The 144,179-nt window shown below is 38.6% G+C and overlaps 1 protein-coding gene and 1 non-coding gene across 2 annotated transcripts; one reads left to right on the plus strand and one right to left on the minus strand.

Moving 5' to 3' along the window:
* The first annotated feature begins 13,918 nt into the window (after nt 1–13,918).
* LOC124168186 (cytochrome P450 4c3-like) lies at nt 13,919–72,313 on the plus strand. The gene is made up of 11 exons (XM_046546317.1): nt 13,919–14,002; nt 30,744–30,926; nt 32,276–32,473; nt 49,978–50,251; nt 51,548–51,674; nt 54,768–54,834; nt 55,714–55,823; nt 59,211–59,279; nt 66,149–66,308; nt 67,312–67,491; nt 72,045–72,313. The coding sequence occupies exons 1-11, from the start codon at nt 13,981–13,983 to the stop codon at nt 72,215–72,217; spliced, it is 1,563 nt and encodes a 520-aa protein (XP_046402273.1). The 5' UTR covers nt 13,919–13,980; the 3' UTR covers nt 72,218–72,313.
* An 8,849-nt stretch (nt 72,314–81,162) lies between these two features.
* Trnad-guc lies at nt 81,163–81,234 on the minus strand. The gene has a single exon. It is a non-coding gene; the product is annotated as a tRNA-Asp (tRNA).
* Between the last annotated feature and the right edge of the window lie 62,945 nt (nt 81,235–144,179).

The following is a 144,179-nucleotide window of genomic DNA, read 5'->3' on the forward strand; positions in this document are numbered from 1 at the left end:
TGAGGGGGCACGAAATTGCGCAGGTTAGAACTGCATTTATTTCTAAAATGGTGTAGAATTGTGCGAATGCATGAACAAAATTAGAACAGGGGCTATTTTGCCTTCTCACATCCACGCATTCTTGCATGTGTTCTAGCAATTTACCACTTTACGTGACGCAATCTTGACTGCGCATTCGTACCTACGTCAGATTGTGCAAGTACATGCCCCGTGTGAAACGGCCTTAATAAAAGATTATGTACTGTCCATTTAATTTTAATGTCACAAACTCTGCTATCAGGTACTTGATGATGATTGCAAGCAAATCAAAACACGTGTAAGGGTGTTTATGAAATTAAAATTAAGTATACAGTATCTTTGTGTCATTTAATATGCTGTTCCATGATATCTCTCTAGAAAAAGCTGACTAAATTTTGTCATAATACCTAATATATCTTTTTTCTCTGGGGATAGTACACTTGCACCCGTATTTTCATTTACAGAAACTGTATGTGATAAAGAATTTATTCATCGAGCCAAATTCTTGTATACCTACTTCCTTCCCTTGTTCATTTCTGCTTACCATTCCATGTTCACTAATTCCTTTTTTTTCTCCTTCCCATACTAATTCATATCAGTTCCACATTACTACTTCACTATTCACTTTCAAGGTTTGAAAAATTATTTCCTCCACTTGCTCTTACATCCAGTCTTTCTCCAATGAGAGTTCCAGCTGAGAAATATATCTAATACATCCCTAAATTTGTAGGGGGTCCTCTGTTCCCGGTAGCAAATTCCAATCACTCACATGTTTTTTTGCCTGCTCAGTCCATTTTTCTGAGTATCCCATTAAAAGCTTGATTTAAATGTTGTTGGCTTTAACCATAATTCATCACTCTACAGTGGTCCCCACTCTCCTTTATCTTATACAGTTGAGGACCTCAAATCCAGAAAGCTTGGAACTGAAGAGCTACTGGATTTCTGGTTTTTCTGGATTTCTGGTCTTCATAGAATATTTAGTAAATTAATTAATTTATACATGTGCTCGGGCTCTTGTACTTGATATTTGATATCCTTATATGTCCCTGACAAGGTTCTTAGCGTATGTCCATAGTATGTGCTAAATTCCTACTCATCCCAGAACAAGGATTGGAGAGTGGTGCCATGAAGTGGCAAGTCAAAACACTATGCAGAGGAATTTTCAAATGTTCTGGATTTCGGGTTTTCCGGGTTTCTGGATACCGGATTTGAGGTCCTCAACTGTATTCCACAGCCCCAACATATCTATTTTCCCTTTCTTCACTCTCAGTTTAAAAATTTCCTTGTGCACCCACCATGGGCGGATCCAGGATTTCTTTCTGGGGTGGGGACAAAGATACCCCTAGTATTATATATATTTCAGTGGCAATATTTTTATTCATCCAAAGATATGGTGCATTTAACTCTAGAATGTGTCTAGTAATAAAGGAATAAAATTTAGTTACATGGGAAGTGATCACATAGTCTATGTACTTATATGTATATTAAAGCAATTTTGCAGAAACACAAAACGAGCACAATGATAACGGGGCCATATTTTTAATCGGGGCCATATATAATCTTGCATATTTTTAAGAGTCTGGGGGGGGGCCTAGATCCGCCTATGGCACCCACCCTCATCCCAGCAGTTAAATTTCATTTTTTTTTTGCTAACTGCTGTTTCTTTCTTCTCCATCTTCTTTCCTTCATTCCTGGGTGTTAATTAATCATTTTACAACAGAATTTCACAAGATAAAGAACTAGAAAGCCTTGCCTCAAAAACTGCCTTGAATGTTTTTCAACATGACAAGTGCCCACAAAAGTTTTAACAAAGAACTGCCTTGAATGACTCAAACTCTTATGTGCCTGGTCAGTTTGCTTGAATTTCCAATTCGCTCTCATTTTGCTTTGTGCCCTACTCATTTAATTTCATATTAATAACTTTTATATAAAAATAAAGAGAATATTTAATACAGTAATTGTTGTATACAGTTTTGAATATCAAATATGAGAAGACTGTTTTCCTGTCAGATAGTTGCCTTCCCTCCCTCCCCCCCTTAAAAAAACTCCTGGATGCCCCCTTGCATACATACCCTCAGCTTTGCCTTAGCCCTTCTTCAGGCACAATGCTGGAGTAGCTTTGTTCAGGCACAAGGTGTCTGATAGGCACAGATTTGAAAAACATTACTAGCCCTTAGCATTGCTCAATGGTACACCTTTCAAGTTTAAAGCACCATTATCAGTGTGGTTGAACACTTACATGACGTCTTTCGTGCTATGATTAGACCATTTTACATGCCGTCATATGGCCCCAGACCAATCCAGCAAGGTGTGATTGAATGTGCTCCTTAGGCTATTAAGTGTTATTATTTATTATATGTAATGTATTTTAGCAAGTGAATTAACTAAGATCAGTGTTTTTTATTTTTCAATCTTATTTATCTGGTGATGATTTTATTTTGCTTTTTTGTGCCATTATTTTGTTTAATTATGCTAAATAATCCGCCACTGATCTGTCAGCATAAATGGGAAAAGTGAAAGGCTGCATATAGAGCGTGTCAAAACAAAAAGCTACCATTAGCGTAAAGGGTCGATGCCGCATAGTGGTGTGGAGAAATGAAAAAAAACCCATGCCGTACCTGTGTGATCCATTGCACCTGACAGAAGGTTAAAATTTCATAATCTTATGATTATTGCTATTTCCATCTTCTTTCCTATATGCTTAGATTTTTTATCTCTCAACAAAAGAATTTCACAAGATAAAGAACTTGAGAGTCTTGATTCCAAAATTGCCTTGAATGATATATTTGTCTGGTAATTTTGCTTGAATTTCCAAGGTTACTAATTTGTATTACATATTTATTATTATTTATATTACACACCGTATTTCTCCGAATATAGTCCCCCTCTGAATATAGTCCCCCCCACCTATTTTTGAGGCTTCAGTTTCGGGAAAAGTTAAAAAAATGTGTTTGAATATTGTCCCCCCCTATACTTTTACCACTGACATTTTTGGAAAAAAAGGGGGGACCATATTCAGACACATACGGTATTTTCAATGCATTGGTAGTTGCTGCGGTAGGTAGGTAAGGGAATCCAATATACTGGGCCAAGCGGTCAAACATGGACTAGTCATTGTATATGTATACTGTTATGCTTATCCCATTTCCATTTGATTTCATGTAGTACATATATTCATATTACAGAAGAAATTTGTTTAATGTCTAAATTTAGAAACTGTGGCTAAACTCTAACATAAGGTCTTCATCATTTTGGATAAAATATATAATATCACTAAAACCAACCCAGGTAGAGAAATAATTCTATAAAAAAGAGGGAAAATGAGAAACTCTAGGTAGGACTACAACATCTAGTTTCTCTCTGACTGTCTTTCCAAAAAAAAATTTGGCTTCAAGTAAAAGTCAGTTTGGGCACTTAAACCTTACTTTTAAAATGTATGGCTGATATGTATTTTCATGAAAAATCAGGACAACAACACAGGAAAATTTTGAAAGCCTGGTCTCACGAGCCATTAGATCAAACACCCAAAACTGTTTTCAAGAGTAGGGACCACAGGGGCCCTAGGAGTGTGAGTCTGGTGTGGTGGGTACCTATTGGAGGTCCAAGTCTGTCCCAATTTAGCCTGTTATCTACCACCACTTTGCAATGCTAATCGGTTTTCAAATCATCTGCAGTGCAGGGCTTATCGCAGAGCAATATGCTTAACCCAAATCACCTCCCAATCACCAAATATCCACAGTAAGGCTATTAGCTGAGAATCTGAAGAAAGTAAAAATTAAGCATTGCCAGACTGAAAAACTGACCGACCGAGAAAATGTATTTGCTGCACGAGTTGGTAACACCGACAAAGTATTTTGATGGAACAATGAAGAATGAAGAACACTCTACTAATAGCAGTTGTGATATAATGTGTTCTGATTGGTCTGACAAAAGCCATAACAATGGACATTGACCACCTTTCTTATATCTTGTGGCTCATGTCTCATAGCACACCAGCCTTTACTATATGATCCCATTAACAAATGGACCTCCTGAGAAGTTGAGTTCTCTCTCAGTGGGCATAGTAGCCATAAAGAAGACTGCTTGACCGCCACTAATTTGTAAGGTTGTCTTATCCAACATCTTCCGGGTGCAGCTGCGTGTTGCGCTTTGTCGTGCAAGCTTTCCAGACCTGGAAAACAATCTTCCGAAAGAGAAAACTGCGAATATGTTACCAACAAGGTTATTCAATAGACACCAAGAAGAGGATGCTTGCCGCTCAACGACAGCGCTGAGAGTTCTGCTGACGTCAGTGCCGCCCTCCACCCATAGGCGGATCCAGGGGGGGGGGGCACGGGGGCACGTGCCCCCCCCAGACCCTAAAAAATATGCTAGATTTTTAATACGGTCCCATTATCATTTCGTTCGTTTTGTATGACGAGGTATCCTTGTGCCCCCCCCTGAACAAAATCCTGGATACGGCCTTGCTTGTGCCCCTCCCAGTATGAAATCCTGGATCCGCCCCTGCCTCCACCCACACTGCTCTGGTGGATGGGGGAGGCTGGACGAGTACATATATTAATTGACAACCAATTCCGTAATTTCATTCATCGCCTGATGATGCGTCCTGTAACGGACGCGAAAGTTTGCACGACAAAGCGCAACACGCAGCTGCACCCGGAAGCCGTTAGCAACGATGTCCCCTCGCTGCGAAAACCTACGTTCAAAGCTGTCTTATCCAAGTAAAGCACTCTTGTTATCTGAGTCTAATCTCAATGGTCACTAGTGTTTCTCTTTGGTGATGCCTTAATCATCTTGGGTCTTCAATCCCACTGGATTTTTGTTCCTAAACAATCTGTTTCTCATTCTGGAAAATTGTTTGTAGATCATACGTACCTGATTTATTTCAAGAATTCTTGAGAATTTTGCTTTTCTGGCAACCTTTGCAAATTAATACTGTTCTTGGAGTAGCTATTCTATTTCTAAAGCATTAGCAAAAACAATTTTTCCCCTAATAGAGGCATAGGTATTCCTTTGATTACCTCTTGACAGATTGGTGACATCAGTTGCCATATACCCACTCCTCAAATGGTAGTTGGTTATGAAAATCCCATGGCTTAAAATTTAAATTTTGTATATATTTCATGAAAACTTTTCCATTGCCATTGTATAGGAATCCAAGAAAAAATTAGCATGACACCAAAAGTAGCAAAAGGCATATCAAAATGATCACAAAAAGCAAGATCTGGGGGTGAATTTCAAAATAAAGCTTGGAATTAGAGAAATTTTATATAGCATTTGGTATTTATTTTCCTCAATATGATGGATGGAAGTATTACTAAAAAATCCTAGGGAAAGAAGACATCCTCAAATTGCTTACTTAACTGAGAAATGAATTTTGCCATGCGACATAAGTACATACATACATGTTTTGGACTTGCTGCAGCAAGCTTAGGCAATGAATTAAATGCATCATTCAACTATTGATGCCGATGAGATGTCAATTTCCATGTTTATATATTTTTATGCAGAACTAAGGAATGGGGATTTTCAGTTATCTAAAAAATTTTACAGATTATGTAACAGCTGACTCTAATTTAATATTTTTATGGCTTGTGTTTTTTTTTCTCAGTACACAGGTACAATACTATCCAAGAGGAATGGTGATGGGCAGTGGCACAGCAAGGGAGTGTTTTAAAGGATAAACCCCGCCCCCCCCAGAGCTCAGAAATTTTAAAGTTTAAACCATTGCTCTTAATTGGATTAATATTACTTAGATAATTTTGTAAATATTAACAATATATCCCTCAGAATGCCGTAAAACTCACCATTTTGAACCATTTATCTTAAAATTTATCTTGGGAGGGCCTCTGCACCTCCCGCTTACCATGGTGGGTATACCCATAAGGTCCCATCTAAATCCCCCCCTTGCCTTAATTCCTAGCTGCATCTGTGATGATGGGGGCAACTATCCATGCTTTCTGAACTGCCGGAATTCACACAATAATACATCTTGGTAACATGCTATGAGCCAACTTTTTGATACATATGCATATGCAGTTGCATAAATGCAATGCTGGATGCTGTAGAGTTAATGAGCTAATTTCTGCAATGGCTTGCGCATTGATTTTCTTCCTTTCTTTTTTTCTATCCAATGCCTTACCTTCTACGCAAAATATTAAGGCCTTGGAGTATGTATTTATCCAAAATGAGTATTTTTAAATAATATTTATGTAAGGTAACAAGACAAAATATGATCAGTCGATCAAGATATTGTCACTGTGTCATATAACTTGATATACACTTGAATGATATGTCCTTTTAAAGTCACATAACAATAAACAGTCAAACGACAAGCGTACCAAGGTCGTAAACAAAAAGATTTTCAGAGGTGGATTGAGGGTGTAAACCTGTAGTGAGGTGCATTTTGGAGGTCGGGACAGCATGCAGGGTTTGTGTTAAAATTGCATATTCCAAGCACTTTTGGGAAGGGGAAATGTTGGACTGTATTCTCAGCAGTGGCTAGCCAGTGGCGGCGCGTGCGTATATGCATGTTAGCAAGTGCACACCCAAAGATGAATAAATTATAAAAGAAAACTATTCCTTTGCAACGCGAAGGATAAAAGTACTGTCTGCATATGCAAGAAACATGAGCCTCCGAACGCTACAGCTATCTCCTTTTCGAATTCACCGCTCTACAAGTGTGCGATCCCGTGGCATCATCCCGGGCGCATTTTCGGTCTGTGCGATCGCTTGAGGGAGCTCTGGCGGGACGAGGTAAGCGGGGTAATGTGCTGTTCAAAAGGGCGATGGGAGCAGACTCAAAACCATGCGAATGCGCACGCGCATGTTTTTGGTGACTGACTAGCAGGTAGTGTAGTGGTGTAGCCGCCACCAACACTACCTGCGCCCAGGATCCTAGTCTGTCTACAGAGCCATCTGTATAGCCGTTTTCTACACTACTTCCTCATAGGGTGTTAGGAAAAGAGAATGAATTTCAACTACCGTCACTTGTAAAGGTGTGTTGAGAATAATTATTTTCATACATGCTAATATTATTTCTGTTCATGCAATTTTAAGGGTAGAGTGTACCAGTGATATGTTTTGCTTGCTATGTATTCTATTACGACGAAATATGATGCTCATGGATTAGGATTAACATAATATAATTAAATCATCCTATATCTGCTCTAATGCACACCCTAGATAAATTACCACCAGCCGCCACTGGCTCTAGCAAGTGTCATACAAGTGGGCCAGACTATAAAATGGGTGAGCCTAACATCAAGTTAAGGTGGATGAATGTGAAGGACAAAATATGGTTTTAAAACATTTACTTATTGACTTTATATGAATGGCACCCTTTTCCTGACATACCACACAACAGAAACAAATTATACCTCACCCCTCAAGGCATTTATAGAGTGCATTCTTTAAATATTCACTTGAAAATCAGCACAACTGAGAATATACAAAGAGAATAAAGCAAAACACTGTAAAATATAAATTAATTATAATAAATTATGGACAATGGAAAATTGTTTAGAAAATTAATAGGTTGGTTTTTTCCATTTGCCTATATAACTGTATACAATTTATTTTAATTTTATAAAATAAAGTTTAACTTTGGACTTCGATACTGAAATTTGTCCGTCTCATTTTAGTGGGCCAGAGGATGGGCTGAATAAAAATAGAGTCAACCCGGGCCCACCCCAGGCGCTGCCACTGCATATTTGCTAAGGCCCATTCATCGATAGTCAGAATAATTTTTTACCTCAATTATAATAGTAATCATACATAACACATACTTACAGACACAGCTGGAAGAGTGCTCACTGTAATCTGCGACAGTCAGGTAGGGCAGGAATGTGATTGGTTTCCTCATTTGATTAACACTGTCTCCGAAAGGAATGATTCATCCTTCCATGCCACCTAAACTGTGAAATTGAAGAGAAATTATTCAAAAATATGAACTACAATGAAGCACAAATACACACCACTTATGCACCAGATACACACTAACAGCAACCACAAGAAACAGTAAAATTAACTAAAAACTACCATATAACGTATATAACTCCTCTTTTCAAATTTCAGCCAAGTTTAGGATTGTATTGCCCAGCCTAAGTTCTAAAGAAACTTGCAGAGAGCACTGTATTCTTTGCAAAGGCAATTCCACTAGTCTCCTCCCAGAACTTCATACCTGTCAGCAGTGGCGGCTGGTGGTAATTTATCTAGGGTGTGCATTAGAGCAGATATAGGATGATTTAATTATATGTATTATGTTAATACTAACCCATGAGCATCATATTTCGTCGTAATAGAATACATAGCAGGCAAAACAACCATTGTTGTAACCATTTAATTGCTGATACTATAGTTTATATAATCACACTTACCTGGGGCACCCATCATGAAATTGTCCTGAAAACAGGAGCCATCTAGCCAGGTTGGCAATCGCCAAGGGTAACAAGGTTAGGGGGCCCCCATATTACTTCACATCTATCGTGAGGAGCCAAACCTAAGTCTTTTTTGCTATTATAAATTCTACACTTACATTAGTTGCTTGATTTACAAAATACTCAGTGCAAAAAGATTTTATAAAAAATAAAGGAGTCTGGAGATAAAAGAGAACCTGATGCCTTTTTGTAATAGGTTATCTGAAAAGGTTAGGTATTTTAGAGGTCTTTTACATTTTAGTGCAGTTTTAAGGAAAAAAATCACTAAATAGATAGCAGAACCATAATAATACATTATTAAATTTTATGAACTATGAAATTCTCACTTTTCATTGTATTTTTCTGTCAAAATTACTATGTAGTTTTTACAACTTTTATCTAGTTTTTAATAGCCAGAATAGCGTCAACATCCATTTCCAGGCCTACAATTTCCTAAAATTTTCTGAGGGAGGATACCCAAAGGGGGGCTCCATCATGAGCCACAGCCAAGGGTCCCCAATCACCCCAGACCACCCCTGCCTGAAAAGGTCAGTGGGGTTCAAGAGCGGAAAGAAGTGAAGGGAAGAGTGAGAGAATCCTTAGCTGAATTTGCTAATGCAGAAGAAACAGTTCATGTTACAGCTGAGGCAGTGAAGGAGAGGGCTTCTATGGTGGAGAGTGGATCTGACATTAGATATGGTAACATTTCGATACCTCCACTGCAAAAATGCTCAGCGATCGCCCACCAATTCAAATTCACTCATCTAGTACTACCAGGGCTACTAGATGTGCAGATTTGATTCTATGGGCGATTGTTGAGCGTTTGTGCAGTGGAGGTACAAGGACGTTCCCAGGATCAAAACTGGGGGGGGGGGGGGGGTGAGCAAGTTGTGGTTGTTCAAGTTGTAGGTAAGATTTAAGCATGGAAAAGGTGAATGAAATCAACATTTTAAGGAAACTGTAACAGCTCTTTAATATATATGATTTAAACTCTTTTCCGGCGAACAATATTTGAAAAATCTTCTCGGGATACCATGCGGGTAAGATTATGTAAGAGCGCCGACGTTTCGGGTACCGATTCACTACCCATTCTCACGGCTACTGGAATGAGAATGGCTACAGCAACTGTGAGAATGGGTAGCGAGTCGGTACCCAAAACGTCGGCACTCTTACATAATCTTACCCACGCGGTATCCCGCGAAGCTCTTTACTAGTTTTTACAATTGTTTGCTTGAAAAAATATTATTTTCCTATTAAGACATTTGCGATTTTTGCTTCTAGGGGGAGGGGGACAGCTGTCCCCTCCTACCCCTCGCTGGGTGTGCCCATGTGGAGGTATCGATTTGGTTTCTTGACTTGGGTTTAGCCAATCATATGACTCCTTGCAAAAGCAAAATTTTTGTAAAAAAAAACTTCAGAATCTTACGGACAATATTAGTGGTTTTCCCAATATCTTGGCTACTTAATCTGAATTTTGATGTTTTACTAACTCTTACAATTAGTCTGGTCTGAGCCAAGCACTCTGAAGCCCCGAGCTTGCCTTGATTCCGGATGCCTTGGATATATTTCAATCTCCAGGAGGCAAAGCATTCAAAACTATGAGTTATCCAGAGCATCCAGCGACAGGGCAAACTCACAGTCAATCGGAATGCTTTTCTCAAAGCTCCTGTATTTTAAAAACGGGTTGTTTTCGACCTAAACCTTAGCAGTAATTTTGGTTCCTACTGGTATCAGCTATATAGGGGTAAAATTTCGTGACACAATTTTTATCCACCATATACATATAGTTAGCAACATTTGAGGATGAGATAGAGCTGAATAATAACAAAAGGCAAACACTGAAAATAAATAAAAATAGTAGCCGCATCTTAGAAAATAATATCTATGAAAACTGTATTCCCTAAATAGTAAGAACAGAACAATTGCCATAAGAACCGAGCCTTTAGTTTGAAGTGCCACCACCAAGGACAGCCACCTGACTGAGGTCATTGCCCTGAGACCTCTGTTAATGCCACCAGGGCAGGGCCGGCCTTAGGGCGAGGCGACCGGGGCGACCGTTTGTGAAAAAAAAATTAAAATATACGATAGTTTTGAATACGCAATTTGAACTATTACTGTATTGTTAAGTCCGTGCTAGACAAAAAATAATATTATGAAAAAGGAATAATAATGCAGTTATTTTTATTGTGCAACTGCATTTGTCACATACTTAGCCAGAGAGTGGTAGGGATTCAAAATGCTCGAGTTTGTAGATGGGGTATAGAGTTTAATATTTTAAGTGAAGGGCCCCGCACTGAAGGTTTGTCCCTAGCCCCGCACCTGCTAGGGCCGGCCCTGCACCAGGGTATGTGGAGCCTAGCGCCAGGAAGGCACCGCGAGAGTGTGACGCTGAACAGCAATGAGAAAGGACCTCCTCCCAAGTGTGACTGGTAGCACATTGAGGGACTGATAACTGTATCTCATGACATCTTATAAACGTGGTCTTACTTAATTTCGTTTACATCATTGAAGCGAAGATAAGCACAGTATCATTCCAAACCCCTTCAAAAACTAATGTCATCTTTCACTCAGGCCTAAAATCACATTTCATTAAAATAATTTGGTAGATGGAAGGAAAGATAGAATAAAGTAAGTTAGGAGGAAGAAGAAAAAAGCATATTCACTTAACCAGTGGTGTAACAAGGAATGGGGGTATTAGAGGGATCTATCCCCCTAATCCACCATAATTATACCACTGCATTCAACCAATATCTTAAGTTTCATATAAGAAAACTCTTAAAGTTGCCGCGCATGTTGCAACCACGATGAGTTAAGGAATATGGCTTACTGCATCAGTCTACTGTACATATTCATTTCGCTCATGCCCTTAGCACCTTTCAGGAACGGATTCGGCATCAAATTTCAAGGGGGAGTAATGACCTGGGGCCCGGGAGTATGGAAAACCCTCCTCGGGATACTAACAGTTTTACAGCAGGGAACATGGGCGTACCCAGCAAGGGGCAGGAGTGGGCAACTGCCCCCCCTAGGAGCAAAAATCGCAAATGTCTTAGAGGAAAATATGTAATATTTTTTTCAAGCAAATAATTTTAAGAACAAATAAAGAGCTGTGACAGTTTCCTTAAAATGTTGATTTCATTCTCCTTTTCCATGCTTTAATCTTACCTACAACTTGAACAACCATGGCTTGCCTCCCTAGTTTTGATTCTTGGTAGGCCCTTGGTAGGGAATGCAATGCTCTACAATTAATACAACTTAAAATTCTCTCACGTGTTGGGCTTGTAGCTGTGCAATATTAATACTCCCTTTGCACATTTACAGGGATAAAATGCTATTAAAGCTTATAAAGTAAAAACTTTTAGGGTCATGACCCTTGTGACCCTTAAATCTGCTCCTAAGCCCATTACAATCAGGCTATTCTTTAGATAGATTACCTATGGATGAGCCCTGAGCCGACTAACCTTGAAAGAATATAGTCATTCAGAATCATCTAAAACAAACCACTAATAGAGGCCTCTGTTACAACTTTGCATTACCTCGCAACATCAGCCACTAAATACTTCTAAAAGCCACGAGAATGATAGTTGGGTAGGGAAATTCTGTGGCTTAAATTTCCAAATTTGTATTTATTTCACGAAGAATTAAATATTCATCATAAAAAATCTGAGAAAGAAAAATAACCAATGGACCAGAATTACCAATATTTATACCATCATTATCAGAAATAGTGAGTGCCTACGGTGATTTTAGACTAGAATTAAAATTAAAGTTCCAGTAATTTTTATTTGGTTTTAAGAGTTATAGTTAAAATAGTTTTAGAAATAGATATCTGGAACACAAATTACCTACACCATATATTCAGTTTTCATGTAAAAAAAACGGATGAATCTGTAATTATTTATGTTTTCCTCAATCTTACAAGGGGATCCGGATTTTTTTTATTTTCAGTGTTTGCTTTTGTTATTTTTCAGACAAGCGTTGGCCGTTAGTTTTTTAACCAACGGATATATATATATTAAAGTATTCTACCAATTAAGGTAGGTATCCATGGAGTGCTTGAGAAGGAATCCTGGAGCCTCCCCGTACATCATGCGCATCCCTCTTCAGTGCACAATAAGACCTACTACCTTTCATTCTATCCAAAAATCCTATTCTTTTCCTTCCCCTCCCTCGTTTACCTAACATTCTTCCCTCTGACACTGTTTTCCACATCCCATCCCCTCTAAGTACTCGTTCCATCCATATCTTCTGTCTCCTCCGTATCTCATCTAAAAGCTGCCTCTGCTCACCCACCATGTCCAGCACTTCGTCGTTCCTCCTCCTCTCTGTCCACTTCACCTTCTCCATTCTTCGCCACACCCACATCTCGAATGCCTCGAGCCTTCTTTCGTCCTCCTTCCTAAGTGTCCACGTTTCTGCACCGTAAAGCGCTACACTCCAGATCAAACTCTTCACTAACCTTTTCTTTAAACTCTAGAATGAGAAAATTTTGATTATTTAAATAACGAAATAAAGTTCATACGTCCGCATTACTAAATTAATCCACTGATTTTTTTTGTAAAAATTTGAATTTTTTGTAACCTTAAGCGTTGTCTTGAATAATAGATTAAAGGTATAGAAGTTTTAAACTCATAGCTATCACGTGCCGTACGGCACGAAATTGGATCGAACGATCGGGAGTTGCGCGTTTTCTTCATCTCATGGGCACGAAAGTAAATTCAGTTGCCGTGTACCATAAATTACACCATAAATTCAGTTGCCATGTAAAAAAACGGAGGAGTCTGTATTATGTATGTTTTCATCAATCTTACAAAGCGTCCGCCAACAGATAGTACATGGGAATTGATTTTTTTAAATAATGAAATAGAGTTTATACGACAACACAACAACAGATTGTTTAACAAAATTTTACTGGTTCAGCCACCTTGAACGATTTCCGTAGATGTAGCGAAATTTTTAAACCAGTAGGTATCAATAAGACACGAAATTGGACCAATCGTTCGGAAGTCCTCGATCTCACGGGTACGAAAACGAAGGAACCTGTAATTTTTCATTTTTTCCTCGATCTTTGTAGGCAGCCGCAAACATACAGTATATATGAAATTTTTGATTTTTTTTAAATAACGAAATGCGGTTAATACGACCAAATCACAAACAAATCCACTGATTGTTTTTGACAAAATTTGAATATTTTAGTCACCTTAAGGGTTTGCATCAGCGATTACGACACGAAATTAGACCGACCGATCGGGTGTTGTGCGTCTTCTTTATAAAGATAATCTTATAGGTACGAAAACGGAGGAATCCGTAATTTTCCATGTTTTCCTCAATCTTTCTTGGCGCCCGTCAACAGATTTACGGATGATTGACCTCTTGATGGGCAATTTAAAAATGGAGGGGTAGGGGGAGTGGAAAGGAGGCATAATTGAGGGGAACGGAGGGGTGGGACAGGAAAACAGATCGCCCTTTCGCAGAAGCCTCTGGAACGTCTGCCCAGACGCTGCGATATTGGGAGAGTAACACTGTGCACGCCACGGACCGGGTAAACATGGACTGGATTACCGCTTGGAGTGAGTACATGATAACAATTGAAGACACCACCGGAGATATTTGAGCGTCCACGAATTATCCTATGGAAGAAAATATACACGACTAAATGGCCAACTAAATTGGTTGATTTGTTACGAACCGGGTTTGATGACATAATAACATTCTAAGAAGGTAAAGCAGCTCAATAATCATTCATTTCGAATAAGATCGATTGTTCACGGATTAACTTTGCGAAAATTCATCGTAACAGAGAGACGGTATCAGTAATTCTCTACATTTTTAAAATTATTTTCCTCGACCAGTTTCAACGCAATTCTTTCGTCATTTTCAAGAGTGGTCTGACAAATAAAATTAACGAAGTGCATCGCCGCAATTTTTATGAAACTTGGTAGGAATGTCGAGTGCATTGAAGTAGTACCTTCTGCGAAACTGTACTTGGACTCGTGACCCACGATTCAAGATATTAGCGATCAAAAGTTGTAAAATCGCAACCCGCACAACTCGGTGACATCATGTCCAGTAGCGGAAAATACAGAAAAAACTGAAAGGGGGGGAGGGGGAATATATCTTGAGCTATCTTTACTTTTATCGTAATAAAAAAAGGCGCATGCAAATTTTATGAAAGTATTATTTAAACTGATTAAACGTATATGCAATGTAATGCCATCTTATGACATAAAAATAATTAAAATTGTGGTTCTGCAATGTTAGGCAATGCAGGCGGCCCCACAAGGGGGGCGCGTGCCCCCTTGGCCCCCTATCTGTATCCTGATCATGTCTCAGTCTTTATGTACGACAATCCTCCAGGCCATTGGTGTTTGTTGGACGGCGCGGTGAAAAAGTTTAGTCGTTAGTTCATTGCGAAGAGGTAACGAGCAGAATTTTATCATCGTATAGAAAATAATTATTTCCCATTAACCTACTTGATTTCATGATATTATTCTGGACGATTTCCTATTTTACCTGCTATCTCTGCAACTATCACATAGATCGCAAGCTTGCCAGCGAGTGACCCATGCGACGAATTATTTCCTTAAGTTTCGACCACGTCCCTCTTTCAACCATTATTAGCACGGGAAACGTACCTCAATTGACTGTCGAAGGCTCAGTGAAGTGCCAGCGAGTGAACCTATAAAATAAAATACTTCATTGCTCTAGATCAAGTGCCTCCAAAGTAACCGTGACAATGATAGTGAATAGACAATGGTCGTATGTAAATCACAGTCCACAGTGGGATTTTTTTGTTATTCTTGAATTTCAAAACTTTTTACAAAGACCGACACCTTCCAAGCAGACAGTAGCCTCGAACCAATGATATGTACTTCATCATGATATGTTCACCAACGTGACATCAGATGCCCAAATAGGAAGCGTAATAGGCCCCCTTTTGTTCATCATATCTAAACATAAATGACCTATACTCCCGAATCAAAAGTAAAATACGTTAAATTGCCGACGACGCTGTCATCTATCGCGAAGTTAGTGATCACTCTCACTTTGAAATCTATCATCGGATTGGAACAATGTTCATACGTGGAGCCAAGAGTGGGGACTCCAACTAGATCTGAGATCGAACTTGACCAAGTACCAAAGTACCAGTAGTAGTAGTGCTGGTGTAATTTTCTTGAGACAAAGAGTTATGCTATCCGGAAGTTAGTATACATAGAATTTCAGGAATAGTCTAAGAATTTCAGGAATATCATAAGATACTCGGGTCCACGGAACGGCCAACACAAATGCATTATACAGATAGAGGCCTAAATTGAAGAAAGATTCCGTGCTTTCCCGGCGAAAAGACGAAGTGAAGAGTTCTCGGGATCGCCACCGGGTCAGGAACTGCATAACTGCCGACGTTTTGATGTCCGACTCGGTCATCGTCCTCAGGGCTATGAGTGTCGAGTGAGAATTACGTTAAATTTCGTTCGAGAAGAAAGTTAAAATTCTCACTCGACACTCACAGCCCATCGAAACGTCGGCAGTTATGCAGTTCCTGACCCGGTGGCGATCCCGAGAACTCTTCACTGAGAGGCCCAAAGTATTTGCAGGGCCGGGAGAAACCGGTGGAATTCCCGCCCGCACCCTGGTCAGTCCCGCCTGAACTTTGAATACAACAACATAAAATTGTCATTATCACTATGTTTTTACGACGCCATTTCAGACTGTCCGCAATAAACTCACACCTCTCTCACAAAGACTTACGGGCGTCCTATTGAGGACATAAAATCATTAATAAAAATAATGAAAATGGCGAAAAAATATTAGTTTTCCTCGAAATGATGATCTCATGTCAATATTAAAGTCTTACTACGAGAGATCGGGATATTCGTTCGCTGCGTACAATGAAGGAATTCTCGCTTACAAAATTTTATCTTCAGATAAAAAAAATGTTATCTTCAGATGAAGATATGTATTGAAACAGGTCGTGAAGTGAACCGGGTGTGATTGGGTGGTATGCGGTTTGCCTGTACTGATATCTCTTGTCAATTCATACGTATAGGAAAACCCTAAATTTCAATAATTCAGCTATATTTTTGGCTCGCATAATGATGTAAGTTAAATTCATCGTTTCTTTATTGGCCGAAATACTGAAATGTAACTGTATCGAAGAATGGGGTACCAGAGGATATATGATAAATGCCCTTGGGCTAGTGGCCTCTTCAGCAAATGCTTCGCGGGTAGTCGCTACAGGCGAAAAAAATCGGGGAGCTCAAATACCCAAAGCCCCCGTTAAAAGCCTTGCGTAATTGCGTCTCTCCTTTATCATGCTATCAGTACAACTCCTTTGTGCTTTGCCCTCCAAGAACGAAGAATGAAGCGCCATTCATAAAAGATTCCACTTCTCTTTCCATTTCCAAATATAAACTATGTAATTATTATTTCAACGATCAACCACGTCGGTTAATTATGTTAATTTTATGGTGTGCTCTTGTAAGTTTATCAGGGACATTTTGTCTGATTTTTCTCTTCCCCTTGTTTGTTTATTGTGGGCTGCTTTTTCACTCGGTATAGTTTATATTTCGGTGTATATTTTTTGCTTTTTTTTTGTCGCCAAGAAAGTTGTCCCAAATGTATTTTTATTTTTGTCGTTTGAGGAGAAATTGTAGAATTTGCTTATATTTAATCTTATGAGAAATCCCTATAACATTAACAAGCTTTCATTCATTCAACGTCTTCCATATTTTGCGACCATCAATTTTTGCCCATGGGGATAAAAAGATTCAACTCTTGGTAGGGTCGAATTTTTCGTGCGCAGGCCGTCTAATTTATAAATATGAAATAACTCATAGTTGGATTACTCAGAAAATCTACTGATAGTTTGCACGTAAAAATCGATATTCGTTGCGGTAAAGCATCATGAAATGTCTGCTGCTCAGAGTAGGAAAACAAACACTTTCAAGGTCAGCGTTTTATTTTTTATGATATTTTTGATTGCGAAAATGCTTATACTGAATAGAACCCGGATTGAGTATAATTTTGTGATTTTTAATAATTTCTTCTTTACCGAAAATCTCTTTCCTTACCGAATATTATACACGTATCTCGAATGACGAAACAATTTCTTTCACGTCACCATGTCTTAGCATTAAATTTACCGAGTTCATTGCAAATCAGTGGTGAATAAAGAGTGGCCGCCTCTTGCATTATCTCTGGAAAAATAAACTATGGTAATATTGAAGAGAGCTTTAAAAATGAAAGTTTTTATTTCACGATATTGACAAACAATTTTTCAATAATATCCGATTAAAACCTAAAAGAAACTTGTCTGAGCATCAGATGGCAGACCAATTCACGCTGAGTAGTATTTCCTACCACCATGGTGCAGCAGAAAGTAATTTAAACTCCCTCCTCACATAAGTAACGAAATTAGTCCGTGCCTGTTTAAAATCGAATATATTCTTACACCGCATTCAATAAAAATTATAAAATAATACACAGCCAAACTTGCATTAATCGCACTGTCCAGAGCAATTTAATGGTTAACCTTCCGTCGGGCGCAATGGATCTGACAGACGCAGGGCGATTGTTTTTTTCCATTACTTCGTACCACTAGGCGGCATAGACCCTTAACGCTTTAGCAGCTATTGTTTTTACATGCTCTATGCAGCCTTTTGCTTTTTGCATTTATGCCGACAGATCAGTGGCGGGTGATTTATCATAGATAAACAAAATAACGGCAAAATAAAAGCATAATTAGCTAAATAAATTAGCAAAATAAAAACACTGATCTCATAGACTCCACGTGCTAAAATACATTACATATATTAGTACTTAGTAGCCTAAAGAGCAAATTAAATCGCACCTTGCTGGATCGGTCCGGGGCCGTATGACGGTGTATGAAGGAGTACATGAATAGCAAATAAGACATCATTTTAGTGTTCTCTTACACTAATAATGGTGCTTTAAACTTTAAAGATGTACCACTCAGCTGTGCCAAGAGTTATTAATGTTTTTTTTTAATCTGTGCCTGTCAGGCACATTGCGCCTGAACTCAGCAATTCTAATATTGCGCCTGACGAAAGGTTACACAAGTTAAAAATTGGTAAAATCTTCTCGGATTTTCCACCAGGTAAGGCTGTTAAAGGCCTACGTTTCGCCGGCCTTGGTGGCGCCGGGGTAAAGTCCCCGACCTAAAGGTCGCGGGTACGAACCCCGCCTGGGTGGTTTGACTACCATCCAGGGCATGGATGTATGTGATTGTCAAACAAGTTAATTGCAAGAGAGGACTATATAGTCCTAAATTCACTTGTTAAAATAAAGACGACAAAGACGACATACGTTTCAAAGAGAAACTCCCTCATGTCATCAGGGATGAGACTGACTTGTTGTGCGTAACGTGTAGTGGTCGGTCTTATCCTTGATAACCTCGTCGAAACGTTGGCATTAAACAGCCAAACCCGAGAAAATTTTATCAATAGTATTCGCCTGAAAAATCTACGATCTTTAATCAAGTTTAAAACTTGTAAATATTGTAATTCAGTCGAAATTACATGGGAAAGCATCATACCCTACAATTGTAATTTTATTGAAATTCCTCTTATAACTAATGAACGAAAATTTACTCAGTATTTAGAAATTTTAACTCAATTAATCTCCCTTTCAATCCTTTTTACCTCTCTTATTTCTACACTCATGCAAAGTGCGGCAAGGATTATGGGAGAGTCTACAGAGTAGATGGAAAATGAGGAGAGCTTGCGGGTTGTATAGGGCAATTTAGAACGATAGATCATGAGGCGAGCCTCCAAAAGAACTCGAAGAGCCATCCATAATCGGAAAAAAATGACAATATGTACCAGAGTGGACAATATGTACCAGAGTGGACAATATGTAACATAGTGGACAATATGTACCAGAGTGGAGTGTATGTAAGTGGAGCAGAGATCCCAAAATACTAATGCCAATTTTTTTCATTGCTCAACAGGAGTGTATAACTGAATGGAACTAGTTACCTAGAGATTTGTTACAACCCTTACCTGGTAGCATAATGACATTCAGAAATAAATATGATAAATGCATGCATAGTCATTGATGAGCAATATTTATGAAGTTGTAACGGAGATATTAGTGTTTATGTTTCATGATAGGTCCCATGTTTATACTTCATGATATTTTTCCTTTCTTACCATTTAACCTTACTGTTCCACCTGACCATGGCCAATTCACACTGATCAGTGTAATATTAATTTCGAGTCAATGAACTCAGCTTGACTTAACTTAACTCCCTATAGCAATCACCCCATTTTTCACCGTGGTTCCTGCCGGGAAGAATACAAATGAACGAATTTTAACTTCCACTGAGTCCATTCTCCTTCCAGCGATTTGAGGACAAGGTCAAATCAAGTTGACCCTTGCGAAGACTTCCGGCTTCGAAGATAGCTTATCTATTTCTTGGTTCGGTCACTGCTTTGCATGAAAGATGCGTGGTTTTTAACTGTGTCGGTACTGTTTACGAGTTATTCCTTATTCGTATTTCACTGCGTCTTGGGTCATATCTCATTTGTGCACCACGATGTACACAACAACCATCAAGCTGAGAATGTTTGTCTTCGCATTGCTTTTTCCTCCAACTCGTACAGAATACGTTAAAAGCACATCAGTATTTACGTATAAGCTCGTTAACCATCTTAGTGTCGAGAAAGGTCACTAGCCGAAATATCGGTTATGAGGTCGCCAATTGTTAAAATTAATAATTATGCAGCAGCTAAACTCTTGAATAAAAATCAGGATTAGTCGTACAGTTAAAGATATATACATCAAGAGTAAATTTTTTTTCAATCAGCATTTTGATATGCCAAAAAAAGAAAACAGAAATTTTTTCTCGAAGAAGTTACATTTAATTTAAATATTATACCTTTGGCATTTATCGCCACTGCCATTCCAATAAGGTGGCCCTGAGAAAGTTAATGATGCTCCGAGGTTCTCGTTAATGTTTAAATATAAAAAAGTCAAGATAGCCCCGGCGCATTGTAGGACTAGATAACGTTTAAACATTTTCGTTTATTTACGTCAAAATATGCGTTAAAATATACGGAAAAGCCATTTTTTTATCTAAATGATTGTTTGCAACTTATTGCGAAAAATGAATGCTGTAGACGCAGTGTTTTTCCCTAGGTTGAGTTACAAAGTTCATGAAGTCGACAAAACGGCTAATTTTACGATGCGCGGAGTCACTTAATGCATTGTTGTGTCTATATTTTCGATTTTTTCACAAAACAAAAAATACATTAAAAATTAAGAATAAATTTTTCTTTAAAATGAGGTATCATTCATTATTTTAGCATGCGTACAACCTCAAATATGAATTTGCAAAATACAGCGGCACATCATTTTGACGCCGACAATAGGCCTTCGCCTGATTTTTCCAAAAAAAAAAAAAAAAAAACGCTTCATGAGACCAAAGCATGATAACTGCGACCAATTTGGCAAAAACCAACGATGATTCTAGATCTCAGCGTTTCTAGATCTCAGCACGGTGCAAACTCATTTATGGCTTACTTAATGGCGTTTAATACATTTCGATGCGTGGAATTGAGCTCGCTCGCCGATTTTATTTTATTATTTATAATGAGAGAGTTTATATTACTAGTAAATCCGTATTTTTTCGGTTTTTGATCCACCTCCTACTTTCCGAGTTATACGCGGCGATTTTGATACGGTCTTAACCATTTCTTGGAAAAGTTAATGACGTCACTGACTCTCGCCATACGGCTCACCGCTTCCCAGATACTCCACGGCCTCGCGCATATGTCTCATGGCAATATATGTATAAAGTGGCACTTACATTAAAAATTTTGGAGACCCCTGTCTCAGAGGGACGGAAAAAATGACCGTGAGATTCAGTCTTAAGCATGACGCTTCAAGGGAATCTATGCCCTATTTAGACATCCCATATACTGAGGAATCGATGGAAGAAATATCTATACAACGTGATGGGATAACTAAACAACTACAATCGATCGCACCTTATCTAGAGATCATATTCAAGAAGTCACTCTCCGAAGGGATGTTACCGCCAGACTGGAAAATTGCAAGCGTTACACCCATATTCAAAAAGGGAAACAGACATGACCCAGGCAACTACCGCCCGATTTCATTAACATCGATTATAGGCAAGATACTTGAGCATATCGTCGTTAGCAATATCATGACTTTCTTGGACAGACGTAACTTCCTCTATGACTGTCAGCACGGATTCCGAAAAGGTAGATCATGCGAAACTCAGCTCGCGCTCTTTCTTCACGACGTTATAAAATCTGATGAATCGAAAAGACAAGTTGACGCACTGTTTCTAGATTTTAAGAAGCTTTCGACACTGTACCTCACAACAAACTGTTATACAAATTACAGTCATGCGGTTTAAACGAAACAGTTTTAAACTGGATACGCGACTTTCTCAGAGATCGTAAACTAAAAGTTGTTCTTGACGGAATTAGCTCCGATGTTGTAAACGTTACATCAGGTGTTCCACAAGGAAGCGTAATCGGCCCCCTGTTGTTCATTATATACATTAATGATCTCTGCTCCCGCATTAGCAGTAAAATACGTTTATTTGCTGACGACGCTGTCATCTATCGCGAAATTAGTGATCACTCTGACTATGAAATTCTATCATCTGACTTAAACAACGTTCATTTGTGGAGCCAAGAGTGGGGACTCAAACTTAATCTGAGCAAATGCATGGCGGTACATTTCTTGCGGAATTCGTCCAACTCTAACCACGTTTATGCAGTGGATGGCATTAATGTAAAGGCAACAGACGAAGTGAAGTACCTGGGAGTTACGATAACCTCGAACCTCACGTGGGGAACACATATAAAGAATATTTGCGGCACAGCCCTGAAGAAATTAGGATTCGTCAAGCGTATTGTGGAAAGATTTTCAGATGAGAGAAAAAAAAGAAAGGTGCTATTTCGCATTCGTCCCACCGCACCTTGAATATGCAGCGAGCGTATGGGATCCGGTCCAGAAAGACTTAATCCGCGAACTGAATAAAATTCAAAGGAAGGCTGCGCGTTTCGTCAAAAACTGCTACGGGCGTACAGACAGTGTTACCCAGATGTTAAACGAGTTAGGCTGGGAGCCGTTGGAGACTCGGAGGCTGCGCGCTAGGCTTAGATTGCTTGAACAATTGAGAATGGATATATTTAAGAGAGACACAAAGAACATAATATTAGAGCCACACTATATTTCCAGGTCCGATAGAAGTGATAAATTAAGAGAGATGTTTTGCCGAACAGATAGATATGCGAATTCGTTTTTCCCCCAACCATAAAGGACTTGAATAAACGCCACTCCCAACTTCGTTTGAACACTTAATTTTTTTTTTTTTTTTTTTTTAAGCTGTAAACGGCTGGTGTCCTAACACCCCCTGCCACACGCCTTTTAGGCGGCTTGCGGGGTATTATGTAGATGTAGATGAAATATCGGTGGCATCATGGCCAGATTTATGGGGGGCACGAGGGCACGTCCACCCTCCCCTCCAGACGCTTAAAAAAATGGTAAGATTTTTATTACGGATATCGTTACGTTCGCTTTGTTTTGTTCATTACGGAGCCTTAATCATTAAATTTCATATTAATAACTTTCATATTCAAATAAATTGTGTGCGAAGTAAATATAACGCGAAACATTTTTCATACAAAACTATTTCGTACAGTAATTGTGGTACGTCGTTTTAATCTCAAATATAAGAAGATCGTTTGCCTGCCAGGCCCTTGTACCCCCCCATAAAAATTCTGGATCCGCCCTTGGGTGAAGTTGACATAGTTTAATCATTGAATATAGCCATACTGCTACGTTCTGGAGCGAATCAAATTCATATAATTTTATTACATGCCCATAATATGTATTTCTTATAGGTGAGTTGAAGCGCCGGGCTTTGGAACATTGTAAATATTTTTACTTTTTTTAACGAATTCGTGTAACAACTGAATTCTATTAATGAATAAAAAGTTCGGATTATTCTGAAATGCACTATTTGAGAAAGTTAATGTAAATAAAAGATAAAAATTAACAAAACTAGGGATTGGAATTCTGCCCATTTATTTGATATTTAATGTCCTCAGGCTTTCCAAATAAATACATTTTATTTGTGGTTCGGGTACAGTGCAAAATGTTTTGTAGCATCGAAAAAATAATTATAGTAATTTGTTAAAAAATACGTTCACCGAATATATTATTTCACTTTTATTGTGTTTACCGTATGATATCTTGAATAATCCATGTTTTATAGCATACTCTCCTTTAATGATTATATTCATGTCATAAAAGTCAGATGGTCATTGCTTTGTTTTGCCTCCAGTTATCGGATATTAATGTAATTACTGCATCTAACTACACTCATGGAGCTTGCCCTTTCTCGCGGCCTTGTTTAGTTAGCGGGCTGGTCATATGAAGCACACAATCTCCATCCGCAGTGACATAAATTGGAAAATTGGTTATCGAGTGATTATGCCATTCAACTGGACCAATTATTGAAACTCGACCCAGATGACTGCGTACTGACCTTCACTGACGATAAAATGGCAGCACTGAATGCACTATCCCGATGCGACATGGTGAGGCCGCTGAGCTATGTATCAGTGCGCAGTAGGGTAGATTTTCAGGTTCTGCCCGCGTTGACATTTTGATGACGACGTTTCACCTACTGTGCTCAAGGCATCCTCAGGCCAGGTTTAACCTTTTAAGGTCCATAAAGACTGCAGCCTTTAGATTGCAATAAAATATACATTTCCAGGCTAATATTAATGCGTAGATTCCTAAAAACTTTATAGGTATGAAAGCGACATCTATAATGGTTTCTGAGATAGGGTCTGGCAATAATACCAATAGGGTGGTTTCCTATTATTTCTTTATTGCCTAAATCGAAAGATTATTACTCCTGGAGTACGCATTTCATCCTCTTAGAATTTTAAATGACGATATCTACTTATCGCGATTAAATGAAAAGTGAAAATTTTCAAGCGCGCGAAAACGCGACGGCTAAGTATGAATGCTAGGAAAAGCCAGTGTGACGTATTTCTGGTTCCCGCTGCCGCCGTGTGAGATGACCTTGGGGCGAGGCTTTGAGCGCCGCTACGTCGCTGGCTGCTAGCAGGTAGCGCTAGGCTTAAATAAGGATTAATATAACCTACCCTATCAAATGAAGAAAACTTTCCGAGCATAGGCAATTTTAATATATGATTATCAAGAGGTGTTTCCCTGAGCTCTGTGCCTCATGCATGCAATGGTAATCTCAGGCGATGTAAAACTCCTATCTATTCGTATAGAATCTAGGTACCTGTAACGTCACGTGGAGTGGCATTGCGTGGGCGCCAATCTGGCCTTTTTAAAATAGGTTAAAATTGGCCATTAGCATTCGTCTAAACCGGTATTTCTAAAACCAAATAATTTGTATATTATGAATACACTAATGGTGGGTAACGAATCGCAATCAATGCATTTCGCTGTCTTTGATGAAGGAAGCTACTCTATTCTCTCTCCCTTATGATCCATAAGGACATACGTGTCATATGACATAATAACACTTATTCTGTGAAAATTAAAGCACAAATGCGGAGTTTTTCGTACTAACTCCACAGGATATGAACACATAAAGGATAAACCGAAAGTCCTGTACATATTATTGGCCATCTCATTCAGGAGCGCAGCTAGGAATTAAGGCTAGGGGGGTTTTAGGCACAACTAATACTGGGGAGTTAGGGGGTAAGGTATACCCGCCAGGGGAAGCGGGAGGTGTTTGGGCCGTCCCCAAGAAAATTTTTAAGATAAATGGTTCAAAATGATAAATTTCACGGCATTCTGAGGGATATTTTTATAATCCTTACATTATTCTATAAGTAGGTAATATTAATCCAATTAAGTAAAATGGATTAAACTTAAAATTTTCTCTGAGCTCATATTAATTTTAAGAATTATTAATTTTTGCAATTAACAAGTAATTATATCGCTGCTTCAATGTTAGATGAAGTCCCAACGTTTCCAAACCGATGATATTTGCTTCAATACGGTAAATGCCTGGGAATGGTTTATTCATCAATGTTTCAATATCTGCCTCCGGAGACGGAGGTGCACAGTGTAAAGTGGGCTGGAGTTTTCTGAATTTTCCACTCGTTGCCGCGCACGACTTTTTGAAGGCCGGTGGAGGCCTGTATCCAGGAGGGGGTTTCATACCTTCAGCTACCGCCGAAATGTTTCCATTGATGCGACTAACCGCGGTAATTCTGCTAAGGATACCATTAGCACAAGGGCTCCTATCTTATGACAATCCATTTTTCGATGTAATTAAATTAAAGAGTCTACCAATAGCCAAATATGAATTCAACTTTCAGCATTACGAAAACGAAACACATAGCTGATACAATGGAATGTATTATCTCCCAATTCGTGCGAATTGAAAGTAAAAGGCAACCTGTTCACTACCCAAGCTCCCTTTGAAGTGAATTTCTGGCAACGAATCTGGGATGGTGACTTGATTGGCCGAACACAACCGTTGACATCGTAATAGAAATCTAAAAAAAAACATGTGACCAAGTTGAAATGCAATATAATCAATTTTCTACGTACATAACCCTAGAACAACAATTTAATGAAGTAACATGACATTTTAAGTTAATATAAGGTTAAAACAATACTGAATAACATAGGTATTATAATATATGAAGAAGAGGCATTGTTACACATTTTTTTTAAATAACCGCGGCATGAAGTACAAATAAATAATTTTATTAATGATCTAGCAAGTATTTTTGTAGCATTTTTCTAAAAAGATTCTTGATTTGCAAAATGTGTAGAATTGCAAACTGAAGCGAAGCTATGGATATCCAGAAAAGAGGCAAAAATAATTTCATGAATGACAAAAACCTCAAAATAAGTCATACGCCGCAATCACTGGGGAATTCATTCAAAATAAAGTAGCTTATATCACTAATCCATAACTTTATCTACTGAGACAGACATTAATAAAAGTATTAATAAATCTTTCCCAGATCTTTCCCTTATGGGAATGATAAACATCGGTTCGTAAACATCTGGACTTTTCCTAACGAAGAGGTGTCAACATAACCCAAAAGATTTTTTACGCTGAAGATTCAAAAGTTGACAAATTCGTTTCTTTTTTTTTGCATCCCATTCACAGGTGTTCAATGGGTGAGGCTTTTTGCGAAAGGTAGAGGCCGGCATTGATAACCCCAACTTCAATATTGCTACGCATATAATTAATGAATGAAAGACCTTTCGATAGGTTTCTTCATAGCATTCCTCCATCTTGGAAGTTAAATAAATGTGGACAAAATCGTTTATCGAAATGAATGACGTGTAAACAATCGCCTTCTTCAGCCAATAAGCCATCTCTATTGAACCCGAGGGAGAGGCAGGGGCGTACTAAGGTCATAGTTTTGGGGGAAAGTGGTTCATCACTTTCTGGAGATTCTTTGTGGTATGGTATACTACGTATGAGGTCTGTAATGCGTAGATATGCGGCTTTTAGCATGGGCGTACCCAGCGAGGGGCAGGAGGGGGCAGCTGCCCCCCCCCCCTTTAGAAGCAAAATTCGCAAATGTCTCAATAGGAAAATAATACTTTTTCAAGCAAATAATTTGAAAAACTAAAAAAGATCTGATACAGTTTCCTTAAAATGTTGATTCCATTCACCTTTTCCATGCTTAAATCTTACCTACAACTTGAACAACCATGGCTTGCCCCCCCCCCCCCTAGTTTTGATCCTGGGTACGCCCTTGGCTTTTAGATATCTATCGATCAATTGTGAGCATTTTTTTTTAATGCTGGTGAAATGAAAACTTCCATTAGATTGCTTCCTTAAAGATTGCTATCTTTTAAATCGTTCCAGAAATTATGGGGTGGGGGTTCGGGGCACCCGCAATTCCTAATTGTTCATATGATTAGTTCTGAGAAGGTTCGGTCGACGGATTCAACGACGTGATTCTTTTGAAGTCGAATCATTCTTTTTGGTTGAGCCTGAACTTGTGCAAATTCTTCTCCGGGGTATTGGCTTACTAGCAGGTGCTTCAAATACTCAACCGGCTGCCTCTAGCACGCGTCCAGAACTCTGCATGGAGCAAGTAACTTCGTACGCAGTCACGCGCACGGGTGCATAGTAATATACACAATGGATGAAATTCGTCATGAAAAAATATTTAGCATAGCCGGAATTCGAAGTCGGATCTCCTGACTGCTGGTCAGATATGCTAGATATGCTACCAGTTACACCACCAAGTCATCTTCTTCCAAGGAGAATCGCAGGCTGAATTAACCGAACAAGTTGTTGACGTCTCATGTCCACACTGACCATCTCCTTGCACATAACACGTTTTCGCACGTGCGGGAAAAAACCGCTCGGGGCTTTTCCTATAAGATAGATAGATAGAAAGATTATTTATTATTCTAGGACTGATGTCCTCTCAGAACAAAACAGTTTACAAAGCATATATACATACTTCAATATATTTGCTCAATTTCTCATTGTGAGCAGTAATAGAGAAAAAAAAATATTATACAATATCCAATCAGTGATACAAGTTTTATACAATGTATACAACGGTAAGAAATACAATTTAAAATCAAAATTACAGCGTGGCGGTAAGCAATAAGCTATAGACCTTTGACTTAAATAATTTCAGAGATCGAATTTCTCTCACACTTTTAGGCAAGTCGTTCCAGAAATTTGACCCAACAACCTGGAAAGATTTCTGGAAAGAAGTTGTGCGATGGGCGGGATAGTATATAAAATTTATATCTGATCTCGTGGTAATCGAAGTAGTTTGTTGCTTAATTTTAAATTAGTCCACTGAAGAAAAGTGCGAGGCCTTTCACATTGTACGGTTATATTACGGGCACGATTTTTATTCGCATTGCAGCCGTCCAGTGCCACGGGCTAAACGGCTACCGTATCGTCTTTCTGCTTAGTGATCCACGTAAATAAATGTACACTTTCACACTAGACGGTTTCAGTCGTGCGGGAGCTGTCTCCAGTACTGTTGACAATAATCTTTTTGTAAGGTCAAAATCGTATAATATGAAAAGCAACTGGTCACGATTTAAAACCGCGCGGTTTTTTTCCCGCACGGGAGGAAACGTGTAATGTGCGCGTCGTAAGGTTTATTTCTCCAACAGTGGCTTACGTTCTTGCGCACGATTTATACCCGTGCGGTATATACCCGCACGGGTTTAAACTTTTCAATGTAAGGGTCACATTATACATTTCCCATATGCAGGCCAAAAGAATAAATATTTAAAAAAACTAATCAGTGCCACTAATTTAATTTCCTCAAAATTAGAGTATAAACATTGGCATCAAATTTGGACTGTATGGCGGATGATTGAAAACTTCAATCCAAAATCATTCAAGAGCTCTTGGGTATGATTTGCCGAGTGTGGATGAGCGACATCATTGAGAAAAAAAAACTTTCTTGCTGAGTTTTCTCTGGCACTTGTTTTTTATTTGATTTGGCGCTTTGTCTTAATTTTCTTATTGTTTCAATATACCATCTACCGATTCGATCGATGGATTTTTCTTCCTCATAGGAAAATCCAGTAGGATTGGTAGAAAATTAATTGCGTATGCTTGGTTTCGCTATTTAGTGGGTCCTTTTCGCTCTGTAGCGTTGAGGTGTTTTCCCCGTCCCCTCCCTTCCGCTCCTATCCCTTCCCAGAGGCGTTGGCGTGCTCCCATCGCGGCGGCGCCTCTATCCTTTTTCCTACCTCTCCAGCCCCTCCCCGGATGATCGGGCGTGTATCGGGAAATTTTCTCACGTTTGAGCATCTGTATCTCAGTAAAAGGAGGAATCTTTGTCAAATAAAGTGCAGATCTATAAATTTCAATCATTTTTTAGTATGCCTGCGAAGTTTCAAGTTTATAACTCAAAAAAAGTCATTTTGTAATTTTGCCCGGCTTTTTCCGATTTCCGCCCACTGTAGAACGGCTAGAAAATTGCCGCTCGTATTGTAGCCACTACTGCCGCTCACGTGCCGCTCAGGTTGCCGCTCGCCGCTTGCCGCTCGCCGCCCGCCGCTCGTATCGTAACCGAGGCCTTGGCCCCGGGTACGATACAAGCGGCGAGCGGCGGGCGGCGTGAGCGGCGCCGCTCTGAAATCGGGCCTCATTTAGTTGCGTGTAAATCTATTGAGGGTGGGTACGATACGTTTGAGCGGCGAGCGACAGTGAGCGGCGCCGCCCGGTGCCGCTAATGGTTCCAAGTCCAGACCGATTTCTTTTCCACTGCCGCTCGCCGCTCAGTAGATTCATCCTTCAATAGTTGAAAATGTAAGCGGAGAAACATCAAAGTAGTTAGAATACGGCCAAACAAAGGAAGGCTGAAGTTAGAAAAGGTGAGAAACCTGAGCGGTTAGAAAATTGCCGCTCGTATTGTAGCCACCGCTGCCGCTCACGTGCCGCTCAGGTTGCCGCTCGCCGCTTGTATCGTACCCGAGGCCTAAGCCACGGGCTTGGTTCCCGGCCCCGGTGTGTTGTATCCTTAAGAGGGTTCACCTAGAACCCTCATAGTTCTTGTTTCAATATACCCCTCTGAGTTGATTTTTGGGCCAATCTCAGCAAAAACCTTACCACAGCGCGTGCTTTACAATTGGAGGGATTTTCAATTGCAGCGCTACTTTTAACACTCCTTTGTATACAAAGTATGATAAGCACGTTGCGCAAGCTAACATATGGATGGTTGCATACGGAGTGTAGATACGCTATGATGCCAATATAGTGGCGCTAGTCCAACCCCCTGCCGCACCATGCCTAAACATCCGTTACTTTCTGGACAGCCGTGTACCAGAAATAAGATGCATTATTGCTGTGAGGTATTGCATACCACAAAGGGGCAGCGGAAAGTATAATGAGCCCTCCCCTAAAACAACGGCCTTAATCCGCCGTTGTGACCCAAGCCATTATAAGCCTACTTATTTCTTGGAGTCAGGGGCGTGGCTAGGAATTAAGGTTAGAGGGCGTTTGAGGTGCAACTAATACCGGGTATAGTCTGGGGGGTAAGTGCAAGGGCCCTCCCCCAGAAAATTTTTAAAAATAAATGGTTCAAAATGGTGAATTTTACGGCTTTCTGAGGGATGTTTATTAATACTTACGCTATTAAATAAGAATTATTAATCCAATTTGGTGAAATGAATGAAACTTAAAAAAATTTCTAAGCTCTGGGGGGGGGTTTATCCCCCAAAACCCCCACCTCGCTGCGCCAGTGCTTGGAGTAACAAATTTAACTAATAAATCCTTTCTCTCTCAACCTGTAGGATTGGAAGGTTTAACCTCATCAAGAAGCATTCTCCTGGGCACCGTAATCCTCATCGTTGCTGCAGCATGCTTCCAGAAGATCTGGAAATACATTCGGATTAATTTGGCTCTGTACAAAGTACCAGGACCATTTGCTTATCCCATAGTGGGAAATTCAAACCTCATCAAAGGGGGGCCTGAAGGTGAGCTAATGATGACAGCCTTCAAATCTAACATATCCGCAAGCTATGGGTATAAGTTAAAGCAATATACAATGTGTAATGGGTCAAAAAAGCTTTCCCATAGTTGGAGTAGTCGCAGAAATGTTCTTGGACAATATTTTACTTCTTTCATTGCTGCATGATATTCCAAGGCCTCACTGGTGAAGAACAAAATATGTCACTCTATTGTCATTTATGTATGCTAAGCAGTGTTTCTTGATAACCAACTCTTTAAGAAAAACAAGGAGAAAATGAAAATTAATTATATAAGTAACATCTTTTGTACGGTGCAACAAATTTATGAATAACTCACCATGGAGTGGTCATCAGTGAAAAGGAGAGGGAAAATTGTTTTATCTTGTATGAATTTTGGTAGGTCAATTAATTAGATTATCTGGGCTTACTGTGCAACATTCAGGTTCATAACACGTTGCGTACGGATGGCGGGAATTATTGTCATTTTTTTCCTAAACGTTCAGGACGGATGACGAAGATTCTCGTCATTTAGGCGTGTCAACCTAAACAATTTTAAAGCGTACAATACGTATTCGTTAGTACGTTTTCAGTTGTTGTTCATTATTCATAATGAATTGATGCATCATAACACATGAGCGACACAGAGAACATAATATTAGAGCCACACTATATTTCCAGGTCCCATAGAAGCGATAAATTAAGAGAGATGTTTTGCCGAACGGATAGATATGGGAATTCGTTTTTCCCCCCAACCATAAAGGACTTTAATAAACGCTAGTAGCAACCTCGTTAGAGTACTTCATTTTTACCTCTAAAAATTCAGGCAAAAATGTGCTGATAAGTTACATTCTATGATATTCCAAGAATTTACTGAAATATGTCACAATTCAATCGCAAAAATGTATTGTTAAAAGAATTAGGTTGGTATTATTTAATCAAAGTCAGCTAACCTAAAGCAACAGTGGACCAATTTTTACCCAACACTATCAAGTACTTGCTTTGCATGATACACTTTTGAGTGATGAATCATTGCGTTTTTGATTAATGAAGTTATAGTTACAGCTAGAGAAAGTTAAATTAACAAAGCTATAATAAATTTCTCTCTCCTGGACACTCATGTAAGTAAGTATCTCTTTGGTTTGCTGAGAAAGGCTAAATAAAATTGTGCAAAGTCAAAATAAAAATGTTCTTTTTTAAATGCTCTAAAAATCAGTTTACCCACACCAAATAATGCACCTGCTATGGTTCATACTTATTGAATAGATATTTATCTATTGGTGACTATTATTTCCAATCTAAAAATCAGTTTACCCTAAATCCTGCATGCGGTTAATTTCCACTTTATGCATCAACAGATTTTTTTCGCGTTCTGCTGAAGTGCCACCAGCAATATGGCTCAATGTTCCGCCTGTGGATAGGGTCTCGGCCCATTGTGTTTCTGTGTGGTGCTGACGAACTGCAACCACTGCTTAGCTCCTCCATACACCTCAAGAAAAGTTTTGAATACAAGCTGTTTGAACCATGGCTGGGAGAAGGACTCATTACCAGTGCAGGTACATTTAATTTTACTTAAAATGTAGATTTAACAGGGAGATTCATGTGTATCGGAGGATTTTGGGAGCATCCCCCAGAATTTTAACTGAGAGGATGGTATCAAACTCAACCAGACTTGGAAGAGAATCTTCCGGAAGAAGCAATGGCTTGGTTGTTTCCAGAATGGTTTTAGCAATCTACCCACAACCCAGAATGATTGCATCAATCACTTACCCACAACATAAAAAGGGACCTTGCTGACCAATCAAGGATAGGGCTGAGAAATCCTCTTACATCAGAGTCATTCGTCCTTCCACTACTCCAGAAGATTGAGAGGAGAGTTAAGGAATATATAATGGACATCCACCTTTCCAGTTTTTATTCATCACCTGATGATACACCTGTAATCAAGGCCAGTTCAAGCAGTAAGCAATGTACACGGCCGCGTAGAGCACCTAGCAAATGGGGCACCTAAGCGCTCACTCCAATACTTACTTAGTACTACTCAAACAAGGGGATTAAATGTTTAGGGTTGATTTACTCCACAATATTATTATAGACGTAAGGATGTATCAAAAAGTGGGTACCCATACCCTCACTACTTAGGTTGTTGTTATTCCCAAATGCAGGGGCATAGCTAATAATTAAGTATAGTGGGGGTTTTAGGTGCAACTAACACTGGGGGGTCTGAGGTTGCCAAATACCCTGCCAGGATAAGTGAGAAGTGCTCTCTCCCCCTCATAATTTTCAAAAATGGTGAGTTTTATGGTTTTCTGAGGGATATTATATTAATCCTTACCCAATTCTATAAGTATGTAATATTAATCCAACTAAGCAAAATGGCTTAAGCAGAAGAAGGGACAACTTAGTTGGCCACATTTTGAGGCATGATGGCCTGATGAAACCAATGGTTGAAGGACAAGTGGAAGGGAAAAAGGGCAAGGAACGGCCCCGAATGAGTTACATAGGACAGGTTATTAATGATGTAAAAGAGAAGAAATACGTCGCTATGAAAAGGGGAGCGGATAGGAGAGAGGAATGGAGAGCTGCGTCAAACCAATCTTAGGATTGTTGACTAATGATGATGATGAAGTGAAATGGATTAAACTTAAAAATTTCTCTGAGCTCTGGGCAGTGGCATAGCCAGGTGGGGGGTCCGTACCCCCCCCCCCCCCCCCCCGAAATATAAAAGCACAATTAATTTTCTTCGTGAAAGATAACAAAATATTGAAAAATCATGAATTTACAAAATATGAAGTTTTTTCGATTATGATAAGTGTTTAAATTAGTTGAAAACCCTCCACTTAGTACCCTGTTTTCCAAAATTTTCCCCCTTGATTTTGGACCCCCTCCCCGAATGAAATTCCTGGCTACGCTACTGGCTCTGGGGGAGGTTTTATCCACCATAACCCCCCCTTCGCTGTGCCACTGCCCAAATGGACTCGTTCAGTCCTCCATCACCTACTAGCTCATTCGTAACAATTCTCTGAATTCTTTGGACCCTAACTCCCCACTATTTCCCCTTCCCTCAGCTATCTTTCATCCTTTACCTACAGTCTCCTACCTAACTCTGAGGAAGGTGGTAATGCGCCACCGAAAATTTAGTACTGTGAGTGTTTTTTTATCTTTTTTTGTCTCCTGTGATTCTGCCCAACCTGGGGTATTTAACACAGGTATATACACAGTAAAACCTCTTTACATTGTAATGGAGGGGACCAAAATTTGGCCAATTGGATGTATGGAGGTTCACTATAAGGAGGTTTTAGTGATAGGCACCATTTTTTCATATCCTTCGGAAATAAAAGACAGTGCTATCTTTTAAACGGTATGTAGTAAATTTGTGTTTCAACATGCATGCATTAGTGAGCACATATTTATTATTTAATAATAACAGAAAGTGACCCCTACTGCATGATTTTTACCATGATTCGAGAGAAAACAATGTGAGCTCTCTTAATTCAACAGTCACTTAAAATTATTAGGTTAGTTAGATACCTTTTTTCTTATTTACTGTTAGGTATGCTCTCATATGGAACAAAATGGCCATAACTAATGGTTAACGTGAAAATTACAGCATATAAAAGGTGTAAAAGAAAAAAAATAAGCGTGAAACATTTATTGCTGAAAATGTTGTTCGATGAACGTAATCGTGGCTGCATTAATGGTCTCTAGTTGTCTCGGTACGATTTGCAGAGGTAGTTAGGCCATCTTGGGGGTGTCTCCTTGATATGTTAAGTGGAGGTTTTATGAGATAAAGAGGTTCACTACAAAGAGGTTTGCCTATAAATTTACATGTAAATCTGACGGGAACCGTAGGGGTGGTATGAAGTATGGAGGTTTACGATGTAAAGAGGTTCACTACAGAGAGGTTTTATTGTACAGTGAAACCTCGATTTTACATTCCCCCATTTTACATTTTCCCTGATTTTGCACACTTTTTATCAGGTCCCAAACAATACCGTCTGTAAACAATGATACTCAATTTTACAATTTCCTCAATTTTGCACTTTTTGTAAGTGGTCCATTCAAAAGTGTAAAATAGAGGTTTCACTGTATTTGGTTTTTAAGCTCTAAAAATATCACATTCAATGTATGAGCAAAGACGTTATAAGTTTATGCTGATATTTAAGTCTCAGCCCTTATTCCTAAAGTATTTGTATTTATTTTAAAATATATACAGAGAGTATCCCTACTACCTCTCAGGTCATTTTGAGGTGGGCACTGGAATGTTTTTTGCTTACACGAGAAAAATGTTTAGAAAAGGCCCTGCCTTTAATAGCCAAAGAAGCTTGCTCGACAAAGCTAAATATGCTAAATTAAGCAGCTGCTGCCAAAATCCTCCAACACGCACAAATTTAATTTTATTCCATATATGTATACCCATTCTAAAATAAGAGAGTCCATGATGAATGAAAATTGAACTTTGTTTTTCCACATATATTTATTTCATCATGAGTGCGGTTTCGATGCACTGTGTCATCCTCAGGCAAGGAGTACAACTTCATTAACCCATTTTTCCCCAAACTGCACATAGGGCTTTTAACTCCGGTTATTTCGACTTTTACCGTTAATTATGGCCTAAATAAGATTAATTTTCGGGCAAAATTATTATATTCAGCATAATATATGATTTGCATAATGTTGCGTGTACGCAACGCTGGGAAAACTCCGGAAAATAAAAGCAAAAAAATTTTGAAAACTTAGGTTGCATATTTTATTTTTCATCATCTTTTCTGATGTAATTTTCAATGATATGCTGCATGGAATTAAACGTAGCGCTTTGAACAACATAATTATCCTTGATTTTCAAATTTGACATCTTCGCCGGGAATTATATGTAGCCTGCGGATGAAATGCCCTATTCTCCCTTGACGGGCATGCTGCGGTTTACCCCACATACATGTTATTTTTCATACATGTAAGGTGTCCCGCATGTGGACACCGATTTTTATGCCAAATGTCATCAGCCATTGAATTGGAAACGATTTCTAGTCTCAGAAAAGTTTTACGATCTCGGACCGAAATTCTAACTGAGGAATTGCTTTGCCCGTGACTTAGGCGTAAAATCACCACGGATTCACCACTGCACTGTCAACCCCTTTTCGGAATAGAGGCCACCTCCGTTTTTTGCTCATAAAGTGGATACGGTAACATACAACATAATTATCGAGAAAATCTACCCCTCCCATTCCCTGGTTGTAATCGCGGATGATATTTCGATTTTCTACAGGAATCTCCAGGAATATCTTTTCGTCCTTACTATGGGTAGCATATTCCCATAATTTAAAGCAACATCGATGACAGAGTTATCCTGCCATCGCACTAAGAGAATATTTTTTGACCTGTCAAACGAACAGTAGAAATCCCCGTTAGGTTTTTTTGTCAAATCTCTCGAAGACATGAGTGCGCCGTTTTCCGTTCGATTTCCTCTTGCTTTTCCCGTTGAAAAATAACAATTATCACTTAAGAGTTGCTAATAGATTATAACTGATGAAGAAATTATCAAAATACTTGGCAAGAGTTTTCGGAGACTAACAAAAAAATTCAGCAAATTTATTACAACCCTTTCTTCTAGTGAACTTACAAATCCTAGGCATATCTCTTTCAAGTTCCACCTCTCCATATGGCAAAAATTCATAAGGATAGCCTGTAGATGAGGCCAGACACCACAATGTATAACCTACTCTAAATTGTTCCCCACAAATGAACATTTTAGCTGTGTGCCACCTGAAATATGGAACCATTTGTTAGGAAAATTCCTAACTGAATGGAATTTTGGTTTAGTCTATTGAGAAAAAGTCCAACTTTCAAAAATGTATCACTTTGTGTAGTTGAGAATTATCGGAGAGCTGTCGATATTTAATTAATTCATCAAACCAAATCCTCGTCATAAATTGCCTCACAATTGCGACAGACATCTCCTCTTGGCTTGTCCAGTACAACTTAGTGCGTGGTAATATATGATACCCCGACAACATTACCATTCCAATTATTTTTTACATCTGCCTCATTCTGAGTAAGTGTATGGTTATTTATTTCCTCAGCGTAATTATTGAGTAGCTCAAAATTAATTCAATTAATTTTCCACTGAGAAATAAGTGACGGAGCTGAATTGGTGAGTGGCCTCCATACTGAGTAATAAGTGTTTCTATTCCCTTTTTCACACAAAAAATCGGGACTCCTACGGAGGTAGATTCTATTTTTCACATTTAGATGAACCACTGTTTGTTCTCTGCATCTTTTACCTGGGAGTGCGCGTTTACTGGACGATTTTTCTTTTCATACTGTTTGAGTAAAATGTGATTTACCTTGCAGCACCTCCTGCAGTATTTGAAATACTGAGAAGATGTAATCCCCATTGTAGTTCCAAAGTTAAGAAAATATTATAAATCGCCTCTCCTGTCCATTTATATTCTTCAGTTACCTTCTTGACGCTTCTTATAAAGTATATGTCTGAGGCGTAGAAATAACGAATAAAATTTTCTTCAATTTTAAATCTGAAGGAAACCCCTGAATAAATTATTTAGCAAAAAGCCGAGCAAAACCTACTGCGGTATGATTGATATAATTACTGGATGAGAATTAAATATGCATTTCAGAGGACAATTTCACTGATACGAACCCAACTGAAGCTAGATTATTAGCCTTACATCACCTAAGCGATGGAAGAAAAAATAGGTAACTCAGGATTGCACGGAGAAAATTCCAATGAGCGACTAGAGGAACGCTCCACCTTCCATCAAAATCCTGCTTCAACTGATAGGTTTCTCACCCTCTCATTCTACCATCTCTGAAAATGAATGCATCTGAAGCTGAATTTAACGTCTACGAAGTAATCCTTTCACTCAACGACATGTGAATGACATTGCCCTGTATCGGTTCCACGTGTGCGTGCAACAGTTTGACTCCACGAAGTACCAGAGTGTTCAATGTAAAATTCGTACCGATGGCCATGTTGGAATTCAAGATACCATTCACCCTTTAATACGTAAACTCTCAACCTGTGAGTGCCAAAAATGCATCTAAACTGCCGCCAAAAGACTACGTTGTCGATTAAAAGCCATATTGACGATTTTCGTTATACTTTGAGACAAGCCCTCTGGTCTACCAGAGAATTCCCATCGTTGCGTAAACGCAACATTATTTACAACAACCATATTAATACCAGTAGCGACGAAAGTTCGTGACAAAAATAAACATGATGAATAAAGAAGCTTAGAACAAAGAGAAAACATTACCTCTAGCAAGATCGCCCAGTAAATCTTTGTAAAAAAATATTTTCAGTTTGTAGTACTTCAGCGCTTCGAAATAGGCAAATTTCGAAGTAAAATAAAAATTATTATTTTAATGAATATTTTTCCAAAAATAACTGAAAAAGAGCGAATGGTATTTCAGGAATTCAGAAACCCCGAGAAAAAATTATCCTGAAGCAAAGGTTATTTATAATAATTTCAATTCAATAATGTTGCGTTTACGCAACGCTGGGGATTAATGGGTTAAAGAGAGTCCACGTAAATTTACCGCTTATATATGTATAATACATAGTATTGGATCAAGTTTTGCCATTCCAGTGTCATTAAAATTGCCTAATAAGTAATTGGTAATATTTTTGATTGGGTATCCATTAAGTGCTCTTGGGCAATATTACCTAAGAGCACTTAATGGATACATATTAATTAATTAATTCCCTTTTAATACCAAAAATTTATGGCCTATAGACCCATAGGACACAAATTTTTGAGATCAAAATATGTGGGAGCAACAAATTTTGGATTGGGCACTGCTAGTCCTTCCCACTCTTAAATGAAGGGTACAAAATTATACCTGGAAAAATATCAGTCTCCAAAGGCAAAAGCATCTATGTATTCAGAGAAGAAAATTCCATCCATTCTTGATTATTTAAGTAATGTATATACTGATTTATTTAAGTTTACACACAGCATTTTTCAAATCACCTTGGCCAATTCCCCATCCTCCATTGAATATTCCTGTTCAATACGCAATTAGACCTTTATTCCTTTTCATTCTAACTACAAATCCTATTCTATTTCTTTCCTTTTCACACTTGCCTGTTATTCTATACCATTCAACACAGCTGCTTTTAATGTCCCCTCTCTGCTAAGAACTTGCCACATCCAGAGTAGAGCCCTGCAAAGCCTCCCAAACTCATCAAATTTCACTCATCTGGTTGGTGGAATCGAGTGTATACATTCAAGCCTCACATTAACTAAGTTTTGCTGTGCTCGATCTCTCACCTTGAGCACACGGCCAACTGCTGAGTAGGTATGGGCAGCTTTATGCAACTCGGCAGCTGCTAGAGCATTTGCTGATAAATTTGCTACACTCTCTAACCTGAGGAGCTGCAAATCTGTGAGTAGGAGGCTGAGATGTGAGACAGAATTCTCTGGTGGGCAGGCGAGTAGGATTGTACTAATTGATTAGTCGTTCAGAGTGGCCATACTTGGCTGCTGGTTTCTAACACTTGTGCAAAAAAAATTCTAAAAAGGTTTGGCTACGATTTAGGGTTTTTCTGGCTAATTTTGGGTCGCTGAATCCGAAAATGACCTCTGTTTTTTTCCATCACCCTCCATTTTTACGAGCAACCCTTTAATTGGGAAAACCAACCCCATATCTTAACTGATCGCTTTTCAAGGGACTTTTACTCTTGTTATCTATACCCCCCTTCCCTTCTTATGTTTTATGTCAAATTTATCCTTTGCAAAAGGTGGGTGAAAAGGGGGTGAACAGTGTATTCATCCCTTAAAAACTTATCTATTCGCTACCATATCATATGTAAAAAAAATCTAAAAAAATTGTTATTTTAATGTTTTTTTAAGTTTTTTTTTCGATTTTCACCCCCTAAATATTTTCAACCCCAGTCAAGTTTGTCTTTTCATGACCTTGATAGCCTCATAATGCCAGTTTTTTTATCAGAAGCATATAACAAGAGTACAAGTCCCTTGAAAATCGATCAGTTTAGATATGGGGTTGGTTTCCCCAATTTAGGGGCTGCTCGTAAAAATGGAGGGTGATGGAAAAAAAACAGAGGTCATTCCCTTAGCGAAAAAACTGTTGGATTTTAACATTTACTGTTGGATTTTATACAGTTACTGTTGGATTTCAACAATTACTGTTGGACTTCAACAGTTACTGTTGAATTTTTAACAGTTACTTTGGGATTCAACAGTGGTCCCAATTCACTATTGAAATTTTCAACAATTTTTTTTAACAGTTTTTAACCGGTTTTTTTTGCTAAGGGTTGTCGGATTCAGCAACCCAAAATTAGCCAGAAAAACTAGAGATGTGCGAATAGTATCCGCGAATACTCGAATACCTCGAATACTAGAAAGTATTCGATATTCGAGGTTTCGAATAGTTATGCGAAAATTACCGCCTCGAATACCTCGAATACTTTGAATTTCGCGTCATACACTGTCGCACGCACGTCGTTGGTAGTTGACTCGGAAAAATGTAGAGAACTGTAGTCGTTTAGTGCTCGCAGCGCCGTTTTACGCAAGTTGACGAATTACACCAAATTCGTGGATTTTAGCAGTGAAAAGAGTTCGACGAGGGGAGTCGAAAATGGTCGGGTGAAAAAATCCGAAAATCCCCGATTCCCCCCACCAGGAGAACCTCAGTGCCGTGGGATAGCATCCTTAGGGCATTTCCCACGATCCGCTATCCCCCTCCATTCAGCACTCGCCTCACCCACTCCGACGCTTTCCTCTTCTCCGAAATCAAACAAAAGGTCCCAGCTCGCGCAGGGATCGCATTACGAAGACCCCTGCTTCGAAAAAAATATCGAGTTACGAGAACAATAAAAACGTGTTTCACGCCCTCCCCCCTTTTCTCGCCCACTGACCTTTTTCTGGCTACCTGCTTCGAAGTTCCCCATTTCTGGAGGTCAACTGCTGTGTGAGTACCGTGGGATACTTATATTAGCGCATTTCCCAAGATCCGGTATCCCTCTCCATTCAGCACTAGCCCCCCCCCCTCCGAGGCTTTCCTCTTCTTCGAAATAAAAAAAAGGTCACAGCTCGCGCAGGGATCATATTACGAAGACCTTAGCTTCGAAAAAATACCAAGTTACACGAGAACAATAGAAACGTGTTTCGGGCCCTCCCTTTTCTCCCCCACTGACCTTTTTTTTCCTACCAGCTTCGAAGTTCCCCATTTCTGTGGAGTTCAACCGCTGCATGAGTCATCTATTAGCACAAAAGGTGTCTAAGAATGACTTTCGTCAATTGATGTTACACCTTTATTGAATTGAAATATTAGTAATGTGCGCGTAATTTCAAAAAGAATAAGACCAAACACGACGTATTTCTGAGTTTATTTAAGCATTTTACGCAAAGAAATAAATGTCAAAATACGACGGAGACTTAGCATTCTGGCGAAACTCAATATCCTCGCAACTGAGCTTCTTGGAAGTTGATGCGGTATTTTTTTCGAAAACATATATCAAGTTACAATTTATGAGTTATGCTATTAATCTCTATTGTCACTGTCGAAGGGATATTTTCTCAGGATATTGGGTTTTTCCCCACTAGCAATTCAAATTCATCTGCTTATCTCGTGAGAACTTCCAAAGATGGACTGAAAATAATTGATGAAAATCCGGTGGAGTAGCACCTGTATTTTGCAAAAAGACCTCAGATTCCCTGTCGATTTCTGAAACAACAATGCCTGTTCGCTGTCCGTTTGAAGTCTGTTGATAGCCTGTTGGAGATTAGTGAACAGAGTATAAACAGCCAACGAACAATCTCGGGTCACTCACAAGTAGGAACAACTTACGAACAGCCTACCAACAGTTTGTACTCTGTTTGCAGCTTGTTCCTTAACAGGCAGGCAACAAGCATTTCGGGAACAATAGTGAACAAGCTTTTAACAGGCAGGGGCCGGTTGGTAGTATGTTTCACCGAACAGGGAATGAACAGACTACAGTGAACAAACACTAAACACCCTATCGATTTACGTAAAAATGATGCCTGTTCGCTGTCAGTTTGGAACCTTTTGGAGATTTTGAGAACAGATTATGAACAACGTACGAACAATTGTTTTAAGTTTCGGAATTTGGACAACAATTTGGATTAATCCAAATTTAATTGAGTACAAGGAAGTTTGATTGAATCCAAAGAAAATATCATCTACTTAAACAGTAATTATATACGGTTGAATTCATTATCACGATTACCATCAACCACGGATGACGGTTATTGAAGTGAGCACGCAAATTATATTAGCTATCTGCTCGGCTTACGCACGTTAAATACTTTACTTCGCCAATTACAGGCAGGGGCCGTATGTTTCAGCCAAAGAGTAGGTATGTACTCTGTGGTTTCAGCGGACTGGGAACGAACAGACAACAGTGAACGAACAGACAACAGTGAACGGACAGTCAACAGGCTGTTCTATTGCAGGAAAACACAAGAGTCCATTAGGAAATAAACTTTTAATTCTGGGCTATGCACGATACAACGCATGGCGTAGTCCCGCCAACAACTGCCGGGCGTGCCCCGTCCTCACATGTCTTATCCTTGGGACAGGGCTACCACCCTGGATACAACAACTCCCCTCCACTAAAATAACCCTTTACAAACATGAAAATTAAATACATGAAACATAAGATACATTACATAAGAAAATCATTCAAATATTTTGGTGGCTGCCTTTTTCGTGATGGGCGACTCAAGGGAGTAGAACAAGGCTTAGCCAATACAGGGCTTCTAGGCAAGGGTTCATGAGTATTCTCATGGGTAGCAGATCCTGGACTGTCTGACTCGGAAATATCATTTTGGGGAAGTGGGATTTTAGCAACCTCCTCGGTATTGACATTAGCAGGTGGGGTAAACTCATTTCTCTTATCTTCACAGGACACAATTCTTGGACGAAGGAATTGAAGGGAGACATTTTTTTTTAGTTTCCCATCACACAAGACATCAAAGGACTTGGCACTCACTTGCTTTACTATTGTCGCAGGTTTCCATTGTTTTACATTGTGTTTAACACCCTGTGTCCACACCGTATCACCCTCTTTCAATTCCGGTAATTTAGTGCTATGTTTGGAGGCCACCTTCTCATTACAGGAAGTCACCCGGTCTTCCACAATGCTCATTGGATTTAATAGGGACAACTTTGTTCTAAGCTTCCTCCCCAGGAATAACTCTGCAGGTTCTATCTTAGTTACAGTGTGTGGCGTCGTACGATAAGCCATTAGGAATTTGTTAATCCTACGCTGCAAGGACAATACTTCACATGATTTATCAAGCACCGATTTCTTTAGAGCCTGTTTTACATGCTGCACAGTTTTCTCTGCCTGACCATTTGCTCTTGGTAAGTATGGGGGAGAAAACAGATGTTTGGCACCCATACTAGTAAGAAACTCACTAATTTCTTGGGACTGAAAAGGTGGGCCATTATCGGAGACAAACACTTTAAACAACCCATATGCAGCTGTCATGGACTCAAGTTTTTCAATTACTGCAGAAGAACTTGTTTCCTTCATAATTGCAACAATCGGCCACTTAGAATAAGCATCTACCACAATAAGCAATGTCTTATTTTCTACATAACAAAAGTCGGCATGAACTCTCTCCCACTTAGATTTTGGCCATGCCCAAGGAGAAAATGGTATTTGAGGAAGTGAGTTTTGGACCTGTTGACATGGCTCACAAGAAGCTACCATAATTTCAATGTCCTGGTCAAGAGTGGGCCAATAGACATAACCACGAGCAAGTGCTTTCATTTTACTCATTCCTGGGTGTTGATCATGCAACAAATTTAAGACATCACGTTGTAGAGCTTTTGGGATACAAACTTTCGAACCATAGGTGACACACTGGTTATTAATAGAGAGTTCTAACTGTCTCTTAAAGTAAGGTTGTAACCGCAGATCATCACATTTAGAGGGCCAGCCATGCTGGATGTACATCCGTACTTTTAATAAATCAGGATCTTTTTCTGTGGCTAGCACAATCGACTGGGCATTCAAAGGTACACCTAATGTCTTAACTAAACATATTACATTTTCAGGAGACTCCACTGGTGTATCATCTGCCAATGGAAGTCTGCTTAAAACATCAGCATGAGGGATATTTATCCCTTTTTTATACACAATCTTAAATCTGTAGCCATGCAGTAATACTGCCCAACGCTGAAGACGTGCAGCAGCGAGGGGCTTGACACCAGTCTTTGACCCAAAAATTATTGTGAGAGAACTGTGGTCAGTAACCAGTTCAAATTCTCTCCCCCAAAGAAATTTGTTAAAATGGGTGACACCAAAAATTACTGCTGCAGCCTCTCTCTCCACTTGAGCATAATTGCGTTCGGTGGAGGTAAAAGTTTTTGAGGCAAAGCCCACTGGGCGCTCTTCCCCTGAAGGGAGAATGTGAGATAGAACTGCCCCAGCCCCAACTTGAGAGGCATCACAAGTTAGTCTAATAGGTAACTTAAGGGAATAAGGAATAAGTACCTGGCTACTACTAAGGGCTGTCTTACATTTTGCAAAGGCTTCCTTTTGTTCTTTACCCCAAGACCAAGGGAAATCTTTCTTCAATAGTTTATTTAAGGGTTCCATAAAAGTAGATGCATCTGGGAGGAATTTATAATAGAATTTGACAGCTCCTAGGAAACTACTCAACTCAGACACATTTGAAGGCGCACCCATATTCACAATAGCCTTAACCTTAGATTCTTCAACATGTAACCCATGAGAATCTAGCACATGACCTAAAAATATGACTCTGTTAACAAAAAATTCACACTTAGGTACGTTAATGACAATGTTATGTTGGGCCAATCGCCCTAATACCTGTTTTAAAACAGAGGAACAGTCACACCAATTTTCAGCATAAATAAGAATATCATCAAGATACACAAATAAGTTAGGAATACCCTGTAAGATTTTTTCAACGGTTTGCTGGAAAATAGCGGGCGCAGAAGCTATCCCATACAGCATTCTCTTTACTTTAAAACAACCTACATGGGTGCTCAAAGTTAATATAGATTGTGATTCTTTACCAACGGCTAACTGTAGATATGCCTGAGAAAGATCAATTTTACAGAAACACTCACCTTTTAGTAAAGACAAATCGTCTATCCGTGGTAGTGGGTAATGATCCATACTCAGACAACGGTTTACTGAACAACTGTAATCCCCACAGATTCTCACCTCGCCATTGGATTTCGGGACCACTACAATTGGAGTACCCCACTGTGTGTTGGTCGTGGGCTCCAAAATCCCTTGTTCAACCATTTTTTCCAACTCTTTTCTTACCTTGTCTCGCAATGGAATAGGCACTTGTCTATGAGATACAAAAACTGGTACAGAATCTGGTTTCAATACAATCTGGGCGACATAACCCTTGATTAGCCCAGGCTTTCCAGAGAATACAGAAGGGAACTCTTTCTTAAGATCCTCTAACACAGTTTTACCATTGGCAACCACATTTACAGCTTTCTTTGGGAAAAGACTGTACCAATTTATAGGAAGCACTTCTAGCCACGGAAGACCCATCAAGCAATGAAACTTCCCTTTGTGCACAACCAGAGGTAACACATATTCAATTCCTTCAAACATAACATTAACCTGACATTCGCCGAGTAATGATAAGGGGGCACTGGAACAATTGTATAACATAGAGGTGGGCGTCAACTTCAAGTGGCTTAAATGTTTCTTATAAATATCTTCTCCTACACAGGATGCATCTGCGGCCGAATCTATTTGCATAGTTACAGGTGCACCATTAATCTGAACAGTCAACGTGCGCCGATTTCGTTGGGTTCCCTGCACTTGATGCAACTGCAACAACCCCACATGCCTGTGGCAGTCTTCGTCACTAGATTCCTCTGGTGTCTGTTCTAGCACGGATTTTACCATCTTTTTCATTTTGAACTTATCTTTACTCTTTTGACGGCAGAATTTCACTGAATGCCCGTCCTTGCCACAATGGGTACACTTCAAAGGCTTGTCACATGAGTTAGCATAGTGAGGCCCTCCACAATTAAAACATTTCACAATGTTCTTTGGTGATAATGGCTTACAGTGAGGTTGAGATCTCTTATTAATTACCGAAACTGAGGCAGGACTATCCCCAGTGCTTTTGGCGTATTCCGCAGATCCTTCCATATAGCACGCTTTGGCCACGAATCTCTTAAAAGGAACATTTTCGCCAGCCAATTTAGTGGTTATTTCTTCACTATTAAGACCATACAGAAATTGGTCAATTAATCTATCTTCCATACTGTTCCCAAAATCACAGGTGGCAGCCAACTTCTTTAACGCCAGGGCATACTCCGAAAAACTTTCATTGGGTTCACGAACACGACGTTGAAAGATCAGCCTCTCAGCACGAAAGAAGCGCACCGGTGTAAATATGGTCTTAAGCTCCTCCACTAATTGTTCGTAAGTCAGCTGGTCCGGTGTGAGAGGGTGAAGATTCACAGCTAGCTTCTCCAATGCTGCCCCTCCTATGTGACCAATTAAGAAATCCTTCTTGCCGAGATCCTCAACAGGAGGACGTAATGTCCTCATATAGCTGTTTAGGCGCAGAAGGTAGGTCGAGATGCTCTCAACACTTTGATCAAAAACTCCTATACTCATATTTAGGCAATAGGTCCGTGAAGATACAGAATGGCACGTACCACAGGCGCGGTCGACCGATCAGTTTTTTTTTTCCCGAAACTCACGTAAAGCCTCAACCACACGACACATAACCCACGACAGTATCGGACTCCAAATATCCCATCCTCGTCGCCAAATTGTTCTATTGCAGGAAAACACAAGAGTCCATTAGGAAATAAACTTTTAATTCTGGGCTATGCACGATACAACGCATGGCGTAGTCCCGCCAACAACTGCCGGGCGTGCCCCGTCCTCACATGTCTTATCCTTGGGACAGGGCTACCACCCTGGATACAACACAGGCAAGGGCCGGTTCATAGTCCGTTTCACGGTACAGGGTACGAACAGAAAACAGTGAACAGCTAGTGAACAGGTTCTGAACAAGGACGGAAAGATAGCGTGGTGCTGCTACCTACCTATAGAAGATAGCAAACGCAAACAATGACGCCAATAACCGATACCGTTATCCGGACAGTTTACGAGCACATGGTCGACTGTGTTGTGGTGAAGTTGTTGGTTGCGGAGAAAACAGTTATTTATTTGATTATTATTTAACCTGTGCTAAATGCCCGCAGTGACGAATTAAGTAATTCGTGCATCCATTCAGTGATAGTGAAAGTCGTGAAGTGATATTTGTTCTTGAGTGTGTTTATTTAATAATTTATTGTGTCTCTTAAGTTTTTGAGCAAGTACTGAGATTTGTATTGTATTTGTATTATGCGTATGTGCGTTACGTCGCCAATAAGAACCAACAAACATTGTCAGAGGACTGTCTTTCTTGTAGGTTTGTTTGTGAGAAGTGAAATCATCGTGTTCATAAATATTCTTTAAATGCGTGTTTCTCTTTTAAAATCACACGTATTATATTGACATAGTGCAGAATCCGAGTTGTATTAATTTAAGGAAGTACATATTTCTTTGATGAAGGCGTGTGAAATATTTGTTGATGTAGTGGTTGTTCTGTTAATGATGACAAAGCTTGCTTTTCTGCAACTATTCAAGATTTTTATAACTAATGGAATATGTGGAAAAGCACAATAAAAGTTTTTCTTACAATCATTCAAATGAATTTCAACTTTTAATTCTATTTTAACATATATTATCTCTTGTCTATTATGTCCAACTTAGCAACAGCGAACAGTTAAGGAACAAAGTATGCGCATAGGGAGAGAACAGACAAATAACCATCTTCCCACATTGTCACAGACAAGGAACAGACAAGGCGTTCCAATTTACATTCTACGAACAGTCGCCTGCCTGTTCTCTCTTGGTCAAGGAACAGGGAACAAACAACCTAAGAAAACAGGCAATGAACTGACAGCGCACAGTCCCCTGCCTGTTCATTGTCTGTGGTCCAACAGGTAAGGAACAGAGAATGCCGCTTTCTTAACAGGGAGGGAACAGACAAGTAACCCTTTTCTCACAGACAAGGAACAGACAAGGCGTTCCAATTTACATTCTACGAACAGTCGCCTGCCTGTTCTCTCTTGGTCAGGGAACAGGGAACGAACAGCCAACTGACAGACAATGAACAGACTTTATTGTTACAGAAATCGACAGGGTTGTCAGCTAGCACTTGGCAGCAGGAGTGGGGGTAAAGCGATGTTAGTTGAATTAATTATATGCCCAATTGTTTCCATAAAATTAAAATATTCATTAATCAGCTAAATTCCTGTTCGAATCCTTTGAAGGAAATCAAAATTACTCCCCAAAATCTTGTGGTACCTGCTGCATAGGCAACCGAGTCAAACATTCCAGCATTCATCATTTAGTATTCGAGGTATTCGAAATTCGAGGTATTCGAATATTCGAGCAATGATTTAATATTCGAATTCGATATTCGAATTCGAGAAATCTGCTATTCGACCCATCTCTAAGAAAAACCCTAAATTGTAGCCGAGCATTTTAAAAACTTTTTTGTAGAAAAGTGTAATTACTCTGCCAGTAATTAAATTGCTCATTATTGCGCCAAAAAAAGTAGAATGGGAAATGACTCATTAACAGCCAACCAATTGTGACTGTACGGTGTAATTGTGCGGTGGCCGTTATGCAGGGCTCTAATCCAGACCCTCCGTCTCCTCTGTATCTCTTCTAGAAGTTTCCCCACCTCACCTGCCATGTCCAGCATTTTGTTGTTCCACTTACTCTCACCATTTCATCATCTCCACACTCTACCAAACCCATATCTTGAACACCTCCTCTCTGTTCCTGCCCTCTTTCCTCATCACCTATGTTTGTGCAGGCTAAAGCACAATGCTGCATAATATAGACTCTGTACTAGTCTTATCTTCAATCTTCTATATTATTTCTACTGTAAAGATACCTTTTTCTCAACTTATACACAACCAAACTCTACAAATGAGGTACCAAAATGCACAGAATATCATCAGAGAACATGCAATGGCATATCTTACTTCATAAATATTGCTATTGTTTCCTAAAATTGGTTTTTAAATAATTAAAAAAAAAAAAAACCAAAACCGGTAAATATTCCTGACGTTAACGGCCCACAAACTGATACATTTGTACATTTGCAACAATATCTCGCACTCTTTAAATAACTTTTATCAAAATGCAGCTGATTCCACATTGTCCTGTTGATACGTAAGTATGAGTCATCATGTGCGTTTAACAGAGGATAGTGTAATTACTTCCAATGTTGTGTTTAAAGAGGTCCTCTGACCTCAATTTGTACATGAACATTCCAATTAAATTTGTACATAAGACCCTGCCCTTTTTTTCTACATTTTAAAATTAGAAACACGCCTATCCCTCTGTGGACCTGCATTGAAAAGAGTAGGGCAAGCCCGCTGGGAGCGGGTGCAGCACGCTCGTTTTACTATAATACTATTATCAGCTTTCCTACTGATGGACAAAGAATACCATGTGCCCCAGTGACGTCATGGCAAAATTATCAGTGCTGGAACGCACTTCACTTAACTTTTTTTAGAAGTGAAATATTACTCTGTGTGTTTTTTTTATTAAAAGTTATTAGGTATTTGCATTTTATTACATATTTTTTTGCTTTGGTTGCTCATTGTTGCGCCAAAAAAAGTAGAATGGGAAATGACTCACTAGCAGCCAACCAATTGTGACTGTACGGTGTAATTGTACGGTGGCCAATATACATATGTAAATATTTCCACTGAGTTTTATTATGAAACTTCGCGTTTCGTCGTTACAAACAACAATATCCCAATGAGTTTTATTATGACACTACGCGTTTCGTCGTTACAAACACACACTTATTAGAAATTTTGAGGTAACAAAATTTATAAAAGTGTTATTTGACTATTATGTCTTTTGTTAACCAGTGACACCACTGATGTGTCCCTTAAAGCATTTTTCTGAATGCAGCGACAGAAGTTTTGATGGGTTGTAATTGTGACGCTCTCGCTGTAGGTAAGAAATGGCAAGAAAGACGCAAATTACTAACATCAGCCTTCCACAGTTCCCTTCTTGAGGGCTACGTTGAGTCCCTGTACAGAGAGGCTAGCAAGCTGACATCAAAGCTGGAAGAGTTGACACCGCATGACTCAAGTTGGTCTAAGGCAATAGAAATTGAGGAATTCACAAAGCTTACAGCACTAGATGCTGTTTGTGAGACCACCATGGGTTTCAACATCAATGCCTTGGAAGGAAATGCCAACCTTGAATACATCCATGCAATCTCAAGGTAATTAATTTATTACTACTAATGAAAGGTACTGTAGTGCTAAATAGTGAATTTTAAAGCTTCTTTTTAACCATTTTAGAATGGACAATATGATCAAAATTTGAATCCTGAAAACTCAACTCTCGATAACTCTACAAGCCTGGCACATTTTTTGGCTTTAAAAAAAGAAACAAAACATAAACAATCAAGGTATTTTAGTGAAAACCTAATTCAATCTACAGTAATAATAATGCTTATGGACTATTAATGAGCAGTGAATGTGTAGCTCTGAAAAGACTGAAATTATGTTTAATTAAATCCTAAACTATCATTAAAAGAATAAATTGCTGTAGTAGATTGAAATAATTTAATTGTCTTTAATCATTGAAGCAAAACTAATTTTTGTGGGGGCTCGGTCCCCCTCAGGCCCCATGGAGTTGGCACCACTGGTAAGGTACACCATTTTGATTAAAGCTATTATTCTTTTCTACATCTAAGCAATGTGAGGACATGTAAATCAACTACATATTTGTTTGTTTATCTACTCTTGATTATTGTGTCAGTTTCATTTTTACCTTTTGTGTATGTAAAGTACTCTGGTACTCCGTAGAGTACTCTACTCATACACCTGCCCACCCTGAAACCAGTTTTATTATTCTGAGACCCTCAAAAAATCCTCAAGCATTGATTGTATTGTAAGTTAATTCACACAGCAAAAAATAATTAGAACTATAAGAAGCTTCATATATGTACCTATACTTATCTACCTAATCGTGAAAATTTTAAGTGTATATTTTTAGTGAAATTGATTTAACCCTTGGGCTGCTGGAGTTAATGATTTTAGCTGCCAGCCAGTGCAAAAGACACCCCTGTGCTGGAGGCACCCCCTGCCACAAAGGCTGGTCTATTAGAGTTATGCCTCTTAGCGATCATTACGGTGAGGGTGCCGAAGTGCGAGATATCCAGGTAGCAATAAAAATTTAAGGTAAATGCTGCAGTCAGCGTGCATAACATATAAAGATGTTCCTGCACTCTAAGATTTAAAAGAGCAAAGAAAGAAATTCCTTCCCCAATCTCCATCTCAAAATGGTTATCTTGTAAGAAAAGCACAGGAAGCATTACCATCCATTTCATTAAGGGTCAATGGCAGAAAAAAATCTTTCAAACAAAAGGGTAGATAGAAGGGTAGACTTCCTTGACAATTCCATTAAGTTTTAAATGTAATAATTCCTGAATTTATTAAGGGATTCTTTGAAATATGCCTGTAAATGGGCTTCATTATAAGCACCACTAAGTAACCTTCAATTTGAATTTTAGGTTAAACAAAATTCTTCAGCTGCGATTCATATCTCCATGGTTGTCGTCAGACATAATATTCTACCAAACAGCTCTTGGGAAAGAGTTTTCAAAGCATATCAAAACAGTGCATGACTTCACAGAAAAGGTAAGGATTTTCTTATGATGAGAGGTATAATTTATTTTGACTCAGTGACATCAAGAAATTAACGTTTTGCAAATGAAATCTAGCATGGATGCTTTTTTTCTTATATGTATAATTCCTCATTCTCTCGTAAGCAATTTCTTCCCTCAATGCTTTGGTCATCCTGAACAAGTAAATAAGCCAAAATATTGACATTACCAATTCATAAAAAGTTGCCCTCTCACTTGCTGTGATACTAGATGAGTGTATTCTTTTATTGTAATGTATTCTTTTATAAAAGTGTTTTCTTTCTGACGTGCCCGATATAATTACACCATATGTTTTGTATCATAAAATACTTTATTATATCCTCTGGGCCAATAAATATTATTATTATTAGAAGAGATATGACAGTGTTCATATCACTACCTGAGAAAGGGAGAAAAAGTTGTTGAATATCACTGGCTGGTCACATCCTATCATCATCATTTTGCTGAGTACTGCTCAACATTGTATCTTTGGAGATTGAAAAACTATGGAAGTGGCTGGATACTCTTGTATATATTATATTTTATGAATGAGTGGCTGAGTATAGAGGGAAATTTTCTTCCAAAGTCCAAATCCCATTCATGTGTTTAATAGGGTGTGCAGCAACTTTATTCAGCGGAGAGATTTGCGCAGGATATGTACTGTGTTTGACCATCTTCACAAACAACAGTTTCGCCGGCATTGTAGCTAGCTTCTTCAGGTTCTTCAGGCAGGGGCGGTCTGGGGTGATTGGGCTGGGGCCCATGATGGGGAATAGTAAACCCCCGAAATCCCCCTTACAGGGGGATTTCGGGGGTCCTACGCCGGAAAATTTTAGGAAATTACATTCCCGAAAATGGATTTTGACACTACTCTGGCTCCTAAAAACTAGATAAAAGATAATAAAAAAATAGCGATTTTGTGATAAAAATGCAATTAAAAGAGATACTTTCATAGCTAATTAAGTTTAATAATGTATTATGGCTCTATCATCTATTTATTGAATTTGTTCATTCAAACTGCACTGAAATCTAAAAGATCTCTAAAATAACCTTTTCGAATAACCCTCTCAAAAAAGCATCAAGTTCTTTTATCTTTTTACTCCTTTATTTTATATTTTATGTGATTTTTTTACACCAAGTATATTGTAACTAAAACAACAAATGAAAACATAGAATTTTATAATAGAAAAAAAAACTTTTGTTCAAGTGATATGAGACTTTTTTAATAACACCTTTCATATACACTTCACGATAGACGCAAGCCTTTTGGGGGCCCCCTAAGCATGGGGCCCTCTCCCAGTGAGAAATCGGTGGTGGAATCCACGTGGAACCCACGTGGAGAATTAACGTGGATACCACGTGTTTTTGGTCGTGGAATCAACGTGGAACCCACGTGGAAATTTGGTGGAAAAATTAAAACAGCAGTTGGTGCTGTCCTAAAACCATTAAAACCTCAACCACTCTATATCTAAACCTTATATATATGTGTCTACGATTTTTCATGTGCTCTCATGGCTGCCTTTCCACAAATTATATAAAAATAGAATGTGCGATACATTTTCACATAACTAGCGTGGTTTCAGGATGATAAATGACGCAATGTCACCAGAGAGTTAAGTTCCACAAATTAGAAATTCTGTTTAACATTTTATGATAATCACCACAAATCCACTTGAAATCAACGTGGATTCCACGTGGGTCCAACCACTCAATATCCACCACCACCAAATATCCACCACTCAACGTGGATTCCACGTGGGTTCCACGTGGATTCCACCACCCATTTCTCACTGGGCTGCGATTGCCAACCAACTGACCTGGCCAGACTACCCCTGTTTTCAGGTCAGGCTTATTCACTTTTTCGACGTTAAGAAACCAGATGCAATGCCGGAAAAACTGTTATCAATAAAGATGAACACTCGTGATGCATGTCCCGTAAATCTCTCCACTGAATCTTCACCACACCACGAAAGCCTACACAAGGATTGCAGTAACCTCATATATTTACTCTCTTTTACTTTGATCAATTGAAGTCTTAATTGACATTTGAGTAAGTGTACCTCAAGTGGTCCTAGTTTATCTAAAAGAATAAACTGTTGGTAGCAAAAATAACTAGAATTATACAAATGTATGGCATAATTATGCATTTTCCCGTTCACTTTGTACCCTGCCATTAAAGAGACTGAGTTAGAAATGTTTTCCGGCAATGGCATCTCTTACGTAAACATTTCACGGTATCACATTGGACAACAACTTGCACCACACCGTTAAAAAATAGAGTGAGTTTTCACCAAATATATTTTGTCATGTGTACTATCTGTATGCCAGCAGTGGTGGATCTATGGGGGGGGGGACTGAGAGGGCTATAGCCCCTCCCTTGGGTATCCGATTTACCCTATATAGAGTAGACATTTTCTTCGGACCCCCACTACTGCTGGGAGATTACTACCACTTAGCCCCCCCCCCCTTGTCCCTATCCTGGAACCACCACTGTAAGCTGGTAATCTTTCAATTGTATATGTACATGCAGGTAGAACATGAGTCTCACAGAGAATTGATGAAAGTGCACATAGTTTTAGAATTTCAACCATAAGAAAGAATGTAAATTAAAAATTTTCTTGAACTACATATTTAAAAACACGCTCAATAACATAAGCAATTCCCATCTAATGAATAATAATAAAATATTAATTGCTAAATAAACATTCAAAGACTAAATTAAAATTATTGTCTTTTTATTCCGAAGTTTTGTAGATCTGGCAACCATAGTTTTCATGTGATTCTCCACCTTAGATCTTGCTCTCATGGCTGAGCTTAAAGCCACTGAATGCATGCACCAGGTTGCGAATGGCATCTCAACCTCTAGATATCAAGGTTAGCTGCAATGTAAGCAAGTTTACTTGTAGAATAAGCAGTGGTGGACATAAAGTGGATCTTAGGATTGTTGACCGGTGATGATCTAAGTTTGGTGGCTTCATGACTTCCACAAATTTGTTCTCCTCAATTCACATTTGTAGGGAAATTCGGCGATGATTTTGGTCAATATTCACTTCAGGTTAATCACATCTTGTCAACTTTGTGATTTCAGGTGATAAGGGAGAGGAGGGAGGATGTAGCAGCAGAAAATAATCAGTCCATCGAAGAAAATGGCAGAGGTATTGTTTCCATCTAAAACCCAAAAAAAAATACTGAACTTCACTTTTTCATTTACATGCATGCATGGTTTTGAACTTAAAGACTATGTACCGTAGGCAGAAAAATCTTACCATTTAGGAGAAAAATTTTTAGTAAATCCCCACTTCCCCACTTGACTGGAAAATGACAGTTCTAATTTTTTACTGGGGAACATTGCATAAGTATTGCGTAAGAGGAGATGTTGGGGGACTTTGGGTTTGCTTACTTTTGCTGATAAATGGGAGGGTTTTCATAGCATTGCTTAACAGAGCTCTAACTCTTTAGCAAATAATGGAGGAGTAATCGAGCAGCGTGTACTGTGAATAATACAGAACACTCAAATGATAACTATATTATGTTATGCATACAACTATCATTCATCAATTAATATTGCTTAATTACTGAGATAGTTTACTTTTTCTCGCCAATTTTAACTGCCCTCACCACCTTGTAGGTGAAAATAAGCATTTGTCCAACCCCTTCTTATTCTTTCTTACGTAAAAGTTTTTGATTTTTCATCTTTGATTAACGTTAAGAACACCAACTATTTTTTACTATTTTCTAAGTGTTTCTTTACCAGTGCCACGTGAGAGCAATAAAAAAGCATAATATTTCAGTATTTATGCAGTGTTAAGAGAAATTCAACATTGTTTTAAATACATATTAAAAAAATTATATGCAACCTTAAGGACTTTAAACTCATTAATTTCGTACACATCCAATTATGTATTGGGTATTTTCTATACTCTGAAATGCCCCTTACCCTTTAAAAATATGTTTGCCTAAATCTGCCTGAGCCTGCAACTGATTTTGTTAAAATTTCTGGAAATATACTTAGGTCTACTGTATTATTTTCCCAGAGCGATTGAAACGGAAGTCATTCCTTGACCTTCTGCTCATTCTGTCTGACAACGGGAGGGTTCTCTCAAATCAGGACATCCGAGAAGAAGTGGACACTTTTATGTTTGCAGTAAGTGCATTCTTGTTCATTCCATTTCTGAGAAATTTTTTTATCATAAGTATAAGGCAATTTATCCTATAAACTTCTTTTTTTTCCTACTTCTACTCACTTCAATTCTGACAGATGGTGATATGCATGCTTCCTAATTTATCAAAAATCAATTGACCAATTATTCTAGGTATCAAACTTATCAAATCAATTGGTGATAAGAGTTATACTACTTCTCTCATAAATGAGCATGTAGCCAGGGGGAGCTTTGGGAGAGATCCCTTAACCCTTTCGCGCCGGACCTTCGTTGAAGGAAATTCGTCCTCAATACGAGTCTCTTGAAAGTTTTCTTTACTCCTCTGTAAGAAGCCTTTCCGCGTCGAATAAAGGCAGTGGGTCCCTCCCTATCCTTTTTTGGACCCAACTCAGAGGGCACCGATCCCTTTCCTGTGCCTCTGTCCCAGACCCTAGAAGGATTAAAAGCCCCTTCCTAATACGAGTTCGCGGTCAACTGGCTAAAATGTTAATGCAAAATATTTGAAAATATTTGTTGCTCGCACCGATTTTTTTACATTCAAAATGAATTTTGTGTTTTGTTTCTGAGCGTGCAGAAATTTTAAACGAAGTTCTAACGTTGATTTAGACGGATTTAATGTATTTACTTGTTGTTCTATAACTCCGTTGAGATTAACGTTAGAATTTTGTTTGAAATTTCCATGTGGTCAGCAAAAAAAGATGAATTCATTTCTAGCATTGAATTTCAAAAGTACGCAACAAATATTTTTTTGGAAAACACACTGCAAATAACAGTAGTTGACCGCGTGGAGAGGATAGGAAAGGGTCGACCTGAGCGGCCGAAGAAGGGACTCGGCTCGCGCTAAGGCGGATCACAAGGGGCGACCGCGTCCGTGGGTCTATTGTGTCCGCCACGGTCACTTTTTTCGACCTGTGCCGCACAGGCGCGGCATTCGTTGGTTAGGGTAAGAACATTCAGGACGCACTGGTGTGGCATTCGTAGTTGAGGAAAAAAAATCCTCGCCGCACAGGTGCGGGATTCGGCGCGAAAGGGTTAATCCTCTAACCCCCTAATTTATTTCTCTTGCAGCAACGACCCATGACATATCTTCTGAGAAGACCGCCCCCTATCTAAGGACTACCGTATTTCTCCGAATATAGTCCCCCTGTCTGAATATAGTCCCCCCCCCTAATTTTGAGACTTCAGTTTCAGGAAATAATTTTAAAAATGCGTTTGAATATAGTCCCCGCTTTACTTTCACCACGGACATTTTTGGAAAAAAGGGGGGACTATAATCAGACATATACGGTATCTGTCCTCTGAAACTCCATTTTTTTTATACAGCTGCATTTCATAATGTTTGCCAATAAGGAATTATGAATTTTACTCTAAGCAGTATCCAAACAAAGTATGTAGACTTAATGAAGTTTATGGTTTTCCAATTCATGGGAATTGACAACAAATTATCGGTATAGGCAATCTGCATACCTTCCTAGCATCTTCTGAAGAAAATTTCTGGCTATAGCAATTATCGTAGGCAGGCGCCTATGGTATGTTTATGGTAAAGGCAACTATGATAATAGACTGCTACATATTAAACCTATGTAATTGACATAACTGACCCATTTGTAAAAGGGGCAGATTCAGCATCAAATTTGGGGGGGAGGGTCATGACCTGGGTTCAAGGAGTATGGAATGCCCCCCTAAAAAGAGGGGCTTCTCCCATGTAAAATATTTTTAGATACCCATGTTTTATGCATTAGGAGCCTAAAATTTAATTTTTGTTTTCTAAAAAACAGATGAAAGTAGGCAATAGGGTAGTTTCCTTCATCAAAGAAAACGAAAAGCATTGAATGTGATTCGTTACCCACCATTAGTGTATTCATAATATACAAATTATTTCGTTTTAGAAATAGCGGTTTAGACGAATGGCAACGGTCCATTTCTATCCTCATTTGAAAAGGGCCAGATTGGCGCCCATGCGATGCCACTCCACGTGACGTCACAGGGACCTAGTTTCTATACGAGAAGATAGGAGTTATACATCGTCTGAGGTTACCAATGCATGCATGAGGCGTAGAGCTCAGGGAAACATGTCTTAATAATCACTTATTAAAACTGGCTAAGGTCGGAAAGTTTTCTTCGTTTGATAAGGTATTAATAATCCTTATTTAAGACAAGCGCTACCAGCCAGCAGGGTACTTAGCTACCCGCTAGCAGCCTGTGTCATATCAGCGCTAAGCCTCGCCTCATGGTCAACTCACAGGGGGGCAGCGGGAACCAGAAATAAGTCTCACGGAGAGATTTCCCGGCATTCATACTTACGCGTCGCGTTTTCGCGTGCTTGGAAATTTTCACTTTTCATTTAATCGTGAAAAATAGATATCGTCATTTAAAAATCTAAATGCGTGAAATACGTACTCCAGGTGTAATAATCTTTCAATTTAGGCAATAAAATAATTATACGAAACTACCCTATTGTAGACATTTAAGAATACAAGCGCTATAGAACTAATAAAAACTGATAAAATCTAAAAGTTTTGGATAAAATTTGGGGAAGATCATGGCCCCTGTGACCACCTCCAAAATGGCTCCTGGATGTGCATAATACGTTTCCCATTGAGGCTCATTGGCAGGGGTTATAAAAATATGAATTCTAAAATTATATGTAAGTTAACTTAGGCAATAATCAACAAAACAATTGTTTTGTTCATTATTGCCTAAAACTGTGAAGTAATTGTAATTCAAGAGATATTATTTTTTTCAAGCAATTAAAATATGCATCAGAACTATTAGCTCTACTTAATCCTCTATTTACCGATAAGAAAAAGGAAAAAATTAGAATATCGCTGAATTTAAACACTTTCTAACCCACTGATTTTTTGTCAGCATTATTTTTATACGTACAATATTTATGTGCATGTTATATGAGTGCAATATTTTCTTTCCTAGTTCTGTATCTTGTTGCAGACAATACCTAATGTGAAGAAGGGGATGGGAAGGAATTAGTGAACTAATAAGAAGTCCACCTGAAAGACTCGCAGACAATAATTATGATGGCATGTAAATCTCGGAAGGACATGTTGGGCAATTGGTTTTTCCTCAATAAATTGGCAACAAAGATTGACCAAATGTTACATACTCCAAATATGAAAGATTTTTACATTACACGTTTGTCATTAATTTCTTAAATTATACCATTGTCACGACCTTAATTCAAATGTGTCACTTAAAATTTGGGGCATGGTAACAGCATGTTTCGGGTCCAACATTTTGCAAAAAAAATTACTCAGCAATGATAATTAGGTAAATTACTTAATAATGATAGTAGTAAACCTGAATATTAGGAAATAAGTGAATATTTTATAACTGGCATAATTACTTTATGGTAGGGCCATGACAGCATCGCTGGAGGAATGAACTGGAGTCTTTATACATTGGGACATCATCCAGAAGTTCAGGTTAGTAGCACTTGTGGATTTTTTAAATGTAGGTATTGCTGGCATGGTATGGTATTTGGAGGAGGCGACCGACAACTGAGATTATTTGCACCATGAGGGTAGGGTATGGAAAGAAGGGTGGAGAGAAACCCGGCGTCGGCATTAGCCTGCTCTTAACAAAAGGTGTCAAGGGGACCACGGCTTAACGTCCCATCCGACGGACAGAGTGTTGTGCTTGAAATGTCCTCCACACAACACTCAAGCAGGGATCGGGCAGTCTCTGAAAATTCTCTGCCATTGCCGGGATTTGAACCCGAGCCTGCCAGGTGGGAAGCCAACACTTGCAGGTATTGCTTCAAAATTTTATCTTCAAATTTGTTTCCAAAAGAATTTGCCAGGTATGGAGTCCCCGAATCATTCCCAAATTTTGTGGGAGGTATTGTATACTTCCAAGACTTTCTTACAGTGCACTGCAGTGGCATAACTAGGAATATGCTTTGGGGGGGATGGAGGGGCCTGGGGGGCAACCCTTTCCCTAGGCAACGGAGGGTGCAGGAAAATTTTTGAAAAATGACTCATCTCGACAATTCAAATGACTTACTGCCATGATATTAATAAATGATCTTTAACTTAAGTCAGATGTAGTTGTTATATGGCAAAACAAGACAATAGTTTTAAATAATTTTATATTTCTCTGAGGCTTTGGGGGGGATCTATCCCCTCATCCCCCCACATAGGTTCGCCACTGGTGCACGGTCATCAGGGCTGGATAGGATAACTAGGCGTCAGCCTTGGGCCTCGAGAACAAGAGAGGTCTCGAAGGATTCAAATGTATCAGTTAAGATCAACGGGAATCAAAGCTTAAAAATGGAAGGTGAAAAGACCTCAAATTTGGAATAGCCTAGGGCCTCTTTTCATCAAAATCCAGCCCTGATGTCCAGCTTCATACACTCAGTATATCGTTCAAATCAAAGGCTGTTTTGGATAGGTGAGGGCAGGGCTTGCAACATCAATAGCACTGGCATATAAAATTCTAACTTCAGTTTAATGGGGTCAATATTTTTCCCCTTCGCCCTCTTGCAAAAAATGTATAGGAGAATTTAAAGGGTTTGTCTGGGATTTGAATCCAGGATGCATAAATGAGTAGCCCAAGTCTCAAACCACTAGACTGTTATGCTTCATATAAGTATGTTACACATACATAGTGATGCAACTTTAAATTTAGTAAAAAATTGTATGTACCAAGTGAAAAAATTTTTGCTCCGCATTTAAATAACTTATGCCTCTCATGGGAATAGATGGACGTACATCATTACATTTTTGTTACAATTAATTTGTCTTTGCCATTTAACCTTCCGTCAGGTGCAATATTTGAACTTCCGAGTTCAGGCACAATGTGCCTGATAAGCACATGTACGAAAAGACATTATTAAGTCAAAGCATGACTCAGAGCTGCAACTTGAAAATTTAATGCACTATTATCAGTGTATTCTAACACTTAAACGATGTCTTACCTGTAGTATATACACCCCTTTTCACCCCTCCTCACGCCTTCAAACAGATCCAGCTAGGCATAATTTGATGTGCTCTTTAGGTAATTATGTTTCACTAAATGTATTCAAACATCAAGTACCTAGTAAACATCATGGATGCATCGAGTAAAAATGCCTAAAAAAAAGTATTCTGCATATCAAAAATACATGCCCTTAAAATAGTGACAAGTTCAGGCGTAATGAGCTTCTCTGATCCAAACCTAAACAACTTCCTGTGGGGATGGCTGAAGTCAAACTAAGCAAGAAGGCTGCATAGAGCATTTTAAAACAAACAGCTACTATGAGCATCAAGGGTCTATGCCACCTAATAGCACGAAGAAATGAAAAAGCACTTGTGATGTGCCTGTCAGATCCATTGCGCCTGGCATAGGGTGAATAGCTGTGCTCACCAATGTATAGATACCATTGCATTGTTACCTATACTATCATTTCATTTTTCCACAGCAAATTATTCTAGTGAAGTCCTCTTGGGATTTTTAATGGATTATATATTTATACAGCACTAGCATTTCCGCAGGCTACTCCCCACATAGCAGAAATACGTCTCAAATACATCTCTGAGACGTCTCAAATTTCGCATGTTACGACTCAGAGACATTCTGAGAGCTTCAGAGACATCTCTGAGACTTCTCTGAGATGTCACTATATCCAAAAAAAATGGTCTCTGAGATGCCTCATGAGACGTCTCAGATAAGTCTCTGAGATGTCTCATGAGAGTTTGTACTATGGTGTGCTTAAAAATGCAGGCAAAAAATAATTAAATGCAAATTATACAGTTATGGCCTCCTTTTCTTGATCATTTTAGCGACAAATTTTTGATGGATGACCTTTTGAAAATAAGAAACCCATATTAAATGTCGTGGTTTTAATAATCACAACTGCATAATTGCACCGAAAAATATATATGGAAGGCATTGATGGCGTTTAAATACGTTTTTCTTTAATTCCTGAACGTCTCACAATTATATCTCTGAGACATTCGTGATATTCGAGACATTCGAGACCATAGTGAGATGTCTCTGAGAGGTTCATTGCTATGTGGGTTGTCCATCATATTCGGATTGAGCTATGTATTTGAGTTATGAATTAAGAGTTGGCCTTACGACCCACTGCATCTACAAAATCTCTTGCAAATGTGGCCAAGTGAGAGAGACTGGTAGAACAATAGCTTAAGGAGTAGTCAGAGGTATATTTGAAACTTGGACAACCTGACAAGCCTACTGTGGCTGAGTAGAGTATCAGTCGGGACCACAGGATAGAATGGGATGGCACAAAGTTAATGTGCAATTCTAAAAATTTCTGGGACAGGCTTGCTAAGGAGGCGATTGAGTTCTGGATGAGATATGTAAAATCATATTCATCAACATGGGGTGATTAAATTAGCAATTTATGGAATCCAATAGGGAAGTGCACTAGTGTTTCAAATGCACCAAACACATTTTTAAAATTAGAGTTCAGAATAACATAATGTCGTAAAACCACAGTTTAAATCCTAATAGTGAATACTTGATTCGAGATGATCGTCTGAAATATGGAAAAATTCAAAGGCCGCGAAAACGGGTGTCCATGTTGAATATTGGCCGTGACGTCACAAGGCAGTAGCAGAGGGCAGCTTCTACACCGTTTAGTTCTACCACTATTATTGCATAGAAAAATTACAGAATTTGAGGGTATCCGTTTTTTGCTGTCATAAAATATCTTTATAATATATATGTGGCTGCTTCTCTTTTGAGTAAACGACTTCATCATTGCGTAATATATTAATATTCATTTACGTGTCAACTTCAAGTTTGGAAAGAGTAGTACGAATAGCACATTGAATCTTTAATAAATGCATGATGGCATTTATTTTTCGCTGGGTATATTTTGGCACAATGCCGTTTATCATGCCAAAACTTTTTTTGTAAGAACCGAGTCAAACTAATAAACCTATTTCAGACGTTTGCTGCAAGACTTATTCGTTGCGTATGTATTCACGCCGGCCGGAACGTTCGCCCTTCGCAACTAGAATCATGGGATGTTAGCCTTATTTCCGAGCTGGCTGGTTGTTGCAATGGTTCGCTGTCCAGGATGGGTTCAAGAAAAGATAATCTTGGTTGGGAGAAGGAAAATTCCAACGATTTATAAATGGTATACCAAACTTTGATGTATTTATGGTTACTGAATTTTTGAATAAGGAGGACAGGTTCAACGCTCCATAGAAATGCGAGCCGTTAAGGCTAACAAGGGGAGACCGCGTACCTTGCCGCATCTTTTTCAATTAGGGCGTTAGTTAGGCTGTAATTAATTAATTTTCATGCGTTACTTTTTACAAGTTATATATATAAATTCAAAATATCAACAATTTCGGAATGGGTCGGTTGGGGTAGTGGTAGCGTGCACGACTCAAAGGGAAGATTTCACCCGAAGGATCGTGGTTCAAGACTACGACATGGCATTATTTTTTGTTGTCTTCATTGTGATCATACGGCATCAAGTTTATCATTAATTATAATTGCAGCAATCATTGACGTGAGACAATTTTTTTATCATCATTATGGCGTTTAGGTATTTTAGCAGTGTCATTACAAACGCAGAGATACGATGACTACAAGGGTTGGTGTGCGCTAAAATGTTAATTTTTTCTTTGCTTATACTGACCAACTTCCACATTAAAAATGAAAACCACTCTAGCAAGAGCACATACCATTAAAGGCTCGCGGCAAGCAACAATATGCGTACAGGCATAATTAATAAGAACACAAAGCGAATATAAAATGCCATATATCTCGAACACTTGTAATTCACATTACTCCAAAGGGAGTTTACTTACTCAGTACATACCTCAGTACCTTGTACTCAGTACCTACCAGTTTACCTCAGTAGCAGTGCTAAAAGAACCAGTCCGAAATATAATTTCAATTAACAAATAAGATGAAATAAAAGTTGATAACCCTGGACTGGGCGCGCTGGCGTATAAAATACGTCAATCTTTGAAAACCAAGGATTTCAACATTGTACGTACATTCTGGGCTAGAATGGTCTCGTGTATTCCTAAAATGTACTTTGACTGCCTATATTGCGAGTTTTCAAAGTTCGAGGTATTGTAGCTAATTTTTTAGATCAGCAAGATGAACCCGTCACCAGTGGAGTACAAATTACGCCGCGCGACCTGCCGTGTACCTTTATATCTGTATCACCTATAAATGTACTAATTTCAACAAATAAAGATTAACTTTAACAAAAATCGTTTGTTATCATATATGCACATATCATGGGCAAAGTACGCATTTTGCCCGGTCGTGTAAAAAAACAGTCGCGCCATAATTCTTTAACCAAACTACTTTCAGTTTATAAATTACGTAGGTCTACGCGGAAGATGCTATATTTTGACTCAACACACTTTCTGATGTGACTGAGGTACCTATTAAGTAAATTATTATAATATAAATATCAATTTGATCTTACAATACCTTCAAATGATCTTCAAAACTGAATATCATCGATAGGTAAGAGTCAGGAGCAGCCTTGAACCATTTATTCCGTATAGCTTGTGCTTAAGGCACGGGAATGAATATCTTCTCCAGGCTTTTGTTTCGACGTCGAGATGAAATTTGGAATAAAAAATCATTTATAATTCTATTTTGAATTCATGTTTTCGGTACTAGACGACATTTTTAGGAAGCAAACTCCACCGATTCCCGGAAACTCTCGCCGCGCTAAAGAAGGCGACGTAATACAGCGATACTCTACCGGTGACTACTGCCTTGTGACGTCACATCTCAATCAAGATGGAGGCACTGTGTTTCAGCGCAACATGAAATTTTCCGACTTTCAAAACGTTTTAAAGTGCATACCCCAGATGCAGAAAATAAAAGTGACTATACTAATGTTTCTTTTTTAGGCTAAACTTTCAAATTCAGCAATAAAAAAAATTTAGTGCACTTCCCTATTTCAAAGAAAATGAAAAAACAATATATGTAATACCTCATTTCATCTAACATTTTCATATTCTATCAAGCCATTTAGGAGCAACTGGAGTAGCCTGATTGTTGCAACTGTTTACAGATAGATATCAACAGCTTTAATTAACTCATGCAAACTCAATTCGCTTACTCTGAAAACAATTGAAGAGTCCTTCATGCAAACGTTGGTGCTGGGTGATTTTTTTAATCCAATGGAAATCCTGACTAAACTTCACCAGATTATAAAGGTAGATTTTAAATAGTTCATAGTATGTACTGCTTATCCTATATAAAATGGGCCATAGTCATCTTCATTAGTGATCCAACTGTATGTATACACATGTATGTATAAAGTTAGATCAGTGGTTTCCAAAGTGGGCGTTACCGTCCCCTGGGGGGCGTTGCTGTAGTCTATGGGGGTGAAAAGTGCCAAGGAAGGGGGGGCTGGAAACCGCAGGGGGGCGCCGGAGGGTCCTAACAATGGGGCAAATGCAAAGGTTCCGTAACCTTCCTTTTGTCTTCGTTTTCAAACTTCGCTTCTTAAGCTTACTTTGTTTCCCGCATATGGAAGTAATTTAAACCATGTGTTTCCTTACATTTTAAAGTAAGAACGGTTTAAAAATATTTTCAAGCCTTTCTTGCTCAAGGGAAACGTTTGAAGGGGTTTAGTTTCATTTAAATGTTGGCACACTTTTTTCACAATCTTTTCACGCTATTTGCACTTTTAGTAGTCCCAAATCACGCTTTCCTCACACTTTTGGGATACTATGCACACTTTCTGCACTCTTTTCTCACTCTTTGCACTCTTTTCTCACACTTTCTGCACTCTTTTCTCACTCTTTGCACTCTTTTCTCTCACTTTTTGCACGCTTTCCTCACATTCTTTTCACACTTTGAGGGCATTATGCACACTTTCTTCACTCTTTTCGCACGCTTTTCTCACGTTTTTCTCATTTCAGTAGTCCCAATTCATGCTTTCCTCACACTTCTTGCACACTTTTGAGGTAGTATGCACACTTCTTGCACGCTTTTTTCACATTTCTATGAACACTTTTTGAACACTTTCTGCACGGTTTTTGCACACTTTATTTTCACCAGGGTTGGTCTATCGTTGGTACAACTTCACGACACAGAGAACTTAATTATTTATCAGTCATTGTTTTTAATTTAATTATTACAATGTTCCTCATTTGGTTAATTAGTATGTGATTCTGATTATTATTTTAAAGATACCGATTAAGGTTGAGTTACCGTTGAGTATAGGTTTATGGATCCAAGGGGGCGGTGTCTCGAAGAAGTTTGGGAAACACTGAGTTAGATCATAAATGAAGGCCTAACGTACGACTCAAATTCTTGATGCTCCTACTTATTAGCTCTATTTCTATTTCCATAGGAACGTATCCTGGAAGAAGCAAAGAGCATAATGGGAAATGAATTAACTCTCAACCGCGTTAACAAAATGGAATATTTTGATCGGTGCATAAAGGAGGCATTTCGCCTATACCCACCAGTTCCATTAACAGGCCGGCAGCTAGAACTTCCAATCAAAATAAGTGAGTATGAAGATAAGGGTAGTGGTGGAAAAATGTTGGTCAAATTCTACTTTTGGAGGAGTCAATTTTTAATGGAGACAAAAAGCTGGACTTTTCAACAAAAAATCAAGTCCTTTTTTGAAAAAATATATTACATACAAAAGTGTGTTCATTGTTCCTACAAAAAACACTCAAAATACAAATTTGAACAGTAGAAAAACATCCCCAAAAAATCTGCTTAGATTACATGCTTGGATTTTTAGCAGTAAAAATTTGCAAACGCTCGCACTTAAAGGTTTGGGATGTACCACTTGGAACCATATTTTTTCACTAAAATTTTTAAGAAAGACCAACTCATGGAGATGTTCTCTTGATGGCCAAAGGCATGTCTTTTCAATTTTACCAGCCTAAGAGAAAAGTCTTTCACATGGGAAAGATGACATGATCATTGGCCTGTAGTGACACTGCTAAGAATAAACAAAATGCCCAAGATTGAAGTTGAAAAATTGTGTTTGGATCAAAACTCGATGATCATGGCTTGATTTTGATCTTCTTGGCCTTTGAATATTAAAACTTGATCTTCGATTTTAATCGAAATCAATTTTTCCACCGCTAGTTAAAGGTGGTAACGGTGCTAAACAGTGACGTCATGGCAAAATTAGCAGCACCGAAACGCACTTTTCTTAACTTTTTTTGCAAGTGAAATATTACTCTGTGTGTTTTTATTACAAGTTATTATTAACATATTGTTAAAAAAAATTTGTTTTGGTTACGAATGTGTATATTAGAAATTTTGAGGCGATAAAATTGATAAAAGTGTTACCCTACTTGACTATTATGCCTTTCGTTAACTAGTGCCAGAACGGCACTCCGGCACATTTTGGCACCATTACACCACTGCTACAAAATTAACAAAGCAATCTTAGGATTTTTGTTGAATGAAGTCTGACAAAGTCGAAGGAAAATAATAAAAAAATCTCTCCTGGTGTGCTTAGTGAATGAAAGTAACACTTTTGGATTGCAGGGGGTCACACATTCCCAGAGGGAATGGAATTCAACATTCTTCACTTCCCACTGCATCATGATCCAAAGGTTTTCCCTGATCCATACAAGTTTGATCCGGACCGATTCCTCCCATCACAAGTGCAGAACCGCAATCCGTTTGCTTACATGCCATTCTCAGGCGGACCAAGAAATTGTATTGGTGAGTAATATGTTTGTAAATTTAACAAATGAATTATAGGTACATCTATGTATTTCCATAACTCGCAGCAAAACAATGCCACCATGCAGGGGCACAGCTAGGAATTAAGGCTAGATGGGTTTCAGGCACAACTAATACTGGGGTGTCTGGGGGTATGGCATACTCGCCAGGGTAAGTAGAAGGTGCGGAGGTCCTCCACCAGAAAAAAAAAAGGTAAATGGTTCAAAATGGTGAGTTTTATGGCTTTCTGAGGGATATTTTATTAATCCTCACACTATTCTAATAGTAATATTAATCTAATTAAGTAAAATAGATTTAACCCATTTATGCCCACTAATTTTTTTTCATGAAAATTTAACTTTATTTACTTTTTTCGAACTTATTATTCCTCTGGACAACAGAAAAAATGTTGAAAAAAATCCTGAAGCATTTGTTTAAAAATTATGACATGGGTCGTTTTCGACCCACTGGGCATTGGTGAGCACATTTAGGATATTGACTATTGGAGCGTTTTCCAATAGGCTCTTCAGAGTTATTGAGGTGCAACTGCTTTATGATTTCCAATTTGTTGTGTTTTGTTTTTAAATTGAAATTTTAATTAACTTACATTATTTTGGGAAAATTGTTAAAATAAAAGAAAAATATTTTAAGATAGTATTCATATAAAATAATTGTTTATTTCCTTCTAAGTTTTAACAGTCAGAGATATTTTTATGGTACTCCTCAAAGCACTTATCGTGCAAAGGAATGCAACATTTATGGCATGATTTTACTGTTTTACTACGACATAAAACGCATCTTCTTCTTGGCTGATCTGTGAGAATGATATGGTGCGGTCCACTCGTTCGGATTATCTCTGGAGGTGCAAACTTGCTTGTTGGTCCTGCTCGTTGTGGTGGAGTACCATATTTCTTCAATAATGATATTACAATTTCTCTTCTGAAAGCTAAACTGTCCAGTTTCATACCATACGTCCTGCTGAGACACCATGCATTACTCATGCATACATCCATCATCCATAGAAATATGGGCGTGTACCACTTTTTCCCACGAATGCCAATACGGTAATTAGAGATATTATTGTCCATTTGGTCTACACCACCCATGTTTCGATTGTACATGGCAATAACGTGGGGTTGTGGAATATCAATTCTTCCTTTTACGGATGATGAATATCTCGATGCCTTCTGCTGAGGTTCGACGCCAAACTGATTAGATAGCATTGTGACAACATTATTGTCCATCCACCTAACTGCACTGATATTGTCCTCCCGGGATACACGACAGTCATATCTACCTCTCTCATTTCTTTTAAACACTTTAACATCCTGCAAGGGGCAGTTATCAATTCGGTTCACTCTAGCGGTTCCCGTTCCACCATAGCCAAATTTTGTTAGTTCGTGTATTAGATTCGCAGAAGTGAAAAAATTATCAAAATACAGGGAGAAATTCAGCAGTGGATAATTTTTTTTTAGGATTTCAGCAAACCCCATCACCACAGATTCACCGAGCCCTCTTGATGAAGTGAAAACCCTTTTTTCCTTTACTTTCCCTTGGTAGATATCAAATTGGATGCAGTACCCTAGGCGGAGTGCAGCTACCCAGGCCTTGTAACCGAATCTCACTGGCTTTCCCCGAATAAACTGTTTGCAACCGTGCCTTCCAAAGTATGGAATCATAGCCTCATCGATAGAAATTGATTCTTCTAAAGGCGCAAATCTACAAAAGTTTTTGTTGAGCTCACAAGTGACTGGACGCAATTTTGCGAGACGATCGGATATGTCTAATGCACTATTATCTGCACAATGGATGTTCGTAAATATTTCCTCAAACTTGTTTCTTCTCATACTTCTAGACACAAGTGCATTATAGACATCTTCCTTTTCTTCCCAATACATTCTTCTTCTTGGGAGCCAGTTATATCCGGATAAAAACAATATGCCTAAAAATGTATACATATCTTCCTTGGAAACCTGCACACACCTATTCCTCGCTGTTGCATATTGGTTGGTAAACTCAACAAGTTTCGTAATGATGTTGTCATCAATAAAAAGTTCGAAAAACTCTAACGGGTGACTGGACGAGGATAAAGTCAGTGGAGGTATAAAACATGTACTCCAAGAATCACAAACAGGGGTAGTAAGATCACAACTGCCCCAACTTCGTGTTATGTTTTGGGTTTTTGTTGACTTCCTTCTTTTAGAATGGGATGATTCTTCAACGAATTTGATTACCTCATCATCTTCACCAGGGTCATCTTCAATGTCAATGTTGAAGTCACCTTCCGCTTGCAGCTGCCGGCCACAAAGACGATCAGGATCGTTACATTCTTCGTCCCCGGAATCCTCACATGTATCGTTTCCATCTTCTGGAGGAGTTATGTAAATATATACTTCATCTTTTACACCTTTTTCACCCAACTCTTCTAGCTCGTGAAGTATTTCTGTTGTAGTCAGCTGTTTGCGACTAAATTAGAGACATAAATTAGTCAATGAGCTCACGAAAAAAATATGTTTATAAAATAAAAATATGTCCTCTAGGAGTTATATACTAACCTTGCCATGCCAAAATTTATTTGGACTAATGCACTCCAAAAGAATCTTATCGCAGTTCAGCAGAGAGAACGCTCGAATTCTGGTCAACCTAGTGCGTCTGAAGTTGCTCAACAAACTAGCCTTATCTGCCCAGTGGGTCGAAAACGACCCACACCAATATCATGACCCGTGGCAGACACAGGAGACATGATATTTGGTAATTGAATACGGAATAATGAAATTGAGTATACAAAGTATTTTAGCATGTCGTGTCATTTCGATTGAGCTTGAAAATTTTGGTTACATTGTACGTCAAAGTTATTCGAAAATCGCGGTAAAGAGAAGAAATTTTTTATGCCTACATTACAATGATTTGTAAATGTATCCTTGGAAATATTACTTCAGGAATGAATCACTTGCTTCCCTGTAAGACGAAAATAACAACAATGTAGACAAATACTTCAAATTAGAGGGACTAGGATTTTTTATACCCCGTGGGTCGAAAACGACCCACTGGGCATATATGGGTTAACTTAAAAATTTCTGTGAGCTCTTGGGGGGTTTATCCCCCAAACCTCAAACCCCCCCCCCTTGCTGCGCCACTACCACCGTGGGCTCTTTAACTTTTATTTTACATAAAAGATAAAAGATCTTCACCATCAAATTTATTCCTGAGCTTGCCCATTTGACTGTATCTGAATTAATAGGGTTCAACCTCTTTCATTTTTTTAGCATGCCTATCAAATGTTATAGTATGAAGTTTCACATTTTTGAAGGCTAATTATTAAAATGTAGCTGCACATGCATAAAAATCAATTCTGTCACCTTCATTTAGAATTATTAAATTGTTGTCAATGGTCACACATCGGAAAACCATAAATGAAACTATAAATTTGGTTTGCATAGAGCTGAAATTTAAAATCATCATTGGTTTTCATTGAAATGGCCGTTGTCGTAGTGGCTTAGTCTCAGGAGCGGATCCAGGATTTCTTTCTGGGGGGCAGAAGCATGGCCGTATCCAGGATTTTGTTTGATTTTGTATCAAGGATACCTCATAATATGAGAAATGAAAGCAATGATAATCAGACCATATTAAAAATCTTGCATATTTTTTAAGGGTCTGGAAGGGGGGGCAAATACCCCCGTGCCCACCCCCTCTTAGATCTGCCTATGCTATAGTCTCCAAAGACATATGTTTACAAAATGCTCCTTCTTGAAAAAATTTTCAAATTTAGGGCTCTGATGGTAGTTCTTAATATGTTCTATCCCATATTAAGCAAATTTCAGATCCTAGACTCTGATGTCAGCCCAAAACTTTCTGTAGTTAAGAGAAAGACAGAGGTTCCCTTAGCGAAAAAAACTGTTAAAAAAAACTGTTGAAAATTTCAACAGTTAATTGGGACAACTGTTGAATCCAACAGTAACTGTTAAAATCCAACAGTAACTGTTAAAATCCAACAGTAACTGATGAAACCCAACAGTAATTGTTGAAATCCAACAGTAACTGTAGAAGATCCAACAGTAACTGTTGAAATCCAACAGTAACTGTAGAAGATCCAACAGTAACTGTTGAAGATCCAACAGTAACTGTTAAAATCCAACAGTAACTGATAAAACCCTACAGTAACTGTTAAAATCCAACTGTTTTTTCGCTAAGGGTTGTGTCCATGGGCTGATTGTCTCCTAAGGGGATGCATTGCCGGTAGTTGCTACTTGAGAAAATATTTCAGGGAGACCTGAAGCCCCTATAAGAAACTATATTGGGCTGTATTAATCAGCACGTGAAATATATACATAAGAATTTTCTGCTGTCCCAAATTGCATGCTTCATGAAAATGCTCACTTTTTGCCTTTCCTATACAATACCACTTATAGGCTTGGCATAATTCCCTCTCGTGCTAAGTAATACGTATTTGTTAATACACTGGAAAGAGTAACAACTCTCAAATTCTCTCTTTAAAAATTTGTTCAATAGCTTGCACACTGATTACCTCTTACCTAGTTGCTTCACTTTTTCAGGTCAGAAGTTTGCTGTGCTCGAGACAAAATTAGTGGTGCTCAGAATCTTGCAGAGTCTTGAAATAAAAAGTGTACGCAAAATGGAAGGTCTGAGGCTGCAAGGGGAGGTCCTTCTCAATTGTCCAGATGGAATTCAACTACTTTTCAGAAGACGTGAATCAGTGAAAGAATGATTTACTCATAAAAGCAAATTTGTACATGAATTTAACTCGTATTTTTTTGGTGAACCTGCGTCACATTTTAAAAATATCTATCAATATCTTTGTCTCTGCAATGGAAACCTCCTCAGGGTAATGAAAATTTTTCATAGCATGGCAATAATTAACATTCTCAAGAGGCTTGAGATGTAAGAGTGGTTGAGGTTAGGTGTGGGACGAAGTTTCTATGTCTTCTTGAATTTTTTTATTATATTATTACAAATTATATTTTTTGTACAAATGTATCATTGTATTTTTTTTAAATAATCCTTTACAATAAACTTCTTCTTGTTCAAACGCACAACGGCATTAAATGTGATTTTGCAAAGTAGCCAGATGTGAAAGATGTACTGTGCCAAAAGATCTGTGTATAAGCAGAGGTTAGAAAAATATATTTCAATCACAAATTAGGTACAAAATGAAAATTACTTCCAAAACTTTAATTAAATTATTTAAAAGTCTTTAAGACTCTGTATTTTAAAAACAAGACTTTTTTAACAGATTTGAAATTTAAATGTTGTGCGATTCAAAAACCGTCATTTGTTGGCTGAAAAAAAGATAAAATATTAACGGATGACTTGATTCTATGGATCTTTGCATGCAAAACGGATTTTTGTGACATAAGTTACCTGAGTAGCAGAGTGTTTGGTGGTGGAGTACGATTGATGTTGCTAGCAATTGCCCTACAAAAACACCCTCCACATAATCACATAATTCTCTTCTGATTAGTGGTGACCAAAACCACACTCCCATGATCATGCGCTAGCGTCAACAGTAGTCATCCAAAGAAAGTATTTAATATTCGTGGAGCCTTCTCCCATCTAATCCATGAGCTTCCTTCGTTTAAATAGTCGATCTCATCGCGCCATCACTGACGCCCTGTCTTGTAAATAGTTCCCATGGTTATCTTGGATATTGAGTAGAGGACTCTGCTGATATTCCACGGCGAGTACCCTCTGGTGGTCGTCTGCCAAACTACAAAGACATCCTTATTGAATATGGCGGAAAATATAAAGCAGGGTTGACAACCCTCTCCCTGCACAAATTCGCATAGCTGCGTGGGGCTCGAATATATATCCGGATATTCTGGGAATATTTATTAAAAAATTAAGTATCATAAATTTAATGAATGCAATTAGCATTAATCTGCTTCAATTGTATGGAAGGGCCTTGATTATGCAGCTTCATTAGAATTCAAAACCATTACAACTTCCTATAATATATTTAATTTACGCTATCCACCATCAATACCGTAGGTCTTGCAAAATATCACCAGAAGGTGCAAATATTGGCATTTTTTTAAATGTCCGTAGCTTAAATAATAAAAAATATCAGGCCGTGAAACTTTGTTAAAAGTACTTTTGCAAATAAATCACACTGCTTATTAGCATAAAGACGGAATAACAATATTTTGTACAAGAAATTGCAAGTTATTGTCCTGGAGATCTAATTTAAACAATTTAACATAAAATCAACCGGTAAATTTAGAGATAATGTTTTTCCAAACTATTTGTTTAAGCTGCTCTAAAAAAAGATACTGAACTTTTTATATACAAAAGGTGGAAAATTAGCTGCTCATAGCATTTTATAAACATATCAACGTACTCAGTGGTAACGTCACCAAGAAAAGAGTCGCGTAGACAAACAGGAAAATTTTGGGAATGGATTTGGAATCGATCTACTACGTTTTCCGAATTTGGGCTCAAATTCTAATGGCGCCACAAATTTAGTCGAATCCAGGCATTGTTTGCGGAATCAGTAAGTGAACGCCTTCGGCGCGCGATTATAATTATATAGTGGCTCATAACATAGAGTAAGTATATATAGAGGGATCACCGCACGTACGAAAATCGTATACAGTTTTGGTGTAGTTCTGGAACAATTAATCAGATGGCGAGGAACAATTTTTTTAATTTGCTCGTTCCACAAGTCTAAAAATATATTCTGAAGCAGAAAGGGTCGCTACGTTCAGTGGAGACAATAGTTATTCCATTTTGTTTATAAAAATTGTTATAAAAAATATTTCCTCGAATTTCGGCTAGTAACTTGTCTTTTCCTAGTTTATATTCCTAATTAGGAATGGATTAATCCATTTGCCGGCAGACTGTTCCAAGTATTAGGTTTAAACTTGCAGGAAACGTTTATTGTACGTTTGAATATACTTACTCTATGCTCATACTCATAGGGCTCTCTCCCATTGCTCATAGAACGATTCTTTTGAAGGTCCAACAGCTCTCCTAATATGATTATTTTCATTCGTAAATACGGAAATGTAGTCAAGGGTATTGCATAGAGGAAGCCTAAGTAAGTCCGTCCCGGTAGAACACAATATTTGTTGTCACTTCAGGCGGATTTTATCTGTTTTCCAAAGGTCCACTGTACGTCCATGACGTTAGAGCGATCCATTTATTCTCAATATTTGCTATATTATATTAACAATAATGTAATCTATGCAAAAACATTATGAATTTTATTGATAGCTAGCAGGCCACCCGGCGTTGCTCGGGTAGGACTGTACCCAAAGAACAGAAAATACGATTTCCACGATACTGCGTACGGGATCACCTTATACCCCACTCCACAGCTTTGATCATTCTGTGTCCATAAGTGTGTAGACCGACAAAATAGTGTGAACGCATACACCAGCAAGAAGGCTTGCACCGAGAGGATTAATAGTTAAAGGAGGTATCCATTGAATTATGTTTTTCATTTGAATTATGTATGATGACCCACTTCCACGACTCCCTATCTTCTGCCGAATGAACTGTCCTTCCACACTGGTTCACATCCTTCAATACTGGTCGCCCCATCTTCGGCCTCTCTAACGGACGTCTCCCTGTTCGTGCAGCATTGTAAACCTCTTTAAGCCTTGTCCCTTTATCTCTTCGCAGGGTATGGCCAAGACAGCTTATTCTTTTTGCCTTAATCAATGTTGTGATGCCTGGGTAAAACGTTAATGTATGAACAATGACATTTATTGATTTTTGACATTTAATTTCAAACAATACGTGATCATTGCAGAATAAGATATTTCAAAGTTCACGTATAAACAAAAGAATTTCTTGTACTCATTAATTATGTAATTTTTATAATTAATCGTTACAATTTTGGTCCTGCTAAGTTCGTTCGGACTTGTCAGATGGGAGCTAGTTTTTATTTTTTTATTTATCTCAAATGCCCCCGAAAACAACACAATGAGGCCTTTGCATCGGGAGTTTTAACAATCAACAACGAACGGTCTCACACAACCATGTCCTGGAAGGGCAACCTATCCAGGCGACACTCGAACCCGCGACCTTCGGTATGGTTGGACAGGACTTATCCCCGCCGCCATGGAGGCCGACAAAATTTATCTGCTGTGTTGAATTATCCTTTGTATGTCCTCAACCGAATCGTGTAAATTTATTATAATTTAATTTTCTTTTTGTTTTATCGTACAGTATATGATAGGCAGAGAGTGCGTATTTTTTTATTTTTCCTGATACCCCACAATCCTTGAGTCAAGTTTTTCGTCAAAACAGCTACGGGCGTACAGACAGCGTCACCCAGATGTTAAGCGAATTAAGCTGGGAGCCGTTGGAGACTCAGAGGCTTGCGCTAGGCTTAGATTGCTTGAGCAACTGAGAAAAGAGATGAATGAATATAAACACACTTTGAAATTTTTCTGAATTTACTTGCTGGTAATTCAGTGTAAATTTACAAAGATTGTTTTATATTCATTCATCATGAATGTTCACAATGTCAAATCCGAATCTTTAGAGAACAGATATCTTTAAGAGCGACACGGGGAACATCATATTAGAGCCACACTATAATATTTCCAGGTCCGACATCAGCGATAAATTAAGAGAGATATTTTGCCGAACGGATAGATATGGGAATTTGTTTTTCCCCGAACCATAAAGGACTTTTATAAACGCTAGTCGTAATTTTGTTTGAGCATTTGCTCTTTATATGTCGACGGCTGGCCACACGCCTTTTTAGGCGGCTGGCGGGGGGCAGTATGTTGATGTAGTTGTAGGTAAATGAATCCTTCATCATTCACTGGACAAAATGTTTAAGGGAGGATTTTGTTTTCGGAAACAATAAGACGGCCTTCGTTTTTCTTGATAATAATTTAGCGGCCCTAATTGAAAGCTCTTTCTACGTGTGAAATTCGGATCGCTTTCCCAGTCAGTGACCCCAGTGGCGGCTTTAGTAAACTTATTCAAATGCACGATGGGTGGCAACACGTCTATAGGCCGAGGTGAGAATCCCCTGTAGTAATATTCGTGGTGGCAGTTATCGGGTGAGAAGATGGGATATTTGGACGACCAGGTGATGCTTTGATGGAGGTGACGTGTAGTTGGATGAGGGGCGTGGTCACCTCCTCATATGCATTAAACGTGTTGGCGCGGCTCGTGTTTTCTTTTCGTGCCGTGAGGAGTGCTGGCCGCACTTAGGGAATTGATTTATTTGACATAAATTATAAGAATGGGGCAGTCATCTTTTGCGCCCGAGTGGGAAGGTGGAATGGGAGGATGATAGGGGAAAAATATACATGTATATATATGCATGTGGGTATGTTAAACGGGGATGTCCGGATGCCTTGGAGGTAGGAGATCGGAAAAAACTGAAGGTCGTATATCGAAGTTCTAACAACACGTATCTCAAAAATAACAACTTTTACACTTTGTTTAAGATACTTGTCTCAAACCGACCGAATTTGAGATACGTTTTGCTAGAACTTAGCCATCGATATGTACCTAGAGATGTAGCTCTAGAAATTTCTACATATCACTAATGTTAAAAAACAAATTCACTGCATAAGCGAAATTACCGTAAGATGTATTAGCCGTTATAAGTCCTTTATAAGCCGTTTAACGATTTTAGGTCCATAAAGATTGCAGCCATTACATCGCATGAAAAAATACGTTTTTAGGCTAATATTAATTCGTAGATTCCAAAAACATTTATATAAAAGCGATACCCCTGATAGTTTCTGAGGTACAGTCTGAGACGTGATATAATACCAATTCTCGCTAACTTATTTATCCCATATGTGTCCCATCACACAAAAGCACTAATTTTGTCAATATTAAAACAGAAATACGGAGTTTTTCACACTAACTCCACAGGGAAGTTGTACATAAAGGATAAACGTAAAGTACTGTCATAATTGACCTTCCTATTGATTTGTTACAAACTATCAAATTTCTACTTAATCAACAGTATTTCAAGTGAAAGTTCTTAACGATATGGAAAGTACAATATCTAAAAGATATCGCAAAAAGAATTTAAAGCTAGAAGCCATTAGTCTATTCTTCAATAGAACCAATTCTTACAATCATACACTTTCTCGTGTAATTCTGTGAGAATTTCAAAATTTTGGGACACGTAGGTCCCTTGGATCTTAAAGGGTTAAGCAATTAAGCCGTTACAAGGACAGAATAGAGGCCTCATGAAAACCTTGATAAGAAGAGGGAACAACCTCATTGGCCACATATTGAGACATGATGGCCTAGTGAAGACAATTGTTGAGGGGCCAGTGGATGGCAAGAACGGGAAAGGAAGATCTAGAACAAAATATACGGCTCAGATAAAGAAGGATGTGAAAAAGAAGAAATTCGTAGTTTTAAAAAGAATAGCTGATAGGAGAATTGAGTGGAGAGCTGCGTCAAACCAATCATAGGATTTGATGAAGTGATGGCGATGAAGTGACTCGTCCACGAGCCTATCCCACGTCTTTCAGGACTTATGCCCCTTCTGTTTCCTGATTGTCCTCAAGTGTTGATTTTTCATTGCGCAAGACAAATAAAATCATGAAATAAGAAAGAATGTGTGTAAACTCTTCTCGGGATACCGCGAGGGTAAGATTATGTAAGAGCGCCGACGTTTCGGGTACCTACTTGATACCCATTCTCACAGCTACTGTAACAGTAGTCGTGAGAATAGGTAGCTAGTCAATACTCGAAACGTCGGCGCTCTTACATATTCTTACCCGCGCGGTATCCCGAGAAGAGTTTATACGTGTTGTTCGCCAAGAAAGAATGATTAAATATGGCCCCATGGGGAAATTAAAATAGTTTAAAAAATAAAAAAATAATCAAAAAAGTATTGAAATTAATATTCTTGAACACGTTAATTTATTTAACAAACATTACGATTGCTCTGTTTAGCTGCATATCCTAGTCTTTATAGGTTTCCTCTTTTTTTTGACTCCCTTAGTAACGTACATAACTAAAAAAGCGGCGTCGCAGCGCCATCTCTGGATCTAACTATAAACTTGGGAATTCAATTTGATTTTAACATTATGGGTAACTTCAACAAAAAGAAAAAAATAATAGTCTGCCTTTATATATTCTTGTATTTTTAAGTCCCTGTTTTTCTTTACATTAAAATCATTCAGTACTTGTTTTCTTATTTCACGCAAGCATAGTTTTGACTCACCGGTAGTGTTTCGAGGTTACGGCGCGTTGAATGAGCGCCCGGCCCCTGGATGAATTTTTATAAGTTGTATACGTGAATCGGGCTGCTCCCGTGAATTTTGTGAGCAGTATACGAGTATGTTGGTACAGCGGTGAATTTTGGTAAAATGTATACGTGTATGGTTCGGTTGAGATGAACATCAAATTTTAAATCAACTTTAATTCTTGTGGCCAATGAATTTCTATTGAGATTATTTAGTGTTGAATGATATTAGTGCACTTGAGCATTGTAAGAGATTAGTTAAATATATTTTCCTGGTCAAATAAAACTTTCAACTTGTTTAAAAAATGTTTTCCCAAAGCATACTGGGCAATATTAAATAAATCAACAGACTAAAGTGATTTGGACGAGGACGTAAGAAGTACTGATGAAGAAACCGTTACAAGTTCCCCCTTCAACCAAACACAAGACCTACAAAACTGAATTTATTCACTACAAAAGTTGATTATCATAAAATAGCAAACATGCTGTAGGTGAAACGTTGTGATTAGTACGTTTTCGGAGAGTTTTAATAAATGCAATGGGGAACAAGACGAAAAACACTTAATTATGAAAAGCAGTCAAATTGCTAGCCGGCATTCAAGCTGAGTCTCGACCCATTCAGTAGAGGTGGTTATTAAATAGCAATTAGGAGTCCCTCTAACATTAACCCAAAGCGAAGGCGGGCGACATCTGCCACGGGAATTCCGTATCAAAAAATCTATTTTAAGAAGTATTGAACTATCTTATCTAAATGCCTGGGGACACGGTAGATTAACTCAAACGAATCGATGTATAAATGTATGGCCGCGAGGATGAACGCAGAAAACGTATCGTGTGACCACCCAAATTGTACGAATACATGAAGAGAAAATATATTCTGTTCTAATTAGGTTCATGCATTCGTGTCCGCCAAAATCGCTCGTACATGTAGGCAATAGGCTTTAATCCATTGTACAGACAGATATGCGTGGGTGTGTGATACATTAAAATGTAAAGCAATATGTTTATATATTATATAATATATGTATATATATTATTTCGGCGGGGGTTTATACATAGAAAACGCCCTTTGCTTTGGCCCACAAGAGTAACCAATAGATGGCACTGGGGCAGCTCACCACTTACCAACAGAAGAATGGGCGAGGACATAAGGATGAAAGGAAAGATACACTCTCACACGATAGCAGAAAGAGACAGGAACATGCGTTTCGGGGCACGCTGAGCCCAAGTGAAATCAGCCAATACGGCCGATACACTATTTCATTCATTCACGCGCCATTCACTGCCTTAAGCGCAAGCATACAAATCAATTCAGAGGTAAGGAAAGGAAGGGATAGGAATATATAATGGAAAATGGACGAGGACAACGCTGCTGTACCATCACATGAGCCAGTGACTCAGACGGACTTATATCGTAAATATTTATAAGATTTTCATGTAACATGATTACATATTTTACGACATTCTAATGTACATCAAAATGTACATTTCATTGTAATTTGATTGAAATTGAATACCTACCTGGTGACAAGATTTTACAACTAAAATGCTATTTTTATATGCTAACTGGGTGTGTATTAACATTGATGCATCATATATCAAGCATTTATTATGTATAATTATCTATATACCAATAAATAACTTCATTATAACTTACTTTATAATTCTATTTTTCGTTTTGTAATCCCTCCAATGCACAATTACATGATTCCTCCCCTGAAAATATCTAAAATATGTAAGATGTACTTGGCTCGCCGTGTACGCTATCTTAGAAATTTATCCATGATGCAACACCAATGATGAACTGTAAAGCTGGGTTTACCAGTCGAATTCGATTGCTATCGTAGTCGACTATTATGGTCAACTTATACTAATGGACAGTGACTGCCAAGCGGTGGGAACTGAGCACGAATCGATTAATTGATCTTGCCTTGATTCAGTGGCGGATACATGTGGAGGGGCGCTCCCGCCCCCTTGCAGGGCTGCCCGTATAGTCAAGCATTACAGAAACACAATTGTAACTTTTTTATATCATGAGATAGCTTTGTCTTATACATGTCTATGATCAGTTAAATTGACACTTTCTTAAGGTTTGCGCGTGACTTGAATATTTTTTAATACGATAAAGGTAGTAACTCAAGTAGCTCAACTTAGTAGCTCAAGATATCTTTCCGCCCGCCTCCCCCAGTTGAGTTTATTCTGTATCTGCTACTGCCTTGATTCGATCTATTAGCGATATTGAAGATGCTGAACACGGAACACTGCACAGATTTGATGGCTATAAAATAAACGATAAAAATTTTGTCTTTATTTACCAACTGGATTTAGAACTATTCAGTCCTATCTTACAATTAAGTTGATGGATACGCACATATATCCATGTCTTGGAAAAAATCCACCCAGAAGGGATTCGAACCTGCGAGCTCTGGATTAGCAAGCCAGGACCACCGCCGAGGCAGGCAAAATAAATTATCCCCGGCGGGGAATCGAACCCCGGTCTCCCGCGTGACAGGCGGGGATACTGACCACTATACTACCGAGGACTTGGATGTCAAGGCCGCAACAATTATAAATTAAACTACGCAGGCACAGAATATTACCGAACATTGCTTTTTTCAATTAATATCTCAATAGGGACCAAGGGGAAGCCAAAAATTGATTTAATTTTATCACGAAGAAGGGATAAAATTATTACACCTTTGCAGCTGCAATTTATTTTTTATTTCTTTATATTCCATCACGCAGCGAACGGACAATCTTGGGACGCTTGTGCATGGATATATGTTGCGAAATGTCGATCTTCGTACACTGTCAGAGCAATCTACTTCTACAACAATCTTTGTGTAAACTTAAGTAAAACAGAACCAATTTATGAACTCAAAATCAAGCGTAAAGCGATAACCCGCTCCGGATGATGCATATTTTCTAAGCCCTATTTACATATTTTTTTTAACCTTATTGCTTACAATGAACTCATTTTCAGGTAATTTACAACGGGTCGTGGGACGTATTTTTTTTAAATTTCTTATAACACTCTTCCACATTGGGGATGATTTACACCTATCAACACTGACTTACAACCTTTCTACAACTCGTTTCCACTCATCCTTGAAGGCTCATCTGGGACAGAATATGAACTGATATTCCTTTCCTTCCTATTGTAAAGCGAACGGGTATTGCATAGAGGAGGCCCAATTCTATACCATAGAAGGCTGATTTCTGCTATCACTTCGGTCGCATTTTAATCGGTTTTCAAAAATGTCCGCGGCACGGTGATGAGTGCAATACGATCCACTTATTTTCCAATACTTTGCAGCGAATATTTGTAATTGCGAGGAATAGCATTTAAAACTTCTACATTTGATAGGCCACATTATCATGTATTTTAATATCGCTTAACACCCCTAATTATACCTTATTTCTCCGTGAAACCACGATCAATTTGTCCATCAGGAACGCGAGTGGCTACTTTTGTGAACCCATTTATATGGGCGGCGGGTGACAAAGCATTAAAAGGTTTAATAGGGTGGTTTCCTATTATTTTTTCATTGCCTAAATCGAAAGATTATTACTCCTGGAGTACGTATTTCACGCATTTAAATTTTTAAATGACGATATCTATTTTTCGCGATTAAATGAGAAGTGAAAATTTGCAAGCGCGCGAAAACGCGACGGCTAAGTATGAATGCCGGGAAAACTCCGTGTGACGTCGTTCTGGTTCCCGCTGTCGCAACTGAGGTGACTTTGGGGCGAGGCTTTGAGCGCTGATACGACGCAGGATGCTAGCAGGTAGCAGAGTACCCTGCTAGGTGGTAGTGCTGGCTTAAATAAGGATTGTTAAAATAAGGACTGGCTTAAATAAGGATAAGGCTGGCTTAAATAAGGATTATTAATACCTTATCAAACGAGGAAAACTTTCCGACCTTAGCCAGTTTTAATAGGTGATTATTAAGAGATGTTTCCCTGAGCTCTGTGCCTCATGCATGCATTGGCAATCTCAGACGATGTAAAACTCCTATCTACTCGTATAGAATCTAGGTCCCTGTGACGTCACGTGGAGTGGCATCGCATGGGCGCCAATCTGGCCTTCTTCAAATGAGGTTAAAATTGACCGTTAACATTCGTCTAAACTGGGATTTCTGAAACCAAATAAATTATATATTATGAATACACTAATGGTGGGTAACGAATCGCAATCAATGCCTTTCGTTTCTCTGACGAAGGAAACTACCCTATTGATGATCCTCTATGGTGATATTCGTGGTAAAGCGATTGACGGCGCAGGCGGTACAATAAATGCCGATTCTCACCTTCCATCTTTCAAGTAGGCAGACTTTCCGAATACTAGGATCATTTGCTTAACAGTCTTCCATAAACAGCACACATTTCTAAATATGCAGGAATATTTCTCGGGTTTCCCACCGGGTGTCGTATCGGGTTGTAGTTCCCAACGTTTCCATGACTAAGTCCGTCATCGTCATCAGGGGTTAATGTTGAGCCAAGTTTTTTCTCCGGTATTTATACACATGAGGGCCGTTCAAGTGGGCCCTGATTGGTCCTTTCTGAATTGGGGTGATTTATAGTGATTGATCACCGACTTCCACGTATTACTTAACTGGAAGCCTTTGTCTCTGTTTAGGTTCTTTTGGTGTATGTTGATTTGTATGGCTTCTTTGACAATTCGATCCCAGTAGTTGTCTGTGCGGCATAGCACTTTGGTACTTTTAAAATCCACTCGGTGACCGAGGTCCAGGCAATGCTCTGCCACCGCTGATTTCAGTGGGTGGAACAAGCGTATGCATCGTTCGTGTTCCGTCAGCCTTTTTTCTATGGTTCGGCCTGTTTCCCCAATGTAAACGTGGCCACATTCACATGGGATGCTGTATACTCCCGACGTCTTGAGGCCCAGGTCATCTTTCGGTGTTCCGATGCAGGTCTTTATCTTGCTGGACGGTTTGTGTATCGCTTCTATGTTATGTATCTTGAGTATTCGGGATATTTTGTTGCTGACACTGGAGATGTAGGGGAGACAGGCTCTGGCTACCGGTTTCTCCTTTTCTTCTCTGTTGTTCCTTTCTAGAGAGGTCCTTTTTAGGGGGTCCTTTTTTTCCTTTGTTGTTCTGGAATTATATTTTTGTTGCTTCCTTTCTTTACATTCCACAATCTTGAATAGTAAATAAAAGTTAAAAAATAAACATTTTTTCCTAAAACAGTATAAAATGCACTGAAAAGTAAAAAAAATAAACGTTTCATCACTCGGAGAATAAGGCGTGTGTATTCACTAAGGTGGTGCTTATTTTTAAAGTTTTCGAATTCCTTTTGGGACGCCCCCCAGTTTTGTTCCATTTGGTGACAAAATAAATCGTAAAAATTATTTTTCCAACACGATACCGGGAAAACGTGCCGCATCGCACATAAAGTTTTGAAATTTTGGTGTTTTGGGCTGTTTTTAGGACATTAAAAAGCACATAACAGAAGACGATGTCACCCTCGGATTATTCTATCACTTTACTGTTTTTTACAACGACCAGCTTGCAGCTCGCGACGTATCACCTCAAATATCTTTCATTTCTGCCCATTGGTTCCCGGGGTATCGCGCTTAGAGTGAGCGCGGTTAGCTCGTGGCATAACAGGCAGGCATCAGTTATTGAATATTTTTACCGCGAAAGAGGTGCTGCGTAAGCTGGTAAGAAGTCACTAGTAATTTGCAATTATCGCACGGTATTTGTACTAAAAACCATGGGATATGGATGATTATGTAAGGAGTTGGGCATTAAAAATATTTACAGTCGAAACCTGCTAAAAACGTTAATGATAGGAATGATTTTCAACAATGTAGTAAATTTAGCATAGTGAATAGCATAAAAGCACTTCCGAGTGGCGGGGATGGAAAGTTCGATTCCGAAATGTCGGAAACGAGGAGCCAATCAGGCGAAGCAAGTTAAGAAAAATCATGTAATTAAGAAATAATTAAGAAAAGCATGTCATAAAAAGAGTAATTTCTCGTCCGGAGCTTGTTTATTGCATTGTCATCATATATCGTTTCTATAGATACCGTTAAAAATAAAATTCCTGAGTACCCGCGAATCTTCATGCATGACGCGCACTCCGTTTAAGGCGCCGCTAAAAAATAAAAATAATAGGTGCGCATGTTACATGAGAAAATACGGTAAGCATCGAAAAGCAGCTGAGGACATCGTATGCTCCCATTACTCCACTCTCGACACGCTTACACAACCAGTCCCCACTTATTTATCTACTCCCGCCACACTTGCAGTCACTGTTTTCGAATCGAATTTATGACTAATGAGTTTTTTCACGCTCGTGACACGCCTGATTAGAGTATGCTTGAAAATACGGGTAACGACGCTTTGGCATTCCAATGGCTTGTAATATTTTAATCGTTAAATATAAATAACACACCAGGTAACAGGTTTAAGGATCTCTTTCGTCATCCTTTCATCATTATTTTCTTCCTTACTCAATATTCCTTCGAGTGGAATAACCGTCTGGCTTCTTAACGTGTGCCTTGCTCGAAGAAATAAACCTTACGATATTTTACACCGTAGCTCCCAGGTGATTGTTTTCGTGTAAGTTATTGCGTTTCGTTTTGTCTCTGTGACTAATGTGAATTATTGGGAGTGTAATGAGAACAGGTGTGGCCCTGTTTGGACCCTCATATGGGCCCCTGAAGGCTGCGTTTTTGCGCCCCAGGCCAGTCCATAAATTGCTGGGATGGTCTTTAGAAAGGTTGAAGTTACAGCTCACGGAGAAGTTTCGTCACGACCGTGCGATTCAATAAGAAACAAACGATTCCAACTTAACGCTTACTGAAAGTTATTCTCAAGGGGACTGTATAGAGGACGTTCAATTCCATCCCACAGAAGGCTGATTTCTGTTCCTTCTTTGGTCGCATTTTAATCGGTTTTCAAAATTGTCCGCAGCGCAGTGATGAGTGCAATGCGATGCACTTTTTCCTAATTTTTTGCAGCAACACACTGACATGCCTTAACATCTTTGTCAGCATGTTTACTTGATATCAGATTTCAAGAAAGAGATGGAAAAATTATACAAGAGGACAAATATACCATTAATTTATAAGGAAAATTTAAAAAAATTAAAAATTGTAAGATAAAGGCAATTAAGGTTGAGGCTGCATGGCATAATGGAAGAATTGGACAAAATTGAGGGAATTCTAGACGTGGTAGAAAATGTGACAATTAATTGTCCTGGGTTTTAAAGAAGTTTTCAATGCTATTCCTATGAATTGTTTGTAATTCATAGGAATAGCATTGAAAAAACTTCTTAAAAATCCATAAAATTTATTGTAAATAGAAAAGGTACTAATGCAACAGACTGAAATGAATGGATTTGGATTGTAACAGCGATTTCTTAAATAATAAGAGAGAACAAAAAATATATTTCACTGGGACTCGAACCTAGGGTGCCCGTGGCAAAAAGTTTGCAAACTGCGCCCTCGACGCGCCGGGCTACGCCATTTGATATCAAACTATATTTTCGTGAGGAAAGTTATACCGCGCCTAATTTTTACTTACATTCAGGGGCGGATCCAGGATTTTTTTCTGGGAGGGGCACAAGCAAGGCCGTATCCAGGATTTTGTTCTGGGTGGGGCACAACGATACCTCGTAATACAAAACGAACGCAATCATAATGGGGCCGTATTAAAAATCTTGCATATTTTTGAGGGTCTGGGGGGGGGGGGTAATCGTACCCCTGTGCCCCCCCCCCCTGGATCCGCCTATGCTTACATTTATCTCTTGAACTAGGACCTATAAGGAAATTACATTGGCATTTAGATCCCGAACATCACTCTCGCGATGTCTCCTTGTTAATTTCGTCCCTTTACAACCATTACCTGCATTTATTTCTCGAACCCGGGCCTACAGGGGAGAAAACTGACACATCTTTTCTACATTACCAGTATACTTTCAGAAAATAACATCGGCATTTAGATTCCGAACATCACTCTCGCGATGTCTCCTATTTTTCCCCATACTCTTGCTTCCTTCCAGCACTTCGTTAAAGGTCTCTGGAGTTCCACCCAAGGGTGTCGGCGAGCAAAAATAAAAAAGGCGCAGTTGCCCAAGCACCCGGATTTGGAGTAGAGGGAGGCACAAAAGGAACATGCACTACTCGTCCAGTAGATTGCTATAGAGATCCAAGTGGGAGGGAAGGGGCGTGGTCGATAAAAAATGAATTACTAATGGCGTTATGTACATATTAATATGGGGTGTGAACATTGAGAGGGGTGGAGGTAAAGGGGAATTGTAAATGGATCACAGAAAGCAGGTGGTACCAAAGCGCTGAGCCGCCAGACATATTTAGGAAAGACCCAAAGTGTACGGCAACATTAAACATTAGGTATTTATTAGCATTCAATATTCCTTGTACTTCAACAGTATTCCCACTGCGACTCGAGATTACTAAACAGCAGTATTCGTTCTGTACTCATTGGTAATATCGGTATTCCTCTAGTATTTATCTGTATTCTTACTGCGACGTAGAACGGCCTTTAAAATTCATTCAGTGCATGTGGCACGTAATTGCACAATCTGACGTTTGTGCGATGATGCAATCAAAATTTCGTCTTGTAAAGCGGTGAATTAATAAAACGCATGACTGAACGAATGTACCTGAGACGGCAAAATAGCTCATTTCATCTATATCTGCATACTATCCCGTAAGCCGCCAACAACGCGTGTGGCAGGGGGTGTCAGGACGCCAACCATTTACACATAAAAAGGAAATGCGATATTACGATTAGCATTTATCAAAGTCCTTGATGGTTCAGGGGAAAAGCAAATTCCCATATCTATCCGTTCGGCTAAATATCTCTCTTAATTTTTCGCTTATATCGGTCCTGGACATGTAGTGGGGCTCTAATATTGTGCTTTCGTGTTTAAAATTTAATTTCGTTCCTATATTCGTAATTGCATGCCATAACGATAAATTAATGAAGTTTTAACCTGCGCAATGACGTACCCCGTGAAAAACGGCCTTCAGACAACAGACACCATTGTATAGCCACGGGTCACACACTGCAAACATTTTATTTCATTCTTTATTCTGACCGCTCAACTGCGACAGAGCCGAACTTGAACGAAATGGACGAGCGAAATACGATGGAATATTCCACGAATATAATGACTACGGTATATTCTCAAGAAATACTTCGAAGCATTGTTCTTATCCCCCGATTTTCGTGAAAAACAGGAGAAATATCAGAAAGTACTGCGTCCTGAAGGAGGAATGGGATGAAATGATGCGGGAAAAATGGAAGGGATACTGATGAATAGGAATAAATACCAAAGTAATTCTAATAAATACTGTTACCGTTTACCTCTGGTACTAGATCATTAAGATATCATACTAAATCCTAAACTACGCGATCATTTTTTTCCATCCCTCTAAGCAATAGCTCTAGCGATAGTTTTTCAGGGACCAAAAAAGTCATCATTACTCTCCATTTATGAATGACCGTTCCTTTTTCCATCACTGAAAGCTTGCATGTTTAACTCTTTACAGACCAAACTAACTTACCAACTGATTTTTATTATTTTTTTGCACGTCCCATTAATTTTACAGCTAATTAAGAGATATTATGAAAGGAAACCCGAACAAAAATCTTTAAATGCGTTTTCAATCATGTTCCCATATGGGAACACGCCAAAAAATGTTGCTATTGCTTGAAAAATAAATATACACTTGACCAATAAATTAAGTTGAACAACGTAATACATTGATCTTTCAACGCATATATTGATCTTTTTAATAAATAAGCTTTGTTACTGGAGAGCGAGTGTAGAGAAAAATATCGAATAAACCGCATATTCACTACAGAGTTGATGAAAATAACCAACTGAGCTAAAGCCTGGTTCACACGATCATTTTCTTTCGTCGCGAAAAGTGATCGCTCGAGTGATCATTTTTCTGAATCACACGGTCCCTCCTTCCGTCACCTTTCTCATCACTCATCACTTCCGATATCACAGCTCGTTGTCATAGGACTCGCATCACGAAAATATATAGCGTGTTTTTTTTATCTATGTCGTTCCCACGGTTGCCAAACTTTGCGCTGCAATCGCTCCATACGGGAATGCGTTCTGATTGGCTGACATGGGGTTTCAGTGACGGTTTCAGCGACGGAAAAAGCGACCAGACGGGTGATGAAAAAAGTGATGGGAATCCTCATCAATAGAGTGGTCGCGAAAAACAATTGCCGGCGACGATCATTTGCGAGTGATCACTCTAGTGATCGCAGTAGTGATCACTGGGAAATGACAGATAAAATGATCGTGCGATTTAGGCTTTAGCTAAGATAAGAAAATAACCACTATCACAGATACGAAATATGGTTTTCATGAACTTTTATAAATCTGTTCCCAATTGTGAACATGGACTGTATACGGATAATCATAACAACTGTCATTCCATCAAAAGCCAAACGTAGCGTTACAATCCCTGTTATAGGCCGTTCGTTCTGATTGGCTAAAGCACGGTGCCAACGTTGGTTTCATTGAAGAAAAAATGACCATGCCAAATATGGAAAAAGAGATGCGACTTTCTATCCCTGGAGATGTCGCGGAAAATAATCGCACGAAAACCTCCTTTTTCCGCCATCATTATAGCTATCGCTGGTAACAGCGCTCGAAAGGGATATATGAAAAATGATCGTGTGATTCTGGCTTATTTTAAAGTATACCGGGACTAGCCACGGTGATAACTTATACGGGAGTCACCCGCAATGCACAATCGGCTCCAGATGTGGCGCTGTGCGCACGATTGGACTGCTTGTGGCATAATATGCTCAGCAGTCCAGCAACACCTTGTCCGGTAGTGTCCAAATATATCCACAGGAAGGAATGACGCCTCGGTAGCTTAACTGGCTAAAGCACTCGACCGGAAAATCCGGGTTCGAATCCCGGTCAAGGTAGATAATTTTTTCTCTGTGGATCTTTCGCACGATTCTGGCTTAGCCTACATAACAATGATCTGATCATAAAAATATCCACAAGTCTACAGGAGTGTGGTTGTCTAGTAGAAAAAGTGCTATGATTCTGATCGAAGAGTCCTGGGTTCAAATTCCAGTGAAGCCGGTGAGCTCTAGCCTCGCCCATTCACACCAATCTTCACATTGGAGATCTGACTATTTATAAATAGTCAGAGAGTCAGCCAAGGAAAGCTAGAGGTTTATACTTTGAGGTCTAACTTGAAATTAGTGTGTAACTTTCAATAAAAAGGATAAGGAAAATTATTAGACTAATTACAAATAGCAGAAATAAGCAACTGAATCGTGCAAAAAAACATGGAGAGGAGAAAAAGATTTCTCACACCAAATTGCCGGATCAACTGACAATGATATAATTGTTCAAGTGCTTCAAGTCAATTCAAATATTCCTTACTTAGTCATGAAATCATTTACGCATGACTTTCCTATTAATTAAACACGGAGCATGGGTTCAATGCGACTAGTTCAGTGATCACTCGGAAATGACGGATAAAATGATCGTGTGATTCAGGCTTAAGCTAAGATAAAAAAACATGAAACAACTTAAGGCGACTGTGGAAGTTGTGAAATAAAACAAAGGACGCTGAACGGATAAATGCGCATCTCTTAATTTTTTTAACTGTGACACAATCAACGATAAAGAAAAAGTAATAAAAGAGCTCAATGTGCAAGTATAAAAAGTTTATCGGATAGGAGAACTTAGTGGATAGCTTCTTCAAACATATATACGGATTGCTCATTGATAATTATGAAGCTATGAATACATGAACACTGGTAATTTAATTTAACAAAATATTTTCCAACTCAACAGAAAATAATTTTGGTGTTAGATCAAATTTAACTATTAGGGATCTGTCATATAATAAATTTTTGAGGTTGGAAAGATATGGTAGCTAGATAAGGTGTATTGCGGAATAGAGAACAGTCTGAAGTCTGAAAGTGAGAGATGTGATTTAAGATAGGTAAAGTCATTCCAAATCAGCAACTCAAGGGAAATATGATATCAAAGATTTTACATACTTTCGTAACACGACATTTGTCAATCTCAATTACCTTAAATGTTTACATAAATATTATGTCAACATGCTGACGTGTAACAAGTAACTCCTCCTCTATATCTCGAGTATCAGCATGGAGTAGCGTCCCTCCAAAGGCTTGGTGACATTATGTATATACCCGTACGAATTAATGTCTAACAATAAATGTATGGACGCATTGGTGAACTGGAACCGAAAATGTACTGGATGAACGAAACAAGAACAGGTTATATTTTCTGATCGTGCGATCTTACGATAAGAGTTGTTAACTCGGTGCATTTTGGCCTTCATTCTCGCCTCCATGCACTAAGAAATAACTGGTACGTGTTAATGCGCCTTGTGGCTAGGAATCGAGAAGTAGATTTGCGAGTTTCATGCAGTACATCCGACATAGATCGATGATTAAATATGAATAATGAATTCATATGCGTAAAGATGGAGCTGGAACGCTTTCAAATTAAGAATGCAGCTAATTTTCACCATCACTCATGGAGGGGAGCAATGGCGGATTATATTCATTTTTAGTGCTTTTAAAGATCACAACTATATTTTATGATGCTAATTTGATTTAGTATCGCATAGATTTAGAGATGAATGATGGCGTAATAACGTATCCTTTAGCTCATTTATAGCGCATTTGTTACATTTTATTTCCCTTAACAGGTTTGAGCACATTTGAAGTGGGCAAATAAAGTTTCATGCCTATATTTTCCATGATCGTATTTACGTTTTTGCAATAGGTACACTAGGAGAAAAATATAGATTCCATCTCCATATTTTAATAATATAACAATATATAGATAATTTTTATGAAAGGCGTTTTCATCGCGACAATTTTGTAATAAACTTTTATGTAAACAAATGTGTTATTATGCTTTTAAATCATTCCCCTTACTTTTAATGATCGTAGCGTTGCCAACGGATTTTGGTGGCAATTTTTAAACTAATATCCACATTTAACTTAAAATATGAATAAAAATCTAGATGAGTTCCAGTCATAATAATAGTGTTAAAATATAGCATTTTCATCTGATTCTGAGTTCTCTCGAAAAATTCAGCTTCACAGCTACTCGGAAAAAGGGTTAAAATTGAGTTGCAAGTTGAGTTTTTTCAAAGTGTTTTACACACAGATTAGAAAAGACTAAAAGTTTGATCAGTTTGTTACACGAGAATTTCTGCGTTGAATACGGCAGAAGGAAATATTATTTTACTTATTCATGGCATCATTTCGCACATGGTGCCCACATTAATCAGCCAATATATGGAAATTACCAAAATTTTTCATTTGAGCTTCGATTCGTTTCAATACTAAACAAGTGTAAAGTACTCGAAGATAACTAACAGCAATGACTTTGGCATTATGATAAACATAATCAATTCTCATTAATGGAAGGTTATCCGAATCTGGGTGGGCAGATATGGGCAAATGCCATTCTAGTTATTCCCCTTCTCCCAATAATCGTCGATCTATCTATTCGACATTCGCATAGCGATCGTCCATTTTTTTGTCCCTATTTATCCATCAACAAAAATCCAAAATTAGTCAATTTTACCTAGGAGGCTGTATCTTTAAAGATGGTGCCAAGTGCAAATCCCGACTGTCCACTCACTGCAACTTGTGCGCCTCACGGAAAAGCTTTACTAAACGTTCGCCGAGCTGTAAGTGATAACGGGTCGTACATCAAAACGATGGAGATGGAAATAAATTAACAAAATAACTGCTCACCGAAGCCCAACCATAATCACCTTATTCTTCGTCTTTTCATCATCGGGGTGGAGAAAAACGATGGAGAGAGATTATAAAAAAATAAATAAATAAAGAAATAAAGAGCAGGCTGACTTTTCATTTTTGCGTTTGGGAAATAGTGCGATTAGTCGATAATCGGTCCACGACTGCTTGGAGAGGGAGAAGGCTGGGTAATTCATGGGCACATTGAGTGGGCGCCAAATAAGGCGTTAATATCTCTCCAATAATGAATTACGGCTCTCGGCTCTACCCTATCATCCTGTCGACTATATCATCAATTTACTCACCCCTCCCTCCCCCCTCTCAAATTCCACCGGCCGCCATTTTCTCGACAACTCTGCGATGGAGAAAAATCGGAGATAAACTCCATTTCACACGATAACCCGATCCGACAAAAGTTCGAGGATACTCGATGGTAGTTTCACAATACTTATCGTGAATTAACTATAGCATTCAGCCTTATATGGTACTATTAGATTCATTATCAAGAGTTTTGACTTGTTTTCGTAACTGAGGACCTTAAAAGCCAAGGGGGATAAGTAGATTTTTTGATAGATTTTTGCAGATAATGATTGGTGAGGTACACAATATTGTTATAACAAAGATATCTGACAAAGAAATGTAAATCACTGAATCTATATGTATATGCTTCTCAGAGATTCACTTGTATCCCTTTCCACAACAGTATTGTGCACTCCACCAACCGTTAACTGTACGTATCTCTAAAAATTTTAAAAATGCACTTATCCCCCTTGGCTTCTAAGGTCCTCAATTGGTAAAACCATAGCCCATTTCCGCCCGCCGCAGCCATATGGCTACATCCTACCATAAGGCTCTTAAAGGAATCCCGGACTCCTATATGCTGTCGAATTGTCAAAAGTAGGTTGTTGGCAATAAATTAGTCCACTTATTCGTTTATTACCCTCAATTCTGAAAATGCACGGATACATTACCAGAAAATAAACGCCTGTTATAATTCCGTGCATTTTCATGAACATTTGTTGAGCCAAGAACTTGCACGGGAAAATGCATCGTGTGAACACGCCTTGAGAATACGAGGGAGTACAGAATTTCATTCATTTGTGATTCAGAGCTAGCGTGCTGGATATTCCAGGTCATGGCTAGTATTCTATCAACCATGCATCTATTTTCATCATTTATGATATTCTAGTTTCACTTTTCTACGAGTCGACCAATTTACCGCGACCATATTTGCATAGCGATCTTCAATTTTTTTGTACTTACGTTACTGTTGACAGAAATCCATGCAAATCTTCCCAATTTCCTTACGATTCCAGCAAGGAAGAACGGATTGAGGCATGGGACGGGAGGTCGATCCCCGTAATTTCTGAAAAAGTTGAAAAAATGGCAATTTTTAAGAAGGCGCTTCATTGATTTTTTTAATTTCACTGGCTTAAATAACAGGGTTTAACCCTTCCGTGACATTGCAGGTCCTTTAGGATCTAAAATAAATGAATTAGGTGTCTATTATATATCAACACATACAATACATTTTAATGCAAAAATGCATAGAATAAGAAGTTGAAATCAGTTCTGTTATACCTAATAACAGAACTGATTTCAACTACGCGCTTCTTATTCTATGTATTTTTGCATTAAAATTTATTGTTGATATATAATAGACTTTGTGCCATCAACATTTTTCTAAAACACGTTTGATTTTTGAATGGGATATCAAAATACATCGCTCTACCATTTTTTCTTGGACACAATGACACATGTCTTGAACAAGTACGTTTGGTATTCCCAGGGCATTAAACTTCGAGGAGAGGTCCTATGGTGGCCTACTAAAAGCAAACATCCAAAGAAATGAAATATTTTCCCATTTCATTCTAATGTAGGTAATTAAATTATATAGTATCTTTAATATAATTCCAATAAAATGTGTTATGTGTTCACGAAATTTTTGCTCCATATATTGTGTGCAGGAATATAACCATTCAAACGCGATACTGCTACCCGTATTGGTCTGCAAACGCCTCCATATTTATTTAGTTGGTATACTTATCTGGCGACGTTGGTTTCTGGAAAGAGAGAATTCAAGGAAATTGAGCATTCCTTAAATTTTTTAACCTAATATAGCGTATAATAATACGATGACAAGTTAAGAGATAATATAGTAATGTAATGCATGGCCAGTTCTTATCTTTGAGCCACCTTGCACCACGTTGGGGATCCAAGAGCTTCACCAGGGATTTGAACCCGGGGCATCTCAATCAGCAGCCAAACCCCCTACTACATAGAGAAAATTAAGGAAAAAATGTTTGCCCTAATTGGCTATATTATTTATTTATTGGGCATATTATTACACAACTCCAGTTATTGAGATAAATAAATTGTCACATAATGTAACCCTACGCCATGCTGATTCAGAACAAATTGTTCAATACTAAATTTCCTTAATTTATCTCCCTCCAATTAAACAACCATGCCACAGAAGTATACCGTAGATGAAAAAAAATATATGAATTTTCCAAATCGGCCACCCAGATCATGATTCCATTACAACCACGTTTAAATTTTATACAAACAATGAAAAGGCATAATCTCAGTAAGTGGTAAGTCGCTCATATAATCTAATGTTCTATCCAGAAAAAAAGCATCCAAAGCAGTTCTCCACGAATTGATCATGGCTATTATGACCTTATGGCTACAAAGTTAACACAGAAGTCTACACTGGCAGTCATTATAGATCGGTCATCAAACTAATTACTGAAGTAAATGGGGCTACAATTAACAACAACAAGGTTCAAACTAGCAGTGAAAAATACTCTCTCCAAATATCTAATTTTCCCTTATATGCATATTATTTGTAACGTGTCAGTCTGGCTGCATTTTACGCAGTCACATTTTTGCGTCTATCTCAGTGGTACCAAGGGCTACACGGATGGGGTTTGATGTGTTCGGCGCAGAATCTCTACACTCACAGTTATGATTTGATACTAGCTCGACATTGCGTAAATGTGCGGGCAATAAACGTGCAAAAACAGACAGAAAACAGCCTGTCCACAAAATGGGGACAAACAGTGGTAAGCCACATTCAATTCATGTCGTCCCATTGCAGTGGTTCACCTTTGAAAAACTCTAGTAAAGGAGAGCAGGCGCTGGCATGCCACGATTATTTCCATGTCCCTCACAATTCCAGTTACCATTTATCGCTATTGGCCCATGATTCTCCTGATTGGGAAGCGGGGCAGTGTATTGTTGCCCACCAAGGAAGTTGTAAATGGCCGGGGGGGCACCACTGGTTTCAAGCGTGGAGCGAAGTGTGGCCGGAATGGGGGTGTTTTGGTAGGACAAGCCACGCCTACTTTTTGACAATCCCACACGGGCTATTGCTTACTATTTGGTGAAAACTTTCGTCATAACTCGTTAATACATTAAAATAACTTATGGAACGCACAATGTAAACCTTTTTTCTTACTTCATTGGTAGGCTTCGCGAAGTTATGACTCAAACGTCTTTTTTCCTGGGAAACATTATCATCAATATATATATATTTTTTTATATCACGAGATGTGGGTCAAATGTAAATATTATTTATTTTTTCAAACTTTGCCTACGTTTCGGACATTATATTTGTCCATCCTCAGGGCTTTTACTTTAGTTGTGATATCTATTTCCGGACTTTGATCTCCCATATTCCTCTTGCTTGGCGTAGTCCTTCCTGTTGAAAATGGTTTTCAATCTCTTCTGATTTAACTCTCCTCTGGCATGAAATCTCCTTTTTTTTCTGGGTGAAGTGAATTGATGAACAACTGGACAGCTTCTCTTCCTTGTAATATTCAAACTTTATACTTCACGACCCCTTATTATATATATATATATTTTTTTTAATATCACGAGATGTGGGTCAAATATAAATATTAAAAAAAATTTCAGCTGAAAATAAAATATTTCGAGAGTAAAATTTACCTGCACGTATACTGGTATTGAATTTTATTGTAGCCAACAGAAATCTAACAATTACAGTAATAAAGGATATTTTCAAGCATATCATATAAAGTGGATAAAGGATACAAAGTTTATTCATTAATAGAAGTATTGCGAATGATGGTAAAAATCCGATGACAATCACTAGCGAAATATTGATGATTATGGTAGCATTTTTCATTTAAAGTAGTTCATTTTCAGAGCAAAACTTAGCCACCTCAAAATATCAGTCGGAGACCAAGTCCAAAAATTGTGAAACCAAAATGGCGGAACTTTGACCACATTAAAATCGCGGAAACAGCGTCTCCAGATATTTGCAACCTCCTTGTGGCCAACACCTACAACTTCCATTCCTACCCCTTATTGGGCTAAACTGCCACCGCAGACAACAGCGCCACAACGATAGGCGACAAGGCAACGGCCGGTATCCCAGCAGAGTCAGCCTAGCTGCGGGACATGCAGATTGGCAGGCTAGTACATTTTATTTATATGAAACTGAATTATAAGACCACTTCCAGTCCAGAATACCCATTATTTGTCATATAAATTCAATATCGTTCTTAGGAATGCTGCATGCTCGTATCTCCATATCCTGGGCCGAGAGTTTAGTAGGTGCCCGTACCATTTGTGATGCATGAGGTGAAAGATTCATTCTGGAGGGGGTTGGGGGGAAGGTGTTTGGTGGGAGGGATGTGCCACGGGGCTGTAATTTTCGTCGGCGGCTTTCCTCTTCACGCCCCTTTCAAAATTCCCCACCCCCCAACTCCCCCTCCCCCACCTCTTTCGACCCATCGACCGATCGACGATCGACTTCCACAGATGGCATTCCATCCCGCGCTGACTCCATAACGGCCAGAGGAAAAACTGGACCATAACCACTGAAATAATATCAAAAAAAGTATGTGTAAAAATTCTCTTTATCTCAATGGGTTTCGCTGGCTTGTGACGTTGAAAATTACTGTATATTCCGGCGTGTGAGACGACTTTTTAATCCGAAATTTAAAAAAAGTTTTTCCTGGATGTACACAATTACTTATACCACTTTTTTTCATTCAAGAGCGCGACCCGGGTTTCAATGAATAATCACCATCATCAGGCGCTAATTAATAATAATAATAATTATAATAATTTTATAATTAGCGCCTGATGATGATGATTATTCATTGAAACCCGGGTCGCGCTCTTATATATATAAAAAAAGTGGTGTAAGTAATTGTGTACATCCAGGAAAAACCTATAATGGAATACCACAAGGTTAACCAAGAATTGGTGAATTTTGTTCGAAAATTTTTTTTTCAAAAGTCTAAGATCGTCTTTCCGCGCGTCCGTTCTCATAACGCCAGATTACAGAATACAGTATCACTACCTGTCTTCTCTGTTGCTGGTAGTTCGAAAAGTCTCTAATGAGATCATTGCCCTTGATTTATAATGGACTCGGAATCAAATTGACTTGATTGTTGCCGCTTCCGAAAACGCCCTGAGCAGACTGTTGCTGTAGGGAGTTAATACTGGGTCTTGCAGTCACAGCATTGGTATCCTATGGAAAATAGTCACAGTTCTTTCTCAAAAAGAGTAATCCAGAATTTTTTCTAAATATCTATTCCCAATAATTGATTTATTATGCGTTTTGATGGACTATTTCTTACCTGATTTTCAATTCATACTCATAATAATACAAGACAAATATCTACATTAAGAGCAATATAAATTACTTTAAAATATTAAAACCAATCATTTAAAATAAATAATACAAGCAAACACTTTTTCATAAAATACATAAAATATATTCTAAATAATAAAAGCGGGTCGTTTTATTTCGGTGCATTTTTTGTTTCTACGTTGCAATTCTAAGAGAACACAGTAAAAAACATTCTTCTAATAATTCCATATAGCCAATTATGATGAATTTTAACCATTGAATTCACCACAATGTAAGCCACATGGAAGAAAAAATAATTTTCCAAGGCTTTGGCTCAAATGATGCCCTAAAATTTCTGAAGATCTGACTCCCGCATACTCACAGCAAAGCATATCAACACTATGGAGTCACCTTTTCCGCGATATAATGACGACAAATGCTCTAGAAATTTTGGTTCGGCATGATGGAGCGGCTTATTGACGAAGCCGATCTCACCGTTAATTTGATGGATGGAGCCAAATAAATATCCAGCAGCTTTCTTTCCCCGGAGTCGTCCACAGCATGGAAATGGATGCGTTTTCGCTAAGGAGAGTAAAGGGGGAAAGCGAAGCAATTTATTATCACGAGTTTGCCTTTAAATAAATCCTGCGAGCGTGTTTGGCGAAAAATTCGAAACGATGAGAGGGTTCCCCCATTCCTAAGTATCCATTTCCTGCGATTTGGACGAGAAGGGGGCGCAATAAACAGGCCGATCGAAATGTGATGGGTAATAATGCCCCGTGAACGCGCAAAGTCGTGACGCAATTGGTGATGATTTACTGGCCAACGGAAAGCGTTTATGAAATATGCATTGGGACGTCTGAACGTAGCTCCAAAATATGTCCGATGTTTTCGATGGCAACAATGAACATTGATGGGAAGAGAGTTGAAAATAATATTACAACTAAAATAACATTTTTATTTTTAAAATATTATGGAAATTAAGGAAATTACGGAATTACGGAATTTATTATTTAAAAAAGAAAAAAATATTCAAATTATCGAATGATGATCAACTGCCGGATGACAAGCGTTTACGAAATATGCATTGGGACGTCTGAACGTTCCAAAATACTGTATATCCCATGTTGTTCGATGCCAACAATGAACGTTAATGGGAAAAGTATTAAAGTAATATTGAAATTTAAAAAAATATCATTTTTATTCAAAAAAACAATTATGGAAAATAAGGAAATACGGATTTTATCATTTAAAAAAAATATTAAAATTTTCGAATGTTTATCAACTGCCGAGTTAAAAGCGTTTGTGAAATATGCATACGGACGTTTTGAAGGCGGCTCCAAAATATATCCAACGTTATTCGAAGCCAACAATGAATGGGGAAAGTATTGAAAATAATTTTAACAATAAAATAATAAATTTTCTATTAAAAATAAGGAAATTACGGGCTACTGTTCATTAAATTTTTTTTAAACAGAGAAAAAATATAGAAATTTTCGAATGATGATCAACTGCCCAGCGGAAAGCGTTTATGAAATATGCATTCGGACGTCTGAACGCAGATCCAAAATATATCCAACGCTGTTCGAAGTCACCAATGATAATAAATTGAAAAAGAATTGAAAATTTTTTTTAATAATTAAACTTTTTAATATAAAATAAGAAAATTACGGGCCACATTCCATTGAATTTTTTTATTTAAAAAAAGGAAAAAATATTGATATTTTCAAATGATGATCAACTCCCGAGTGAAGAGAGATTGTGAAATATGCAATCGGACGTCTTAACGAGGCTCCAAAATATGTCCGACGATGTTCGAAGTCGACGATTAACATTGATGGGAAAAGTTTTGAAAATAATATTACAATATGAAAAATAAAATTGTTGTAAGAACCAATTTTTTATTAAAAAGAAGAAAGGAATGGCCAACGGCCCGTTAAATTACCTAAAATTTCAAGTCTTAATGATTAGAAAGTTAAAATAAGTTTTAAAAGAATATTTTAAATATTAAAAACTAAAAATCTGGTGCGCGTGTAAGATTATACAATAAGTACCTTAAAATATATCCTTGAGCTTAATTAAACGAGAGCTTGGAGCGAGTATTAAAAAAACGATTTTGCATTTTCACCCATTTTGAGATTAATTGTTTCAGACTAAAGCTCCTGTCGTACCTCTGTATTTTTGTCATGATCTATCTGTCCATGAGTTGTTTTACAACCATCTTCGCTGTATATCTCTCCATCATATGGACGGAAAGGATATCTAATCAACTGCAACTACCTCGTGATATGAATAAGAAATTCTACTGTGGTCGTCGAGCTGAATTATAAACATATATCACGAAAATGGAAAATTTCTTATCAGTTTTTGCGCTTTTCTGATATTTTTTACTTTTCTACCAACCTATATGGACCATAAAAAGACTTAAGGGGGATTTTGGTGAAAAAAAATTATTTTGCTGGAAAATTGGTGATAAACAAGTTATATTAGTTCTGAGTAATATCAAATTTGAACATTTGACTTTTTTTTAAATCAGCTTAGAGCGAGTATCAGTAATACTATAGCGAAACCTCACCCATTTTGAGATTTATTGTTTCAGACAATTACAATCGCAATTACAGACATTTACAATTTGTCCAACCTTAATTGTTTAATATACTTAAAAATCCAGAGTATTAAATTGAATGTCGAAAAGACTGGATACCCAAGAAAAACCGTTTTCATGGTAACTTTAAAGCGCATCCAAAAAAATGTTTGCGTTGCTTTAGCTCAGGAGCAAATAAGGAGCAGTGATCCCTTATTTATGGAAAAGAAACCCTCACAATTGTATCTCCTACCACCAGCTGAAGTATTGCAAATTCCTTCTCAAACTCCCTGAACATCCTATTTATTCTCATCGGCTTTTTCCTTTCCTTCCTGTTTTTACCCTTTAGGTAATTAATTTCAGTTCACGCACTTGTCATACCGAACGTTCTCTTTTCCTAGGTGCAGGCGCACAGCTAGTAATTAAGGCTAGGGATGGTTTTAGGAGCAACTAATATCGAAGGTTAGGTTATATATAATAAGGAATATAGGTTATGGAATGCGGGAGGTGCGGGTGTGCTCCTCAGAAAATGTTTATGATAAATGGTTCAAAATGGTGAGTTTTACGGCTTTTTGAGGGATATTTTATTAATTCTTACAGTATTCTATAAGTAATATTTATCCAATTAAGTAAAATGGATTAAATTTTAAAATTTCTCTGAGTTCTGGGGGGGATTTGTCCCCCAATACCCCCCTCGCTGCCTAGATGAGAATCTGAATAACACTTAGAGTGCCATTCACGTTATTTGACTAAATGGTGAGACAACTCTAAAACTGCTTTTCACTTTTATTGACGGAATTCTCTTTTCCGCAATATGTAAATGAGTTATTCCATCAATAGACGTAATCTATGTGTCTCTATTCATTCCTTAGTATAGTTAGTTCCATTCGAAGCCGATAAGTAGCATAAGCATGCAGCAATATGTTTAAAATATCATCAGTTGAGTGGTTATTTTGTAATGGATTTTTGAAAAGTTACCAAACAGCCGGTGTACAGGGAATTACGAGCGGTTTTCGGGCCGGCATGATAAGTTATAAATTAATTTTAGTGCTTATCCAATTAAAGTACGAGAAAATATCTCCTCGATCCTCGCTTATGTTTACACTACATTTATGAGCTTTAATTCTATGAGAATATTGTTCAGAAGCCTTCATAACATTACTTTAGGCCAAAGTATTCGGAGCATTGGCAAAGTCCCATTCATATTCGAAAGGAACAGGCGCTTGTCATACCAAACGCGAAAAAACTGTCTTCCCATACTTTTTACTTTTGTTTAAACTCCATCCACGGGCTTGAATTTGATGAGAATGTTGTTCAGAAGCCTTCACAATATTAATTTAGGCCGAAATATTAGGAGCACTGACAAATTCCCATATCAAATTCAGTGAGAATGTTGCTCAGAAGCCTTCAGAATATTACTTTAAACTAAAGTATTCGGAACATTGGAAAATTCCCAATCATATTTGGAGGGAATAAGGCGCTTGGCATACCAAATATTCTCTTTTCTTAAAAGAGAATTTTATTAATTTAATTTTCATGTTTATCCAGCTAAAGTGCGAGAAAAATTGTCTTCCCTCGATCTTCACTTCTGTGTAAACTCCATCTGCGGGCTTGAATTTGATGAGAATGTTGTTCAGAAGCCTTCATAATATTAATTTAGGCCGAAATATTCGGAGCATTGACAAATTCCCATTTCAAATTCATAACCCGGGCTGAAAATGTGCGAGGAAAAAAATACTAATTCCGTCCTTTCATCATCGATAATTTTTTTGCCACGAAAATCGAATTTAATACGCTTTAATCGCCTCCAGACACTTGAGGCGACATATTTATGACTCTACCCCATCTCTGCCACACCTGTGGCTCGACTCTCGCGCCACCGTCGAAGGCTACGGGGAAAAAGTGAAACGAAGAAGCCGCCAGGTTTTAACACCTCTCCTGAGTGCCTCCTCTCTGCATTACATATCGTTTTACATACCATTAACATATAGCCGGGATAAAACATCTTCCCTTCCCTTGGATGGAATATTCGACCGTCAGATAGCGTTACCGCGTGGGACCTATCTACACGACCGCCTTCAAACTTTGCCCCGAGGCGGGAAGCTCTTATCCACAATGCTTCTCGGGAAACACACCTTATTAGTCATTCGTACTTTTCCATATAAAAAAATGCAAAATTTTTACTTCAAAAATGACAACTTAAAACTTAATGCATAAAGGGCTCCGAAAGTGTATTATCCCCATGTTGCTTCGAAGTACCATCAAAAATATATACATTTTCAGCCATATTCAGGAAAGATTTAAACTACTAGTGTTCTTTTGTGCTGTAAACTTTAGTGGTGAAATATGCAGTTGCCGCAATGATAATGAGAGTGTAGAAAACTTTATTAAAATGAGCAGTCTTGGGGGATCGGGTTGGTGTGGTGGCTAGAGTGTTGGCTTCCCACCCGGCGGGCTCGGGTTCAAATCCCGTTGATGGAAGAGAATTTTCAGACTACCCGATCCCTGCTTGAATGCTGTGATCAATGCTTCTCGGGAAACACACCATTCTTATTAGCCATTCGTACTTTTCCATATAAAAAATGCAAAATTTTTACTTCAAAAATGACAACTAAAAACTTAATGCATAAAGGGCTCCGAAAGTGTATTATCCCCATGTTGCTTCGAAGTACCATCAAAAATATATACATTTTCAGCCATATTCAGGAAAGATTTAAACTACTAGTGTTCTTTTGTGCTGTAAACTTTAGTGGTGAAATATGCAGTTGCCGCAATGATAATGAGAGTGTAGAAAACTTTATTAAAATGAGAAGTCTTGGGGGATCGGGTTGGTGTGGTGGCTAGAGTGTTGGCTTCCCACCCGGCGGGCTCGGGTTCAAATCCCGTTGATGGAAGAGAATTTTCAGACTACCCGATCCCTGCTTGAATGCTGTGTGGAGAACATTTCAAGCGCAACACGCCGTCCGTCGGATGGGACGCCAAGCCGAGGTCCCCTTGGCGCCTTTCGTTAAGAGCAGGCTAATGCCGACGCCGGGTTTCTCTCCACCCTTCCCTACCTATCCCTCCCTCATGGCGCAAATGACCTCAGCTGTCGGTCGCCTCCCCCAAATATCATACCATAACATGAGAGGTCTTGATAGGTTTATCCCAGGAGCAGCTTTAGGTTAGAAAGGGCTAACAAACAAACGTTACAAATATTATAATGGAAATTTTGCATATAACATAAATGTGTTATGCATATTTTCCACAAATTAATATCATAATCCTTAAATTATAATTATTCCATCGTAATTTATGTATTTTGCATGCTTATCGTTATTTGTATATTAAATTGTAGCCAAAATAAATAAATTGTAAATAGCAAAAAAATATCGTGTTAGAATTTAAAATTAAATCATATATATCACTAAGTTTCTTTCCATTTATCATTTATAGCATGTTTTTGTTCCCACGTGTTCGTTGCTTTGGCTCTTCGGAAATACTGCCGGAATCTTCAAATTAGAAGTTTTGGAGCACATAACCTGGATACCAGAATGAAAAATCCGATTGCCAATTTTTTATTTCCGATGCTACCCTTTTTTCCTGCGGAAACGTTAGAAAACAAATAAAGTACTGAACACCTAGAAAAATAGTATTAATCTTCGATAGACCTTAGAATTCTTAGCCTTTACCTATTTTATTTTTATTTTAAACCGTTTTTTATTTGTACTAGGTTAATTTTTAACCATGTTTCATTGATTCTATGCCTACTTTTCAATTATTTCCTACAGATTTTTGTCAGATTGAATGCGCTTATTTAATTCCCATGCATTACATGCAAATCGCCCACGAGTTTGTCCCAAAAAAATTGAAGTTTCATGCTGCACTATGCTGTCCAAACATGATGACACATGTGTTGGCACACCTAAGATAAGGATGAACCAAGTGTACTCTAGTGCAAGTATTTGAGTGCTTGTATGGCACCCAAGGACCGATGTATTCAACTGTGTCCTATCTCCTGGCACCTGAGAATGCAGATCTATGACTGGGGCATTGAAAAATTATTAACACGCCACGACAAATGTCCAAGTTGGAATTACGATTATGTAGAAAAGAATCTGGATTGGGTAGGATAATGCTGCAAATGGAACTGTGACTTCCTTTTTGGTTTTAAATTCATGATCGATAGAGCCTTGAATAGCCCTCTTGCATACTAAATCATATAATGTACAAATTGATAGGTACATACTCGAGTACCCAGACGAGTAGGTATATGCAGTAGCTACCGAAAAGAGGCGAATAGAAGTAGATTTTCTCCGTGACCACCTCATTACCTCATCGACCACATCACGAGCCTCCGGTAGAGTATCACCTCACACATATTTGCCCGGGTAATCGTGTTATAATTTGGGTACTCGAATGCCCTCGCTCAAGTATATATTTGGTCCACCTTTTCCGCCCCGAGGCGAAGGCTCGCTTACCTTCCAAAGCCGGGCTGTATCTCTCATCCTTTCTCCACGTGTCTCCGATTGCCATGAGATACGGAAAGGAGCACCTCATTCCGAATGCAAAAAGGGTGAATAGATAAAAGAGGCGAGAAGCTTGGGCGTTAGTCGGTCGCATTCAATTATGCGGTGAGAGGCCCAAAGTGATTAATACGATGCGGTGTACCTCAAGGCAGCGACGTCGGACCCATCTCCTTCCATTCCGGTCTTCTCTCGCTTCGACGCTACTCCCATCATTACATTAGGCGTCGATAATTATTGTTTACGCGTCTAAAGGGGATATTAGAAAATGTATAAGGTTATCCTTTTTGTGAGGGGCGATGTGTTTTGAGAAGGCGTCGAGTTGGGCATTCGATGACCCGTTCAACCCCGGCCATCCACTCAAATGGCCTCCAGATCACTTTATTTTCGACCGGGCAATTACATTCCTAAGCCTCCTCACCCCATCCTTCTTGAACATTTTTCGGTCCTTTTGCCTAACGACGGACGATAAAATTTCCATGCTTACGATGAATCGGTAGCGTGAGACGGCGAAAGAGATTTAATGATAATGAGACGATGACATTAGTGATGAAAGCTGAAATTACTTTTTAACCATTTCGATCGTAATTCTGTCAAATATTTTTTTCATAGTGATGAGAGTTTACCCTCTCACTTCAACTCTTCAGTGAATGAACTTTCAATGGGACTATTTTTCCCAGTTCAGTGTATCTTATCTTCTTCACACTGCAAACTACATCGAATGCATATATTTATACGCAATACACTGAGTTTTCGTTCCTAGGATTGATGTTTTTGAAATTCAATTTAAATCAATTCGCAAGATATTTCGGTACAACCGTGTTTGTAACCTCTTTCTCTGCATATTTAACGTGTATACATATATTTTCCTTCACCAATCCCCCAGATGAGGCAGGATATTTTTTTAGTTTACAGCTCTTTTGTTCAAATTTTCATCAGCGATGTGGCCATGACCTGTTTCTATCCTTTTCTATTGCCATTTACTTGTATTTCTCTTTACACTAATTTATTCGATGGAAATTTACCATGTGAAGACAAGCGTTCGGACGTTTAAAGGGCTCATGCTTTGATTTTCGAGCGAGAAAAAATTTTCTATGATAAAAAATTATTAAGTTTTATACACATATTGATTATCTTGTATTTTAATGTCTTGAAATAGCGGTAAATTAATTTAAATGAGATTCTTTTCGTTTCTTTTTTCTTTTACAGTTCCCAATCGTGATATCATCTTTCGAAAGCTCAAATTTAGGATGTGGAGTAAGGGAAAATCTGTTCCGAAAACCTAAATGGATGTAAATCCAATCTAATTTCCTTCAAAATTCTCGTTATAGCACTTTATAATCACCGCGAACCTGCCATCAAATATAGATTTGCTTCCAAACGGGATTGATTCACGCTGAAATTAATTTTACATGATGAAAGGTGGATAGAGGAGTACCTCAAATCTTTGACCTTAATGTGTTCATTAGGATATATTGCTTTTGTAGCCGAAGTAGGTCGATGACAGGCAAACGAATGGAAGGAAGAGATGAAGTGTGTATGGTGAGGTAATGAAGGAGAACTGAAGAACTATTATTAGTACACGGTAAGCGGTGACGTCATGGCAAAATTATCAGTGCCGGAACGAACTTTCCTAAACTTTTTTACAAGTGAAATATTACTCTGTGAGTTTTTTTATTACTAGATATTATTCACATTTTATTACAAAAGTTTTTGTTTCGGTTACGAATGCGTAAATTAGAAATTTTGAGGCCAAAACATTTCCGTGTATAGAAAATCACCGTGACACTGTGACGAAAAATTACATTCAGGTCCGAAACGAGATTAATTGGTTTTATTGGTATTTAATATTAATTTTCAATGATTCACGAAGGAAAAAAGAATTGCTAGAATCATTGGATTTAACGCGTTCTACTACTTACAGAGGATTTATATAGTTAATTAATTATTTCATCGGCATTACAATCTTTTCCAGGTCTTCCTTATAGATATTAATTGGTAACTCATCCAAAAAAACAAAAGTATAGGAGTTTAGTAAGGAACATACGTCCAGAAAATTCATATGAACGTTATTCCTTTGATATGTTCCTCAAATTGTCATATATATCGTTCTTATACCTTAAAATCACCGTTCTTGCACACAACAATCAGTGAGACTACGACGAAAAATTAGATTTCGGTTCCAAACGAGATTGATTAGAGCTAATATTAGTTTTCACTGATCCACAGAGGAGAGAGGAATCGCTCGAATCACGGGCTATAATGTGTTCATCAGATTTCATTGCTTTTAATGCCAGCTATGGGGGATGGTATGGCTAAGGTAATGAAGGTGAAGGAAGGGTGGGAAATAATACCCAAGTGGAGATGATGGAAGGGCAGTCTCCGAAGGAGCATTTCGAGAAAACGGTAATAGAAAATATATAACAATATGCTGTGTCGATTAGAGTCCACAATTTGCATTAGGGGTAACGGAGCCCCTATACCGAAGGCGAGGACGATGAAAAAGAGAGGCATAATGGGTGGAAGAGGCACTGGCCACTACACATACATCATCCCCGAACGAGCCCGCCCATTCCGAACACCTCGATGGCAATAATCAGATAGCAGTGGTGGGATGCCTTGGGGGTAGATGCTTAAGTGTGGTATGCCCGCTCCGAGAGAGGAAAGGATGGGCGGAGAACAGATAAATATGAGGAGAGGACTCGTGAGAGGTCCAACCCCATACCCGTTTTATTTCTCAGTGGACCCGACAAAAGCAATCATCCGCATCTCCATCCGAACACATTATTAACGCGCGCACCGATAGTCTTCTGTCCTATCGTTTCCACGTCGATCGTGTGGGTACACCACTGGACTGAAAACAATGGAATGTTGGTCGCTATGAACCGCGCACGGGAGCAGTTGTAGCCGGGCTGAAGCCCGTCCGGGTCCTCTTGACACGGCCGACTACCATGTATTTTGAATGAAAAAAATGCGCCAAGTTTCATCGAAAGAATGGCCGGTATTGCTATAAAAACTTGGTAGTTGAAGCCGGGCTTAATCTCGTGCGGGTTCACTAGACATAGCCGACTACAATGAATTTTGAATGGGAAAATGCGCTAAGTTTCATAAAAAATGGACAATTTTGCCACAAAAACTTAGCAGTTGGGGAACGTCCAGGTCATCCAGATATAGCCGACCACAGTGTATAATTGATAACAAAACAAAGAAGCTGGAGAAATTTCCACAATTTTATATTTATTGTACGACCTGATGATGCTGTAAGCGAAACCGGTCGTACAATAAATATAAAATTGCGGACAATTATACAATTTTTGACGTATATTTCCACAATTTTATATTTATTGTACGACCGGTCAGGTTCTGATGATGGTGTAAGCGAAACCGGTCGTACAATAAATATAAAATTGCGGACAATTATACAATTTTTGACGAATATTTCCACAATTTTATATTTATTGTACGACCGGTCAGGTCCTGATGATACTGTAAGCGAAACCGGTCGTAAAGTAAATATAAAATTGTGGAAATTGCTCCTGCTTCTTTGTTATGTTCCGTTTCCACCCCATCTTGCCTGAAATCTCAGAGTATAATTAAAATGAAAATATGTGCAAAATTTCATTGAAAAAATGGCCGCTTTTCCTATAAAATGTTAGCAGTAAAAGTCGGGCTGCATACTTTCGAACCCTACAACCGTAGCCGTCTATCATGTATATTTAAATGCGAAAATCCGCAAAATTTCATCGGAAGAATTCCTGGTATTACTATAAAAACGTAGTAGCTAAATCCGGGATGTAGCTCGTCTGGACCTTCTGGACATATCCAACAACCATGTATTTTAAATGGGGAAATATGCAAAATTTTCATTGATGGAATGGCCGCTTTTGCTATGAAAATTTCCTTGAAAGCTTTGTGGTGATAGTTTTTCAAAATAAACGAAACATATGAACGCATCTCAACGCCATTATAGTTGCCTGTAGCATACCATGACTCATACTTACAATATTTTTACTTATTCAAAGTGAATTTTCAATTGAATAAACTATTTTCCTGAATGATAAAAGTATAATATCTTCCAAGTTGCAACCTAATCCTAAAAGTATGACTAGAAAAAAATTATATCAGACAATATTTCCATTGCCGCTCGTAAGACCTAAAAAGGCGTCTGAGTCTTCAGTGGCTCCTAGCCTAATTCTTGCCTAGTTCTGTAACACTTTCTGTTCGCTCGTAACAGTTTTTGTGACGAATCGCGCCGAATTCAACTCGCCGGTCTCAACTAGATTACATTAAAATACTTTTTTGTTAAGGATAAAAAAGAACTCATACACCTATCCTTACGGCAAAATATCTCTCTTAATTTATCGTTTTCCTTTCGTTCCCGTTCTCTCATGTTGCCTGGCCCTGAAGGTGAGACTAAACTGTCTCTAAGAGTTCTCGGAAGATTCTCACCCCACCACTCGGACTCTGGATTTGAAAGTAATATAGAATATAATCTGTGCTGATAAGCTCCCATCACGAGGGTATTCCTCGCGCATCTTTTATCGACGGCCCACGAAGGGATGATTGTTGAGGGATGATTAAGCGAGGTGTTTTGGGGCGTGGAAATGGGGAAATGGCTCGGGGGGGCCGTAAATCAACCCCACAACGAGGGAGAGGAGGAGGGGTGGTGGCGGGAGGAACGCTCAGGCCGCCACCAAAGGCGTGAAAAGAAAAGAAGGCGCAAAATGCGGCCGGCCCCTCACCGTAACGAGGAAACAAAACTGTACGAGGCCATCTTCCCCGAATTCAATATCATAACGGGAAATAAAAAACGTAGGTAAACGAAATACTTGTCTAATTAAATTTATTTATCATCAATGTGTGGAATTCTTATATTTACTGTACTCCCTGTTTTTTTCATAGTAAAGATATTTTGAAAAAATATTTATTTAGCAGTAAATAATCTCCTTTTCCAATGAAAATAAGCTGCTATGCATTATGGCAATCTTCTTATAATTTTCTATGAAATATTTTTACATTTTAATCAGTATAGCTTTTGGGAAGCAATAAACCTAGTATTTTAATCATTTTTTAATTTATCCGTGGATTTTACCGTATTACATCACTACTGCGTGAAGTTCTCACATTTTCAGAATTGCCTCTTTTATCATGGTAAATCTGTGTTGGAAAAATATTTTTTTGTGGTAAACAATCTCTAAATCTCTAATTATTATAAAAATAAGCAGCCATGCACCAAAGGAATCTTCCTAAAAAAAATTATGAAACGTTTTTAAATTTTTGCCTATATTTTTCCTGAATTGATGAACTTAGCTGTATAGCTAATGCATAGATTTTACTCCTCACTGTAACGAGCAAACAAAACCACCCGAAGTCAACTTCCCCGAATTCAATTCTATAACGGGATATTAAAAAAAAACTTTAGATTTTATACCTGGTTCCAATCATTAAATTATCATTACTGTGAGAAGTTCTTATGTTTATTGTATTCCCTATTTCTTTCGTAGTAACCTTGGCTGCATCCCAGAACTGTAAATTAGAAAATTACAAGATATATATTTATTATTATTTTGTGAAGTTAATGTACTTCCTGTATTTCATGTTTCTCTCATTGTTAAACTGCGTTGTAAATTAATTTTTTATCCATTAAATATTCTCTTTTATTATAAAAATAAGCAGAAATGTATTTTATGAATCTTCCCACAACTTTTGATGGAATATTTTAAAATATTTATTGAAATTGTTTTTTGGAAGTAATAAACTTAGTATATTATTTATTTTTAACTTATAGGTACGTGGCTTTACCGCATTTTATCACTGCTAAGTAAGTTCTAATATTTTCTCTCTGAATATGTCATGGTAACATCTTTATTAGCCAAATATGCTTAAGGTGCATGTGAACTGTCAATAGACTCGTCCCAGTGCTGGGACCGCGACTTGTCCAGATGTCCATTGAGCCGTTCCTCGGACACTTTGGGAATTTTATGTCCTAAAATTTTCCCTAGAACTGTGTTTACTATCCACCGTAGTTATGGTTGGAACTTTCGCCGGACACGGAACAAAGTGTATTTTTATGCGTGCAATTACAGAAAATGAATACAGTACAAATTTTGGATCAATTCAATGTCTTAATACATTAAATAAAAAGATGAATTATTTCCTAGAGAAATTACTGCAACGTTTCGCTCAAATTTTAGCTCAATACAATGCCTAAACTTCATTGCATGGAAATGCGCATCGAGGATTTTGCCTGTAACCTCTGCAGCTTCCTGAAATCACTATTAAAGCACAACTTATGGCTTTTTCTTCTTTCTGCCTCAGAATGATCATACATGATGTCCAGAACAGAGGACAGCAATGTAAACGGGGCATTGTTCTCTGAACATTTTTAAGAACAACAGCCCGTGGGACTAAGATCGAAACTAAGTCCCGAAACTTACATTTAGTTCAGTGAAAACATGTATACTGGACCAAAGACTATTCCTAAATTGAAATTTAATAAAACAATTTCCAAAAATACTTAACGTGAAAAATTGACAGTATTTTTTTACTTATGTTTTAAATGTATACAAATCATCCCGAAAACAGCACAACTTGAACTTTACATGGGAGGGTTTCAACAAATAGCAATGGACGACCACACAGAACCATGCCCTGGAGGAGATAACCTACCCAGGCGAGACTCGAAGCAACGACCTTCAGTTTGGCAGGCGAGGACTGTACCCCGCCGCGACACAGGCCAGCAACAATCAGTAAATTTTAATTTACTGAATGCTGCAATTTTTCTTTGGTTGCTCCAGATTTACTGTAATTTGAGCAAAAGGAATCATTGTATGTTAGAATTCCACCAGACTAACAAGGAAAGTCCCTCAAGGGTCACCACCAGATCTCGTTTAAATTTTGCTAGGTGATAGGAAATATATACCCATGAGGTGTAGTTTTTGTTTCAGCCGCCAAAGCTTGATAATTTTCCAAATATTTGTTCAATAAAGTACAAGGAAAACGCCTTGAACGGAAAAAATGAAAAATGTATGCAACCCACTTCACAACCATAAACCATCGATGCCCGTCATCCTAGCAACAGAGTATTACGACCTACTGTTGTTCTGCGGGTTGCATACATTCAGAGGATTTACTTGCTCTTTTTTGTACAAATATCACGAAAAATATTGAGCCTTGTCGGCTGAAACGAAAACTATATCCATTGCATAAAATCGTTTCTGGCTTGATTTGACTGAAGTTCGATATATCCATGATGAAAGAACACAAATGACCTTGAAAATGATACAGTGTGTTAACAATGGTCGGTTGTTGAGTCTTGGGATTAAAAAGCGTGGAAATTACCATTTGTGTTCTTTCGTCATGGATATACCTATTGGATATCTATTTCCTATTACCTAGAAAAATTTGAACGAGATATGGAGGAAATACTTGAGGGACTTCCCTTGTAAGACTGAAAAAACTGTCCAGACACAAACAGGTAAAATCATTATCGAATAACAAGTGATTTCCTCGGCCGTACTTGTCGCCTTCCTTCTATCTTTCTCTCTCTCCCCTTACCACCCCTCCTCTCCCCTCCTGCGCTCTTCCTCTCATACTCCGCAAAGCGGCAATAAATAACAAAAAAAGAAAACATACCCCTCCCACCTTCGCCATCATCCTCCCTCCATCTCATCGCTATTAGCATCATCCCTTTCCATTTACTCCCTCGATTCACCCCATAATCATCCCCACCCCTTTCGCTGTCTTTTGCTTTTGCCGCCGCTTCCTCGTGGAGCTAGTACGTGCCACAGACTAAAATTGTCTCCCCTTACAGCTATCGACTGCTCAGCGCTTATAAAAATGGAGAACACATCCGTAAAGAGAGGGGTTAAGTCGCTTTCGTGAAAATTACAAAATATGGTTTACCATACTCGGGCCAAGTTAATAGATCATCCATCTGGGAATTTTAAGCCACGTCCAATGGTCAGCGCTCGTTCATAAACCTCTACGGTTGAGGCTGAGAGGGATAGTTTGCTCCAAAGTGGTTCCTACTCTTAAGATTATCTATTTGTTTCCTTATTGACACGAAAATCTGAGTTCAAATAAAACAATACGTCTTTTTAATGGTTTTAATTTAGGCTGCGTAACCCAAAAATATTTCGTTTCTGTTGAGTAATGAAAAAAATGACGGACGATATACGATTATGGAGGACGTCTAAGAGAATGCAAAATGGTCATTCGCAAGTAATCAATGCAAGAAACAAATCTAATCCAATAAATGTTTTGAATTGTAAATTTAAAAAATATTTTCTCAGTGTATTAGTAGACATCTTGAGATATAAACATTGCTTTCACTAATTAACTTTTTGATTATATTCAAACTATTTTATATTGGCCAAGTGCCAATATAAAATAGTTTGAATGTAGTCAATCAAAATGTATCATAGTGACGTACGAATGAATTACTTTTTCCATGATTCTTATGATTTAGAAATATTTATATCAATTTTTACAAATTTCATTCATTCTGGTTATAATCGACATTTTTCCGAATACACTTCTACCACTTTGATTAACTTTGATTTATCATATGCAATTTACCAATAATATAGGATGGAAAGCCTGACTTTTCTACACTTCAGTCCCAGAAGTTCAATTGGATTAGTTCGCTTTGGAATCAGGAAGATGTTGAGGCACCCTTCGCCATTCAAGTTCTTGAAAAACACATTCGTTTCATATAAATGGTTCGCTCTACTTTCCTCGGATTGCCCAATCAGCACAGAGTTAGGTTGATGATATTTATAAGCAAATGATTATTGTTATAGTATTCTACCGATTAAGGTAGGTTTCCATGGAGTATTCGAGAAGCGATCTGGGAGCCTCCCTTTCCTTCCAGCACTGCCTTCTTTAATTCACTGTAAGGCCTACTCTCTTTCAATCTATCCAAAAATCCTATTCTTTTCCTTCCCCTCCCTCGTTTCCCTAACATTCTACCCTCCAACACCATTTTCAACATCCCCTCCCCGCTCAGTACTCGCTCCATCCATACCTTCTGTCTCCTGCGTATCTCATCTAAAAGCTGCCTCTCCTCGCCAACCATATCCAGCACTTCGTCGTTCCTGATATACTTGTAAATTTATTTTATTGAAAACCTGCTGCCTCTTTTTCTTCGTTAGTGCTGAATATAATAAAAGACCAAGTTACCAATCGAGATAAACAAAATGAAAACAAATTCTATCGACATAATTAGCCAATCAGATAGCCATAACGCATCACGTGATCTCGGATTTTGGCATGCAAATCGTGGTAGCAGAAGCTGAAAATCACTTTATTATTGAAGTTTACATATCGATGGCTAAGTTCTAACAACACGTATCTCAAATTCGGCCGGTTTGAGACACGTATCTTAAACAAAGTGTAATAACATTAAAAAAAATAAAATACAAGCAAATAACAACCCTTTGTTTGCAAATGAATGCTTCTTTTCCAGTTTTATGAACATTTGGTTTTTAATTTCAGTGTTCAAGTAAAAAAAAATAATTATTTTTGCTCTCCTGAAAGGTTGCTATTTTTTTTTAGATATGTACGTGTTGTTAGAACTTAGCCATCGATATTTATCCTATAGGGGCGGGGGATTGGCCTTCCATAAAGCCATCCATTGACATAGCGGAGTATAAGTAAATGTAGTATAATATACACCACCGTTGTTATAGCCGTAGTTATAGCCTTTCGGAACCATAAAAAACTAAAACTTCATTTGTGGTCTCGTCCCAGACGCCTAGCCATATTTTTTTCTTTACCCACATCGTGTTTTCAAAGTTAGGAAACTGTCGTTCCTTCTATCTTATTATTTTATGCTTCTGAATCAGTCACCAATATGATTTCTTGTTTCGTCGCATTTCTGGAATTAATACGAATATTTTATTTCTATGGGCGCCTGGCAGACGCCACGTGACAACTTGAGGTACAATACGTTATATGTTACTTCCTTGGCGATATTCATAGAAAAGTTTTTAAATGCGATTAATAATTAAACAAAAATTATTATCAACTATTTGAAGCATTAAATTTGGGGACTTTTTGCTACACATTCATGATTGTTATCAATATATCACATGAATGAAACTATTATCGCTGTAAAAAAACGTGTATTAAGTATTTTATTAATATGTAAATATCCATCATTATTATGCATATGTTTGATGCCCATGCATAAAATTAAATATTATATGAATGAATTTTTTCAGTTAAAACAATTATTCCTACTGGCATTTATTTTGTATGTATTTTCTTTAACCATTACTAAGTGGCGTCTGTGAGACGCCGCGCGGCATATCGCGTTCCAATGTGTTACGCGACTGGCGGAGGATTAAATGGTCTATGATAACAAAATGGCACACTTCTAGGTCTTCTTGAAGTATTCTTCAAGTGTGCAGTAGGAAGTTTTTCCAATGAAAAGTGAAACAGAAGTGGTATTTTGCACTTGTCACGAATGCCCTGCGACCACAATGGATGCAACGCAGAAAGATTTAAACCGTGAACTCTACAAATTACAAAGAAACCCGAGTGATTCGTCAAAAAAGTGCTACGAGCGAAGAGGAGGCTTCTTCAGCGCTTACAAGAATTAGGCTAGGCACCGCTAAGGACTCGGAGGCTTCGACTAGGCTTAGATTGCTTGAGCAATTTAAGATAGATATCTTTCAGAGCAAAACGGATAACATCATCTAAGAACCAAAACTATATTTCTAGGCCCGAAAGAGACGATCAATTAAGAGAGATATTTTGCCAAACGGATAGGTAAAAGAATTCATTTCATCCCCTGAACAAAAAATACTTAAATGTGGAACAATGAGTGATATTTCAACAATAAGTCTAACTGAACAATAAAGACTAGGCGTAATTTTGTTAGAGCATATCCTTCTTATTTCCTTACAGTTGTTGACCTAACACTACCCACCACATGCCTATTGAGGCCGCTTGTGTTGCAGTATGTAGATGTAGATGATCACTGGCAAAGAATTTTTCTTCATTACATATTTCTACGTAGGAAAGAAGTACATCAAATTTCGAAATAAGAAAGGAATACCTCAAATTATCAAATCTCTTATAACCTCACTATATTTCTAGGTCCGAAAGAAACGATAAATCAAGAGAGATATTTTGCCAAACGGCTAGGTATAGGAATTCGCTTTTCCCCTAGCAATGAGGGACTATAATAAATTCCAGGTGGGACTCAGTGCGGGAATCCCCTTTATTATGTTTACGGATGGCTTCCTAACGCTTCCCGCCATACACCTATTGATTCGGTGGGCGATTGCCGAGCGTTTGTGCCGTGGAGGTATCGATATACATACACTTATACATACATACACCTGTTGCGGGTTGGTATTTAGATGTAGAAGATCACCGACACAGAACATTTTTGCAAAACATCTCTCTACGTAAGAAAGAAGTGCACGTTAAATCTCACTGAGCTTCATAATATATTTGAAACGATAAATTAAGAGAGATATTTTGCAAAACGGCTAGGCACAGGAATTCCTTTTTCCCTCATAGGCGGATATAAATGGGGAGCCCGGTTGGCCCCTCCCCCCCGCCTTACGGGACCGCCCCCATTGCCGAACATTGCATTATAACTTTTTCATGCTATAATTTGGCAATGTCTTGTATATCGATACCTCCACTGCACAAACGCTCGAGAATCGCCCACCGAATCAAATACGCTCATCTAGTAGCCCTAGTAGTACTAGATGAGCCCTAGGACTACTAGATGACCGGATTTGATTCGGTGGGCGATTGTTGAGCGTTTGTGCAGTGAAGGTATTGATATGTGTACAATCAGTTTAAATGAAACTTTCTTAAACTTTGCATGTAACTTGATCATTTTTCATTACGATAAAAGTATAGGAAGCCCAAAATATCTTTTGCGCCCCACCTGAGTATTTTCTGTATCCGCTACTGCTTTCCCCAGACAATGAAGGATTTTAATAAATGCCAGGAAGGACTCAGTGCACACAACCCCTCCCTTTGTCAACGGTTGATGTCCTAACACCCCCCGCCGTACTCCTATTGAAGCGTCTACGGGGGTAGTATGTAGTTGTAAATGAAATGCATGTGGAGCACAATTCTCGAAGATCCTTCCCAAGATGGCCGGATGCGCAATTTCTGACCCCTCTCACTGAGGCGAGATCCTTTTCAATTGAGTTTCGCGAACGTAGCTCGTTGCCATGGTACCCCAAATAATAATAATAAAAGATCGGGATGAAAGGTATCGAGGGTGTGAAGTGATATGATCACCATATTCATTAAACTCTCTTCGACAAGCGATGCAGAAACATCTTCGGACCGTTTATTTCCATTTCGTGACTTAATCGCAAGACCAAAAACGCTTCAATGAAGAGTTATGGTGGGGATGATGTACCGGACAATGGGTCCCACGCGCAAACAAAGCATATTTCTTTTATCTTCGTCTTCTCTAACACAATGGCGTAGCGGCTTCGACGTTGGGAGAAAGGGATTTTTTTTACGCTTCCTTCAGAATCGGACGCGTTCCACGATTATTCGGAGATAATCCGCTATTTACCTTTTCCCGGGGCAATACCACACGCTTTAAGAATCATGCCCGACAATTGGAAACACGATAGGTCTTTGTTTTGAAGAGGAAACGTGAGTGGTAAGGCATGGTGAAAAGAAATGTTTCAAGAAATACCTTTAAAGTTCTTCGTGATAGCTGTGAAAAAAACAATCGTGAATAAGATTCGGAGCAGACAAGGAAATATTCGAAACTCTTTACGAGCTGCAAAAGAAAATTCCGTGACAATGATCAATCATGCCAAGGTGTCACAGACTTATTGTTCTTGGCAAGTGAGTGTTATATACGTGTTTTTCATGTGTACTTTGTATCAGTATCGTAACTAGGAGTTGGCTATGTAAGGTGATGGATTGGATAGAATAGCATAAAAGAAATATTTCAAGAAATACTTTTAAAGCATAGGTACTAAACCGGGTAATAATACATTTTATGATATTTCTTGGAGTTTAGGTCAATGTAAAACAAGTTATAGCCAACGTTTCGATTTATTTAAAATCATCCTCAGGGCTATGAAAGAGAAAACATGAACAATATAAAATACAACGATGACAACGATATACAATATTTTTACATAAAAATATTACGATCGCGAGGAGATTTGAATGCCTGAAATTAATCGCGTGATAAAGTCTGAAATCACAGGAAAATAACGAACAATGGCACACTACCCCTTAAGTCGCCTCCATAGAGCTATTGGACGGTTGTTGTTGTGACACCAGCTTTCACTAACAACATGGATTAACGTGTACTATTATATATTGTAAGTTGTAAATGTATAAGTGTGTTCTACTGAATAAAATTTCACTGTAACTTGAAAGTGATATTTAAGGTGAAAAAAGATCTGATGCTTTCCCGGCGTATGCTGGTAGTGAAGGCTGTTTGGGTGCTCCACCGGGTAGTCTGCTTCATGGCTGCCGATGTTTCGGGGTATGAGTGCGACTCATATCCCGAAACGTCGGCAGCCATGAAGGAGATTACCCGGTGGAGCACCCGAACAGCCTTCACTGCTATTTAAGATGTTTTCTGCCAATAGTTACCATAAACATATGCCGACTTAGAAATTAGCAGATCTTAGAAACGACCTTTTGCCGTTGCCATATCAGCAGCATGCAAAATTTGTACGCTCGCGGTCAGGAAAGTAGGGTTAGTGGTAATATGCGGAAAATGGACAGTCGCGGTCAAGGCAGCTTTGAGCACTGTGCGAAAAACGGACGCTCTCATCTACCGAATTCAATAAAATTTGAGCCGCACTTGATGAAAGTCAACGACATCAGATGACAATTAGCGAACTACCTCGAACGCTAAAGACGTCCGGCCGTCACCGACGCAATGAAGAAATGGAACACCGAATTTCAAGTAGTAGGTACCCATAGCACCGAAGTCATTTACGCGTCGATGGCCGCTAGATGTCTCCTTTAACTGGCGGTAGTTCGCATACTGTCAAATAAGATCGTTACCATAACGTCAACGAGTGAACTCTTAATCAATGTAACTCGATTACTGATGCCACGATTTTTAAAAAAGAGCACCCTCAAGTCGGTATCGAAATCTGTTTTCACCCACCATGCACTTAAATGGGTTTACAAAAGTCGCCACCCTCGTCGCTGACGGACAAATTAATGCGAGTTTCACGGGGAAATAAGGTATAATTTGGGGTATAAACCGAAATGTACACTCAAGATGACGTGATTCAATCAAATTCATTATTTTCCTTGGCTATTTCTGGCCACGACGAACATTTTTATACAAAATATTGGAAAAAAGTGGATCGCATTGCACTCATCAACGCGCCGCGGACATATTTGAAAGCCGATTAAAATGCGACCGAAGTGTCAACAGAAATCAGCCTTCTATGGAATGGAACTGGGCCTCCTCTATGCAGTCCCTATGATTGGTGCTTTCGAGAACGACTCAAGATGGCGGTGCAGCAGTATAAAATCCAGAGTCCTCTAGTTTACCATATAATAACTACGAAGATAGGGAGTAGTATTGAGAGTGAAATCTGATAACACACAAAGTTCTCTGCAGGGTCATTCTCAGCACATTCTCAGCAGAGCAGACGAGTGGTCAGAAATGTCTCTGACGTGTAATACCGCGTCTTCAGCAAGATGATGTTGCGGTCCTCTCGTATTTGCTAATAATAATAATATTATTAGTAATAACAATGATAATAACTTATTTGATATTAAAAAATTGAATTTTCAATAGTCTTCGTCATACATAAGTTGAGTGATTTGAATTACATACAGCATTTGACCTTAAGAAACTAAAATATATAAAATTCAATATGGCAAGGCAAAAGATTATACATCAGCGAAGGAAAACACAATTTCGTGATTAAAAATCTCATTTACTGTGTGAAATGATTATTTTGTCAGGAAATTACAGATACTATTTTTTACATTTTGGCTCTCACATATCTTTAGCCTCATGGGGAAATGTATTGAATATTCGTATTTTAAAGACATTTAAAGAATTTCTGTATTTGGCTAATGATGATTGATGATTGTTGGTCGCTTTCATCTATCGGAGTCGCTTAACAAGGAAAGACGAGGAAAGTGCCTTCAGGGTTACAAATAAGCATCTGCTGCTCCAATATCGTGTTTATTTAGCCAAGTCCCACCTAAGCCAAATCTTTGATCACGGCGAACTTAATCCTTTGTGTATACTAACCGAAAAGAATCATCGTCTAATGACCTCGGAAGTGCAGACCAATAGTCAGAAATGACCTGTAATGCCGCGTTTGTCCTAAGATGATATTGTGGTCCTCTCATAATTGATAGTTGATTTCTCTTTTCGGGGTGTTTGGCAGCTTAAAATTTCACTCATTCAAATTAAAGGAAGTAGTTCGATACTCTGCAAATTCAGGATACAATTAAATAAATCAGCCTCTGTCGGACAGAAGGTGAATAAAATTCATGAATACTTTATCGAGGAAAAACTCATCAGCCATCGTTAGTTGACAACTTGCCTCGCAGAACATTTTCATTCAAGTCTCAACGAGGGGAACAGGGAGGGAAAGGGAAGAAATCAATTTTATTGTAAAGAAAATAGGTACTTCTGATAAATGAGGGGTTGAGAATCTGAGGGGCACAAGCGATCTTTATTCTAAACAGAGATGGGAAAAGAAATTAGTTGAAAAAAACAAAGGAGATCGACTAGATTTTTTGCAGTTTGTTAAAATAGGGAAGCAAACACTCGTAGAGGTGGCTGAATTCTGTTATTTGGGAAGCCGGATCACTAACGACAGGAGAAGCAAGAATAAAATGATCAGCGGAATAGTGCAAGCGAAGAGAGCATTCCACCAAAAGTGAGACCTGCTTACAGCGATAACTTTAAATATGGAAGTAAGGAAACAATTTATAAAAACCTACATTTGGAGTATGCTCCTATACGGAAGTAAGGTATGGACATTGATAGCGGCGCTGGAAGCAAAGATACACGCCTTCAAAATATGGTGCTACAGAAGAATGATGAGATCACATGGATTGTCCGAGTGAGTGATTAGGAAGTCCTAAGAAGATTTGGAGAGAAGAGAAACCTCATGAAAACTTTGATAAGAAGACGGAACAACTTTATTCGCCATATCTTGAGACATGATGGCCTGATGAAGACAATCATCGAGGGACAAGCGGATGGCAAGAACGGAAAAGGAAAACCTCTAACAAAGTAGGTATATCGAACAGGTAAAGAAGGATGTGAAAGAGAAAAAATACGTAGGTGTGAAAAGATTAGCTGTTAGATGAATTGAGTGAAGAGCTGCGTCAAACCAATCTTAGGATTGTTGAACAGTGATGATGAGGTTTTGATTTTCCACTCGATGTAAGCACAGAATAGAGAATTTCTCGAACTCCTTGGCAACCAAATATTTTATTTATCTTTCATCAATTTCTGTACCTAACTCTTTTGAGGTAGAAAATCACTTTTACCCCTTGGCTTCTCACCCCCTCAAATATTCTCGGAAAAATTGAGGAGAATGGAACTATACCAGTCACGGAACGTGGTCAGAAACGCTGAGACCTGTAATGCCGCGTCTGCGGCAAGATGATGTTGCAGTTGCTTTCTCTTATCGGGGTCGTTTAGCAGGGTAAAGAAGAGGAAAGCGCCTTTGGGGTTACACAAGAGCATCTGCTGCTCCAATAACGGGTTTATTTAGCTAATACAGAAATTTTCCACGGAAAACTCGCACCTCGGAACGTATGATTACGGCGCGGCGTCCGCATCCACGATGGATGTTTTATGACGACGCGGACCCCTTTAAAGAGTTGGAATTTTATTTGAGAGGATGGTTATGAGGAGGGGTCGTCCGGCCCTTGGGGAGGGCGGTGGTGTGGAAAATTGAATATTTGGGCGTCCGGGTGGGGCGTTGGTTTTTACGGGGCCCTTCTCTTTGAAGGCCCTGAGGGGCCTGAGGAATGGCAGCTCCCGCTTGTTAAAGGGGCCTCTCATTTGAAATGGGAGGTTACGTGGAGAATAATGGGCCTCATGGGACACCAGGTCTGACCGGGGAAAGGGTGGGTGGGCTCGCCACACGCGCCTACGTAACAGCCTGCTACGAACAACCTCAAGGGTGTTTGGCAGGAGGTGCGTATTCACATATACTCCGTGTCATGCAGTGTTAGGTGCTATTATAATGACACGTGATGGATCGGAGAATGTCTACTCAGGACATTCGCTGTCCCCATCCGATAAATTTCTGTAAGTCATTCTACAAACTTAACGCAAAAAGAACTAGGTAAAACCTTTAGACATCTGGCATATTACGAAGTATACCATGATATATATCTCCAAAACATGCAAACTTCTTGCATTTGTACAAGTATTCGTTAATTGATGATAAAAAGTTTTCATAAGTATTTTTTTACATCTGGAATATCACTAATTGTACCAAAAATATCTCCTACATCTGTCAACTTCTTGTATTTTTATTAGTAGTCATTAAGTAATGAGAAAGGGTGTAAGTAATTTTTTGCACCTGGCAATTCACTAAGTGCACCATAAAATATATCCAAAATGAGTTACCTTCTCATAATTTCACTATTATCCCTTAAGGGATATTTAATTGAGAAATTATGTAAGTAATTTTTAAATCTGGTATATTACAAAGTGTACTATGAAATATCTCCGAAGTGTAAACTTCTTGCATTTGCACAAGTATTTGTTAGGTGTTAATAAATGATATAAGTAATTTGTTTACATCTAGCTTATTACCAAAATGTGCGATGAAATATCTTCAAAATGTGTGAGCTTATAAGTTACATCCAGACTGTAATACTTACTCAATTGGAGCTTGATGCGAAGGAGATAGGTGACGAGGTTTGTTACTTTTTGTGGTACCCCTGCCAACATTTCACTCTTTATCTCATATGTGTAACTCTTTATTTCAATCATGGTATTCTGTCCTGTTTGGAAATGCAACTGTGATATTTTTTACTGGAAGAGTGCATTTATGTCATAATTATAACACATGCTGAACGTAGAGTCCGAAGGACAAGTTTACTATGAAATAAAAACTATTGCTACTAATACTATCCAACCGTTCCAGAAGTTGATTGAAAATTTATGCGTTAAAATGCAACAAGCAGCATTTTCACCACTTGCTATAGCTTACGTGGGCCTCAGTTGGTTGCTATACGCTTTCCATACCTCAAATAGGAATTTATGTGTCCATGTGGAAAAAATCGCCATGTGTCAGTCCACGCTGTAAGAGTAACATTATAATGTATAACTTCATCCGCCAGCATATTGGTTTTTTGTTGGTCTCAACTGTTGATTACTGTGTTCCTACTTTCTATTGCGGATGTAACCAAGCCGAGTTTCTGCACATTCCTTACTGCGTGAGGATTATCGATGAACTCAACCCATGCCAAGAGGTCGTAACCATCAAATGTAGGGCCGGCTATTCCCCCTGGGATGCAGGCTCTTTCCTCGTCATTCTCATCTCCGGTTACTGCGGTACGGGCTAGAATATGAAATTGGAACTGACTCGAAATATCGTTCTTGTTTTGTCAGCGATCCGATCGAGGGAATTGGCTCCATTCGTCTTTCTTGGAATATGGTCTCCGCCATCTTCCACCCTAGCACTTGTGCCTCGGAAACAAATCGAAAATTCACGCCTCTCCTGCCCCATTTTGGAGTCATCACTCTTACACTGAGGCTGTCAACAGCCATTCCAATGAAGAGAGCGCATATAATGGAGAAAACATATTTGAGTATTGGCCTACTACTTCAACTAAACAAGTGTCATAAGTTATAAATAGTAATAATATTAAATTTAATGCTCCAAATGTCTCCTTGACAACGAGCATAGATACGGAATTGTTTGATCGATACTTTACGATTTTTCTATTACTACAGCTACACTATTATTAGCTGCTACAGCAGATTACTACCGACAAAATAATGGATTTCAACTTCCCCCATCTATTTTTTATTTATTTACATGTGAATCCTTTCATGAGAAAAAAATTATAATCAGGTTAATTGTCGACGAGTTCACTTTGTGGAAATTCACGAATAGCAAAAATACAACAGCTGTATTAATTTTCAACACTTTTTTAATTTCCTCAACTGCTTCCAATGCTCTCGCATAATCATAAAAAATACCATGACAGCTCTTTATGATGATGTGAAAATATTGAAATCGGTTGAGGAAATTTAAAAGTATGAAGTTACTACTGCTACTGTATTATTGCTAAAATTTATAACTTTTGTAGCAATAAAATTAATTAGATTTCCGCATAGTCCCAAAAATATTAATTTTTCATAACATATGCCATTAAATATGATACGGGACAAAAAATATCATGTGAAGAAAATTAAGTACAAAAAGAGAAAAATAATGACATACAAGAAAATACAAAAAGTATCTCTTTGCTAAATCAGTTTAGAGTATATTAAATAAAGGAAGCTTGCAGGCTACAGGCCAAAGCAAACACCAATTAATAGCAAATGAGATTCACTTGCTAAGAAATTTTAAAAATTTCCTACCTCGTCGCTCGCCGGAATGCGGCTTACCATTCTAGCCAAGTGTTCATCAGAGTAGGGAAAGTTACCAAATAAAATTAACACTGCGTACTTAAAGAATTTTCTTTCCAATAGGGCATATTTTTTTCGTATCATTTGCATAAGATTTTCCCCATTTGGACGCGATTATTTATTTTAGTACTTTACCATTTGAGGGAGGTTTGCATGGATCAATTGCGAAATATTCCAACCTGGTCCAATTCCAACCGAAGTCTTCCATTCCATCCTGGACTCTTCAATTTACTATCACATATTCATACTCATAATCAATCCCGCATACCAAGTTTTCTTCCCTCTTGCACGGTTCTTAACAGGTCTTTCTCGTTGAGTACTCCCCTTAACCAGACTCTGTCTCATCTACAAGTTCTCTCTCCTAGCCCCTCATGTGTATCATTTCGCATCGGTTTTTAACATCCCTTCCCCGCTTAGTACTGGCCTTTTCCAAATCCTCCGTCTCTCATCCATAAGTATTCTAAGTAGAAGCCTGCCGTGTGTAGAACTTCGTCATTCCTTTTCCTATCCGTCCACTTCTCCTTCTCATCCGTAATCCTCAACAACCAAATCTTGAAAGCTTCCAGTCTCTTCTCGTCCTACTTCCTTAACGTACACGTTTCAATTAAATCAAAATCTACATACTATTCCGTAAGCCACCTCAATAGGCGTGCGGCGGGGGTGTCAGGACACCAGTCGTTGACAGTATAAAATAAAAGTAAATCTGCGAGCTGCCCGGACATATATGATTTCCTGTCTTTTATTGGTCGGGGGAATACAAATTCCAACACCCATCCTTTCAGACAAAATCTCCGTTAATTTACCGCTTCTGTCGGACCTATAAATATGTGGGTTAAAATTAAATATATGAGATAATAAAGTGAGGTTCTAAGACGTCGGGTGTTCCACAAGGAAGCGTTATCGGCCCCCTTTTATTCATTACATACATTAATACCTCTGCTCCCGAATTAGCAGTAAAATATGTTAAATTGCTGACGACGCCGTCATCTATTGTGCAATTAGTGATCACTCTGACTATGAAATTCTATCATCGGATTAAAACAACGTTCATTTGTGGAGCCAAGAGTGGGGACTCGAACTTAGTCTGAGCAAATGCACGGCAGTACATTTTTTGCAGGGTTCATCCAACTATAACCATGATAGAACGTAGGTTTCCGCGGCGAGGGTTTGATCTCTGCAACCCTGAGAGACTAACCCTGAAGAAATGCAGAAATCAACTATAACCATGTTTATGCTGTGATGGTATTAAAATAAGGCAACAGACGAAGTGAAGTACCTGGGAGTTACGATAACCTCAAACCTTTCGTGGGGAACACATATCAGGAATATTTGCGGCATAGCCGTTTGGGATTAATATTTTAAAATAATCATTAAAAAATGTGTTGAAATTTTAGAGAAACAACGGTTGTACTATGTACCTACTATAAGTGTATTGTGTTAAACCAACATTTTACTTAACACCCACGTATAGGTTTAAAGATGCACGTATACCATTGATCTTGCATTGCATATGTGTAATATGAATATAATGTACCGCCGCCGCAATGAATAAACGGTTTCGGGGGGTCTGAAGGTCCAAAGCTCGCCCCCTTGGCTAAGTGTCTGCCTCTGCAATGTTTCCACCTAATCAATAAAATGTTTCGTACAACTTGTCTTCTTGTCGAAGATACTACAAAGCAACGAGGAATGTTATGTATGTTAAAATAATAATAATAATATAAAAACTTTGTTTTATGTAAACTACGTAATGTCTCCACAAAAATAAAATTTTCGGGGGGTGTATAAAGGACCAAAGCCCCCCTCTGGCTACGTGGCTGCATCTAAAATGTTTCCGCCAAGCCTATAAAATGTTTCCTGCAACTTTTCTTCTTGTCGAGGTCACTACAGTGCAACGAGGAATATGTGAGGTGGAGGTGCTCAAAATTCACGGAGTAGGCGTGGCTCAAAATACAAAAGAGGTGTCAGGGGTGAGAAGAGTGGTTTCGAAATGGCAACACTGCATTCCCCCCACCCCAACCACCCATTTTTCCCTCTCCCCCACCCCTCCCCCTTCTCACTTTTGATCGATGACTTCCAACCACTCCCATTCACACAAACACACAAGCGCGTTAGAGGAGCCCTCGATCGACTTCCCCGCCCCCTTCACCATTCTCACCCTCCTTGTGTTCACTTTCGGAGGAAAAAAAAACGTCTGCAGGGGGACCTCGCACTTTCCGATTACCTACCACGAGAAAGACCGCGGTTGGTCAACCCTCTGTAAGAATCAAGACACTTTATTTTATGGCACATTATGTGATGAAAGATTTCAGGCTTTACCGACGTATGGCTTAGGTGAACTCTTATCGGGTATTACACCAGGCCAGATGTTTGCCGACTTTTCTTTATAGTTCTTTTCTAGCATCACCGTCTATTCGACTTGTACAATATGATAAAAGATGTCACGCTTTACCGACGGATTGCTTGGGGAACTCTTTTCGGGCGTTACACCTGGTAAGATGTTGGCCGACTTTCGAATTCTTTTCTAGCATCAACTTCATTTAAAAGGTTACTATGTGATGAGAGATTTCAGTCTTTCCCGGTAGATGGCCTAAGATATCTCTTTTTGGGCATTAAACCGAGTCATATGGCTCAATTTGGCCCTCGTTTCTCTCGAGATTTTTCTAGGATTATCATGGCTGTGGCAAGTTCCTAGCAATCTCGGCACTGAGGCAAGGTGCTACCTAAACGATAACCTCTTCTATAACAAAGTTGAAAGAATATTTAATAATAGAACAAATTACATGAAATGGGGTATTGATAGAGATAACGATATAGTAATTATTAACCTGCATTAGGTAGTAAGAATGTATGAAAAATATATAAAAATAATCTTTAAAAAATGTGTACAAAAATATAACTATTTTACTATGAATATCCATTGGTATGTTGTGTAAAACCAAAATTTTGTTTTACATAAAAATATAGGTTTAAGTATGCACCTATACAATATGTAAAATATGCATTATTTGCTGGTTATTCAAGTTGTAACATTTAAGCATGGGAAAGGTTAATCAAACCAACATTTTAAGATAATAATAACAGCGTTTTATAAGTTTTAAAAAGTTTATGCTTGAAAAAATATTTTTATTTTAGCTGCATGCCTTATACGAATATCTATCATTTTTCTTGGGGTTAAGAAAAATTGATGAAAATTTTCATTTCAATCCAGTTCTGATTTTCCTAAAAGACTTTTGTAATTTTTCCTTCTAGAAAGGGCAGATTACCCCTCCTGTCCCCCGCTGTGTGCACCATGACGTCTCTTAAATGTGGGTGGTGTCTAGGATGAGTACGAATCAATTTCATGTGTCGAATATAAGCCGTATAAAAATTCGCAATTTGATCTGAGGACGCTTGTTGGAATAAAAGCAAAGCTTTCGTCGAGAAATAAATTTAGACGTGGTGTATAGGAATATTAACGACAATGTCGTATTCAGGTTTAGACTTCTGCGCAGCCATCTGCAACGCTATCGTAGATATTTTCTCAGAAATTTTAATGTATAGACGAACCTCGTTTATCCGGACCTCAATTATCCGGCACTCCGATTCATCCCGATCAAAGATATGGGCCAATATTCCACGATAAATTCCGCACAAGAATACACTTTTCAATGTAAAAATATTCAGCGAATTAAATCGGCTGCACTTCCGGTAATGAAGCGATCAAACGATCGTGCGGTGGTTAAACCTCACACAAAATTAAAACAAAGGAAGATAGACGATTTATTTGTAAACAATAAATAGATTTCTCCTTTGTATGTATTTATCGCGCAGCGAATTGTTCTTAAGGTCGATATTGTCTAAATATGTATAAAGAGGATTTCTGTCTGTCCAATTCTGATTGACTGTCCGCTATGTGCTTCCATACTTCTGCACGGTTTGCGACCGAAGTTAGTACATATGTGCTTCTCATGCTCACAAACTCTGTAGTGCTACTTTCGGTGGCGTCTGACGCGTCCTTTACGTCGTTTTCTTACTTTGCGTTACGACACGTCATAAAACGTCTGCGGTTAGTCATCCTGCCCAGAAATAATAATAATAAGATGCCATTATTTGGGCGAGGTTGAGACTAAGAAGTCCCCTCTTCCACCTAACCCTCCATAGCGTCAATGCAAACGTATTTAAAAACGGTAGATAAACGTTTACAATACAAAAGATATACAATATACACTATTTGTGAAATGTCAAAAAAGATAAACAAGTATCTGCGAAAAGTTTGTGTAAAAAAATATTTCTATTTGTGGGAAAAAAAAACATGTGGATAAGGTTGTGGTATCCTTCAGCGAAAAAACCCACTGTAGGCACACCTCTTGATACGTTAAAAGAGAAAATATGAAAATCCTGCTATACGACCATGAATTCCACTTTACAATTATCCCACTTCTCTGCGGACTATACTTCCCGAGCAACGCCGGGTGGGCTGCTAGTGATAAGTAAATTGAAAGTTTTTCTACAGTACATCCACCACCATCTCGCAAGATGTTGTTCTGACAAAGAATCTACTTTCCGCTCGACCCCTCATCATAACCGATACTGTAATCCGACCCCGCCCCCTTATCCCTACCACCAATCCCCATCCAATGTTCCTCATCCACCTTGCCCACAATTCCTTCCCCTCCGCCAGCCTAAAGGGAATTACTGCTCCCCTCCCCCCCACCATCGCAATGGATATACTGGGTGCTACCTCTTTACACGTTCGCCTGACCCTCTATTTTCATCTGAACACGTGGAAATCAGTGGTACCTACTCCCGTGAGCATTCAAATACAGCGACAGCAAACAAAAACAATTAACGGTAAATTGGGTGTCATCATGATCATAATTCAACAATAGGGTGGTTTCCTAATATTTTTTATTCCCTAAATCGAGAGATTATTTCTCATGGAGTATTTATCTCACGCTTTTAGATTTTTTAAATGACGATATCTATTTTTCGCGATTTAATGAAAAGTGAAAATTTTCATTCGCGCGAAAACGCGACGACTAAGTATGAATGCTGGGAAAAGCCCTTGTGACGTCTAGCTGCTGCTGTATGAGGCCACCTGGGTGCAAGGCTATGAACGCCGCTACGATGCAGGCTTCTTGCTGCCGAGCATGGCGGTAGCGTAGAGTACCCTTCTAGCAGGTAGCGCTTGGCTTAAATAAGGATTATTAATACCCTATCAAACGAAGGAAACTTTCCGACCATGGGCAATTGTAATAGCTGATTACTAAGAGATGTTTCCCTGAGCTCTGTGCCTCATGCATGTCTCATTGGTAATCTCAGACGATGAGCCTCTGTTCTGTGCTGACATCGAGTGGAAACTCAAATGCACTACTAAATATCTTTTTGATCTGTTTTTTTTCTATACCTAGCACTGCATAGAAAAAAGAAATTACTTGTTCCCCTTGACTTCTCACCCACTCTGAATGTCTGAATGTTATGTCATGTCTGAAAAAATTAATATTTGAGCTTAATTAATGGAGCTGTTAGCGAGTATCAAAAATACCATGACGCAATATCAGCCATTTTGATATTAATTGTTTCAGACAATTATAATCGCACATTATTGTCCAAACTTAACAATTTAATGTACCTAAAAATCCAGAGTATTACATGAAATATCGAAAAGACTGTATACCCAATAAAAACCGTTATCTGCGAAGAGCACCCAAAACAAATGTTGGCGTTGCCGTAGCTGAGTTACTAAGGAGTTACAACCCCATGTTTATAGGACGAAAAATAATTAAAATTGTCTCCCCTACCACCTTCTGAAGTACTACAGATTTCTCCCTAAGTTCCCTGTATACAGCCCGGTCGATTAGTTGCAGGGGCGGTACCAGACATTTTTCTAGTGTAAGCGAACATCACACCGGCGGGCGTCCCCTTAAAAAATAACCTGAGAGATGGTAGGGATTCTCTCTAGATGCTTTTTAAAATAAATACGAATACTTTAAGAGTAAGGGGACTACAATATCATCACGAACTTGTAACGTCCTTGCTCTTATATATTGAATGTGATATTTTTAAAGCTATAAAACCAATTATATAAATATTCAGAGTACTGTTACAAATGAGTCAGTAGGTGACGGAGCGACGGACGACTGGACGAGTCCAAGTAAGAGGGTCGTTCAAAAAAAATTGCCCCACATTTTTTTTAAGCCATTGACATACATTAATCAATGTCTTTGTCGGTGTTTCACATTTGATGTTTATTCTCTGCGGTGGTGAAGTTTATGTTGTTGAAGATGTTGAAGGTGAACCGTGTTACAGCGTCAAAATGGCCTCTACATGCCACTCACGTTAAAAGCGGGCTGAATTCTTGTGGGCAGAGAAACAAATCGCGGTGGATATCCATAAACGTTTATGTGCAGTTAATGAGGATACTGCAGTTGGTAGGAGTACAGTTGGGTAAAGAAAGTTACAGCCTCAGGGGATGATGAAACAGAGCTGCATGGTCAGTCACGCTTGGCATCGCTATGCCTACAAGTTTTACCATAACGGAAAACATGCTCCCCCAATATGTTGGCGCACAGTCATAGAACGTGATGGAGACTACACAGAAAAATAGAACATGGACAAGACATTTTGATGCTTATTGTCACCAAATTCTGATCCTCAACTCATTAAAACCCAATGTTGCTTCAAAGCAACATCAAAAATGTATAAATTTTCAGCTCTATTTAGGAAATAACTAAACTACGCATTATTTTGTAGCGTAAATTTCAAAGACGAAATATTTAGCTGCCACGATAATGGTGATAGAGAGTTAAGTTTTCCTAATATAAAATTTTGAGATTTGATTTCTCCCAGAAGCAGCTCTGGGTTAGAAAGGGTTAAATATAAATATGTTTTGAGAAATATAATTTGGGGCATTACTTATTAAATGACCCTTGTACATGACGTAGGAGCGTGCGACGGATAAAAATCCATTTGGGAATAACAATAACCTGAGTAGGTGGGGGTATGGGTATCTACTTCTTCAATAATTTTGTGTTGTAAATCGACCTTCAAACGTTAATCTCCTTGTTTGATTGGTAGTGAACAATGTACTGAGCGCTTTTAACACTAGAAATACCGATGGAGTCATTTTGACTCCTTAAGATTTTTATTTCTCTGCTCTGCCTAATATTTTACGAATTTCGGCCTGAAATTCCGTGACTTTTATTCATTTTTGACATATAATAAGGCTTTGTGATAAAAATAGTTTTAGAAAAAAAATAGTACACATTTAAAAGAAAATTACCGTTGACTACCAAAGAGAGGAGGTCCTAACTGTAATAAAAATATTTTTTATTTTATTAAATAATCTCCCCACTTTCTATGTAGCCTACGTAATATTTTTTATCATATCAAAATGATAAAATATATGGTGAAAATTTTATGTTTACTGCTTTATCCAATTCCTCAGTGATAATCCCATTAAAACAATATAACGTGCGAGAAAAAAGAATTTCAAAGCAATACTGTCGAACATCGCATTTAAAAAAAATATCATTTTTTTGTGAAAACCACGACTGAAATATTGAAATTATAAACAAAAAGCGCAGGCGCCCCCTTTCGCTTGGCGCCATACGCGGCCTCGTACTTTGCTTACGCTTAAATCGGCCCTGATTAGTTGTTATATATTTTCGGTCGTCACTCATTCTTGTCTGCTTAATAGGTTTTGACACGGCCGGCAAAGGACTGAGAATAATAAAGTACACTTCACACAGACAAGGCGGAGATAATGTATTCTAAGAGTGGCGTGTCTAGATGCGTGATGGCCGCGAATGAATCAACCGCTGCCGGACGGTCAGCGGCTTGAAAACAATAACAAATGCGATCTCGGAGTCGTATCCGTTTCCGGCATTCGGTGGGCGAATTTCACACCGCCACCTAACACTCGGCGAGATAATCGTGGGCCAACTTCACGGCCCGGAAACGACGGATAATTAAGGCCCAAACGATTCGTTAACAAGACACCAGGGTAATAAATAAAGCAACGCTTGCAGCGAAATTGAAATTAATCATTAGAGAAAAGCTTAAAGTCTGCGTTTGGGGTGTAAGGTTGAAAGAAGGAATAATTAAATTAACACAAGACTGCATTGGAATGTGAGAGGATATTGTTAGTGGACTGGTTGTGTAGAAATAAATTTGTGAGGAAAAAAATGGAAATGCACTAAAATTTAGGGATGTGCAAGAAACACTTTTTGATATCGAGTTGAATGTCGAGTCGAGTTGAAAACTAATTGCGAGTATCGAGTCGAGTATGATAATTTCTGGGCCAAGCAATACAGCAATTCGTTCTCCAACATACTATCATTTTTCCAATCCCCTTGTGAATTTCTATACTGAATACCTAGCTTGATATAAAAAGAAAATTATAATAAGGAACATTGATGGTAATAGGGTCAAAATCGGGAAAAACCGGCATTGTCCGCCAAAACCTTAAAGTTGCACATTTTTATTTCTTTCAGACATCTTAAAAATTTTCCCAATTCTCTCAGCGTTTGAATAAAGAAAGTAGGGTAGGGTAGAAAAGAAACACATAAGAAAGTAAGAGCGATGCAGCGGTCCGCTCGAATTACACCGAATACGCCGCCTGGTCGGAAGACGGTAGGCCGCCGCGGATGACGGAAAGGTATTCGGAGCCCCCGTCGACGAATAGAGTGGTTGACTGCTACGTATATAGCAAGCTGAAATTCCCAGGTCAAGACATTACAACGAGGTAAGGACTTTAAAAACGGTATCATTTCATGAATGATAGCGCTCTTGTCGGCAAATTTGGAAGTAACTGGCATCGACAGCTCTGTAACCTAAACAACTCGACTCGACATTCGTAATGCAACTTGTAACACTCGAATCGAGTGATGTATGATCTTAGGTTTTCCCGGCGTATCAGTTGCAGAAAAGTTTCTCGGGTTTTCCACCGGTTGATGTCGTCCATGTCTCCCGACGTTTGAATCCGCGACTTGCTGATCATCATCAGTGGATCCTCCGAATAGATCTTCGGAAGATCCCCTTGGATAATCAGCAAGTCGCGGATCGAAACGTCGGGAGACATGGACGACTTCACCCGGTGGAAAACCCGAGAAACTTTTCTGCACTTGAATAGGGTATTAACTACTCGAATCTCCTCGAATTTTCGAGTACTCGCACATCCCTACTAAAATTTAATTATAATAAGCTTTCATCACTCTGAGAATAAGGCGCGGGTGATAAAATGAGTGTGGTAAGCCTGATAGGCGAGTAACCATAGTTACGCAATGTTGATAATCTCTAAAACCTAATCAGCACATACACTTTATTCTCTGAGTAGTGAAAAACAGCTCCATATAGCCTTTAACATCGAGGTTATTACCATGTTAGACAAACAACCATGACCTGGATAGGGGTAAATAACCCAGGCGGGACTCGAACCGCGATCTCCTGTTTGGCAGGGGAGGACTTTGCCCCATTGTCACCGAGGAAATATGTAGATTGCAAGTAGTTCACTGGATATAACTACTCCCGAATGGTGAACGCTGGTAAGAGAAAAATGTCAAAGACTCGCTCGTGTCGTTGTGGTAACACCTTTAACAGTAATATGAAGCCGAGTGCACACTGGGTAAAAATCACCATTCCAAATAGCCTTCTTAGTTATCATGTATGTTTAGGCGAAACGTAAAAAACCTTCACTACTCCAACTGCAGCTAATAGTTATTGAGCCCAGTATGGAGTCCAAAAAGGTTTCACTAATTTTTCTCATGTGCTTTTGAAAGGAGTTATCTGCTTAATACCCGCATTCACTAAGGACTTCGCGAGTTAGTGGCGTGAATTTCATCCAGATGATACAATCTAATATCTGAGCCAAAATGGCCGACCCCGGTTCCTAATGTCATGATGGCTATCTCTCTCAGGACATGACTAGCGGATAATTCATGAGAAATAAGGCTTTATGCTTTCACACCCCCTACTTAATTCACAATGGGCTCGACCGTTTCAATTTATCCCTCGCAAATAACGAATCATGTGACCGGACTTCATTGTGAGCGCATTTGGACGTTACCTCTCCCAAAATATGTACGTCGCATTTTGATACATTTTTTCGATTCTAATCAATATTCTTTAAAACCCACTTTCGACCACTGACTATCGGACTAATTCATACAAATAATTGGGGTGATCGAGACGAGATAAGACAGAAAGTCATGTAATTTACCTCCTTCAAAATCGTCTGAAATCCTGGAAAAAAATGTTGAAACCCTAAATATTCCATTTCTATCTATGACAGCGTCTCTACGTATATATGCATCTACGTCTCTACTTTATGGCAGCATTTGAGGGTATAAATATCGATTTTTCAATTCGTCATATTTTGAATCTAGACCACGTGATATGTCGGGAAACCAATTTTCAGACCAATCGGAGCACTTTTGATTCCTTATATCATCGCCGATTCATTATACAAATGTATCTTCAAAATTATAGGTATCAATATGCCTACAAAAAAACATCATTCCGACCACTGACTGTCTCACTGATTCATAAAAATGTTTGAAGAGGACGGGACGTGATACGACAAACAGTCATAGTCAGACCCCCTCTAAAATCGTTGACGTATGGGTTCTGAAATTTTACTCTAATGGATCCCAACCGATAATTTATTGCTAATTATTCTATGAACAGCTGATTTTTCTATTTTTATAGCACACAGAACAGCGCAGTGCGGTCAGACCAGAAAATAAGAGTGTTGATGACACGAACATGCTAATCACCATGGAAATAAAACTATAAATTGGTGATAGAAAACGAAAAGTTAGCGTAATAAGTGATTCATGCATGAGTAATAACATGCCAAGCAATGCATGCAGATAGCTAGTATTGACAATGTCCTTCACCTTGGCCCCCTTCTAACTTTGCGCGTTATTGTTAAGGGGAGAGTACGTAGGCCCTCGTTTAATTAATCTCCCTGCGCGGCAAACATGAGAAGGTGGCGCTGCGTTGGCTGATGGGCCCTGTGGGTGGTTGTTGCACGTGCCCCCTACCCCTTAAAGGCATCCAGGGGCCACGTGGCCGCACACGTTCCATTTGGGTAGGGGCCCATTGCAGGAGGGGGGAAGTATGACCTAGTATCCATTACACTGTGAGTGTGCACGCGAATGCAATGGTTGAAGAAATATAATGATACCTTTGTATATTCCACACAGCTTATTCGGTGCAACCTCGACCGGTTTCAACACTCCCTTGTCAAGGAAAAAAATTTTTTTCTCACATGGCCCATCCGTACTCTGCACATTTTACCTGCCACGGTAGATAATAACGTCCGTTTTCCGCACATTGCCCAAGGCTGTCTTGACCGCAACTGTACGTACTCCGCACATTACCCCATACCCGACTTTCCTGACAGCGAGAAACGAACTTCTTATTCTTATAACTTCGCATACTTCTCCGATGCCAACGGCAATAGGTCGTCTCAGTAACATATATACTTATATGACTGGTACCTTTAGGTTGAAAACATCTTAATTTTATGATATTATTCAGTTCAGAACCCTTGCCAACAACCTGGAAATTATCCTCTATAAATTCAGAAACATAATTAAAATTTATTAAATCATCAAAAAGGAGCATGGAGGAAAACATACAATAGATACCTATGTCAGAAGCCTTAACAGATATCCAGATATGAGAGATACGAAATCGAGAAAAAGGAGAGATATCTACTTATTCAAGTATTGCTTATGATTGCTAAGGGATGAAGACCCGAGTGTAGCCTAAGTTCCATGTCGTGTTTACACGAGGCATTTACCCGTGTAAGAACGAGGCTGGAAAAATGTTGGGATGAATGAGCGAAATTACAACAAGAGACTGGATTCACACATTCTGGACATGGATTCGCGCAATTATGAAATTTTGGGCGTTTACTCTGTGCAACTTCGGTGGGAAATGTGTTTATGTATGTACCTTCGGAGGTAAATAGGTTACTAAGTGCATTTAAATGCCTGTCTTTAAAGAGATATGTTTACACGAATATTTTACTTTATTTTTAAGTTTAAATAGGATTAATTAAGAAATTATATGGATAAGATCGGATCAACAGGGTAGAAGAAAAAGATCAACCGAAATGGAGGAGATTTGTTGATGCGGTTAAATTTAAGCTAACAAAGATTCATCAAGACCTAGGAGTAATAATATCGAAATAAATCGTTTGAAGAATTCAATTTTGTCTTCACCGACGCCAGGCTAAAATAAATAGAAGTGGGAATTAGGGTTAAATTTGAAGGTATCTCAGATTTGCGAATTCATGGGTATAGCGGCAAATTTTCGGTGTACCACGAAAATGAAGGTACAGAAGGAATAATTCCAATATTAATGTGAATTAAGAGCGGAGGAAAGGGTAAAATAACTAGAGATTCAAGGAAAGAAAAGTTTATGCTAAGGAGAGGACGGATTTTCTCCCATTAACGTCCATTTACGCTCCATTAGACGTCATTACGCGTGGTTATGGGTCCGAGGACGACTTCACCTCGTGACATTTGGGGAGATAATAACTCAAGACAGTCACTTTGAAAATTTCGATTAATTACGCTAGTAGTTATTCCAAATTTATTACCCTGGTTCTCGTTGAACGAATCACTTAAATTTTCATAAAAAAACAATGACGGCCATAACTGCATCAAAAAGATGGGCTGTATCCAAGATTACCCCAACTCGTAGATTTTTTGCGGCCTGCTAGCATGAATCTTTATGTCCAAGGGAGTGATTGTTACGTCTTCCAGAGTCAATTGTTAGAGAGGCTAACGTTTCTTCTCCCCGGCCGGAGATCTCATCAGGGTTAATGATCTTGAATTAGAAACGAAACGAAATGGATTTAAACCCGGGGAGCTAAACTCAGGGTTGAAACGAAATCGGAGTCAAAACTACTTCTAGTCGAAACTAAACTAGACCTCTGGAACGAAACGAAACACATACAATGTTTAGCAACAGTGGGTTGTCTAGCAACACCGAGTAAGAAGTATGGTTGAATGAAGTAGAGGTTCGGCTTACCACCATTAGATGCATAGTGCACTCATATTTTGGCCACAAACAGCAGAACTTTTAACGCAAACTGGCCATTCAATTATTAAGCTCAATTTTTAACCTCTTTACACACACGTCAAACCTAATGGGTCGAAACTATTCCCTCTTTTTCCCCTCCAATCAACTTCTGGGTTCGGGACTGAACGATGAGCAGCGTAGTTTCCATCAATTTAGTTTCGTTCCCGGGAGTATAGTTTCGTTCCCGGGAGTAAGGTTTCGTCCCGGGTCGAAACTTAACTCTTTGGTGATTTTAATTTCGTGCGCGAAAGAAACAACTAAACCCAGGCCTCGTATTTTCGTTTCGCAATAGGTCGAAACGAAAAATTTTCATTTCGTTTCACTTGCCATCCCTGATTACAAGTCGACCATATGGTCAATGGTAACATCAGAACTAAACTGTACATAGTCCAAAATATAAAATTATTTATGGTGAATACAAAGACATCACGTAATCAGGTAGTAAAAAAACCAGCACGAAGTTGTATATAATCCCGAACAGAAAATATAAAAAGCAAAATCCAAAAATGTAAACATAACACAAAAGTACAAAAATACACGGAGGCCCTCATAATTCAATTATTATTATTATTATTATTATTTTCTTTAGCCTCGTCATTAAAATCCGACTGATAATTAGGAATGGCTTCAATATTTCTTCAGGTGAACCATTTCAATCATCAATCTTTTATCATCAATCATCGATTTATTAAGGAAAATTTGAAAGTATTCGAGAGCTGTCTCATAGGCTTCATCGCTTTATCTTAAAATGATAATCCTCGCTCGCAAAATAACTACGATCTTTCAATCTTTTTGATAATTCCCTCCACGCAGAATCACCAATTCACACTTTAAATATACCCTTAACTCACTGTTGGATAGCGGCGTTTTGTTCTTTGATTCTTGTTCTTACTTTTCTCCCGGTTTCTCCAACAAAGACTTTCTCATTTTCGTCTTTTCTGTGCAGGAATTGCACAGAGATCCCTGGACCTCAGACAAGGCAAATGATTTTTCCATTGCGCCAACTATGAAGTATGTGTGCTCTTACGGGTTACTACGAGAAGATTTTTGGTATGCTATTTCGCGGTTATTTCCTTGTAGAACCGTTACCTGTCCCTCGGTGGGATAGCACAAGCGATAGATATACACGATGTGTGAAAATTATATTCCGAGCAATCATTTCAGAATCATACGCCGCTTGCACCATGCCTTGTTTCCACCGTTTTTTCGATCTAATTTTACAACTCTCGTTCATTTCCAAGGAAAGTAAGCAGTGCTCACAACTCCTTTATAATCCATTGTTACCTCTGAACTGCATCAAATTTGAAGACCTATCATTAAAAAATGTGAGAATTCACAGCTATAACAAAGATAGATCTGAACTACAGGTTAATTTCTTTAGCTAATCAAATTCTTGGATATGAAGCTACCGTGGTAGGTACTTAGAAATAATTTGTTATTGCAATCTTTTTTTTAAATGCTGTTTGTTGAAATTTTATTTTACTCAGAACAAAAGAACTTGTCTACCACCAGTTTTCCATCAAAATAAATTTTAATTCGCCAAAGAGCCTCCTCTAGTCTTATTATAGGAGATAAACATGGGTAAAAACGTAAAACAAATACCAGTAGAGCATGAAAAACTTTGGAAACATTTACTATTTTCTTGTTGCTTGCTTTTGCTTCGGATAGAACATCAAAGCCGCAATGCTCATTCACAGCAGGAGATAGTTGCAGTTGGTTAGATATCCTTTCGGTCCATCTCACGGAGAGATGCATAGCAAAGGTGGTTGGGAAACAACTCATGGACAGGTAGATCATAACAAAGATATGGAGTGTGGAGAAAAAAGGTGTTACTATCGGATGGATATATTCATTTAAGATGCAGCAGGTGCTGAGGATTGCACCTCATTGGAAATATTCAGTCATAAATACCGGCAATACTTGTTGAGCGCATAAAAACAAGTATCATTTAGGAACACAGCATGTATTCCACAGATGCTCATCAGTGACAAAAACGTTTAAATTCACAGTTCAGGTGTTGATGATGAGACGCTTGGGTCATACTTTCTATCCCTAGCCGGTCAGGAACACAATTTTTTTCTGTTATCGGAGTTTCCTCATCTACATGGGCAAAACACTAAGAAATGATTCGTTTAAATAGCAGCCTGCGGCCTTCTACCGCAAAGAAATACGGGATAGCCAGAATGTATTTTTGACTTTATCTGATACATAAATATGAGTTTATTTCTCTGTCGCCATTGATTATGAAGAAGATTTTGATAATCATGTTCCAAATATATTCTTTATTTTTTGTCTTAGCAAAAATAAAAAGCTTATGGGGTGAGACCAAAAAAATATACTTTCATATTCTGCAACACGGACGTAATAATTCAGATCATTGGCTTCTGTAACATGGCAAGGTATTTCTAACCTTTACCGGATATTTGAATTCTTTCAATACATGTTAACTGCTATCCTATATGAATTCCTTCAAATTCTGACGAGTCACCGGTAGTGATCATATTTAAGGTATAGTTTACACACTGCTGGTTAAATTTAACCAATAGAGTAACTATTAGGGGCTTTTTATTTTATGAATGTTTTCTGAATGTAGGTAATCGTAATTTTCTTTAATTTAAATTGAAAATTTTTTCGATAGTTTATGATTGAATAGAATTTACTACTCTAAATTCCACCAAATCCAAGGAAGGTTTCGAGCATTCTGATTTAGGTTCTGGGCTTCCCATACTCCCTATCATCCTTAAAATTGCACAAGATCAAGTATCGGGGTCTACGCAGGGTGAAGAAAAATTTTATCGTGAAATGTTTGACCCGAAATGCTGATGCCATCGAATGAGGGCCCAAGGGGGGCCCTTTGAAGGATACAACATACCGGGGCCGGGACCCAGTACTTCAACTGATACGGCCGATCACCCGGGGAGGGGAGCGGAGCGAAAGGAAGAAAAGAGGGAGGTCGACGCCACCAGGGAGAGGATAGGGGTGAAAGGTAAAGGATAGGGTCAAACCGGCGTTCCCATGGGGACAACGGGGCCCACTATTGGCGAAACCATTACTTGCTTTACCAACGAAATTGGAAGATTTTTCTATGAAGAGGAAAATCCAAAGGTAAATTCGTTGGATAATGGCTGATGCCAGAAGGATCCTATATTGTCAGTAGCGTAACTTGGAAAATACTTTGGAGGAATGTAGGGGTCTTGAGAGGGACACACCCCCACCCCTCACCAGACTACGGGAAAATTTATGAAATTTGACATGCCTGGAAATACATTTTAAACCATTTTGGCACTTAAATTTGAGTTTCACTCATAATTCTGCGGGAAATCATCACAGCAGGGAAAACCTTAGCATACTATAAAATTTTCTGAGGCTCTGGCGGGGTTCGGGGAGGATCTATCCCCTCATCCCCCCATAGTTACAGCACTGAATATTGCTAATGATGTATAGGTCGAAAACGTACCGTTTGTAAACCATTGAGATTTGCACCTAGTGCTCCAAATGAGCGTGAGTTTTCCCCGTTACCGGAGATCTGGACAATTCTTGACCGCGAATGCGTTACCGCTGAGCTGCCGAACTGCCTTGAATACATTGCGATCTCCGGCAGGCAAGTCATTCGGATTATGAATCGTCCAGAGCCTCTGGCAACGGGGCAAACTTGCGGCCAATCGGAGCGCATGACGCAACGTTTCTATAATTTAAAAATGGTGAGTTTTCGACTGAAACGTCTTTGTTTATTTTGATTCATACTGTTATCAGCTATCTAAGGCAAAAATGTCGTGAAAAAATTTTTCTCCATCTTGATTATTCAGTCTTGAGCTCAGTTACTTCTTTGCCACTTAGTTCACCTCTGATAATTCCCGCAGCGTCGCGCGCTCCGGTGAAATTCAGTCAGGATCATTTTCAGTGCACCCTGATCATGTGGGAGGGGGTAGCAGGAACCATAGCAACCCACACTGAAGAGAGAAGGGTCGGATGAATGAGGTGAAGGTGCCCCCCCGCTGCGTGTGACCCCTTCCGATCCCATAAGCCCCCTGGCCTCACGGGGGTCTAAACAACGCTGATCCCCCTCCCCCTAATGTGCGTTCCCTTAGGACGACGCCGCTGCTTGTGGGATTCGCACAATTAGCAGGGCATCAAAAGGCGACGACAGCCCTGGCATCGGCTTGATGCCTTCAACGCCTTCTCTCTCCCACGAGCTGAGCTGACAAAGGCAGGGTCCGAAATCCGCATCTCAGAGTTCAGTCAAACTTAGCAGAGTTATAGGCCATCGGGCGTAGTCCTCGAATCGTGCGTTAGTGACATAAGTATGGGATATCTAAATGAGGCTGATATCCTACACATTTACACATTGTTATTATACGATGGATATTTTGAATGTGTTAAATAGATATCCTATATGTAACAGCTACGACGAGTTGCAAAAATAACTTTATATAGATACCCAAGTTGTAATATCGGCGATATTAAAATACTGTTGTTTCTAACAGTATAAATAGGCCCATACCCATTATCTACTGATTAGAAGTTGTTAAGATATCTAAGAGATGTTGGAATAAGGATCTCCATGTTACTGTTGGACGTGCAACATAGCTTGGCGTGTTCTTCGAATATTTAACAGATGACAATAAAACGTTAATCGGATTAACAAGGATATTGCACGGATGTCATATGTTACAAGATATTTAAACGATTAATTAGTACGATACCTAATTTTTTCGTGTAATTTACCCCTTACGGTGAAAGAAGACGCTCGTGGCCTGGAAATTTCATCTCCATACTACCCCGCAAGCCGCCTAAATAGGCGTGTAGCAGGGGGTGTTAGGACACCAGCCGTTTACATATAAAAAGGAAATGCTCGAACGAAATTAAGACTAGACTTTATTAAATTCCTTAGAGGTTGGAGTGAAAAACTTTGGATTAGAGGTATTGTGCGGCATTGGTAAAAGTACTGTGAAAAAGTAATTGGGATCAATTACAGTTACTTCGTGAAAAATAAATCATTTACGGGTAAAATTTATTTATTTTAAAAATTAATCAGTACAATTACAGTTAAAACTACATTTACTTCTTGTAAGAATTTCCAAATTAGAGACCACCTGGAAACTATCGAATAAAGAAGGAAAAAAATGAAATTGAATCATAGATATTGCTAAAGTTGCGCTTTCACTTGCGATAGATACAATTAAAACTGCTGTAAAAGTACAAGGTGTGTAATATTTTGTTCCCATAATAAGCAGACTGCAACATAAGGGTGGCTGAACTTAAACAAGCAAATTATAGTACTAAAGCATTCGAAGTTACGAAGTTAAGTTAAGAAATAGACCTAGGTAAATCAGTAAAATTGAAGTATAAATCGCTGATTACGATCAAGTAACTATTACAACGAATGCCACCATTCCTCTTTCACCGTAAGGAGCTAATTATAATTTAAAAAATACATTTCGTAAAAAGTAATCGTCACAAGTACTTATTACTGCAAAAGTAGTCGTTACGGGCACAAATTATTGCAAAATTAATTGTTTCAAGTAATCCCATTACTATTACTCGATTACTTACCAACACTGATTTCAATACTGTACATATCGATAAGTAGGTCCAACGGCGGAGCGGTGACATGTTTGCCTATAATTGCTTTTCCTGGCTGTTGTGAACGTGAAGTGTGTAAAAATTCATAGGTTTTGAGACGCAAAAGTTATTTTAGAAATATATTGAGAAAATTCATAGTTTTAAACAATTAACAATGGAAAATTAAAATTGTATACTTACTTAATGGAAGTGTTTAGAATTCACGTTTCTCCGGCCGATTTGGCAGAACTATTCCATTATATACTGATAGATACCATAGCCATCTAAGACTTATCAAGTATCTATTCAATGAAACAAGCTGTTTCGATATCCTATACCATAAATGTGACTGGGATTTTCTTTTCTCCTTGACCGTAAGGTTGGTGGGCATCCAAAAATTCATCTTTATATAGGCAGTCTCTTTATATCATTGTTTTATCTTCCTGCTAAGATCTTCTCCGGGTATTCCTTTTTTTGGTCGTCTTTCAGCACGACCCTCTACCACGCTTTACATTCAGGTTGCTATCCACTCGGAGTGACGTAGTTGGTGACTAATCATTGCATTTATTCTTTTACAGATGGAATTTCTCTCCCCAATTCCTCATAGTTATTATAGGGGGTCAAATTAACTGAGCCATAGGTGCATATACTCCAAACAGAAGTCTAAACAACATTCCAGATAGATGTAGAAACAATGTGAAGTCGAAATAGTTTACTCCATATAAAAGCTTCTTATGCTTTTGT

The sequence above is a fragment of the Ischnura elegans genome, chromosome 11 (genome assembly GCF_921293095.1).
Source record: "Ischnura elegans chromosome 11, ioIscEleg1.1, whole genome shotgun sequence".
In the NCBI taxonomy this organism is placed as follows: domain Eukaryota; kingdom Metazoa; phylum Arthropoda; class Insecta; order Odonata; family Coenagrionidae; genus Ischnura; species Ischnura elegans.

Excerpts from the sequence above, each read along its gene's own strand:
- LOC124168186 (XM_046546317.1), top strand. The coding sequence starts at position 13,981 with ATGGACTGGATTACCGCTTGGA. Across the intron at positions 59,280-66,148 it reads GACATCATCCAGAAGTTCAG|GAACGTATCCTGGAAGAAGC; the intron begins GTTAGTAGCACT and ends CTATTTCCATAG. Across the intron at positions 67,492-72,044 it reads CGGACCAAGAAATTGTATTG|GTCAGAAGTTTGCTGTGCTC; the intron begins GTGAGTAATATG and ends TCACTTTTTCAG.